General features: G+C 39.6%; 1 protein-coding gene across 1 annotated transcript; it reads left to right on the forward strand.

The window, feature by feature from the left end:
* The first annotated feature begins 15636 nt into the window (after window positions 1–15636).
* ZNF608 (zinc finger protein 608) lies at window positions 15637–104782 on the forward strand. Its single transcript, XM_054398026.1, has 8 exons — window positions 15637–16524; window positions 55525–55780; window positions 96651–96738; window positions 97173–99621; window positions 101400–101817; window positions 102376–102548; window positions 103409–103562; window positions 104697–104782. Exons 1-8 carry the CDS (start codon window positions 15637–15639, stop codon window positions 104780–104782), a joined length of 4512 nt encoding a protein of 1503 aa, XP_054254001.1.
* The last annotated feature ends 39397 nt before the right edge of the window (window positions 104783–144179 follow it).

The raw sequence follows: 144179 nt of genomic DNA on the forward strand, positions 1-144179 counted from the left end.
GAAAGAAAGAAAGAAAGAAAGAAAGAAAGAAAGAAAGAAAGAAAGAAAGAAAGAAAGAAAGAAAGAAAGAAAGAGAAAGAAAGAAAGAAAGAAAGAAAGAAAGAAAGAAAGAAAGAAAGAAAGAAAGAAAGAAAGAAAGAAAGAAAGAAAGAAAGAAGGAAAGAAAGAAAGAAAGAAAGAAAGAAAGAAAGAAAGAAAGAAAGAAAGAAAGAAAGAAAGAAAGAAAGAAAGAAAGAAAGAAAGAAAGAAAGAAAGAAAGAAAGAAAGAAAGAAAGAAAGAAAGAAAGAAGGAAAGAAAGAAAGAAAGAAAGAAAGAAAGGAAGAAAGAAAGAAAGAAAGAAAGAAAGAAAGAAAGAAAGAAAGAAAGAAAGAAAGAAAGAAAGAAAGAAAGAAAGAAAGAAAGAAAGAAAGAAAGAAAGAAAGAAAGAAAGAAAGAAAGAAAGAAAGAAAGAAAGGAAGAAAGAAAGAAAGAAAGAAAGAAAGAAAGAAAGAAAGAAAGAAAGGAAGAAAGAAAGAAAGAAAGAAAGAAAGAAAGAAAGAAAGAAAGAAAGAAAGAAAGAAAGAAAGAAAGAAAGAAAGAAAGAAAGAAAGAAAGAAAGAAAGAAAGAAAGAAAGAAAGAAAGAAAGAAAGAAGGAAAGGAAGAAAGAAAGAAAGAAAGAAAGGAAGAAAGAAAGAAAGAAAGAAAGAAAGAAAGAAAGAAAGAAAGAAAGAAAGAAAGAAAGAAAGAAAGAAAGAAAGAAAGAAAGAAAGAAAGAAAGAAAGAAAGAAAGAAAGAAAGAAAGAAAGAAAGAAAGAAAGAAAGAAAGAAAGAAAGAAAGAAAGAAAGAAAGAAAGAAAGGAAGAAAGAAAGAAAGAAGGAAAGGAAGAAAGAAAGAAAGAAAGAAAGGAAGAAAGAAAGAAAGAAAGAAAGAAAGAAAGAAAGAAAGAAAGAAAGAAAGAAAGAAAGAAAGAAAGAAAGAAAGAAAGAAAGAAAGAAAGAAAGAAAGAAAGAAAGAAAGAAAGAAAGAAAGAAAGAAAGAAAGAAAGAAAGAAAGAGAAAGAAAGAAAGAAAAACACCCAAACCTCAAGCAGCTTTTAACCCATATTTCTCTCTTTCTTTCTGTTTTTCCTCATTTACAGAAATGAAAAACAATCTGAAAAGCAAATCTAACTAGTCTGTGGTGATTTAACCTTATGACAAACTGATTTCTATCGTCTTTCTTTCCAGATCGTTGTCCAGGGCAGCACTGAATGCTGCACCAGCTCTAGGCGTATCTAATCCCTCTCATAAAAGGCCATTGTGGTAGTAAAACTGAGACCAATGGCTTTTTCATTCTTCATCTCTCAGCTCTCCAAAGTAATGGTTATGGGGTCTCCTCTTCATGTTTTTCTTTTCAGATGCATAGTCTTTCCTTTTAATAAGGATAAAATGGACAGAAATAAAAGGAACACAATCACATTTTCCTCAAAGCTCTTTCTATAAATACCTTATAGAGAACCGAATTTAGGAACAATTATCTGCAGTCTGAGTTGTTGTGACACTGTGTGAATACAGCAAAGTATCCTTGGAAGTTTCTGATCATTCTGAAGTATGTGAACATGTTGAAATGTTGGGCAGATAATTCTTAGGGCATCATATTTTCTGCTTAGGGTCACATTCTGGCATTCTTCTTCATTCTGAAGACTGTGAAACCAAATATATTTTAAGGGTAGTGCTCAACACTGGCACAGTTCTCACATCTACTGCTTGAAGAGTAATTATGTAGAAGCTATTTTACACTTATTTTGTGCATTTCCAATGCATTCTTATCAATGATATTTTTTCCCAAAAGGCAAAATATAATCCAGGTTTTCCCACACATAATTAAGTAGAAGTAGGCAAGAAATATTTTCCTGAAAAAGTGTTCTTTCCTTAAAAAAAAAAAATCTTGCCCTTGGTGCTAAATGTTTTCATTAATAATCACGGTATCACAGTATACCAGCGGTTGGAAGGGACCTCAAGAGATCATCAGGTCCAACCCCCCTGCCAGAGCAGGATCACTTAAGGTAGTCTGCACAGGAATGCATCCAGGTGGGTTTTGAAAGTCTCTAGAGAAGGAGACTCCACACCCCCCCTGGGAAGCCTGTTCCAGTGCTCCGTCACCCTCACTGTAAAGAAGTTTCTCCTCACAATGAGGTGAAATCTTCTATGTTCTAGTTTTCTATGTTCTAGTCTTATCACTCTGAACCACTGAAAAGAGCCTGGCCCCCACCCCTTGTCACCCACCCCTCAGATATTTATAGACATTGATGAGATCCCCTCTCAGTCTTCTCTTCTCAAGGCTAAACAGCCCCAGGGATCTCAGTCTCCCTTTATAGGGGAGATGCTCAAGTCCCCTAATCATCCTTGTGGCTCTCCTCTGGATTCTCTCCAGAAGGTCTCTGTCTCTCTTGAACTGGGGAGCCCAAAACTGGACACAGTATTCCAGGTGTGGTTTCACCAGGGCAGAGCAGAGAGGTAGAAGAACTTCCCTAGACCTGCTGGACACAGCTTTCTTGATCCATCCCAGGATCCCATTGGCTCTCTTGGCCACAAGAGCACATTGTTGTTCCATGGAGAACTTGCTGTCCACCAGCGCTCCAAGGTCTTTCTCTGTGGAGCTGCTTTCCAGCAGGGCAGCCCCTAACCTGTACTGGTGCCTGTTGTTATTCCTCCCCAGATGTAGGACCTTGCACTTGTCCTTATTAAACTTCATGAGGTTTGCCTGCACCCAGCTCTCCAGCCCGTCCAGGTCACGTTGGATGGCTGCACAGCCTGATAGGGTGTCAGCCAATCCCCCCAGTTTTGTATCATCAGGGAACTTGGTCAGGGTGCCCTCAATGCCCTCATCCAGGTCGTTGATAAAGACATTGAACAAAACTGGACCCAGTACCAATCCCTGGGGGACAGACTTGCCACAGGCCTTCAAGTTGACTCTGTGCCACTGATGACGACCTTCTGAAGTCTGTTGCGGAGCCAGTGTTCAATCCATCTCACTGACCAACCATCTATGCCACATCTCTTGAGTTTTTCTACGAGGATGTTACGGGAGACAGTATCAAAAGCTTTACTGAAGTCAAGATATATGACATCCACTGCTCTTCCCTCATCTACCCACTTGGTCATAACTTCATAGAAGGCTTCTTATTAATACCAACATACTTAAAGATATCTTTTCATGTCACCATTAAAATTAAAACTTGGCAACATTGTTTAAAAGCTATAAAATCTTGCTTTGAGAAAAATCTTAAGAAAAGTGTTTTAATTCTGAGGTCATTACATGAGAAGGAACTGTATGTACTCTGCAATTCATATATATCTCTGTCTTTTAAGTATAATTTGGAAATCTGTTGGGCATTCTTGATGAACATGAGCTAGGATACACTATGGAAGCAGTGATCCTCGCAGCATTTGTTCCAGGTTTGTTGATAGTATTTCTGTGGGAAGAGTGTTTTAAAAACAGCACTTCCTGCTTCAGGACACCACAGAAATACTTAGGTTCCAGAAGGATCCCTGAGCATCTCCTCAGGACTCAAGACTTCTTTAACTAGGATTACAATTTTTTTTTTTTTCACATTCCAATGTCTGTTCAGAGAATAACAGAAAAAGTCTGATGCCTTCCCTGCTTAAAGGGTTTGAAAGCACGAATCTTTATGTAAAAGCTGAGATAAAGCTCGGATCTGACTGTCTTTCTTTTCACTAGTCCCAAAGAAAAGAGCGTTTTCAGTCTATTTTAATAGTAGTTATTTGCAATACACATGTCTAAATCTAATGCAGATGTTCTTAATAACATTGCACTTATCTTGATATGCTTAATAAATACAACACTCAGGGCACCCTATAAGGTAAGTAATGACTGTGGAAATTACAAGTGAGGAAGCATTCTGATGAGAAGACCCACAGATTTCAAAGTCTGGATTGTGCAGAGACCCATCAGCTAAACTGATTACTTCTGCCTTGTATGTGACCTGAACAGTGCCAGTTGGAGTGCATACCACTACTTTAAAACAGAAACATAAGTGATGCACTAAGTTTAGCTACAATTTTCTTCCCTAATAAGAATGGTCAAAAAGTGATGATGATGTTTGCTATTTTCTTGCATCACAGCAATAGTGTGCAACCTTAGCCATTTCATGGCTTCTGCTGTGCTACAATTCCTAGATACTAAGCCAAGGACTACAACAAGGCTGTTGGAGTGTTGTACATATACCACATATTGACAGAGTAAGACATAACCAAAACAATTTTGAATATTATAGAACATTTTCTGGATTCCAAGGTGATTTATTGCCTTTTGTAGGACATTCTCACCAAGTTCTTTTGTGACTTGTTATACCTTACCACCAGAAGTCTTATTCTTAGAATCATAGAATGGTCTGGGTTGGAAGGGACCTCTGAAGGTCATCTAGTCCAACCCCCTCTACAGTAAGCAGGGCCATCCTCAACTGGATCAGGCTGCCCAGAGCCCTGTCAAGCCTCACCTTGAATATCTCCAGGTATGGGGCCTCAATCACCTCCAAGGGCAACTTGTTTCTGTGTGCCATTACCCTCACGGTAAAGAACTTCTTCCCAATGTCCAATCTAAATCTACTCTCCTCCAGACATTGTCCCTTGTCCTATCACTACAGGCCTTTGCAAACAGTTTCTCTACATCCTTCTTGTAGGCCCCCTCCAGGTACTGGAAGGCCACTATTAGGTCTGCCCAGAGCCTCCTCTTTTCTGGGCTGAATAACCCCAGCTCGCTCATCCTGTCTTTGTAGCGAAAGTGGTCCAAACCCCTGATCATTTTCGTGGCCCTCCTTTGGACCCTCTCCATCAGTACTGTGTCCTTCCTGTACTGAGGCCTTCAGAGCTGGATGCAGTACTCCAGGTGAGGTCTCACCAGAGCAGAGCAGAATCCCCTCACTCAGTCTGCTGGCCACACATCTTTTGATGCAATCCAGGATGTGATTGGCCTTCTGGGCTGCAAGCAGACACTGCCTCCTCATGTGCTGCTTCTTGTCCATCAGCACCCCCAAGTCCTTTTGCACAGAGATGCTTTCTATCACCTCATCCCCTAGTCTGTATTGGTAGTGAGCATTGTTCTGGGCCAGGTGCAGAACCCTCACTTGCTCTTGTTGAACCTCATGAGGTTCACCTGGGCCCGCCTCTCCAGCTTGTCCAGGTCCCTCTGGATGACATCCTGTCCCTCTAGCATATTGACATTGCCATTTTCCTCTTCATTTATCAGGTTTCTTCTCTTTTTAAATTAAACTTTGCAATCATATTTATGCAGAAAATACCTAAAGAAAATCCTTAAACATCAAGACAACAGTTCAGTAGTATTTCAGGTAGCTGCAAAGAGAATGCAAACCTTGAAAGTGAGTCATGTCTCATCTGATCCGGACTTCCCTTCCACTAAAAAAAATCACTGCTGCATTATTTTTGGCTGAGGAAATAAGGAAGTTTCTACATCCAAGCTTTGGCTTAGGTACTGTTTCAAGACATGATGGCCAAACCACAGACAGAAGACAGGTTGCATAATAATTGAGTAAGCTGAGAACAGGTGGGCCCAGTTCCCCATCCTCTGCACTAGTGAAATCATTCTTCACCTTTTGTTTTTGCACAGTCCATTTTTCTGTCTCCTTTTCTTGGTCTCAACCTCCCCCTTCCATCTCTCCTGCGGTTTTGATCCCTGTCTCCTCACACTTCTTTTACAGCAGGTACCTTCCTATTCTGTTGAACATATGAAGCTTTCTGTTTCTCTCCTCCTGCCCCAGCACAACAAAGAAAACAAGAAAGAATCTGCTCTGATACAGAAATACTTAGGGATACTCTCCTCACTTGTAGCTTCAGCAGTTCCCATTTGTTAAAATGCCTCTTGGCCCAATTATCAGAATCTCAGACATTCATCTTGCCTCAGGGCATTTATTTTCTCCTTCCAAAACCCTACAGTTTTTAAATCTACCAGATGTCAACTCCCAAACACATTCTGATACCTCCTTTGGGTGAGTTCTCAGGGTCATTCCTCTTCAGTCAAAAATGTAGCAGCATTTTCCCTCATTCCTCCTCTGGGGATGATACAGCTAACCCTGCCTTCAAAAACTTTCACAGATTTACTCCTCACTTCACACACACTGCCTCTTGCTTATCTCACTCCTAGTACACACTGTCTGATGTTATCTCTGGCCTATTCCTTCTGCTCATCTAGCTCTCCTTTAACACTGGACAGCAAACCATTTCCTCTCCCCCCTCCACTGATTCTGCTACAAACTCCTTACATCTAACTGGCTACTTCTCTGCAAATTCTATTTTAAGGCTCAACTTCCCTCTTCCTGGTCTATGACTCCTAGCCTTCTCTCTAATAAAACAAGCCAGTCCTGTTCCCTAAGCCTAAGTTTCATTTCCCCATGCTCATTTGTTCACTCGGAAAATCTAAAGTATGGCACCCACCCACAGAATTTTTATAAATTTTTCACCTTAGCACTACTATAATGTGGATGCTGCCTGACTAAAACACTGAATCTGCATCCATTATTTCTATTGCAAATTATAATAAACCATGAAACATTAATCTATTTTGTATGAAAGAAACTGTAAAAGATACACTGTATAATATAGTACTATGGCCATAGCCTTAGTACAAAAGGTTGTAACAGATTATAACATGCATTGCCTGTTTCTCATTACATACAGTCTGTTGAGCAAAAAAGAAATATTTTTAATAATATCTGAATGTTTACACAATGCACTATGTAAATAAGCATGCTGTTGTTCAAATTACTTGAGTATCTATACAGTTACCTGAAGGCTGTATTGATGTCTGAATAGAAAGGTTTGTAGTTAATCTTCTACAGCAGAACTTCACAGAGCTATTAAGTTATGAAATGGAAGACTTACTAGGTCATTCAGGCCATTCCAATGCAATAATAGAGTCATTCCCCACAGTATTTATTTTCATTGCTTTTTCCAGCCTAATTTTCAAGTTCTGTGCAATGGGAGTTAAAAACTTCCTTTGGGACATTATCGTTTTAACTGATTATCACATTTAACTGTTAGGATTTTAAAAAAAAATCTTTAGCAGTTTTCCTCTCCTCTCCTTCTCTCTCATTTTTTTTTCTTTTTTTTTATACCATGTACTCTGAGTTTCTATCCCGTTTACCCTTTACACTTTCTTTCTACTCCAAATAAACAGACATACACATATGGAAAATCTTTCTTAAATCACCCCCTCTAGTTGAGAGTTGGTAGGCCATTTCTGTTGCTCTTCTACATCACCACAGCAGTACTGTTTCCATATATAACCTATACTTGTGTACTGAGACATCAGAGACAGTGACCTTAATCTAGACATCAAACCGAGTCTCCTTCAGAATATGTACATAAATTTTACAGCCTATGGACAGTTATGAAGAAGAAAACATTGACTTTATTAGCTTTGTTTGCCTCTTAGAAAATAAAAAAAAAATTTAAAAGTATTACCTAATGTAAGTATCTGCCAAGTGTACAGTGACTGCTCTTTTATGTTTGTATCAGTTCCCACTTTGGGATCCATGGATTGCTGGCAATCTGCAGCATGTAACAATATACTCACACAACTAATTCTCAGCAGTTTTTATACATCAGTTAGGAGTTTGTCTATAAGAGTGTGGGATGGGTTATAATAAATTCTGGGGGTTGTAAGGGTGTGCCAACCCAAAATTGTGGGATCAGTACTATAATTCACAACACACTGCTTCAAATCTGCTGTGAGAAACCCTTTACATGCAAAATGTTGTATACATGATAAATGCCACTCCTGATTCATCTATTTAATGTGGCAAATACATCCTCAAGAGAAATAGACTTCTGTCCCTTCTTTAGAGGAAGGACGAAGAAAAAAGAATGGTGCCTTCATCTTTGTACACGTTGTGTGTAATACTAAGACTGTCTGTCTATACATGCAGGCGTGTTCCTGCAATACGAAGTGCAGAAACAAAGGGTGCAGTTGGAGGAGATCGTCTGGGGAAAGGTAACCAAGGCTCAGCTGACAAAGACGACAGGGCAGCTTGGCATTTTCAGACATTCGTAAATTTAACACCGATGATCTTAAAGTTCGTCTTATTAGCGAGACAGGGGCACCTGCAAGCGATTTCTGAAGGTGTCCGTGAATAAGTATTTTCTTCTCCCACAGCGGCCCGTACCTGCCCGCAGGTGCCCCAGGCTGCGAGGGCACACGCTACAGAGGATGCCTTCAGCCCTAACACAGTCAGGCGCGGCGCCGCCGCCGGCCGACACCCCCGCCCAGCCTCAGCCAATGAAAGACCAGGAAAGCGATTTCTGGAGCAGTGATTGGCTTGCCCGCTCCGTGTCCGGGGCGCCGGCAGCTGGGGAACAGGGGCTGGGGAGCGCGATGGCCTGAGGGCGCAGGGAGGGCCGGGGGAGCGGAGAGCAGGGGGAAGGGCCGGGTGAACGGAGAGATGGGGAGCGGGGCGGCCCGGGAGCGGAGGGAGGGAGGGCTGGGGGAGTGGAGGGAAGGGGAGCGGGGCGGCCCGGCAGGGGGAGGGGCGCAGGGAGGGTGACGGCCCGGGGAGCGAGGTGGCAGATCGGGTTAGGGCACCGATCTTATCGCCAGGGTGCTGCAGGAGAAGGAAAGAGGAGCGTTTCCTGCTAACGAATGTTTGTAAAATGTCCAGGAGTGTACGATAAGAGACCGACATTCCTTTCGCTAAAAATAGAGGTTTCCTGGTGATTTTTCTTAGCGTATATGTGTGGCAAGATTAAAAACAAAGAAAGGGTCGGAGAGGGTGGATAGCGATCTCTTTGGGATTATTAGAGGTCTGCAGATGTATTAATTAAAACCGGATTTCCTATTTTAGACAAACATGACTGATTTATTGGTCTCCTGTCTTGTACACGAATATAAAGTTACAATTTAATTTGCCAAGCCCTCAGAAATTAAGGTGAAAAGGCCACTAAATCACACAGTGGGCACAGGTCTCTTTTTAAAATAGCAACACTTCCAATCTGACAAGACAATGCAAGTTCAGTGGTCTTTTTGCAGCCACTCATGGGAATCGACTGCTGCAGACGTACCCACAGGCTTACGAGTGGTCTTGCTGTAATTTCTGCCACAGAAACACATAACCCCTGCTTCAGTAATCGTGCAGGATGTTAGGCCGGCTACTTTCCTGTGTAGCCACACAAAAGCCAGGAGGGAGGGGCGAATGGGAACGTTCCCCTATATATTTTGTTCTCTAAGTTTGTGGGGATATTTTACTCATCGACTGTCAGCTGTGGTTGGAGAAACGGCTCCTCCATTGATCGTTGCTTTCAGAAATTATAATGATGGTGTAACGCAGATAAAGCAGAGGCATTTTTGCAATCTCTCCTAGTGACTGCTCCTTGGCTAGTTAACAGACTATCCATTCAGAAGCAATTTTCTTTGGGCTGAAATTATGTGCTGACCATAGCAGATCACTTCCCATAATACCCCTTCCCCCGCCCAGTGCTAAATACAAACTGTCTTCTACTCAGTGTGCAATAATGCGAAAATAACTGTAATTTTACAGATGAGAAGCAGCTCAAAGTGAAACGTGTCTAAGTAGGGGTAGTATTGAAAACAGGGCCATTACCTAAATCTGAATACCGTAAAGAAACAGGAACAGTGATCTGCGACTAAGTAGGGAAAAAAAAAAAAAAAAAAAAGATGGTGTTGCTGATCTTAAAATTTTCGTTAACAACTGAGTGAAATCACCCAGAAGTTACCATGTAACATTATTCTCATTTCCTCATGAACTGCAAAAACCCGTGCGCAAATGGGCCATCCCCAGATACCTCTGGTAGTGTCCGTGTGTCCGCAGCCGCCTCAGCTGCCACAGCAAGTGGGAAGCCCTTGCTCCTTGCGATCACTCCAGCGCTGTTAGAATGCCCGGGCATGAGGACAGGGACGCGTTCAGCGCTCCAGCATTTCTTGTTTGCACTATATACATGACATGCCTTTTTTTTTTTTTTTTTTTTTTTTTTTTTTCCCCGGTTTGGTGTGTCTTTTTTTCTCCTCTCTGTAATCACTTAAAAATTTAATGTGATCAAGGGCCTCCTTGACAATGAACGCATCCCTGCTAATAAACCCTTCCTGATCAGCCCCTGAAGGGCAAGTTTTTTTTCACCAAGAGAAATGGAGTGGGTTTCTGCGGGCACGTTCAAGGCTTTCCAAGTCAATGTGTGCTGATGACCCCAGTGTCCTTGCCGAGAGGCTGGATGGGCAATAGGGAGTCAGAGCTACGGGGACCAGCACAGCACCCTGTCCTCCCAAAGGCCCTGGTCACGGTGGCCTAGTGGCCAATGCCAGGTGCCACTGCCACAGCCACACCCAATTCCCCCATTCCCCCCCATTTTGCATCACCATCCCTGATACCGCCTCAGCAAGCAGGTTTATAAGGTTTTGTTCCTCCACTACCTCTCTGCTAATCACCTCTGTGATGGGAAGCGTGTAACGTGGAGACGCTAACGCCCATAATTTGCTCAGCTGGATGAAGTCCAAAAAGGTATTTTGTCACCCTGTCACGGGTGTGCAGGACATCGTAAATGCCACGCTTTGACTTCTCGCCGGAAATCTTGAGTTGGGCAACGCATGTGTTTGGCAAGAAAAACATCCCCTATAGATTTTCACAGGGAGATAATTCCCAGTGAGATCAAGGAAAAGGAGGGGGAGGGGAGAGAGGGAAGGGGTGGGGGAGGGTTAGGTGGGGAGATAGGAGGTGGTAGAAAAAGTAAACCGGGATGAAAAAGGGCAGGGTCCGACCCCCCCCGGCCTGGCGGTGCCCGTGGGTGTCGGCGAGGGGCTGCCCGCCTTCCCCCCCGTGCCCGCAGGCGGCAGCCACTACCTCCACCCGAGAACCGCCGCCGTCTGCGAAGGGTTAAACGCAATTTAACGCAGTGGTGTAGCATAATGGCTCCCAACCTAAACAAAAGGAATGATTAAGGGGGATATTATCGAGCTACACAAAGCCCGATTGGGAAGATTTGTGTTACTAATTCCTGTGAAAGGATGTTCACGTGGTAGTTATACGGTCGCTGGCATTCACACTTCAGTGCGTGCAGCAGTAAATCAGTAGCCTGGAAACAAAAGGGTTATTTTCTATTCCCCCTCCTTCCGAAAAAGAGGGGGGAGGAAAAAAAAAAAAAAAAGGATCGAGACCTGCCTAACTTAAGCCATATTGTAAATATGAATACGTAAGGAGGCGAAAAGTGAATGCAAAAGGACTGGTCCGAAAGCGCGGCAGCGCCTCGGTGCACCCGCCGAGCAGGGGGTGCTGCCCTGCCCTGAACCTCCCTTCCTTCAGACACTGTTTGCTTTTCTCCTTCACTAAGCACGCAAATAATCCCACATGTGTATTAGCAGCCCTCTCTCGCTGGCTTCAAGCTGTTATAATTTTGAATGAGGGGGCATTTAAAAATTATGAGTGAGATTGTAAATTGCTTCTTTGAAACCGGCACAGAAAAATCATTCATCATCGCTTCGAAAACTGCCCCGAAATTAAATTAAAATGAAATGAGGGAGTCTTCCTCCCAACGTGTGAGTCTTGGCAGAAATACTCTCTACCTTGGCTTTCTATTTTTTTCTCTCCTTTTTTCTTTTTTTTCCCTAAGTCCTAAATGTATAGGATAATTGAAATGGGAAACATGATTTGTATCTGGCTGCAGCAGGAGGCTGCCAACTGTAGCACTCGGCGTCGGCTGAGGGCTGCAGAGCGAAGGGCTGTCTCTCTGTGAGTGTGTGTCTGTGTTAGTGTGTGTGTGTGGCGAGCGACTAATGGCTGTGTGTACAATGTGTGTGTGTGCGTGCCTGTTTCTGTCTCTCACCCTCGCCGGCAGTCAGGAGCAGTGACGGACCAATCAGAGAGCCCGGTTTCATAAAAGCTGGCTTCTGATTGGCCAGGAGGGAAAGGGCACTGTGAACAAAGAAAAGTCCCTCTCAGGTACCGCGCCGGAGCAGGGCTCCCGCTCCCTGCCTCGGCCGTCGCGGCTGCTCACGGCCGCCGTGGGGGCAGCGCCCCTCTCCCCGCTGTGTGTGTGTTCAGCCTGTGAGGGGACAGGCGCAGATGCTTTTTCTTCTCTTACCCCGTTTTTATTTTTCTTTTAATTTTGTTTCTAGAAAGAAAGGAAGGTTCATGATATCTGGTGCTCTCTTCTTCCAAACACAATAAATCTGTTGAAGACATTAGATTTTTTTTTTCCTAAAATAAAAAGCGGCTGCAACAAAAACACACTCAATGCAGTTAGAAGGAAAAGGTCAACTCGATCCAATACAGACCGTAAGTACGGTTGCGTGGTGTGTCTATAGCACTTAGAGGGGATTTTTTTTTTTTTCTGCAAAGGGGAGTGTTAAAAGAGTTTTGGGAGTTAACTAGGGTTTTTTATTTTTATTTTTTTTAAAATACAATAATAAAGAAGCCCACAAGCAGGATGAATTACTTGAGGGAAATACGAGGGTGAAAGCACTGCAGTCACACAAATCATACTTGACGGTGCACTCGGGGGGCGTTAAGCATAGTGCCTTTTTGGGGTTTTAACTAACCAAGGGGGAGAAATAAAAGTGACACAATTACAGACAAGCCTGCATACCTCCCCCCTCCCCCCTCGGCCTGGTGAGCGAGGCGCTCGTTAGGAGAGGTGATGGGGTACCGACAGATCCCGGCGGCACGGCAGGCATTTCTCCTGTCACAAGGAGACGCCAGAAACGCAAGGCTGGAACTACGGGGGGTGGGGTACAATCGCCCGTTGGTCGTCGGTGCCTTAGTTATTTCTGCCCTACTCCTACTAGGTCTCGCAGCCGGCCGCTGCTTGCTTGTCCCGAGGCGGGAGGAGGGGGAAACACGGCGGTAATGGCACCCGCCCGCCGGACCGCCGGGAGGTGACGGGGGGATGCTGTAAAAGTGTTTCTCGGGTCCAATCCACTTCGTCGTGGCATCCCCAGGCTCCGGGGAGGGGGAGGGAGCCGCGAGGGTGGCAGTGAGAGGCCGAAGCGAGAGACCTGACGAGCTCTGCCTGTTTGTCTGTCCGTCGTGGTGTTCTTGTGTCTCATTTTTTTTTTTTTTTCCCCCGTGCGTTAAAGACCCGAGCCGCATTCGCTGGTTACGCTTGTCACCCATTTTCGTTCTCACGACAACCAATGGAGCCCGCCAGCCTCACGTGACGCGGGCGGCCTGAACTGTAACGGAACCGCCGCGCCTCGGGGGTTGGCGGTTGCTGGCGCGAGCGCCCCGCCCCTCCCCCCGCGCCACCGGCAATTCATTATGGCTTTTAGCTTCCCATCGCCGGCTAATTAAAAATACTAAACTAAAACGCTGAGACCGTCTGACTTGGGGGATGGGGAGAGGCAGAGGCGGGAGAGCGATGGGAGGAGGGGGGATAGGAGTAGACTGGGAGGTTTTGCCGAGACAATAAGGTGGGAGAGATCTGTCCTGAAAAAAGGTCGTCTGCTTTATCTCCTCGGACTCTAATTACTGAATTACTTACCGCATGACTGATTAGCCCAAGCTCCCAGGTTTTTCATTATTATTATTGCCTTATTTTTTTTTTTTTTAATCACGAGACAGCAGTTTGAAACTTTGATCTGTGCCTATGCTTTTATTTATTACCGTTTTCTAAAAAGCGCTGATTTGAGTCAGGGTGGACGGGCACAGTTCCCCCGCGCCTCCTCCGCGAAATCTTATCCCTGGGAAAATTTACTTCGTTTGCGAGCACGTTGCCCTTCCTCCACTCCCACACTCCCACAAAATGTTTTGATAACTGGTTTATCAGATCAGTGATTCTCTCCCCCCCCCCCCCCCCCCGCTCTTCCCCCTCTTCCCCCTCCTCTTTCTCCCCCCTCTTCGCCCCCCCCCCCCCCTCTATTTTCCCTCAAGTTACTTCAAGAAATCAGATCTGTCAGGACGGGCGAAAAAAATGCCACTTCCCAACTAACAGGCGGAATCCAGCCCAGATTTTCAGTCCTTTCTTCTTCTTTTTTTCCTTCCTCCCTTTCACTAATTTATCCCGATGTTAGCACATTCTGTCTTGTAACACCCGGACGCCTGTAGGTTTGTTTCATGGAATCATTACTTACTGATCAGGATGGCTTCCAGGTTCGAGGCTGAAGACGGAGTGTGAAGTTGGGGGAACATTTTTGGTTTTGTTTTTAATTACTCTGATGATCATTATCTCTCGGTGCTTATTCAGGAAAAGCAAACAAAAATCTGGTCCTTGATGCTTCAGTTCTGAATGTGAAATATTACCTGCCAGCTGGTAAAGTTGTGAGGCTCAGCATTTTTTTTTTTACTTTTTTTTCTTTAAGCAAGGACGAAAAAAACTTAAACAAACAAAAAAGGACTTCTGATCCGTGTGCCAAACTAGGGGGACATACGTTGTTGACCGATTTATACTGGCTGAGATGATACTTGCTTTCTACTTCTTTATCACTTGCTCTTTAAGTAAAATGAGGCACAGAGTTGTTGCTGAGACGAGTGGGAACAGCATTTTGATTTGCTGGCTTAATTAAAAATGATAAAGGATTAAAGGTAAGCATTATGCATATATATGTATAAATATTTCGACAGACGACTGTAAAAGGGAGAAATCTCTTTAAAAATCGTTCTAACTAAGCTTTGTCAAACACACACTCATTTGCGGTCACTGAGGCCACCTTGGTGCAGATCACTTAAAGTGTATGTCTTAATCAGTTTCCTGTACAGTCAGTAATACTATATTTAACAGACCTAACAATTGTGTGACCTAGGAGTACATTAGAACTGGCTTTAACACTGTTACCTTGGATTTTTTTTTTCTTATAAGAAAAAAAAAAGGACCGGTTTGTTTATTCTTTTTTTCTTTTCTTTTCTTTTTTTTTTTTTTTTTAAATCAATGGAGCTTAACATTTTCCAGTAAATATTTGCGTTGGGAGCTTGTTGTTTTTTAACAGAGGCTGCTGTTGTGGCAAGGAAAATGAGAAATTTCACTTACTGCTTCCCCCCCACCCCCCAAGATTAAGGTGGAAGGAGGGTAAAAATGTAAGAGAGTCACAAAACTTCAATGGTCTGGCTTAAAGCCACAAAATCCATGAAATGCAGTGAAGAGTGAATCTGTGTCCTTCCTTTTCTCCCTTTTGTGCCTGGATGGTGGTCCAAGGGGTTAGATTACAACATGTGCTCCAACAGCTAGGCACCACTTCTAAGGCTGTATTTCCTAAGTGTTGCAAATTTAAATCATGTAGCTGATTTTTTTTTTTTGTTCTCTTTTTTTAATGTCTTTGTTGTGAACCTGACTTCTAAAGAGAGATTGTTCATGTTGGTGTACAACTAGATTGTAAGATGCTCACTATAAAAGCATCACAGCCATTACCCCATTACCTGTGGTTTAAGAAACTTAAGAAAACACAAAATTATTTCACTCCCATTACCTTGCTCCCTTCTTGTTAGTGGTGTTATATTTTGGTAACACTTAAACAAGAAACATTTGACTTTTTGCCTTTTCACAGGAGATAACGTGGATGTGGACTGCAGATTGTGAATTTAGACACACCTAAGGGAGGAAGGCAAGAAGAGTTGAACTTAAGAGAGCCCAACAGAGATAAACGAATGTCCCCACATCTCAAGAGGAAAGTTCATCGGATTTTTACTCTAGAGATCTCATTTTCAGGATGTCATTGAACACTTCTACTGCAGGAAAAGGTGTGGATCCAAATGCGGTTGACACTTATGACAGCGGTGATGATTGGGAAATCGGTGTTGGGAATTTAATAATTGATTTGGACGCAGATTTGGAGAAGGACAGACAAAAATTTGAGATGAATAATTCTACTAACACCACCAGCAGCAGCAACACCAGCTCCAAGGATTGTGGGGGTCTGGCTTCCAGTGGGGCTAATGCTACCTCAGCCTTAGCTGATGGCCTAAAATTTGCTTCTGTTCAGCCCTCTGCTCCCCAGGGGAATTCCTCTCATAAAGAGACTAGCAAATCAAAAGTGAAAAGGAGTAAAACTTCTAAGGATGCTAATAAATCTCTGCCTTCTGCTGCCTTGTATGGGATTCCTGAGATCAGCAGTGCTGGCAAGAGGCAGGAAGTCCAAGGGCGCCCTGGAGAGGCAACTGGCATGAATTCAGCACTGGGTCAGAGCGTAAGCAGTAACCCAAATGGCAATAATAACACCACCAGCAACAACACCACCATTGCCTCTTGTGGGAAAAATAAAGAGGAGAAACCAGGTAAAGCCCCAGGAAGCAGAGGCTCCAAGAGGGATAAGGATGTGGGAAAGTCCAGGAAGGACAAGCAACATGACCTGCAGCAGGGCCACTCCAATGGCAGTGGTGGTGGCAGCAGCCAAGCTTCTCCTGGACACCTCTATGGCTTTGGGGCCAAGGGAGGTGGTGGTGGAAGCAGCAGCCCCTTCCAGTGTACCTCATCTGCCGTGGGGGAGGTGAGCAGAAGTACCTCGGATTCAGGGTTAATGGGGAACTCTATTTTGGTAAAGAAGGAAGAGGAGGAGGAGGAGACCCACAGGCGAATCAAGAAATTGAAAACAGAAAAGGTAGGACAAAGCTCCTCTCCACCTCTTCTGTGTCTCTAATAAATGTCCCGCAACTGTATGTTTGGCTCCTGTGTCGTCCTCTCTGCTGTGTATTTGTGACATGCATCTGTTCTTTCCTTTAAAAAACAAAACCAGCCAACAAACCCAAAACAACCTCAAGACTTCTTTCCTAGGCAGGAGACCATCACGTTAGGAGTGTGCTGCTCTTCCTTATGGAGAATATTTCTGTTTTGTCTGTTCTTTTTGATTGCACTCACTCAGAAGAGGAAACTCTGTGGTGACCCTGACTGAGCTGTCCCCCATTTTAGCAGAGAGTAGCAGCGTTGGTATCAATGGGATGACGTGTGTTGGCATGCTGGAGGTCTGTGTGTTTGCCTAGGAGGGTGTGTACTCAGGCTTCAGGAGCAGCAGGTCTTGTATGTGCTGACACTTTACCACCACACTGGCAAGCATCCATGGCCATTCCACTCCAAAATCTAAAGGGACCTTTTCCCTTCTCCTTTGCCTCGCAGTTTGGAGTTAAAATTGTGCTTGGGGAGGGGAAAACAGGAGGCATCGACAGAGACCTAGGCTCTACTGTTGCACTTTGTGGAGATGCAGGATGCTTATTATACAGGGGGCTTCTGTGATACAGCAGTGCAGACATACCAGAAGGTGGTGTGGAGGATGAGGAGAAAGGAGCCAGCAGGCAGGCGGAGCCTCTCCTGCTTCTGGAAGGAGGAGGCTGGGAAGAGGGGAATGCACCTTTTGCTGAGATGCAGGTGTGCAAAACAGCTTTCGGAACACAGGGGAGCAGTTTGTCTCCTTTTTGGGCAAGCTTTCCTGTCTGAGTCTTGCTAGCTCTTGGATGTGAACTGCTCATTGGTTGAGTGGGTGAAATGTGTGAAAGAAATCAGACGGGTGTGTGTTTTTATTGCTTTCTACCATGTTAAGAGCAATGCTTTCTGTAAGAATAGATGTCCATAACTTTATTCTTCAGGAACAGTGGAGGGAGAGCTTGGATTTTGTTAACTACTGGTTCAAGGAAGTTCTGGTGTCTACACCAATTGATCTGTCCATAGGGCAGAAGGTGTCTTCTAGGGGACCTGGGGCAGAGAGTTGGCCCAGCATTATGAGTCCAGTGAATTCTACAGGTTGTTAAACAAAGATAATGTGGTTTGCCTGTACAATAAAGCAAGCCAGCACTTTCCAAATGAACAATCTCAAGGTGTTAGATTTTTGACTTTATTGTCATCTGGCTGTCTTAAATTGCTTGCTTTTACAGCTTCCCTGAGTAAATCTTTAGCAATGGGAAGACTTTTGGGTTGGTATTAACTCTATGGCCTGAAAGTGTCTGGGAGGGCTGGAGATCTCAGAGGAAAGTTGTGTTTTTTCAAACCACTACTGGTTCTCTTGTATTTTGGTCATGTTGGAGTTTTTGTAGTATTTAATTCAAATGGAGGATTAGGTTTGTGTGCTTGTGAAACTAGAAGATAATTTCAAGGTCTTCTGTTCAGCACAAGGAACAAATTAATTTTTATATTGTGTGTATATTACTGCTTTTAAGTCAGCATATCTAGGATGAATTTAAATGGGCCTTGTGACCTTTTCTAAATGCAGATGAGAAAACCAGATTGACGCAATTCGTGTGTATATATTTGCGCTTTGTTTTATGAAAGTTCTGTTTGTGGTGGAAAGGTGTCCTAAAATCTCGTGGTCTCTTTATTAACTTAGTACAGTAGGCATTTACTTCTGTTGCAAATAGTCTTCAAATTGCAGTTCTCTAATCTGTTTTAACTATCTAGATAAATTGCTCTAATCCGGTCTTCACAATGGCTATGGTTAAAGAGTCAGAGCCATTTGATTGGATTCAGTGGCTGCCTGGAATGTGGGAGGTACTGCCCTTTTGCAACCCCCTTAGCCTTTTAATCTCTCAGCCAAATGTTCACATTCAACAATTTTGTTTAGCTGGCAATCTGAACATTTCAGTATCTCAAAGGCTGCTGTCATGGCAACAGAGATTAGAGGGTAGTGTGGTTTTTCCCGTTTTTGTGTTCTTTTCACTCTCTAGTCACACAGGAAATTGTATGAAGAATCCATATACATGCGAGTAACCTTAAGTGCAATGTGAATTGGATAGCATGCAAATTCAGATAAAACACGTATGGAGCGTTTCAGAGCGAGTGCTACACTTTATGTTATAGTTGCTCCAGGAGTAGGTTTGGAGCTTGCATTTCCAGCGTCAGCCACTGCTGCTGGCACACACCGACTTTAATAGAGGCTTCGCACATTAGAGTCGCGCAGTGTTGGCCTTTGTCTGGCATAATGGTGTGCTTGCTCGTCGTGTTAAATAACATCCCTTACTGTTTCTCTTCGTAAAGAATGTTCTGGTTAAGGCATACAATAATAATAAAGCTCGTTGCTGACAATGGTTGCAACCTTAAACCCAGCCTGTATCAGTATTTTTGAAATTTAGTGTTTGTTGTTGTGGCTTTATTCCCCATCAGTTTAATAATAATAAGAAAGACTGTTTTTTTTTTTTTTTTTAATGGGATTTAGATTCCTTAAGTGTTCTTGTTTTGACTGCTTATACACTAGAAAACATACACTGTACTTGCATAAAAGCATCTTGTGTCTGTGGAAAACCAGTTGATTTTAAGTCTGCATGTTAAAGTCAATTTCCAGTTACCTTAATGTTGCGGAAAACGTGTCATGAATTCGGATGTTTCATTTTAGATACAAATGAGTTCATGCTTGCCGATTCAAAATCTACAGTGTTTGTGTGTGGTGTGGGTTACAATACTGCATTTGTTTACTATTTGTGAAAAGCTTGGAGCAGATTCCCAGGAGTTGTAGGCACTGTTTAGCTTTCAGAACATGCTTCAATGTCTATTTTTGGTCTGTTTATTCTGTTTCCTTGCTGCAGAAAGTCATGTAAAACATGATAAATTAGATCTTATGAAGCCTAATTAAATCAATGAATGTGTTTTGCTGGCTCTTTTATGCAGAAACCACAAGTATGTTGTAAAAGTCACCCCTCCCCTAATATGTGGATAAAGTCAAAGTATGCTGTAATTCCAAGATGTTTGAGCTATATTCATGCAGCCCGTTTTGTGGTTAAGCCACCAGTGACATGTCTGAATAAATAGCTTTGACAGGTAGGCTAACCATTCCTAAGATTTTTTGGTGTCAAAACCTGTCTCCATTTTCCATTTCTCATCGGTACCATTTTTAGCACAGTTACTGACTGTTTGTCAGCATGAACTCTTAATCTATTTTAGCTAAGGGCTTCTTTTTTTTTTTTTCTTCCTTTTTTTCTTCGTATTTTTAACAGCTGTTACATTGAAAACTGTCAGAGTAGCTACAAGAATTTGCTTTGTGTATTGCAGGGACATCTTGGGATTCAAACAGCCACAATTTGCTCTGAGATATGGGACAATTGTGTTTGGCATGTGAAAGTGAAAATCAGTACAGAAGACACAAAGCTATAATCAGAGGCGTCTTGTTGCAGTTCTAAGTAAATCAGTCTAGGGATACTCCAGGATTAAATTTTTCTCTCGTATTAGCTTTTTGCTTGCATTTCACATCTGAAAGTTGTCCTCAGCAAATTAATGTATTGGCTGGTAATGTTTATTTTACTTGTACTTGTCTTAAACGATGAGCTGGAGAGTGTCTTGCACTTTGTCAGGAAACTCTGCTTTTACCTATTGATGTAAAATCATTTAAGTACATGCTTTGATTAACGATGTTACGGAGATATGCTTTTCATGTACTTTTCTTGCGGCCTTGTGTGTAGTTTATTCACTGTGAAATAAAAGGGCAGGGAGGTCACTTGCTGTAATTAAAGAACAAAGTCTATTGTTGTTAGACAGCAAACTGTTTTGAAAGCTACATAAGGGATTTAGCTGTTAAAAACATTGATAACTGTGGGTGTCTCACAATAAGCACAGTTCAAGGTTCTTAAAGTTCTGTAGTGCTGTCTAGTAGTGTGACGGTGCTTTTTGAGCTGGGTGAAGAGGTGTTGCCCTTTGGCCAAGGAAAGCCGTTCTGTGTGAACCTGCTGACCTCTGCCAATATGTATGGCCAGATCTGCTATTGAATTTCTGTGCAAAGCAGGAGTTAGCATAGCAGAATGGAGGCTGGTGTAGGACACTTTTAAAATAAAGTAGGGAAGCTGATAACCTTACTTGGAGCTACTGGAAAAATACTTCACTTTGGGTGCTGGTAATTTTACAATTTTAATAACTTCATAAATACTCAGTAAAAAGGAAAGTCCTGATTGTCGAGATGTCATGAGGTTAACCATGTTCTCCATGTTAAAAGGCTTTCCTGCAAGACTGTTTTAATTATAGCTATATAAAGACTTGTTTTTCCAAAGTAGCATTTTATAGTCCAATAAATGAAATGTATGTTAAAAGTGCTAAGCAAAATCTCCTGTAACCATAGAGGTGTTCAATAACCAGATTCAAGTAACATGGAAAGTACCATCTGTTCCTAGTTTTCAGCTTAAAACCATGAATTGAATAGCTGAGACTTTTTTTTAAAAAATTATTTATTGTTATTATCATTATTTTTAAAAGTTCACCTGGTACTTTATAGAACCTTTCTGAAATGCAATAATACAGGAGAGACCGTGAAAACACATGTTCATACATACAGTTAACCAGTTCCACTTTCATTTAAAGAGATTTCCAGAAGCTCAGTCATTGAAGAATTTATAATAGTGAATCACCTCCTGCAGGCAAACACAATAAAGGTCAGTTCTTCAAAGGTCTTAGTATTTAGGCAGAACCTGAATCATTCTGTCAATTTTTCCGTATGATGTAAAAGGGAGGAAAATAAATTAAAAAAACAAAACAAAACAAAACAAAAACTCTCAAAGGATAACTTTATCAAACTCATATCAATCACCTAATTGCGTATGATAAAACCATTGACTAAAATTTTCCATGCAGAGATTTTTCAGCTCTTCAGAGAAGTGTTCTAGAACTGTTTATGGGGGGAAATTACTCTTTTAAAGATAACTTAAGTTCTGAACTGTTAAGCAATGAAATTCTTGGCTGCAGCCTACCAGCCCTGGATAAAACGCCATCCGGCCTTTGTTTGAGGTCTTTTACAGCTAATGACCGGTCTTGTGCCGCCCAGAGATAAATGACATTATCTCTGAGTAGTCTGACAGGAAACAGACATGTTAATGGTGAAGCTGCGGGGAGGATCTGCTGTAGCTCTGACAAAAGAGTAGAGCTTGGACCCCTGGTTGTAATCATTAACACATAATGCATTCCATCTTCTCTTACCAGAGCCTTGATAATTGGAAAGCTATTTTATCGACAACAGCGTAAATCATAAATCTGAAACTTGCAGTTTTGCTTGCACAGTGAAACTCCTGCTTTTTTTCTTCCCCATAAGAAATGAATGATGAAGTTTTTAAAAGGTGTAGTCTATAGGCTCTGCAATACTGAATATTTGTGGGAGATTCTCTGGCCTGCTTTCTGTTGATTGGACACATTCTTTGCATGTTGAATGCAGGTTGCGTCTTGGTCTGTTATCCATGCAGTTTGCATTTGTAAAAGTAGGCTAAAAGAGTAAAAAGAAAAAAACCTGTTTCTCCACATGTTACATGGTATTAAGCACATTTTACATGCATCATCAGGAATATGGTCTTAGAAGTACTAATACTAGTAATATGAGAAACACCACCTTAAAATCTATTTTAGATTAAAATAGATTTAGTCTGTATTTCCATCACCTATCCTTGTGATAGGGTTAGATTACTTCCACAGCAACTTGGGCAGTTTTGTGTCATTGCCACATGTTCTGTATTTCTCAGATACAGTACTCAGTTTTTGAATGTCACATCAGCTACATGTTACAGATTTGTTCCATGGTATACAATTGGGATTGCTGAACATAACCAGGTTGTAGAGTCTGCCTTGCTCTGGACTCAAACACTTTGTGCAGGTGATCTAACAAGGAGGTTCTTCTTTATATAATATGTTTAGCAGTGTATCAGCATTGTATTATACTTGTATAATGTTCTAGCATAGATGGTGATACATCACTGCATTTCATGAAAGGGTGGAGGGTTTATCAGTTTTCTTAATTATGATTTATTTCTTGAAACAGAAATACAATCCCCCGTGAGTCCATAGAGTCACATGTATAGATCTATGCATGCAGTGACTTCAGCTGAAGGGCTGAACATAGATTTGCTAAAAACTAGTGTTTTTTTCCGTGTGTTTACATGTCAAGGAGTTATTTTTATTTCTTAATAATAGTAACAGAAAACATAGTATCTTTTAAAAAAATTTGGCCTATATATATATAACATTCCATGTTAGGTGAAAGACAGCAAAATGGTGTTCTGTGAAAATTTTACAAAATACATACAGTACATAATTACAAAAAGTAAATAGCTCTGTAAAATTTAGAAAGATTTTTTATTTTTTTCCCTTCAATTTGCACCAGTGTTTCTGCTCACTGGAACTCTTTTGTGTTGCAGCATTTTGCCTAAGTAAATAATAATGCAAACTGTCATTTAAAAAAATTGCTTAAAATATGTTTGAAGCTAGATAATTTTGGTGAAGATTACAAATTTTCATAGCAGGGCTTGGGGAGGGGCATAAAATGAGATTTTAAATGTTAAGATTTAAAAAAAATATTCTTAAATTCTTGAATTAAACCCACTATTTACTACAGATTATGAGTAGCCACCTGGGCAAATATGAAGATGAGACTAGGACATTTGGTTGTGCTGTAGCCAGGGTTTCAGTAAGCACTCCTATTGCATGTTTTGTTTTTATTTCGACTAAATGGTCTTGGCAATGGGAACAAAGCCTTTACATTTGAATGAAAGGTTTTAAAACCATTTGCAAGCAAGTTGTGATTTCTCCCCCCTTTTTTGAAAAAGATGAGAGAAAATTCAAGGGTGTGGGAATAGGTAGTTTCCTCTGATTTGCATGTGCACGATTCCTCTGTTTCCTCTGATTCCCTTGTTTACATGTACTTGTGCACATACATACTATATAGGGTATGTTGCATGCCAATGAAGTAGGTTTGATGATTGCACATAGAGTGTTTTCCAGCTCTAGGATAGCTGTCGTGTTGATTAAATTTTCTTAAACCAACACTGCAAATAAAAAAAGTTGTTGGGATAGAAGTTTATATAGCATGCCTATTTTCCCTGTAAGTTGGCAAGTACTACTAAATCTCAAAGGATAAATGTTTCTAGCATCTACCTGTAACATTCACTGAGGCTATTCAGATCAAAGCCACTGGGAATTAAATGTGAAGTTTGGAGTGAAGGCATGCTACACTGAATTATATGTCCTTTGTGATAAATATTCCTGAACCATTTTATCAATCTTCAGAAAAACAATACAAAACAAAACAAAAAAAAAAAAATCAACAACTAAATACCAAACATTCGGTTCCCTTATTATCTCCCATCTTCTTCTCCCAGTTCTTGAGTCTTCCTAGCCTAAACCATATTCCTGGGCACAGGCCCAGTTAGGCCTAGGTTTTTCTGTCTCCTGAGAATCTCCACCAACAATAAATAAGAAAAATGCCTTCATGGGCATGCTTAAAGCATATGTCAATAGAGTGGCATGTGAATGAAGTCTTTGCAGTCAAAAGAGTAAACTAAAATCTCTTGATGGTGGTTACGTGGTGTTTCCAAAACACTAGTATTACAGTTGTTGAATTGTCTTGTCATGTTACCCAAGAAGTAGATGGCATTATGCCACTGAAGGGTATTTTTACTTAAAGAAACATTAGATGGTTTTATATGTTTTCTTTTCCTCTTTTTTCCCTGATGGCTTCTTTTTATTGAAAAGTAGCATGAGGAGACCTGGTAGCAATTTTATTGCTTTCCCATAACAGTTTGAAATAATAGCTTGGTCTTTGTTTGCCAGTCAAGATTCTACCAGTCAGTTTGATTCCCTTTTTATCATGTGACAGTGGAATATAAAAGTATATGTTTGTAGTTTGCCTTCAGAAACTGGCTCTTTTTTTTTTTTTCTTTCCCCATGCTTCAGTTGACAACAGAAGACTAAGCTTCAATTGGTCACAGTTTTGTAAACTGCTAGAGCTTGCTTTCTTCATTCTGATAAAAGAAAGCACCAAGTTTAGGCTCACTTTCCCAGGAAATTTCAAGACACATCTGGCCTCTTTAACTGTGTGCACTAGACAGTTTGATTTTGCACACATTTAGTCATTTGCATTAGCTGTTGAATTTATTCAGTGGTTTTGTTAAGTCTGCACACACCCTCCCCCAACTATACATCTACACAACTCAAATGCCACCTTTATTTCAGTCATACTGTGCTGAGCTCTGGTAGAAATATATCTGTCATAGGAGTAGTACCCTAAATGTCTGTTAAATAAACGTAGCTTTTATAGTTTTCACAGCTATCCTCAAACAGTAAGAAAAGTGAAAAGCAACTTGTAATCTCCTTTCTCATCGTGCGTGTACAGCCAGACCAAATTATTTTTGGATTTCCTGTCACCTCCTTGGCTGATTTCAGTGGATGGTTTATGTTAAAAGCAGCAATAATGTTTGAATTGGAAGGGTTTGGTCTTTGGGTTTCTATTCTTCGTGGAGAACTGTTTATTTGTGTGGTTTGCCACACTACATGGATAGTACTATCAAATCTGTGCTTTATTATAGGCTTGCAGTAGTAGAGTAATAGCAGTAATTACGTGTTTTGGGGTTTCAGGTTCTTGCCAATTCTTTTTTTGAGGGAGGGAAAGTAAACTGTGTAGATCCTGTGTATTTGTGACAAAAGGTAATAGTTAGAAGTAAATATAATTAAAAATAGACCTAATTATTCATTTGCATTTTCTTTTGCTGCTAGGAGTTTTAAATCTGATTTAGTAAATGTCCATGGACTTGTTTAGTTACCTTGCACTGACAAGAAGAATATGATATTGAACACATGTTTTACCGGTTAATTTTTGTCCTGAGTTTAATGTTAGGCAGTGTATCTGGAATTGCACCAAAGTTCTGGAAAGGAAAAATACTGCTGCAGTGTGAGAATAATGGAGGTTATTCCATAGCCCATGTTACTAAAAAACTGAATTCATGGTCATGCCCACCTCAGCCAGTAGTAAGGTACAGTGTCATGTAGTAGCGTTACTTGTTGCCATTAAGGAGAGGATTGTATACATGTACATGTATGAATGTGTATGTATATATGTGTGTATACACACAGAGAGAAGGAGCTGCTACTGTTTCATAAACACAATTGAGTTTTGGCTGATAGTCTGTATTTACATTTCATGTCCAGATCCTTTAACAATCTTTAATGTCATGCTGCACCAGATGCCAAGCACTGATGGAGAAAGCTAGCAATTGTTTCCATTACAGCATTGGTACATTAGCCTCTATGTTGTATTTTGATTTTTATACTCCACTCCAACCTTTCCTAATATCCTCTGAAAAGAATTTCTCCCCCTGCCTCTGGTTTATCTGTCTGTGTGTCTATTCTTGGCTTTAAAAATACAGGATTTGTTGTGCTTGTGGGTTTTTTTTGCTGTTTGTGGGTTTTTTGGTGTTGGTTTTTTGTTTGTTTATTTGGTTATTGTCTTAAGGGCTTAATGCTTTGCTGCTTGCTCACAGTGAGCAATAGCTTAGAGCCTTTTCTCAACTCAAGTAGCTCATTTCATTACATTCGTGTAAGCCTTACTTGAGATGAGTCCAGGTTACAAAACAGGGCCCAGTATGACCGATTTGATTATCCTTGTAACAGCCTGAGCCACTATATGATTTATGGCTTTTGCACACTGCCTGAATAGTGTTTTGTTCATTCTTACTCTTTTCTTCACCATCTCTCTGAAAATAATAGTTTCATGGCTGTGTGCTGTTATTGCTGAGATATGACTGAAAACTGCATTCAGTACAGTGAAGCACATTCATTTTCATCTAGTACCCGTTTATTGCCTTGAGCACTGTAAATCTGTCAGCTCTTCACGATGCTTTCACCTCTTTCTTCATTTGCTCCAGCTTCTAGTTTGACAATGTTCCCCTGAGGCAGAATTCTAATCTGCTTCCAATTAGTTGCAAAATGTGACTCAAATTTCCGCATTATGGCTGCTGTTTCACTTGCATGCACACATCTAGAAACAAATTAATGCTCTTGAATATTTATTTTTGAGCCTTCAGATTTACTCAGGGAGGAAAAGTTGCCAAGGATTTTCAAACTGCTTACAAGGTTTGCCTCAAAATGAAATATTTATTACAAACTTAAAATGCCTCTTACTGCTTAATTTTTACAAAAGGTTTTCAGCCACTTGGTAGTGATTGATGGTACGTTGCATATCGACAAATTCGAAAAATGAACAGTACTTAAAATTAAGGTTAAAATGTGATTGTTGTGCAAATTCAAGATACGAGGCATTTATTTTCTGCAGGGCTTATGTGACTTTTTTTTTTTTTTTTTTTTAAAACCTTTAACTGGTTTTTCAGTTCAAGCATACTTGACTGCCACTTGTTACCCGCAACTCCAGAAGTTGTTACTTGACAGAGGAGGGAGACTTAATAGGGCTAATTAAAAGCTGTTTGGGTGGATCCCTTCATATGTATTTGTGCTTGTGTGTATATGCATATACATGACTACGTGGGTGTACCTTTAAAATGTTTTATATAAACTGAGTTTTTAGGATTGCCCTTAGCACTCATACTCCTCTGAGCTGTTGTAGTAGGAATATGGCCTTTGCTGTTGTATTCCTTAGGGAGTAAATGACATTTTGAGTGGAGACAACAGAAATCTAGAGTAAAACATAGCAGAGGAGACTAGAATCTTAAACCCAAGTGGCAACCTGAACTTCAATCCATGGTCAGGCGAAACTGGATTAGAGGCTCTATGACAATTCTGGTTTATTGCCCATAGAATTCGATGCCTTATGTCTGTACTTGTCTGTACAGAGAAATACAGTGTATTTAATTTGACTGTACTAGTAGCTAAATTTATAGGTGCAAATCTTTAGTGGAGCTTAGCACCCTGAAGCCTGGCAGATTGATGTCAGTAGGCATAATAGACTTTAAATAGGCTTGCATCATTTCATTGCAAGTATATTGCTGAAGTTGATATTGCTAAGTACCTGTCATTTCTAAATTGATATTTACACCTGTAAATTTAGCTTTTCATTTACAATTATTCACTAATTTATAGATGCATTAGAAAAAAAAAATATTTCATTGTCTCTACAGTCCCTCACATGCAGTGTTTTGCTTCAGAACTTGTTTTCCACCAAGATCAAAAATGTGAAAATAGACATAAAGGAAAACTACTTTGATGTTTGTTTTTTTTTTTTTCCTTTTCTTTAGAATCATGAGTAACTCTTTAACTGCAGAGACAAGAAACTGAACATGTTACTTATTTCTCTGAAGGTTTCGCTGACTCTAGTAGACTCCTGTGATTCACAACATCGTTTTGTAAGGAAACAATATTTGCAAACACTGTGAAATGCTGCAGCAGCATGACATTTATTATCCTCATACACAGCATCGGAGTCTTTGAGGTTCAGCTTTGTAGCCATGGTGAATTGTAGTTCCTGTGATTGTCAGTTGTTGAGGAAAAAAAAATACAATTAAAATTGGAGTGAAATGCATGTATTTTTGTAGTTTAGAATAGCTGACTTAAAGACATCCAGGGTATTTCACCAGGCCAATACACAACCTTCCCCCCCAGCCCCCACCACCACCCACATACACACAGAGGCAGCCACACATTATTAATTTTTTTCAGGCAAAAGCCACAGTGTTTCAGAAGTATTAAATGCTTTTGTTGATAGCTTATAGTTTTATAAACTCTAAATGAGCTTACAGCCTTTTAACCAGCACTAAATAATAGAAGAACCTATGAGCCTTCACATTGGACAGCAGCCAAAGAGCCAAAGGGAAGGAAAAAAAAAATATAACTGAATGGTTTAATTGTAGAGCAAATAATTTGTTTACAGATTAAGACCTATTTGGTAGCCAAATCCTATGGACAAGGAGGTGAAAGAATGAGGCACTAAGGTAGAGGAAATGAGCTTTATATTTTGTGACTAAGTCGTGCTATTTTTGCCTCTCCTAAAAGCAGGGGAGGCGAGGAAAAAAAATGAATTGTTTAACTGCAAAGACTGTTCAGCAAAGTGTGCATATCAAGTAGGAACAAAAGGGTGGGAGAAGGGAAGTATTGGTGCACTTTACATGCTGACAAGAACCTGACAACTGGAGCTGCCTCCAGCTAAGGGGCACCAGTTCATGGCAAGAAGAACTGCCCTATTTTGTTTCCCATCTGAATAGGGTAGGGGAAAAATGCCATAGTTAATGCGAGCAAACATAATACATTTTCAGGAAACTCTCTCCCTGAGATGCAGTTTGGGTTGCTCACAAGATCTATTTTCCCCTCTTTTTTCCTCTTTGTCTTTTCCCCCCCCTCCCCTTTTTAAGAGCAAGTTTTATAAATGGGTCTTTGTTTCACTATCATAAGTAATTAGTTGACAGTTCAAATGGTTAGGAAGTGCTTGTGGTTCCTGCTTTATTGGTGTACAACATTTTTAAAGACCCACTTACAGGTGGCCTGTAAATTTGAAGATAGAATTTTCATGAGTCATTGGTTTAAAGATCAAAGTCACAAAGTGGATTAACCTCTACAATAAAGGTTGTTTAAGATTCTTCATTTGAACCTCCTCTTTTACAGTAGTGTACAGCCTTTCAAAACTTCTGAGTTGAATCTTTGTTGCTACAGTTATCCAACATCACTGCCATGAAAATCAATGTACAAAGTCTGAATAGAAGAAACGTGTATTAGGGGAAGAAAAATTAATGGAAAATATTTGTACAGAACATCCCTGCACCCAGTAGCTTGCTAAACAAAGCCTTCTTGGTCAATATGTAGCGACGTTTGTGTGAAAATTGGATTACGAACCTTCTGAAGAATATCCGAAGAATATATTTACCCTGCATTTAAATGGTTACAAATATTCCATTTTCCATTTTCAGTGGCCATAGTAACCTCACATGAGAAAGGGAGTATAAACATTGCTGAGTTTTGCAAGTTGTATCTGGTCATCTGAAGCCACTATGAAATGTGCTTTTAGTTTAATCCTCTTTAAATTATAATAAAATGGACATTGAGATACTTATCTCTTTCAGTAGTGTCAGAGTTACAAAAATAAAATCAGAGGATACAGGGAAAAAAGAACTTACCAGTTGTTCATATTTGGTATCTAGTACGGGAATAGGAAATGCTTTAGTATACATTATATTGTATAGTTTTCATAAGGGCACAGGAAGAGATTTAATGAGCTTCAGGTGTGGCAAGGCTATGTTTTGTTTCTTTTTATATTCCTTAATTGAAATTCACTGAAACTGTATAAAATACTACTCTCTGTTTATGTATAAATAAACATAAAAAGCCTTGCCTACACTATTAAGCTTACACTATTAAAACTACTGCTCTCTCAAACGGTAGTTTACTAAGTAGTAATCCTAACAACAGTATTCTTCTTGAGTGTTTTTGTCTTTTTCTGATGTATTTCTTTATCCAGAGAATGAGAGAGGTAGTACATGATGAAGTGCATGTTCCCAACTAACAGTTCACCTGTTGCATTTAAAGGCAGAATCTGGTTGCTTTAAAGTGGACAGCAAGTTCTCCATGGGACAACAATGTGCCCTTGTGGCCAAGAGAGCAAATGGTATCCTGGGATGCATCAAGAAAAGTGTGTCCAGCAGATCTGAAGGTTCTTCTCCCCCTCTGCTCTGCCATGGTGAGACCATGTCTGGAACACTGTGTCCAGTTTTGGGCTCCCCAGTTCAAGAGAGAGAGACCTGCTGGAGAGAATCCAATTGAGAGCCTGATTTAGGGGACTTGACCACCTCCCCTATGAAGAGAGACTGAGATCCCTGGGGCTGTTTAGTCTTGAGAAGACTGAGAGGGGGTCTCATCAATGTCTATAAATATCTGAGGGATGGAGATGTAAAGTGGTGGGGGCCAATCTCTTTTCAGTGGTGCACAGTAAGACAAGGAACAACGGGTACAAGCTTGAACATAGAAGATTTCACCTCATTGTGAGGAGAAACTTCTTTACAGTGAGAGTGACAGAGCATTGGAACGGGCTGCCCAGAGAGGTTGTGGAGTCTCCTTCTCTGGACGCCTTTAAAACCTGTCTGGATTCATTCCTGTGCGGACTACCCTAGATGATCCCGGTTTGGTAGGGGGGTTGGACCTGATGCTCTTTGGAGGTCCTTTCCAACCTCTAATGTACTGTGATACTGTAAATAGCAGCATTGCCACTAACACCTCTGGGAGCAGAATGCTGTCTTGGAAGTTGCTTTAAGCGTTTGATCTGTTACACGCATTCTAATGATATAGGTATTGGTGTACATTTATGTCTTTGTTTTCTCTCTTGGCAGTTAACCCAGTTTGTTATCTGATACCTATTTGGTAAAATGAGTACTGACTTACTTTAAGTGATTAAAAGCAGTCTTCCCCTAAAGAATTTCACATTATGTTCTCTTACTGTGGTTTAGTTCATATTGTACTTTAAAACTTGTGTCCTGTGACTGTCAGAGCTACAAAAACAGATTGTAATAGGAAATTTGCAGCAGGAAATTTTAAGGTGAAGCCTCCACATTGTGTTATTTGTCTGAATTTACTTTCAAGTATATAGTTTTATTGCTGCTTTGGATGGATACATGGATGATCTTCAGACTGCAGGTTAAAAATTACTGCATTGAAATAATGACAGTGTTGTGGAGTGTTTTTGGTGATTTTTTTTTTCTTTGGTGGATATGTGACTCTTAACTGTAAATAGCCAAAATCACTCCAGACTAGGTCTTCAATTTTTGATCAATGACATGAATTATGTAATAGTATATTAAGGCTCTTCTTTATCAGTGGTATGATATCTGAAAGCTGTAGAGTCTTAATGAACTTCTCTGTTTCCTTAGTAAAGAAAAAAACCCCAAAAATTAGCCAGTGTAATTGTGAATGCAGGTTCAAGGAAGTTTGCATTCTAAATAAAGAATTTAAGAAATTATTTCATCTCAAGGTTTTGGAAAATTGATACACACTTGGTCTGATTTTCACTGTGCTTGCTGTTATACTGAAAGCCAAAGGGCTGGTAAAATCTGAAAAAAAAAAAAAAGGAATTTTGGACATGATTTGAACTCATCAAGATAAAAACTCTGGTTAATATTTACAGTGGCGTAAGAACTCCTCTTTCTTATGTTTATACATTTTAAGTTATTTCAAGAAAAGCCATACAAAAATACCATGTTACTTTCAGAATTGCAGGGCAGGTGGGTGGTTTAGTTGATGCTAACAAATTTTCAGTGTCTTGAAGGAGACAAAATCTCAATAAGTTTAAATATAGAGGTCAGAGTATGGGGTTTTTTGGCCTATTTAGCCTGCATTTGTACAGCACTTTGATGTTTTTGGTCTGATCTTCCCTCTGGTGCACAAAGAAGGCACTGTGTTCACTTTGGTGAATGAAAACCAGCTCCACAGATGAGCATCACACCATTGTTCATTGTCATACTTCTATTATTTTCACTGTTTTGACAAAATGAAAACAAGCTCCACAGATGAGCATCACACCATTGTTCATTCTCATACTTCTATTATTTTCACTGTTTTGACTTGGAGAAGGTCATCTGATCTGGGAACTGAAAGTCAGTATTCCAGGTTTTCCAGGTAATTACACTAATTTTAGTCATTACTAAATTTTTAACGTATTCACCAAGAGACCAGGCTATAAGCAGGGAGGAAACGTTAGTTACTTGGCTGTTAATTGACTCTCTACTTTTAAATTACAACTTCATTTAAAAATAAACTCGTAGTCCACTTTAGAGTTGAATTACTGTGTTACTACAAGTCTTGTGTGCAGCGAAGAATTACTCTATGTTTAAGGATGCAGTTAGAGGAACCAGTACCTCCAAAACTGACTCTTGTTGGAACACTGAAGAAATTCTTTGATACCGTTATGGGCTTGCCATAAAATAGAAGTGGGTTATGGTAAATCACGTTTCTTGATTTCCAGACACAAAAGGTCACATTTTTGCTCAGAAGGATTTGTACAGTTGTGTTAAAGTGTCTGCCAAAGTCTTGGCTGTACTGTAGGCTTTGTATCTGGATGTGTGGTGTTGACATCGTATGTGTGAAACCTGTGTTGAGTAGAGCAGTGCCAGGACAAAACTGGTAGCCGAGCTAGAGCATGCCTTGGCCTGCAGGTATTGGTGGAATAGTTTTGTTAGATTTCTAAAAATGCAACTTGGAGCTGTAATCCCATGTGGGGTTCTAACCATCATACTATCAATACTTAGGGCTGATAACTACTTCCTTATTTTCCCTCCTTACTTTCTATGAAATGGGCCATCCCGTAGCCTTCAACTGTCAAACAAACAAAAAAGTTCAGGTGACTATGGTAGCATGCTTTTGCTAACCCAGTGTGGCTAAGATGAAAGGTGTTATGGGCAATATGGAGGGATAGGCAGTGATCTCCAGAGTAAGTGAGGTCAGGCTGGTGATAAATAGCTGGGTTTGACACCCATATCTCAGTTTATCTCAGTTGCACCTGTAACAAGATGTGTGACTCCAATCTAAATATATTTAGTTTATCTGGACATCTAGACTGGCGTTTGCAATCTCCTGGTTAACCAAAATAATTTATTTAAAAAATCTAACCAACCAATAAATAATAATAAAAAACAAATGAGAAATTAATACCAAAAGTCTTTTTACTTTATTATATCGCATTGCCTGCATTCATCATGAAGGCTATCACTACATACTCTTTCTCTTCCACATTTCCACGCACTCCCCATGTCACACACTTGCATTTGTGTGATACCAATTCCTTGCATTTTAACTTCACTTTGTAGTGCCTTTTTCATTTTGTTCCACCTAGTGCTGTTACTCCTGAACGCCACCTTGTTCTTTTGACAGACTGCATGTGTAGTCACATAACTGGTTCTCTGGTCTACACTGTCAGTTCCCCCTCTTGATTCTGTGACCTTACCAACCAGTTACAGAGGACAAAAAAGTGTTTCCAAATTGGTAGGAAATTAAGTTACGAAACTGCAAAAATGTACAGAAATCTTCAAGATAAGTTGTGTATCTGGAAGAACTCTCTCAGGTCTTCCCTTTTTAAAAAGTTTTCATTAACGGGTAGGGACAGTACCTGTAGAAACCCAGCTGCTGAAATCCTTGTCTTGTTTGTGGTCCTGTTTTTGAAGTCTCCATCTAGACCTTCCCTTTAGCAGTATATGAAACTTATCATCTGGCTGTGTAGTGGTCAGATGCTGTGGGACTAGCTAAGAAGCAGTGTAGCTTGGAAGAATACCATAGATAGCAAGAAGAACAGGGTTTTCAGGTATAATGGTTGGAGCTGAAACTCAGTCACTTTATATGAAGGAAGCTTACTTAGATAAGCTGAAGATCCACCCCAATGGGTAAAGGGCCAATGTCCTTGAGGGGAGGCTGTTGGCAGGCAAGAGGTTCAGCAAGATCTGTCTTCTGGTCATAATGAAGTATTTTAAATTTTCTTCTTTTTTTTGAAAAATACTTTTTTCTTGGCCTCTGTTTCCACACTTGCCATCAGACTCTGGAAAAGACCTTTTTTTTTTTTTTTTTTTTTTTAGCTGTTTCAATACAGGAACGGTCTTTATGGTACTCTTGAGTGCTAAACAGTCTTTTGGGGATCTTTCACTGGTCCACTTATTGCCCTGTGTACCCAGTGAAATAGTTAATTGTAACCTGTGAAAACAGGTTAAATATATGATTCCTTGTGCAGGTGATGGAATTTGATAGATTATTTGCTTATGTGCAAGTCTGTGCTGTTTAGGGAGTCAGGTAACTGTAGTAATGGCATGTTGTTCTCCATTTAATGCACATTAACTAGCTTCCTATAAGGCATCCCATTATGAGAAAACAAAAAAAGACACCTATTTGAAAAGAAAGAGGAAGCAAGAGACTGTAAACCCTCAGTGATGGAAGGACAGTCTCTTCACTGAGTGTCTGTGTTGTCCACTCAAGGTTGTGACACTGACTTCCACATTGTTGCTTCATTGTCATTCTGTGGCCCTAACCAGATATTACAACTGCTGTCTTCAATGCTTATAACACTAACTAATTACCAAATGGTTAGTTTTCCTTCAATACACCAACGTTTTCATATAGATACTTATGCTTGTAGTAATTTGAATGTTAGGATGTTTTCATCTCAGCAAGAGAAACCCAAGAAGCCTAAGAGATGTGTAGTGGCTGTTACAGTACTATAGACTGAAAGCAAACCACCACCCTTCCTGGTTACAGTTAATCACTGGTTGAACTCTTGATGACTTAAACTGGCACCAGCTCCACTTCTCCTTCTTTAAGCTTCCTCTTCCCAATTTGTGCATACAAGTATCACGGGAATTATCAGGGCTGTGAAGGCCTGGATTGAGTGACCTGGCCTGAGAAATGCTTTTCAGATAGTTGTAGAAAGAGACAGAAATATTCAGTGTATGAGACAAATGAACATATTAATGATGAGTTTCCAAACCGTATTAGGACATTAGGAAAATTTTTTTCACAGAAAGAGTGGGCAGTCATTGGAATGAGATGCCCAGGGAGGTGGTTGAGTCACCAATGCTGGATGTGTTTAAAGGTCATTTGGATGTGGTGCTACAGGGTATGGTTTAGAGGTGAACCTTGTGGAGCAGGGTTATGGGTTGGACTTGGTGATCCTGAGGGTCTTTTCCAATCTGAATGTTTCTGTGATTCTGTGAAAATATTTTGAGTGAGGCTGTAAATCTTCTGCATCTAGAAAGGGAAGGCTATTTTTGGTCTGTCAGCAAAGTCTGTGGCTGATTTAGTGAATATGAATGTTGGCTTTGATTATCAAACAGGTTAAAATGATGGTGAAAATGTTTCTTTCCAAGCTGTTAACTTTCTGAAAAGTCACTGTGCATCCGTTAATTAATGATGTTTATAGGATCAGCATATTATTTAATAGGCAAATTCCTTACATTAATTAAAATGTTGGAGTTATAATCTTAAAAGAGTTATCTGACTTCTTAAAAGAATGGCTTGTGTACTATGCTATACTACTGTTATAAAGAATTATAAATTAAAATCTAATAATGATTTTTTTTTATCTAATTAAGCTAAATGTGGAGATCTCTTCCCCATGTGTCGCTGCTGTTAAAATCAAAGCTGTTGACAATATTAAAATTTTAATACCTCCTCCTTCTCAGTCATCATTGCTGAATAAATTTGGGTTTGGCTGTAACTTTACAGATTAGCAGTTCCTCACTGCTCTTATTGCTCTCCAAAGCAACGGTAGCCTAAAATGGCTGCAGATTATTTTGTATGGCTGCTCTTGTGAAGCTGCAGCTGTGAATCTCAAAGAGGATGTAACCATGCAGAATCTCTCTTTTAGGTGGTCATTAGTGCTGCATAAGTACAAGTCTCTTTTTCTCAGATAGCATTTATTCTTCACGATTCTTCTACTAGTATGTGATGGCAATGCCATTTGCTAAGCATTGAAAAGCAATGAATGTTTTATTGAAGTACAGTATTCTGAACCAGTGCTTTTTTGAGCTGTTTAAGTGCTTAATTTTCGTTTGACTGCTCCTTTTCATGCAAATGTGAGTGTAGCAGAAAAAAACCAATACATCCTTCTTCCTTGTGCTGGTGTAATGTGTTGGACTAAGCTGAAGGCTTGTGTGTGGGAAACATAGCTTAATTTGTCAGACTTATCCCCTAGCATGCTGTCCTACTCCACTTTTAGTCAGCTTTCTTCATTTTATTTGGAACAAACACGTGTTTAAAAAAAGGAAAGGAAAAAAAAAAAAAAAGGAAAGCTTTCTGTGTGATACTCAGGAAGAAGCATGCCAAGAAACAGTCTCTTTCTTGACCCCAAACAGATGGAAGACCGAAGTCCAGATTCCTTTCAAATGAAGGAATTAGGTCTAAAATGTACGATTATTTCTTTCTTCTTCCAAGGATCTCAAAGTACTTGGAGGCATTATGAGTTCATTTCTGAAGGGCAAATTTTTCATGTGGTTAACACATACAACTATGATAAGAATTTTGAAGAGTCTAGCACTTACTTTTGCCATTTTGAGAATCTGAGGGAAGCCCACGCACCCAGTGTGCTTTGTTCTTTTGAACATCTGCCCTCTTGTTTTGATATGTGAGCTATTTTGAAAATCTGGCATCAGTTCTGGGTTTTAAATTCTAATTTAATATAGTACACAGTCTGGTGGTAGCCTTCACAATACCCAGAGGGAAGGAAAGGGGAGGAAACCCCCCAAGTTACTCCCATGTTATGGTCAGTGAAATTGAAATGGTGAGATCATAGAGTTATTGAAAACTGGCAATATATTTCTGTAATGAATAGCTCCATCAAAAGTGGCTTTTAGAGCTTAAATTCAGACCAAAATAATATATCTATGATCTCTACATTTCTAGAGTTTAGAGGCACAAAGCAAATTGTTTGCATTAGAGTGTGGAAATTAGCTGCATGGTGCCATAAGCACTGACTGTAACCATTCCTATGTTATCATCAGACCCTTCTAAACATGAATTTGGAATAGGAAATAATATTTACTTTTTTGGGGGCCGAACAACAGCTATTGTGTTCTTTCTATGGACCAGTAAACAAGTATTTCTCAATATTCAAGTGCCATGACACTAATTTTAATAAACCCGCATGGTGATTACTTTTTAATTATAAGCGGTATAGAAAGCAAGTGGTCACTTTGCAGTAGATCCTCAAGATAGTGCAGTTTAGGGTGACTTCTTTGCTGTGCAAGAGTGAGGAATTTTCTGTATCACGCCTAGTGAGATCAAAGAAGCTTGTGTTTACCTGATTTTTTTCACCACTTTTTCTATAGAAAAGCTAAGTTGCAGTGTAAGAATGTGTATTAAGTTCTTTGCTTACATTTGAAGATCCACCCACTCTATCTCAAATGGCTATGTATGCTTCTTCCAATGTTTTTGTGTGTTTGTTCCTTTTCGTCTTTCATTATCCTCAACACACAAGCAGCGTATCTTCAGATATCTTTGATTCAATGTGTTCTGCTTGGCCGTTAGTCATATTGATCCTCCAGTGATAAAGGAAGCTTCATTCTCAATGCAGTTTTAAAAGTACAGTATCATGGCCTGTCCAATAAACTGTTGACATGAAAGAGACTTTGCAAAAACATTTAATTTTGCAAAAATACAAACTTAGTTGTTTTTTACCTTTTGTATTTCAGATACAACAAGGAAAACTAAGTTGTTTTTAGTGCTCAAAACTAATCAAAGTCCAGAAACAAATAAAGTTACCAGAAAATTTAACTTCTTCATTTTTCAATAGCTTCATTTTTAATTTGTCAGTATCTCTGTAATGTAATTTAGCATTGGTACTGTTTTCTGTGTTTTCAGATAGAGTAGCTCCTTCAAAATTGAAAAATAAGTATGCCGTTAATCTCAGTATCTGACAGTAGTATTTTGACCTACTTTGTTTGCAAGTAGGCATTGAATATGCTGTTACATATTGAGAACTGTTGTCAGCTAGTGCACTTTTTACGTTTTATTGTAGTATGGTATTTTCTTTAAGTCATTTAAGAGTCCAGTAAGAAAGAAGAGAGAGGTAGTAAAGGTATAATAAACACCATTTTATTTTTTACAGCATGGTACATTATAGAACTATAAAATTGTGTGATTAGCTAATTCATTTACACTGTCTTAAAGCAAATAAGTGTTTCGAGCCTGATACATAGTGCTGAGAAAATTTTTAATAGTGGATTTATAAAGTAGGCGTGTTGCTTGGAGTAAAGCTTCACAGTCTCACAGTGTATCAGAGGTTGGAAGGGACCTCAAGAGACCATCAGGTCCAACCCTCCTGCCAAAGCAGGATCACTTAAGGTAGTCTGCCCAGGAATGCATCCAGGTGGGTTTTGAAAGTCTCTAGAGAAGGAGACTCCACAACCCCCCTGGGCAGCCTGTTCCAATGCTCTGTCACCCTCACTGTAAAGAAGTTTCTCCTCACAATGAGATGAAATCTTCTATGTGCTAGTTTGAAGCCTTTGTTCCTTGTCCTATCACTGTGTAACACTGAAAAGAGCCTGGCCCCCACCCCTTGTCACCCACCCCTCAGATATTTGTAGACATTGATCAGATCCCTTCTCAGTCTTCTCTTCTCAAGGCTAAACAGCCCCAGGGGTCTCAGTCTCTCTTCAAAGGGGAGATGCTCAAGTCCCCTAATCATCCTTGTGGCTCTCCGTTGGATTCTCTCCAGCAGATCTCTGTCTCTCTTGAACTGGGGAGCCCAAAACTGGACACAGTATTCTGAGCGTGGTCTCACCAGGGCAGAGCAGAGAGGTAGAAGAACTTCCCTAGACCTGCTGGACACACCTTTCTCGATGCACCCCAGGATCCCATTGGCTCTCTTGGCCACAAGAGCACATTGTTGTTCCATGGAGAACTTGCTGTCCACCAGCACTCCAAGGTCTTTCTCTGTGGATCTGCTTTCCAGCAGGGCAGCCCCTAACCTGTACTGGTGCCTGTTGTTATTCCTCCCCAGATGTAGGACCTTGCACTTGTCCTTATTAAACTTCATGAGGTTTGCCTGCACCCAGCTCTCCAGCCTGTCCAGGTCACGTTGGATGGCTGCACAGCCTGATAGGGTGTCAGCCAATCCCCCCAGTTTTGTATCATCAGGGAACTTGGTCAGGGTGCCCTCAATGCCCTCATCCAGGTCGTTGATAAAGATACTGAACAAAACTGGACCCAGTACCGATCCCTGGGGGACAGACTTGCCACAGGCCTTCAAGTTGACTCTGTGCCACTGATGACGACCTTCTGAAGTCTGTTGCGGAGCCAGTTTTCAATCCACCTCAATGAACAACCATCTATGCCACATTTCCTGAGCTTTTTCTAAGCTTCTGCTACTGTGCATTGCCAGGAGCTCCATGAGGGCTGTTCATCCAATTATTGTATTCAAATACATTCCATTTACAGGAATACAGCACTCCTATCTATATAATATAGACACCTCCTGAGAACTGTGCCATGGAGAACCTGTGGAGCATTTGTGGAGGATCACTACCAAAAATAAGTTGGTAGATGAGTCCTCCCACTTTATAAAATGGTTTCTTTTCACTTGCTGTTTTGTCCTGCGTTCATTGGTAGTGAGTTGGGAAGCATAGTAAGAGACAATCTAAGTGTTATAATGAGTCAGTTGACGTCACCAATTTTCTAATAGGATCCCTTGATGCAGGCATTGTGTTAGTTGTTTATGTTCTTAAGTACACATTTTCAATTATGATTTAAAAGATCTCTAATCACCTGGCATGAGATCTCAAAAGTTCACAGTCTCAGAGTACGCAAACTGCTCAGTACTTTCTGGAAGTATGGCTTTAACTTGGAAATTTAGAAAATCTTAACTTTGTTTTGAATGCAACCTAAAAATAGGTAAATTGTGTGTCTTTAATTTGCTAAATACTGGGAAGCAGTTTAACTCATGTCACTTGATGCATTAAGTCCAACATCTGGTGTTAGTCTGTATTAGTTCACTCAGTTTTGAAAACTATGTTAGAAAGTGCTTGGAAGGCAAATTTCTTGCCCCAGCCATCTGAGCATGGCCTATTAATTATTTTAAGTTTTTCCTCAATCATTTTTTTCTCCTCCACCTATTATCAGCTGCACAATGTTGAATCACTTTCTTATTTTATGATGCTCTTATGAAGTTACTGCTTTGGAAGACATCTGCCTGATAAATGATTTACCATGTTAGCTTTAAAGCAATTGAACTGCAAAATTGCTCTTCCTTGTAGAATGACAGAAAGAAAGAATATACTGCAATGAAAAACTTGAAAAGTTTTAGGGTGGCTTTCATAGGATAGTGTTCTTTCTGAGGCGTAAGAGAAACATGTCCTTTTTGAATATGTATCCAAAAGGATCTTTATTTTTAAAACAGTGGAAATATTCCCTAGGGTAAGATAAAGGTATTTCTAAAATTGTGTCAAGTGTTAAGCTGCTGCAAGCAACAGATGTTTAAGAATCTGGTATGTTCCAGGCATTGCTTTTGCTATGGGAAAATAAAGTGCAAATCTAAGTAAGCAAAGGACTCTCACACATAGTATTAAGCTGTTGAGCATCAGTGTCAGTTCAAGATGTTGCATGTCTCTGCCAGAAGTTGCCACCTCCATGACTGTACTGAGAGAATGATTATGCTGAGTTGACTGTCACCTTCAGTGCAAAGCATACATTTAGCCTGTGTCCACTTCTGCAGAAACTGATTTCAAATGGAGCTGTCACTGTGACGCTTTCCTATGAACCACAGGTAAGTGGCATGCCAAGGTCAATCCCACCAAAAATGTGAGGTGAGGTGTGGAAATTTCTTTTGCCATACATGAGTTGTCCACATGTTTGGTTGTAGGAGCACAAGGACTGATAGAAGGCTGTACCCTTATGTAAAATTGCCATTATAGGTATCGCTGAAGCAGTAAAGCTCTGGAAGCTAACATTGCCATGGTTACCGGAGCAAACAGTCTGAGAGGCAGTTCTATGATACGGATTTACGGCTTGAAATGCTCCCTGTCTGGGTGTTCTTCTGTGTGCAATTATGACCCTGTCAATTTGAGTAACATTTGCCACCCTCTGGTAGGGTATGTATGTGTAACATTCCAGGTGAAAACAAAGGAATGAGTGTCAGGAAGACCACAGCAAAGAGGGAACTTCTAAAGCTGGTTCATCTGACAAGGAATAAGTATTTTGGAGCTGTGCCTAAAGGTGTAATTTTCATGTTGCTGGCTCTGGGGCAGCTTCTTGCCTCATTTTTGCTCAGGTTAACATTGCTGGGAGTATCTGAGATAGTTTATATAAAGGCAGTTCTGGAAATTTCCCACAAAAGAAATTCTGTCTTCTAGACTGCATACCCTTAAATACAGTATTGGTAGACTTAAAGAGAAGGTTGTTTGCAGCCATGCTGTAAGACATCTCTTGAGTTTTAGACACTTGAGTAGGCTGACTGGACAATGACTGAACCGAGCTTAAAGACTAACCATTTAATATTGCTACATTTAAAATGCCAGTAGCAGGTTGGTTGAGTTCCTTCTTAATGGGCATGCTTACATTTGTACAGAGGAATAACTGCTCCTTTTGGAGGTATATTCTTGCCTCACTTTTATTCATTTGTATATGAGAAGAGTAAGCCTCTAGCCAGCTGTCCTGCATAGATGTCAGTAAAAAAGTCATACCTTTGTGATTGTTTTGTCATACATTTTAAGACTGAAACGAACTAGTAGTATTTCTACATTAGTTTATATAAGTCATTAGCGAGGCAGACTACACAGATACCTTGAAAGCTGGCTAGTTTGTTCATAATGGTAAATCTAGTTTTGAGGGAGAGAAAAGCCATCAAACACTTCTGTGCATGGATGTTAATTTCCAAATACCTGAATAATGGTTGAGGTCATATGATTGATATGTTCAGGAAAGGAACTCATAAAAGTTGTTGCCTTTATCTACCAGCAGCCTTTTATAGCTTCCCATAGGTTAATGAAAAACATTTCCTGAGAAATTGGCAGCTTTGTGCTTTGTAGCCAATGCCAGCTTTTTTCATGGACCAGTTCAAGGCAGGGCAAAGGCAAAAATGCCTTGTTTTAGTGCATGAATTACTCTGACAAGCTTTCACATTGCCCCTCCTTTTATTAATATTCTTTTTTTGATGTGAGCTTGTAAAACAGAGGATTGGCTGTTAATCTCTGGGATCTCAAGGGCTTTTGGCAATGGCCCATAACTGATGTGTTCACATGGTTGTTGTCTGACTACTAATGATTAGACAGCAGTGTTATCTCCCAGCTAAATCAGTGTTGCTTATAAATCACATCTGATAAACTGTGGTTTCATTTCTTCAAAGGATCTATATGTGTCTATATAGTTTGGTAGAGCTATTAGAGTAATTTAATGTTTTCATGACATCTTAAATTCATTTTTTATTTTAGTTGAACAAAATATTTTAATTTGGTTGGTTGTTCATTATAGAGTGGATAGAATAGCAAAGGAGTCACCGTCCATGGAGGTGTTCAAAAAAGGATTGGACGTAGCACTTGAAGCCATGGTTTCATTAGTCATGAGGTGCTGGGTGGTAGGTTGGACTTGATGATCTCTCAGGTCTTTTCCAACCTTGTTGATTCTATAATTCTGTGATTCTATGATATGTGTAAGTTGGGGTGGAGCAGAGAATAGAAGGCGCAAGTAACTCCAGAATATAACACATGAAAAGGGGAATACTTAGACTACTGATTTAGTTTGCTTTATTTGAACAGGAAGGGAGCTTTGTTTGCAGCAGGTGTTGATCACATTGTTACACTATAAAAATGGCCTATAAGGCAGTGTAAGAAAGGATGGAGTTAAAGGTTAGACTGACAGTCTGAAACACAAGGTGTTTCAACAATGATATCTGGGTGAAACTGGGTTCTTTGCACACCTCCATTCTTTCTCAGCAAGACAGGAATGATAAACCATTACCAAAACTCTGCATCTGTAAGTTTTTGTCAGTCTGTGGGTGCTTATACAGCATGCTAATAAGGATCCCATGGTGCTAAGGCCAAATAATTGTCTTTGAGACAGGGACAAGAACAGTGATCTTAAGGTGACCTGCTTCTAAGCCACAGAAAGGACAGAATTTGACTCTCTGTTTAATAGCCTGTAATCAGATGATTTACTGCTGGTAGTGTAGATGCTATAATGAAACAGAATTAACACTAAATCTGAGTTTCTCTGCCAAAACTGAATGGCCTCATCACTGAGCCAAGCAGGTTAGTAGATTTAGAAAGATCTTCCCTGATAACTCCAATTCTTGTATTTCCCTTCATCCTGTAATCATAACCCCACAGTCTCATTTTAAGGATTATCTGACAGTTTGCATCAGTAACGTGTTCAGTTTACAAAAAAGAAAAAAATACACCCAAAACAATTTGAAAGGAAATAGGTATCACCGTTTTCTTCCTCACAAGGATTATTTTCCTCTTAAAAATCTTCACCTGACATGTCCTATTTTCAGAATTTTTTTAGAGCTCTTGAAAAATTGTTTTAAATGTTGTAGTTACGTGTCTTTCTGATAAAATAAACATTACAGTCCAGATTTGCCCATAGTTATGCTTCTGTGGAGGTACTCTGGAAGAAAAGCTATACACCAGTTGAGAAAAACAAAACAACCCAAACTTACAATAAATTGGCATTCCCTAAGATACTGTAAATACCTAGAACTGTATTTTAGTTTGGTTTTCTTACTAACTACAGATATTCAACAGCAGATAGGTGCAGGGAAAACTAAATAATATAATGCTTTAGCTCATTTTTTCAGTCAAACTATCACAGTGGAAAGGTCATTTTAGAAGTGTTTCCTTTAGTGACATGGTAAATAAACAATGAATGTGTAGTGTCCCAGTCTTAAAAGTAGTAATACTGCCTTGTTCTTTAAAATAGGTGTCATATACTTGGTAAAGTTTATAGCTAATACCATGAAGTTGGTCAAAGAAATACAGAGAAAAACTGATTGATACGGGATCCAACACCCTATTAAAAAGCCCAAATGGGAGACCTAGGGCAATAATATGTTAACCAAAGATCCACCTGTCTTGTCTGAGAAGCTTAAGGGCTAGCTAAATTAAAAATATTGAGTTCTGTAGACCTGATACAGGTCTATGAAGGTGTATTTACAGAACAAACTCAAACATGCTATCCATAAGAGTCTAGTTAGGCATCTAAAAGATTTTGGTACATATAGATCATCAAGGAAGTTCAGTTCTTTTTCTGAAGATTATAGAGGTTCTTTGACAAACTTTGGAAGAGAAATTAATAGCTTAGAATCTAGAATCATAGAATCAAGAAGGCTGGAAGAGACCTCAAAGATCATCGAGTCCAACCTGTCACCCTAAACCTCATGACTATCTAAACCATGGCACCAAGTGCCACGTCCAATCCCCTCTTGAACACCTCCAGGGATGGTGACTCCACCACCTCCCTGGGCAGCCCATTCCAATGGCCAACCACTCTCTCTGGGAAGAACTTTCTCCTCACCTCCAGCCTAAACTTCCCCTGGCGCAGCTTGAGACTGTGTCCTCTTGTTCTGGTGCTGGTTGCCTGGGAGAAGAGACCAAACCCCTCCTGGCTACAACCTCCCTTCAGGTAGTTGTAGACAGCAATGAGGTCACCCCTGAGCCTCCTCTTCTCCAGGCTAAACAGTCCCAGCTCCCTCAGCCTCTCCTCATAGGGCTTGTGCTCAAGGCCTCTCACCAGCCTCGTTGCCCTTCTCTGGACATGCTCCAGCAATTCAACATCTTTCCTAAACTGAGGGGCCCAGAACTGGACACAGTACTCAAGGTGTGGCCTAACCAGTGCTGTGTACAGGGGTACAATGACCTCCCTGCTCCTGCTGGCCAAACTATGCCTGATGCAGGCCAGGATGCCATTGGCTCTCTTGGCCACCTGGGCACACTGCTGGCTCATGTTCAGGCACCTGTCAACCAGTACCCCCAGGTCCCTTTCTGCCTGGCTGCTCTCCAGCCACTCTGACCCCAGCCTGTAGCTCTGCATGGGGTTGTTGTGGCCAAAGTGGACCACCCGGCACTTGGATTTGTTGAATGCCATCCTGTTGGACTCTGCCCATCTGTCCAGCCTCTCAAGGTCCCTCTGCAGAGCCCTTCTACCCTCTAAGAGATCAACACCTGCCCCCAGCTTGGTGTCATCTGCAAATTTACTGATGATTGACTCGGTCCCCTCATCCAGATCATCAATGAAGATATTGAACAGGATGGGGCCCAGCACTGATCCCTGGGGGACACCACTAGTGACTGGCTGCCAGCTGGATGTGTCACCATTCACCACCACTCTCTGGGCTCGGCCCTCCAGCCAGTTCCTAACCCAGCACACAGTGCTGCTGTCCAAGACACAGGCTGCCAGCTTGGCCAGGAGTTTGCTGTGGGGGACAGTGTCAAAGGCCTTGCTGAAGTCCAGGTAGACTACATCCACAGCCTTTGCTACGTGCACCAGGCTGGTCACCTGATCATAGAAGGAGATCAGGTTGGTGAGACAGGACCTGCCCTTCCTAAATCCATGTTGGCTGGGCCTGATTCCTTGGCCATCCTTCAGGTGCGCAGTGATTGCCCCCAAGACAATCTGCTCCATGATTTTCCCTGGCACTGAGGTCAGGCTGACAGGCCTGTAGTTCCCAGGTTCTTCTGTCCGTCCCTTCTTGTGGATGGGCGTCACATTGGCCAGTTTCCAGTCTTCTGGGACCTCTCCAGTGAGCCAGGACTGGTGGAAAATGATGGAGAGAGGCTTGGCCAGCTCATCTGCCAGCTCTTTCAGCACCCTAGGATGAATCCCATCAGGTCCCATGGACTTGTGAATATCCAAGTGACTCAACAAGTCTCGAACTAATTCCACATGGATTTCAGGAGTACAACACTGCTCCTTGACCCCATCAACCAGCTCAGGAGGCCAATTATCCTGAAGTCCTCCTGCCTTACTGTTGAAAATGGAGGCAAAGAAGGTATTTAGAACCTCAGCCTTTTCCTCATCCTTAGTTACAATGTTAACCTCCACGTCCAATAAAGAGTGGAGGCTCCTCTTGCCCCTCTTTTTAGTATTAATATATTTATAAAAATGCTTTTTGTTGTCCTTCACGGAAGCGGCCAGTTTAATTTCTAACTATGCTTTTGCTTCTCTAATTTTTCTACATGATCTAGCAACATCTTTAAACATATCACTAGTTGCCTCCCCCCCTTTCCAAAGGCGATAAACCCTCTTTTTTTCCCTTAAATCCTTCAGGAGCTCCTTGCTCATCCAGGCCGGTTGTCTTCCCTGCCGGCTCATCTTATGGCATGTGGGAACTGCCAGTTCCTTTGCCTTTAAGAGCTCCTGTTTGAAGTAGGTCCAACCATCCTGGACCCTTTTCTTCTTAAGGGCTGTTACCCAGGGAACTTTCCGAATAAGTTGCCTGAACAACCTGAAGTTTGCCCTCCGAAAGTCCAAAGTGAGGGTTCTGTTGGTGCTCCTCCCTATCTCCCTGCATATTGAAAACTCCACTATCTCATGGTCTCTGCACCCTAGACAGCCTCCAACCATCACATCTCCCACCAGCCCTTCTCTATTTGAGAACAGCAGATCAAGCAGAGCCTTACCTCTGGTAGGTTCACCTAAGAGCTGCACCAGGAAGTTGTCATCCATGCACTCTAGGAACCTTCTGAACTGTGTCCTCTCTGCTGAATTAAGTTCCCAGCAGATGTCTGGTAGGTTAAAGTCCCCCACAAGGACAAGGTCTGATGATCTTGAGACAGCTTCCAGCTGCTTATAGAATATCTCATCGGCCTCCTCGTCCTGGTTGGGTGGTCTATAACAGACTCCAACCAGGATGTCAGTTTTTTGCGGCCTCCCTCTGATTTTAACCCACAAGCATTCAACCCTTTCATCTGCAACCTCAAGTTCTGAGGCATCAAAGGATTCCCTAATATACAGGGCCACCCCTCCTCCTCTTCTCCCTTGCCTGTCTCTCCTAAAGAGCTTATAACCCCCCAGTGCGGTACTCCAATTGTGAGAATCGTCCCACCATGTTTCTGTGATGGCAACTACATCATAGTTCTCCTGGTGATTCAAGAGTTCCAGTTCATCTTGTTTGTTGCCCATACTGCGTGCATTGGTGTACATGCACTTCAGCTGGGCTGCTGATTTCACCAGTTTATGTGGTCCTCCCTCCTCTCCAGGGAGACTGGTTTCCTCAGCCACCCCCTTCAGACCTAGTTTAAAGCCCTCCCAATGAGTCCTGCCAACCCCAGTGCCAGCACCCTCTTACCCTTTCTAGATAAATTCAACCCAACTTGGTCCAGCAGGTCAGGTGCAGTAAGAGTTGCCCTGTGATCAAAGAAGCCAAGATTCCACTGCTGGCACCATTTCCTAAGCCAACTGTTGATGGTGTGGGTTTTCCTGTTCCTCTCAGTGTACACCACTGCTGCTGAGGGAACTGAGCAGAACACCACTTGAGCTCCTGCCCCGTCAATCAATTTCCCAAGGGCCTTAAATTCCTTTGTAATCTTCCTGGTGCTGCTCTTTTCAATTTCTTCACTTCCAGCCTGGATTACCAGCAATGGGCAATAGTCAGAGGGCTGGATTAGTTTAGGTAGCCTTTGGGTGATGTCCCTCACCCGGGCCCCAGGTAGGCAGCACACCTCCCTATGGGATGGCTTAGTTGATTTTTCTCAACAAAATTTACTGCATTGAGGAAGCAGCAGCTTGAATCATTACACAACTTTGTACTCACAAAATATTTGGCAAATGGGTAAAAAGGTAATGAAAACCTAGTAATATATGGCGGATATGCAGAAAATGAAAGAGATGCAAAAAATCCATTTCTCATCTCAGTTTTGTTTGCCAATGGGATTATACATTGCGGCTTCTTGAAAAAACTCACAAACTGCACTCATTCTCTATGTCCCTGTATTCCAGAATGTATGAAAAGGCACCTATTGCTCTAGACTGCAGTCACATAATTGATTAATGGAACTGAAACATCTTTTTGTAATAGAGAACCTCTGCTGAGGGGATATAAGGTTATGGCATGACTTGCTTGGACATTGAGAATGAAAAGTTAAAATGTAACAGGTACATGCATTCAGTCATTGTGCAGTAAAATTGTCCATTACCTTTCTGTATGCAGTGAAGTGCGAATTTTTTCCATGTGTTGATAGGTCATAGAGCAAGCATAGCTTCATTTCTTGGTCAGAGTCTCGCACCCATTAGAAGTAAACGTTGACAATTTCAAGGTGCCATTTATTAATAATGGTTTCTGTAAGCAAATACCTTACCTTTCTTTAGGCTCAGAAGCCTGAAAACTTGAGTGTAGCAGAAACTTTGGAAGAGACAGAGGTGATTATCATCTTTAAAATTAAGAGCTTTGTACTTTTAAATGGAAATCTTCTAATGGGTCATAGAACTTGATAAAGTTGTACCTAACCCTTGCCAGCAAATGACTATGCCTCAGTTTTTACCATATTTGTCACATGACATCATCTGATACTGTAGATCATCTTATACATATTCTGTATAAACTCAGTTCAGACAAATTCCCTTCTTAGCTGTGCAATGCAGTGTATCTCTTTGGACAGGATAGGTACTTTGAATAAACATATTTTATTTTGTGTTAAAGCTGAGCAACACACCCAGGCTGACTGAAGAAGAGTTTGGAAGTGCATACTGGAATGCTGACCAGGAAAAGTTGAGTTTCAATGCAGAAGGGTGTTCCAGAGACCCATGGACAAAATTATCTCAATGAATATTATTTTCTTGGGCTAAAAGAGGAGAAATGTCTTTACTAGAAATTTGCAGGTGGTGATCTGGGCATCCTCCCAGGACTCTGCCAAGCGTTAGAGCTGACATACTGTTTTTCGCAGATGCAGCCCCTGGCAGAAGGATATTGCTGGCAGCTGTCAAATGCTAATCTTTCCCAGAGTAAAATGGGTGAATGGCTTTATGAAATCTCAAGCATCTGAGCTAGAATACAAGATAGAAGAGAGGTCAAGGAATTTCCCTTGCCTGTTGTTTAGCACCATTGTTTCTGCATTAGATCCTGCTTAAAGCTTTGAGTTTTCATCATGTATATTAATGCTGTCATAAAATATTAACATAGTGTTTGTAGAGGTGCTGTAGGTACAGTCACATAATGTCTGAGGAGGCCTGGAGGTCTGTGTGAAGAAGGAACATGAAAGCGTCAAAAGGCTTGAGTTTGCAAAACTGTGTCCTTATTCAGCAGCTGGCAAGAGGGCATAGAAGATCCTGAATACAAGGAGAGGGTTTTTTTCATTTCCTTGTAAGAAAAGATTAGTTGAATAGTAAGAGTTCTAAGTGAACTTTTTTTTTTTTTGCTTAATAACAAATATTCTGAACACTGAATTTATTTTAGATATGAGCGATTTGCTGATATACTGGCAAACAAACACTGTTTGTGTGTTTTCATGCTTGCTTTTTTAAAACCCTTATTTCCAGATACTCAGTGATTGAGGTGGAGAAGCTTAAGAATAGGAAAGAAATTTAAGAATAGGAAATACTTGGAATCTCCAAGTAGATGCTACTTGTGTTGCTTAGTTCAGCATAGGTACATGGCAGGTTTCGCATTCATATTACAATATTTGTAAAACATATATATGTGTGTGTGTGAGTGTGTGTGTGTGTGTAGATATATATAATTAGTCCTTTTAATGCTAAAATTGGAATGAAATTTAGGCAGTCTGAATCACCTTCATCTTTCTTCTTTATTCAAACTCTTTTGGTCAACTTAGAGAATCACAGTAAGTAACTTCTTTAGTACCTCTGATTTTCTTGTACTTTGAGTGTAAGGCTTGCAACAGGTATGTATGTCCTGTGACCAGAATTCTTTTCTACATCCATGCCGTGTAGTATTTATTTCTTGTTCTCTAAGCATGTTCTTCATGGGACTGTCCTTTTCCTCCAACAATTTGATGTAGAATATTTGTCTGCCAAAAATGCCTTTATTAGATAATAAGCATGGGTTCAAATAAACAAAATATCTGTAGGTTATGACCAGTATTTCAAAGGTATAATTAAATCCTTCTCATGTCAAAATTAACAATAGTTTATTTAAGGAAACAAAGCATCCGTTTTTGTTGAGTATCAAAATGCTTGAGTGGCCTCTTATGTGAATTTAGATGCAAGAAATACTGTGTTGAGATTAAAATTAATATTTTCAGATGAAATGGAGACTCTAAAGAGCAATATTTTCTGTTATATGATAGAATATGAAGGAATCACAGGATCACAGGATGTTATGTTAGGGGTTGTAAGTGACCTCTGGAGATCTTTGAGTCCAAAACCCTTGCCAAAACAGGACCATAGAATCTAGTGCAGGTCGCACAGGAATGCATCCAGATGGGTCTTGAAAGTCTCCAGAGAAAAAGATTGCTCAGCCTCTCTGGGGAGCCTGTTCCAGCGCTCTGTGACCCTTACGGTAAAGAAGTTCTTCCTCATGTTGAGGTGGAATTTCCTGTGCTGTAGTTTACATCCATTGCCCCTCGTCCTATCACAGGTTACAAGTGAGAAGAGGCTATTCCTTCCTGACACCCAGCACTCCTATATTTATATCCTTTAGGTTTTAGATGTGGGGCAAGGTTTATAGCAGGAAAAGATCAATGAGATGTCTAGAAATGTAGACACACTCCTAAACACCAAAATGTTTTTTCATGTCACATCCTTCCACGTTTGTTTTCTTCCAAAATAGTTTCATTGATTTAATTAGAATTACTTCTGGTATACAATGCTGTGAATAAGATCTAAAGTCACTGTTGCTTTAGAAAATTAATATAGACACAAGCATGCTTTATATAAATCCAAGTTAATCTCCCTTTTACCTTAAAATCCAGAGAAAGCAATTTGGAGAGAGCAAAGTTTCCATATAGGGTTAAATTAATTTATTTTCTGGTTTTCATCTCAAACATAGTGATTCTGGGAAGTATTAATTCATAGCTCCAAAGAACTTGTCAATTGCATTTTCAGGGCTGGGTTACTTAGTCTTTGTAGTCTTTTATTTTGGTGTCTTTGATGGAAGTTAAGGAAAGGGTCAGGTTTTGGTGTTTTTAGGTATGTCCCGTAACAGATTTCAGATCTTCTTTCCAAATTCATCCTACTGGTGCAGACTTCCCCACTGGAAATGCTTACATTGGAAATCTTTCTCAGTTTCAAGCTGTATATTGGTAGATGGATTAAATGGCTTTTGGCTTGTATATTTCAAAGTCACCTGTTGGGTGACACTGCGGTAGTGTATGACCTCATTTGCTCTTAGATCAGTAAACTGTGTCATCATTGAGATATCTCCTCTTCAAAGATAAACCTTTATTAATGAGGCAAAACAGCACCGTACATGTGATGGCACATTTTGACTGGTCACATAATGTGGCTTGGTTGCATGGCAGCTGTTTGGTAGTTTGCCCTTTGTGATTATGATAGAAATATTTCACACTTAAGATATATACCCTCTGAAAGTTTTCAAAATCAAAATGAATGAAATGTGTAGATATGGAATACTTCCACTTGATAATACGTTCAAAAAGGTATCCATTTAAATCTCAGTGAAAAGTGATTTTATTTTGAATTTTAATGTGAATCTGCTTCTCAGATCAGTGCCATGACACATAGGGCCACAGGTGGTCCTAGTACCCTTCCTTTCATTAAGGTGTGTTTTCTACAGGAGTACATGAAAGACTGTCACGTAAAAACTTCAAATTCTCCCATTGTGATATGGTTGATTGCAATAGTGTGATGTTGGATACTCTCTGATCTGGCAAGTCCATCTGTATGCCTTCATCTGTGAGCTCAGTATTACCCACAGGAGTAATTCCTTGTTGCCAAGAAATTGTGTTAATAGGCACTAAAAGTTAATTTTCAGACATAATTTTAGCTTACACTGCATCAGGATGATGAGTTCTGATGAGGTGAATTTAATTCTACCCTGTAAAGTACCCAAGTAACTGGAGGAGAACCCTACTTATTAGAAAGTCTTGCCTGTTTCTAGTTAGGGTGATATTTCCTCCCATTTCTGTACCCTCTTCCTCTGACTGACTAATGTTACAGAGCCACCAAACCAGTTTGGTTTTGGTTTTTTTTTTTTTTTTTTGGTCATGTTCAGATAGAAGAGTGCTTCCTGGAGTGCTGACGACATTGCTTGGCAGGCATTCTTCATTTTATGTGAACTTTCAGCTACTTAGGAGCCATAGCTCTGATACAATCAAATACTTGGCAGTGGAAAGCTGCCATGAATAACACTCCAGCTTTGTAGCCTTTGTCAATAATCAGCTCTCAAAAGCTTGTGGAATTAGGTGAAGAAAACACTGCTTGAATATTTCAGTCTGTTTTTTTGAGCCCTTTGATTATGTGTATAAAGAGAACATCTATGTAAATAACCTTCCTGAGATCTAGATTTTAATTTTCATATTGGAATCTCTTATGTGATACACAGCAAGGCGGCTGCTCAGTATGCACCAACACCTGGGAATAATCATGAAAAAAATAACAGTGAGAAACTGCAGAGCATCTGTTCTTGACATTAACTTTCCTCAGTTTGACAGACTGCCATCACCAGATGTTAGTCTTATGTGCTTGTTTTTCACGGGAGATGGTGGCCTTCCTGCCTCTCTCTTTGCCTTTAATAGCTTACATCAGTGCCCTTTGGAGAATTCATGAAAACAATCGTGTCACCACAATGATCGCTGAGAACCAGCACTTTGCTGCTTTGTACTGATGTTACAATTATCAAACAAGATGGGATAGTTTTTAAAATACGGAAAGTTGGAGCAATATTTAAGCGTAGTATATTTTTTTCTTGTAAGTAAGGTCATATTTCTGTAACAGACATGATCCTCAGGGGCAGTAAACGTCCACCTAATTTTCACGCAAAGACTTAGCATTTTAATTCATAGAGCAACAGCCCGGTTTACTGCAATAGCCACTCTTTGGCTGTGTCCTATGTAAATGTTCCCAGATGAAAACATGAACATGTATTAGCAGGTCTAAATAAATCAGGATTGAGTACAAATATTTGTAACAAAGAACTTAATAAGATACACTGTCATATCGATGCTTTCTGTAACTCTCCCTCACTGTTTACAATATTTCGAAAATGGATGACACATCTGCCAATTTAGTCTATGTTCATTTAAAATATCAGCCAGTTTAGTATGATAACAGCAAACATTTGTTTTTTAACCAAATGTCTTACAGAAGAATAATGCCACATGTGTAGCAGGAGGTTTTGCACAGCTTTACAAAACACAATGTAAAGTCTCAAACAGACCATTCATTAGCATTTCTTTGTTTTATAAAGGGATATGGATTAGCTTTTCATAAGCCCTAGGCTCCATTTATCTGCTAGTTACTGATCCTGATTCTCTTCTGTCTTTGAGGTAAGGTGCATTAAGAACACCTTTAAATTATACCTGGGGTACATACTGTCCCTGATTTGTTATCAGAGCTCCATTATGCAGCCACAGTGCCATGGAGTATGTCTCTGTGCCATCCAACCGTTTGCCTCCACTTGGTGTCTAACATCCAGAGTCTGCATAACATTGAATCAGTGTCCAATCAGTGTACCCCTGTACTAGGCATACATGGTTGTGGCTTATGTTATGCTTACTATTAGATATTACAAGTAACAGCTGCTGTTGGAGTGGGATCATATTTGACACGACTGTGTGCATTCAGGTCTGCTGTGCAAAGCATTCTTGCCTGTGGTTTAAATCTACTTTTGTGATGGCATAAAGAGAAGAATAAAGATATCATTGCTTGATTGCATTGTTTTCATGCCACAGCAGCTCTGCTTTACTCAGTAAAGTTTCACTGGTATTAGCGGGTTTTTGCTCCTGATGGATAATTTATTATTCAAGTTTTGCTTTGCTTGCTTTGTTTGTTTTGTTACTGTTCTATCATCTTAACCTGAAGATTATTTTAGTCCTAAATAAAAAGAGCTGCCCCTGAGTAAGGAAGAGTCTGGGGAAGAATGTGGTTAGAGGTCCTTCCTTTCTTCTCCATAGTTCTATTGTAACTGAGATCAGAATCCAGGATGGTCATAAAAAGGTCATACAAAATACTTTTGTTAAATATGTAGCACACTTGCTTGCATGCACAATGAAAAGTGTTGGCTGTCAGTTTGTATGAATGAATGATGATCAAAGCAAAAGCAATGTTACAAACGCAAATCGTACAAATTGTTACAGTTTTTTATAAAGTAGTTTTAAATTCTAGATTTCCATTTTAATTTCTCAATATGAAGTGAGGTGGTTGTGTTACAAAGAATATATAATACAAGGATACAACTCTTTAGTCCTTTCTTCTCTTTATATCCCCATTTGCCAACTTGGCTTTAAAAGAAAGCAAAATAAACTTTGACCTACATTTGAATAAAATCTAGATGACAATGTAAAATGAGTTGTTATTCTTTTCTGTTGAGTCTTCTTACAGGATCCAAAATTAAAACCAGCATAGACTTAACAGATGTTTGATCATCTATTTGAAAACAGCTAGAAAGTAGTCATTAAAAAAAAAAAAAAAGTTACTGAAGAATGATTTCTTGGTGTGATACCGTTGAACCAATGGTCCAAATAAACATGAATTTTAGGTGGGCACACTCATATCCTCATTTAATTATCTTTGATTAGAGAAAGGACCTTATGGCCACAGTAAAATACTAAGATGCCTTAAGCCAAATCTGTATACAGAAAATCTGCTACTGGATATATTGGAAGTCATATGGGAAAGATAACTGCTTCTGTTCATGAATAGATATTGTCTCTGTGTAAAATGACTGTGTACAGACTGTCTGGCAAGTTGTATCTGTCCAACCATACGTTTTGGAAACTGTGACAAATTAGATGGCTTGGATAGATTCTTGTAAGAATTAAGGAGAAAGATGTAAGTATTATCTGTAAGCTTTTGGGTGGGTGATCCTAATGTGTTTTTAAATGACTGGATGACAAGAGATTATATTTGATGCCATATGGATATTAGAATAGTTCTAATTTTTGGTGTTAATTTGTGCTAATTTCTCTATGATGCACATGAAATATATGGGTTTTATATATCTTTGTACTGTCTTTATAAATGTTTTAAATAGGAAATGAAGTTCCCAGTTTGCAAAATGAATTACCATCCACAAATCAGTCTCTGTCAGTGCCAAGAAAAAAAGTGGCCTTAATTCTTGTTTTGGAAATTTATTATTTCATAGTAGCAGTTTATGACAACAGGGGAATAATACTGCAGAAACTTAGCAATTTGCCTCGTTTAGCTTCATAGATATTTTTGTACTTGATTTGGTCTGGTGTCAAAACAATTAAACTCACAAGACTGGAGTTGCTAGCTATAGACCAGATCTGTGCATACACAAATGCAGTCTTAGCAAATTGTGTTTTTTTGTTTGTTTGTTTTAATTTGTTTATTTAAATTTTATTTATTTAAAATGTCACAGCACCTTTATAGTAAGTTTGTCTGTTGTTTTCAGGTTGATCCCCTGTTTACAGTGCCTGCACCTCCACCTCCGATTTCCAGCAGTATCACACCTCAGATTCTGCCTTCCTACTTTTCCCCATCTTCATCCAATATCGCAGCACCAGTCGAGCAGCTTTTGGTACGGACTCGTTCAGTGGGTGTAAATACTTGTGAGGTTGGAGTAGTTACAGAACCCGAATGCCTTGGACCCTGTGAGCCTGGGACCAGCGTGAACTTGGAAGGAATTGTATGGCATGAAACTGAAGAAGGTAAATTGTTTTTTTTTTTGTTAGGTTTTTCTATGAGATACGTTTATGAGGAGGACATTGTGCTCTATCTGTCTGGGTGCTAAGGGCTTGCTGCTGTGTTGTGACACCATTGTGTATGACAGTCACAGCTTTATAGCTCAGCTAGTGAGTTACGCTTTTAAAAAGAAATAGCACAGTTTTTCTTATTTAAGCAACTGTATTTTACAAACAACCTACCATGTAACCCCAGAAACAATGGAAAATGTTTCTATTGCTATATTGAGAAAAGTAGATGAAGAAATAGCTGATAGAATAGCATTAATGTGCTATTTAAGTGTACATCATAGGGGGGGTATATGTGATGGGAGTTAATATATGAATAGTTTAGAATAAAAGCTGACTGGTTTGGAATTCAGACACTATGGTAGAAAATGCCACCGTTACAAAATAATACGAGACCCTGAGAAATTCAAGTTGATGTGATTATTGTTTCCATTTTGGTTGTTTGAAACATGTTTTAAGAGGAAAGCATTCTTGCTTGAAGAGATGTGTTCCATCTGGTTAAGAAGTGCCATCTAAACCACAGTGATTTCTTTAATATCATTTGAAGCCAAGTGCGAGTGCTGGAGAGCTTTGGGGAATACCAAGTGTTGATTTGCTATGATTTAGAACAGAGTAAGTAGGGAAAGGATTATGCTGTGATATGCAGATTTTTCCATTTTGGTTTTCAAAAGCTTATTATGAAATACCAGCTTTCTCTTGTTAATGCTAAAAATACTATATACGTACGCTAAACTTCTGCAATTTTCGGCTTAATAATATTGGATTTCTCCAGTTACGGCTGCTTGAGAGTCTTCCTGTGATCGTATGGTAGTTTTGAGGATTATTTAATCCTGAGGATTATTTAATTTTTAGTGATCTACCTTCCTGAACAGTGAAAACAAGATTATTTACAAAAGGATATAATGAAGGAATACAGCAGTGCACCACTTCATGATAAATCCTGATGTCCTCCAGACATATGCACAATGGCATTTGGTCCTTTGTAGTGATATATAAGACCTTACCAAAATGCTGTACACTATACTCTCAAAAATCAATAGACAGAGAGTCAGATTTACTTGCTTTTATATGCTTTCATCCATTCATCTTTCTCCCTGTGTATGTCTACAGCAGATTCATAAGGTAGATTGATCCTTTTAGATTGTTTTTAAAGCACAGTATAAATTCTGTTTAAAATATCCCTGCAGAGATGACTGCCCTTAGGAGCTCCAATCTTCCTTGACTGGGTTCTATTAACCAGAGTTGGAATGTGTGGGCGTTAAATACTTGACATGAAAGAGCAGTAGCTCTTAATAGTGTTATTCTTGTTGAATAAACTAAACTTCTGACCCTCACTGAATTTAAGAAGTTTGCCTTGTTAAAGGTTTGGCACCAGAAATTAAGTATTTAAAAAAAGTGCCTTAAAAAGAAGTGGAAAAGGCAGGATAACATTACGTTTACCAGTTTCTTAGCAACTTTAGAAACTGCTGTTAGTTAATAGAAATTAACTTGCTTAACCCTTTCTCAGTTTGTCTAAAACAATTTTCTGGGATAATTCAGAGTTCACTGATGGCACGTTTGAGTGAAAGTTCTGAATGTGCCTGTTTTCACAGCTTTACAACTGGTGTTTGGCAGCATTGCAGGAATGGGTGTATGCAGTAATAGATAACACAGGATTCTAAATACTCCAGAAACATAGCTAAGATGTAGATTAAGAGACAGAAGCAGGTTTAGAACTAGATGACCCTTGGGGTCCCTTCCAACCCTAACAATTCTATGATTCTGAGATCTAATATTGTATAGTTTGTACAGCGTTCAGTGTTGTATGGTTGTACAGTGTACAGGTTTCACTGTTTCAGACCCTGCTGACTGACGAAAATAACATAAATTTTGCCAGTGTTCATAATCAACACTGTATTATGAAAAATGAGTTCCTAATGATCATTTTGGCATTTTAATTAAGTTTTGATGTTTGGGGCATACGTGTATATATCTAGCTGATTCCAAATTTTCTGACATGTCAATGAAAGCATCAGTATAGCAGCTTTTGTGAAGCCATGTTTGCCAAATTTTAGAATACAGGGTTCAGATGGATCTTCTATTTATCTTTAACATAAGGAAGATTATCAGATATTCATTTTATCTGATTATGATTTTGACTTTAATTATGCCAGAACAAGACCTGTCCTAAATTGGTGTAAATCCAGAATACTCTAACTGAAATCTGAAATCTTTGTGACTGGTGCCATCTAAAACCAGCTTGATGTTCATAACGACCAACTGAAAGACAAATTTATTTTGTGATATCCATATGTTTCTATCATATTCATTTCCTTCAGTGCTTTCCAAAACATAATAAAAACACACAGGCAAATTGATATCTATCTGTTTATATATCCAATAGCTTTGTAACATAAAACATTTCTAAGAAGCTAAGTATGAAAATTTCTGATCTCAGCTTGTGTTTTGAGATATTTGAATTATTTTGTATCTGATTTAGCCACTCTGTAAGATGAGTTGTGAAGTGATTAGAATAGGCTTTGTAAGATGTCTGCATATAGGAACTATGAACCAAATTTGCTGTTGAGCACTGTTCCTTCACCACAAGAACCAGCTCTGGTAATATAAAGACAGAAAGGAAGTGGTGATCACAGTTGTTATAATGAGAATAATAGGGTGAGTAGAGAAAGATGAAATTGTATATTTTATATAGAACTCATTACTAAATGTAATATATGCTTCATAGAGGAGAACGCATATACTTGAATTAGAATTTTGAATATATTTGATATCTGTAGTAACCAATTTTCTTTTAGGAATGTTGAACAAGTCATTGTGTTGCATTTGTACTTTGAGGTCAGAAAAAGAATTATGTTTGGTTTTAATAGTTATATATTAAGGTAATGACTCCAAGGGGGTGATGAGTTGCTGGGTAGGAAACAGCATTGAATTTCAGACAAAACTGGCAGATGAAAGAGAGTGTTGTTCCTAAAACCCTTTTGATTTATTCCACTGATCTATTCAGCTGACTTGATCAACAGATTTAATAAATCAGACTTTTTTTCTCAGAGTGTTTCAAGCTTAAGATGTGTAGAGGGAAGCTGGCATCTGAAGTCTTGTCACATTTTATTACAGCACTTTGTAACTAACCACAGGTGGGTTACTCATTGACTAAGACTGCCAGTTATTATGTAGGCGTTTCTTAGTTGTGTTAGTAAGTTGTGTCATATGTACTTTCTGCATGTGAATGCTGTAGGCATTTTCATCTGTATAAACCTGTTTGAATATGACTTGATAGTGTGTCCAAAGTGGTGTTGATGGCTGTAGAAAAGAATATTAAAAGAACTAGTTGAGGCTATGCTGTAGTAGGGGAGTGAGAAATGGTTATAGGCAAGTCAACCTACCAGAAACTGTCATCTGTAACAATGGAAGTCCTTCACAAAAGGCAACTTGGTAGTTTTATTGGAGTGGGTTTTTTTGTTTATTTGCTTGTTTGGTTAGTTGTTCTGATACTCTGGGAAACAGCTTGTCTGTATTTCTGTAATGAGAAAGAACGTTTATCTAGAATCAGGTACTTGCTAAATGATGCAGTTATCTTCCAGGAAAACAAGTTTTGAAGAGAGCAGTAATTTTGCTGCCTGGAGGAAATAAAAATGACCCAGTTGAAGGGGAAACCACCAACCAACTTTCCAAATTGCTTAGTGCTTGCATTTTTGTTTAGTTTCCAACATGCAGTTGCCCTGGGTCATGTCCTGTTTTTGGGTCTACATCTAGAAGTAGAGTCTGCCTTTAGATGTGGGAAGAAAAGGTTATAATGATGTCTTGTTTGCTTGAAAACTGTGTAGGAGACAGCCATTTGTCATCTTGTGGCCTTTGTGTGCAAAGCAAGTTGTCTGCATGCAGGGTTGGAGTTCTTGCATTGCTGAGCTGCCATTCTTCCCCTTTGTGCAGTTTGAGTACAATTTGCTGTCATTTTTCAGTATCAAGTAATGGGGAAATGAGCTGTATTTTTTAAAGTGTCCTTGTCAGGCTTAGCTGGTTGATTTTTACAACTAAGGACTAGTTGTCTTGTAAGAAATAGGAATCTGTTTGATCTCAGAAATCTGATAGGATCATCTCTAGGGTATTCCAAATTTATCCTAGTATCAGTTCTAATGCAATTTTCCAGAAATTTTCATTAGAAAAGAGGACTCTTAGATGACAAAGTCTTGCTGGTACTTGACGTCTACGGGTTTCCTAGTGTGTCTTGTTTGCAAATAATATGCCTGGATGCTGTTTTGAAAACATGCCTGTTGCACAGAGCTGATGTGGATTCCTCCCTGTGTTGTGATGTGGTGTTAATTTTGCAAAAACTGTTCTGAAAGAACACTCTGTTCTAAATGTTTGTGGTTATGCATGTGTTTGTACATGTGTGCATAAGTAAGGGTGTGTATGTGTCTATTAAAAAAGAATTAGAAGCATGAGTAGTCTGACTGCCTCTGATTCTCCTTAGCAATCTTTGTGGTTTAACAATCACATTTTCCTACTTTCACAATAACAAAGGCATGGTGAATTAACGAAACTTGCAATGTTGAAAGGCACATAAAAATATCTAACAAATGCAGAAATTTGAGACATTAAAAATTTTTTTCATAGTATCACAGTATGATAGGGGTTGGAAGGGACCTCTGGGGATCATTAAGTCCAACATCTCTTAGGCAGGTGCGTCGGTGTGAGCTGAAATTCCCCCCCCACCAACAATAACCAGGCTAGCTCAGTCTGGAAGCAAATGAAAAGCTGTATTTACAAGCAGAGTCTAAAATCTACAATGAAATGCAATGAATATATACAAATATACAAAATTCACAACACTTACAAATATATACAATCAACAGAAAAGCACAACCGATCTCCCTTTGCTTCCCCCCAAGGGGACCCTCCCAAAGGGGCCTCTCTCTCTCCCAAGAGCTTCCCCCCCAGGCCCCCCTGGACAGAGAAGCAGAGTTAGTTAAGCAGAAAGTTGTTAACTTAGCTGCCACGGTCAGTATGTGTTATCTTCAGCCAGAAGAGAAGAAGAAACAGCAGCCAGACAGCCCAGCAACTGCCCCCACTGCCGAACGCAGAATGTGCAGAATGCCTACTTTGGTTTGGGCAATAGTTCTTAAACATTTCTATCTATCCAATGGAAGTGTTTAGAACAATCGTTAGTTTGCTTTCTTACACCCAATAGTGACTTATTTACATTCTTTCACTTTCTCTGTTCTGAACTTTGCAAGGAAAAATTAAAAAGACAGTTTCAAACCATTACAGCAGGTTTACCTGAAGAAGGTCACACAGGAGCACATCCAGGTGGGTTTTGTATGTCTCCAGAAATGGAGACTCTATCACCTCTTTGGGCAGCCTGTTCCAGTTATCTGTCACCTTAATTTAAAGAAGTTCCTCCTAGTACAAATGAAACTTCTTATGTTAAAGTTTGTGCCCATTACCCTTTGTCCTGACACAGTGCACCATTGAAAAAAGAATGGTCCCGTCCTCCTGACACCCACCCTTTAAGTATTTATAAGCATTGGTGTGATCCCTCCTCAGTCTTCTCTTTTTCCAGACTAAAAGCACACATTTCTCTCGTCTTTCGTCGTAAGAGAGATGTTCTAGTCCCCTGGGGGGGACACTACTAGCCACAGACCTCCAAGTAGAGTCTGCCCCACAACTCTGAGTCCTGTCCTTCAATCAGTTCCTAATTGATCTCACTGCCCAGTTATCTAATCCACACTTCTTAAGCTTTTCTGTGAGGATGCCATGGGAGACAGTGCTGCAAGTCTGTGCTTCAGTTGAGGTAGAACACATCCACTGCTCTCCCTTCATTATCCATTTAGTTGTACCATCATAAAAAGCTATCCAATCGGTCAAGCACAACTTCCTCTTGGTGAATCCAGGTTGACTGCTCATGATAAGCCGCTTCTCCTCAGCTACAGGACTGCAAAACAGCACTAGAAAGATGCTCTGAGGAGAATTAACTCCAGCTTAGCCAAAATAAATACAATTTCCACCCTTAATTCCATACCACTTGCATCATGCTCAGGTTCCACACAGTGCAATACATTTTACCATCTCATTTGATTCTCATACTTAAATCTTTCTTGCTTACACTCCTGATTTAAACTACATAGTTAAACCATCTCAATATCCAACACACAGATTTGTACATTTTGATCAATATCCCAGTCCTTTAATAGAAAGATGTTCTTCCATTCCTCCAGATGTTACTTGGGACTGTTCAAGACAGGAGAAACAGGATATTCTGCTATTGGGTATCAACTCCAGCTTGGTTTTGGCCACTGTTGCACTCCTGTTTCTTGCAAAACTCCTTCAGTCTGGGTCCTTCTTACTGCATCACTTCCTGCAACATACAATTTGCATTCTGAGTTATTTCCCCCCAGTGTTAAATCTCCTTGAGGCACACACCGAGTTTCCCACCAAATACATCCAGGTCCTTGAGAAAAGACAATCCAACGAATGGATTTGCCTTTCCCTGTGGGAGGAGGAACCTACATTGCCTTTCCCAGCCACTTTCCTATGTGCACTACAGGGACCTTATCTCCTCCCACACTGTGTAAAGGTTCTGTTTGGGCAGAACCCAGATGGTTCTGGGATGGAATTAACCAGCCAAATGCCTTCTACTAGATTTGCATCCCAGTGCTTCCATGCTCTGTTACCCAGTGCTCTCAAAATGGTCTTTAACAGTCCGTTCTCTCCTTCAGTCTTCCCATTCACCGCAGCAAAAACCCAGCCACCGCCCTTTGTTCCAGGGAGACTTAACTGTGGTAGCTCACTTGATTGCAGCACGTTTCGCAATCATGCATGACCTATGTGATGGTTTCTGTGGTCAAGTTCCTCAGTCATGAGCCCATCTGTATGTTGCATTTCTCTCTAGATGTTCTGATATTTCATGGGCCCATGAAGCTACAAACAGCTTATCTTTACACACCCGTGGAGCAGCAGGGCTATCGACACCAGGAAAAAACATAGCCATTATCTGTCTTGACATGTTCCCAAACCAAGGAAATATTCCAAAACAAGATAATGCTGCTAGCAAGCTCATGACCAGCACAGGAGCTTGTATCTTAACTAAGGCAGGCTTAAAGCAAAGCTGCAGCTATGTTGTATTTCCTGGCTTATGCACCAGCAATGACTGTAGTGGTTTGGCCCTGGCTGGGGCCAAGTGCCCACTAAAGCCACTCTATCACTCCCCTTCTTAGATGAACAGGGGAAAGAGAAAAATATAGCAAAAGCTAGTAATAAGGGAGGAGCAATTTAATAATAGTAAACACAAGCAAAAAGCCATGCATGGAAGCAAGAGCAAAGAGAGAGGTTATTCTCTACTTCTTATCAGCACTCAGTGGCTGGTCACTCCCAGGAAGCAGGGCTCTATGTGTAATGGTTTCTCTGGAGGACGGACAACATGGGCAAATATGCCCCCACTTCTTTCACTTACTTCTTATATCTGACCTGATATCTGGCAAGCTGTGTCCCTACCCAAGATCTTGCCCACCTCTCAAGATGCATGAAATTTTGGAAAAGCACAGTTCAGCAGTAGCCAAAACACTGGTGTGTTATCAATACTCAGCTACAGGACTGCAAAACACAGTGCTAGAAAGATGCTCTGAGGAGAATTAACTCCAGCTCAGCCAAACCCAATACACCATGTTACAGAAAAGCGTTTTGTGGAGAAGATAGACTTTTTGATGAGCTACATTAACAGAACACCTCAAATACAGCTATTTTTTACTGTCATGTGAGTCATCTACTGACCAGTATGAATTTTAATATCCTTTCAGAAAAAGCCTTTGCATATCTACTGTCTGTGATATTAGACCCAGTAAATCAAAGCATTTAAGGGAGCCTGAGATAGGTGATTCTTTGTAGACCTCAGCTGTCTTTTTAATATGTAAGGCACATCACACCTTCTACATGTTACATAGAAACCTGTAACAAAAGAAAAATGGGCTGTCTCTCACTATGGCAAGCCATAGTCTTGCATAAAAAATGTTTGTGATTTATGGAAGCTTTAACTTCATAAACTTCATAAAATGAGTTTGAGAAACTATATAGACTGTACACATCTGAGAAAAGTTTTAAGAGATTCAAGTTAAAATATTTAAACTATGAGAGGGATTCAGATGAGGTCTGTTGGGCCTGAAGGGCTGTTTTGATCATCTCAGCATTTGCCTGACCTTATCAGAATATGCACTTATTTAGTGCATTTAGAATATGTATGGTACTGTAAGACCTTGCAGAATTGCTCAGCAAGCCACTTTCCATCATTTACCAGCAGTCCTGGCCAACCAGGGAGGTCCCTGCTGACTGGAGACTGGCAAATGTGAGTGATGTCCATCTACAAGAAGATCCAGGAGAGTCTGAGGAAATACATGGTCTAACCATGGTGCCAAGGAAGATTTGTGGAGCAGGTCATCTTGAGCGCTGTTATGCAGCACATGCAGGGCAGCCAGGTGATCAGGCTGAGTCGGCATGGATCTGTGAACAGCAGGTCTTGCTTGATGAGTTTGATCTCCTTCTATGACAAGGTGACCTGCCTAGTGGATGAGAGAAATGCTGTGGATGTTGTTTATCTGGATTTTAGTAAAGCTTTTGACACTGTTTCCCTCAGCATCCTACTAGAGAAACTGGCTGCTCATGGCTTGGATGGGTGGACATTTTGCTAGGTTAAAACAGCTGGATGGCTGAGCCCAGAGAATTGTGGTGAATGGAGTTAAATCCACTTGGTGACTAGGAGTGTTCCCCAGGGCTCTCTTTGGAGCCAGCTCTCTTTTTTATGTCTTTTTCAGTGGTCTGGATGAGGGGATTGAGTGCACCCTCGGTAAGTGTGCAGGCAACACTAACTGGTTGGGAGTGTTGATCTGCCGGAAGGTAGGAAGGCTCTGCAAAAAGATCTGGACAGGCTGGGTTGGTGGGCCAAGGTCAGTTGTATGAGACTTTACTAGGCCAAGTGCAGGATCCTGCTGTTGTGTCACAACAACCCCACGCAATGCTACAGGCTTGGGGAAGTGTGGCTGGAAAGTTGTGAGGCAGAGAAAGACTTGCTGTTTGACAGCCAGCTGAACATCAGCCATCAGTGTGCCCACGTGGTCAAGGCAGCCAACAGCATCTTGGCCTGCATCTGAAGACAGGTGTAGCAGGAGCAGAGAAGTGATCATGCCCCTGTACTCAAAACTGGCAAGGTTGCCTCTTGAATACTGTGTTCAGTTTTGGGCCCCTCAGAAGAAGAAAGTCAGTGAGTTGCTGGAGCATGTCCAGAGAAGGGCAACAAATTAAGGAATTAAGGAATTAAGGGGTGAAAAAAGGGTGTATCACCTTTGGAAAAAAGGAGAGGTATCCCAGGATGAGTTTAAGGACATTGCTACGTCTTGTAGGAAAAAAATTAGAGAGGCAAAAGCCCATTTAGAACTTAGACTGGCCACAGCCATAAAGGAGAATAAAAAAATATTTCTACAAATATATTAATGGCAAAAGAAGAGGCAAGGACAGCCTCCACTCCTTATTGGATGTGGAGGGGAATATAGTAACAGAAGATGAGGATAAGGCAGAGGTACTTAACACCTTCTTTGCCTCAGTCTTCAATAGTGGGACAGGCTGTCTGCAGGACAACTGGCCTCCTGAACTGGCAGATGGAGCCAGGGACCAGTATAGTCCCCCTGTAATCCAGGAGGAAGCAGTAAGGGACCTGCTGAGCCACTTGCATCCTCACAAGTCCATGGGACCTGATGGGATCCATCCCAGGGTGCTGAGAGAGCTGGCAGATGAGCTGGCCAAGCCACTCTCCATCATTTATCAGCAGTCCTGGCTCACTGGAGAGGTCCCTGATGACTGGAGGCCAATGTGATGCCCATCCACAGAAAGGGCCTGAAGGAGGAACCAGGAAATTACAGACCTGTCAGCCTGACCTCGGTGCCAGGCAAAGTGATGGAACAGGTCATCCTGAGTACAATCACAGACCCTACATGATGGTCAGGGGATCAGGCCCAGCCAGCATGGATTCAGGAGGGCAGGTCCTGCCTGACCAACCTGATCTGCTTTTATGATCAGGTTACCTGTCTGGTGAATGCAGGGAAGGCTGTGGATGTAGTCTACCTGGACTTCAGCAAAGCCTTTGACACTGTCTGACACAAGAAGCTCCTGGCAAAGCTGGCAGCTCGTGGTTTGGACAGATTCACTCTGAAATGGGTCAAGAACTGGCTGGAGGGCCGTGCCCAGAGAGTGGTGGTGAATGGTGCCACATCCAGTTGGTGGCCAGTCACTGGTGGTGTCCCCCAGGGATCAGTGCTGGGCCCCATCCTGTTCCATATCTTTGTTGATGATGTGGATGAAGGAATTGAGTCCATCATCAGTAAGTTTGCAGATGACATCAAGTTAGGAACAGGTGTTGATCTGTTGGAGGGTAGGAGGGCCCTGCAGAGGGACCTTGACAGGCTGGATGGGTGGGCAGAGGCCAATGGGATGAGATTTAACAAGGCTAAGTGCAGGGTTCTACACTTTGGCCACAACAACCCCAAGCAGCACTACAGGGACAGAGTGGCTGGAGAGCAGCCAGGCAGAAAGGGACCTGGCGGTGCTGGTCGATTGTAGGCTGCACATGAGCCAGCAGTGTGCCTGGATGGCCAGGAAGGCCAATGGCATCCTGGCCTGTATCAGGAATGGTGTAGCCAGCAGGACAAGGGAGGTTATTCTTCCCCTGTACTCAACCCTGGTCAGGCCACACCTTGAGTACTGTGTCCAGTTCTGGGCTCCTCAGTTCAAGAGAGATGTTGAGGTACTGGAACATGTCCAGAGAAGGGCAACGAAGCTAGGGAGGGGTCTGGAACACAAACCCTGTGAGGAGAGGCTGAGGGAGCTGGGGGTGTTTAGCCTGGAGAAGAGGAGGCTCAGGGGTGACCTCATTACTGTCTACAACTACCTGAGGGGAGGTTGTAGGCAGGTGGGGGTTGGTCTCTTCTCCCAGGCAACCAGCAGCAGAACAAGAGGACACAGTCTCAAGTTGTGCCCGGGGACGTATAGGCTGGATATTAGGAGGAAGTTCTTCACAGAGAGGGTGATTGCCCATTGGAATGGGCTGCACAGGGAGGTGGTGGAGTTGCCATCACTGGAGACGTTCAAGAGGAGACTGGGTGAGGCAATTAGTGCTATGGTCTAGTTGACTGCTTAGGCCTGGGTGATCGGTTGGACTGGATGATCTTGGAGCTCTCTTCCAACCTGGTTGATTCTATGATTCTATGAACAAAGCTGCTGAAGGGTCTGGAGAGCAAGTGTTACAAGGAGTGAATGCGGGAACTGGAATTATTTAGCCTGGAGAAGAGAAGGCTGAGGGGAGCCTTCAACTCTCTGCAACTACCTGAAAAAAGGTCATAGTGAGGTGGGAATCCATCACTTCTCCCTAGTGTCAAGTGACAGAATGACAAGATATGGCCTAAATTATGCCAGGAGAGATTTAGATTGGATATCAAGAAAAAATTACTTACAGAAAGAGTGGTCATTCATTCAAATAGGCTCTGCAGGGAGGTGGTGGAGTCACTGTCCCTGAACGTGCTAAAAAAGTGGGCAGACGTGGCCCTTGGGTATGCGGTTAATGCCCATGGTGGTGTTAGCTTGATGGTTGGACTTGATGATCTTAGAGGTCTCTTCCAACCCAAACAATTCTGTAAGTTCTGGCATTGTCCTGTAACTGGCTTCTTCAGTGTTTCTTGTGCGTATATGTAAAACATACAGTGCTGGCCAGCATTAGAGCAAACAGTGGGCTAGATTGACTGCTTGGTCAAAGCAAATATGGGAGTAATTTAATTTTGTTAGATTTTATAGCTACATCAGAAAAAGTTTGCACTGAAAGAACCAGAAATGAAACTGTGTTTGACTGTTACTTGGGAGAAGAGACTGACCCCTAACTTCCTGCATAGTTATAGTGCTAAATAAGGTCTCCCCTGAGCCTCCTTTTCACCAGGCTAAACAACTTCACTTCCCTCAGCTGTTCTTCATAAGACACTGTCATGCACAGCCTTGAATTTCCCAGTCAGGCAGCTACTTGTAGTCTATTTGATACTGCTTTCATCTAAAATAAATGAAGCAAATTGTGGTTTTAGAGTCAACCCTCCCATGTATCCACAAAAGCCCCATAGAAAGGCTTTAAACCATTGGGACTGGCTCTTATGAACCAGGTGTACAGGTTAGGTTGATCTGCCTGTAATGAGTTGCCATGAATCAGCTGGGCTACAATAAGCAAACCTTTGCAGGCTCTTTGTTCACAGCAAACAGTAGATAAATCATGTCAGTATTCGCAGTGAAGGAGAAATGCAAAATAGGTTATGAGTGTTCCCTGCTGGCAGAGCTATATGTCAGATGGGAGATATTTTGACCTCCTTGAGTATAATTCCAATTATTTTACAAACTAATCCTTTTACCAGAAATGTTCAATTAATCATTTATTTAAACAGTAATTTGAGTTTAAAGCTGTGTGTCTAGGTGATGGAAAACACTACAACTTAGTGAAGATCTGTGAAAAAAAAAACAACACACAAACAAAACAAAACCAACCGACCAACCAACCAAAACCCAGCAGAAAAAAAACACAGCCACAAAAGGTGAAAACAGATCCACTACTAATTTCCAGGCTTTCTTAATGCAGTGGAGAAGTCAAGCTAGGTCATCACCCCTTCCATTCCTTTCCAATGTCATTGTTCCAGAAGATTTTTGAGGGCTGCAGAGCACAACAGGAAGAAGAGCACGTAGGAAATTTGTGAAATACTGTTAAATTTGGTATTTAAATGTCAGCATTCCTCCTTGAACATACACATAGCACAGGATATAATTACTGCTGGTCCTACAGCTTCATTTATATAGGCTGTGCTTCTCTAATGGAGAGAAATGGATTGTTTACTGCCTAGGGTTTACCTTGTGTCTTCAGTCTTACAGACAGAGATGCAATGCTAAGCAGAGTGTAGCCACTGTTGCAAAAACTGGAAAAAAAAAAAAAAGTCTTATTTAGGGTAATGATGGCCACCTTACCTAAAGCAACCTGGCAAATAACCACGTTTTGCATCTAGGAGAGAGGACTGGGACAACTCCTTTCTTTCGTTAGAGAATGAAAAAACCTAAACAACTTCCAGACAGTGCATACATAAAAAGCCATATATTGCCAGACTGCTACAAAGGAAGACTCCCCATGCTGCTTGTACATACAGAGAAAATTACTCTTTTAACAAACAAGCATGTTGTGGGACATGGAGAGTGCATATAAAAAGGAAGGATGATAATTGAGATTGGGAACATTTGCTTGAAGCTATTTAAATGTGAAACTGGGCCTGCTCAAGCAGTGAGGTTCTGAAGGAGTTGCTTTAGGAAAAGCGCCAGTTTTGAGCATTTATTGCTTAAAAGGAAAATCTCAATAGCAGCAGATTGCATAGAAGTGAGACTGTTTCAGCACAAAATACTTAAAATGTGGTATTTGAATTTGTAGATAGTAGGGGAGAGAGATGACTGCTAATGAAGAAAGTGTGTGTGTGCAAGTGTTTTCTTACCAAATAAATATCACTGGAGTAAGGAATCAAAGCACAAATGGAATGGTATCTTTAGCTCATGCAGTTCAGGGAACAAACCACTTCTTTAATGATGTTCTCACAGTCACTATAATTTTGTACGTAGTTAACTAGTTTAACTAGTTAGGACAAGCTGTAGTCTTCCAGAATTTTGTTACACTCCTAAGTATCGCCGATCACTACAGTGGTAAATGAGAGATTCTCTCAGTTGCTGGACTGTACGTTTTCACTAATACAGATTAATACAAATTGAATAAAATAATACTTATTTTTCTGCATTTCAGGTTGCACAGCAGTAAGCCACTTTTGGCATTGGGTCTAACTTGCCTATGTAAGATCAGCAGCTAGCCTAACATCATCTTTAAATTTTCTAGAATCAGTGTCAACTTACACCTTTGTCATCTTGTGGACATGTTTATAATTCTTTCCAGTTATTACTGATATGGTAGTAAGAAAATAATTAGTCTGGAACTCTTGGTGATAAGACATAATCCAAAAAGCTGAAGGAAAGCCTCAATTTAAAAATTTTGAACTGTGAAGTGTTCCTTAGACTTCAGGGCTACTAAAAGATTACAGCTTATATTTTTGTTCTAAAAGGGGAAGACAGGAAAGGTAGAGGTTGAGGGTGAAGACAAAGACTGTAAATAAATAAAAGCTCAAGGGAAATAGCTTTTCTGTTTCGGACTGAAAAACTAGGTCTAGTTTTATTAAAGCTAGTGTTGCAATGGAAGCCACAGTCGGGTTTCATCAATTTTATATCCCCAAATTCCATGAGATTTAGGAGGGGAAAATCTCCAAACATCTCGGATAAAAACAAAAAGACCAGTATTAGGGCATTTTGCTTTAATTCAATTTTTTTGTTTGTTTGTTTGTTTTGTGTAGGATTTTTTTAGGTGTATCAACTAAAGCAGAAACATGTGTTTATGAAGTCAATACTGGTTTGTATTACGTAGCTGCAAATTTAAATCTCAAAAATATTCTAAGGGGATGTAGTGCAGTTAGGAAGTTTGCCAGGACTTTGCTTGGGGTGTTATTGTAGTGTCCTGAAGTGCTTTTGGTTTGAGTTTTGTTGTTGTTTCTAAATGAGCATTAACAGGCAGATCAGCCATTTGCATTTTCTCTAGTGACTTAGTATAAAGATCTCCTTTAATAAAATCGAACAGAATTTAGTTTTCAGTATATGGAAATTCTGTAGTTGATGCTTAACACTGAGGACAAGTGTTGTGGAGAACTCGTTTCAAGCAAAGGCAGTCCAGATCAGTCCTCAATTGATTTAGAGGTGTAGGGTTTGTTGTTGTTGTTGTTGTGTTTTCTCTTTCTCTCCCCAGTCACTTAAAAATTCTACATTCAAGTAGGCTGAAACAAGCGATTACATTTTACAACCTGTTTACTTTCCCCTACAGTGAATGAATCTGTTCTTCTTAACCTTGGATTCATATAGAGCTGGCTTTTGTGGATCTTTTAAAGCCTTAGAGTCTGTGACCCCCTCTAGCTGGGAGATTTTAGAAGAGTCTCAGGTTTCACTAAAGGACTTGTTTGCTGTGGGGAAGAGATAAGACGATGTCAGCTTACGGAAGAGCATGACTTAACTTCCAATGTGTGTTATGGATTTTTAAAAGAGCTTAGGTTTTTCTCTACAATTTTTTCTACAATTTTATTGGTCTTTAAACTTATGACTGGAGATTCTATGGTTCCAGAGAAAGTTTCGCAATGACTAAATATTTGCTTCTTGAGAGGTTTTTTTCAAACCACTACTAGTTGTAGTGAAGCCAGTACAAGCTTGTCTGCATCCAAGCCAGTTTCACCCAGAAGAACAAATGGCTATTGGCAGACCTCATTTAGCTTAAGAGTAAGAAGTATCACTACTTGCAAGCCTGAGAAATTCAGATAAAATATTTTTTTTTTTTTGCTGGGTTGCAACAATTCATAGATAGACACCTCTATTTAAAGTTGATATAACCTGAGGTAAGGTCAGTGGAAGCTACTGACATCTGTTACTTAGCGAAAATCAGGTAAATTCTGAAAGACAGGATGTTATTTCAATGAAGTCTAAACACACTTTAAAAAACCTTTCATTTTTCTGTTGTTATATAAAGGAAATGAAAAGATTTCTGGGGTAGTCTCATAAAAATTAAGAGCAGTATTTTTCATGTCATATATGTGTGACTCTGAGTGGCAGTATAGTTTAAATTCTTTGACAGTAGCCAATTTCTGAGATTTTTTAGCTCCACCAATTTTTTTGCAAATGACTGCTGGGCTCCATTTCTTCCAGGGTGGAAGGCTACTTAAGATGGGAGTGAAAGATCGTGGTTTTGAAACAGTGACATAGTAGTTTGTTTTTTATTAAATTGGCTGGTCAGGGTTTGTTAGAAACAGATCTATGTAGGAAAGTGTTCAGACATAATTTTAGTGAGGAGAGAAAAGGCAGCAGTGAAGCTGTCTTCCTAGGTGCTGGTGGAAGGCTGCGAGCTTTCCACAGCGCTTCTGACTTCCACTGATGCGATGTGTGAGAGCAGTGGTATTCGTTGAACTACATGTATTTTGTTCCAGTCTAGCTCTTTCAGAAACTTCCAAAAACAAACCTCCACATCTTATTTGACCTAGGTTTTGTGTCCCCAAAGTTGTGTAGACAAGTTTCTTTGAATTTTCTTTTCTTCTGCACTTGAAGTTCTGACAGCCTCAACTGCTGCATTGTTATACTGAGGTACAGCTTCTTGCTGACCAGGGAAGCTGCAGATGCCAGCAGGTTTGAAACAGATTATGAATGACTAACATCTCCTCTGCAGACACCTTCCTATTAGCAGTGGGAATGAAGTTGTGTAGCATTTTAATCATTTATTTCATGATACCTGATATGGAGGTTTTTCCACAAGAACTGACAGGGAGTTTCTTCCTCAGACAAAGATTAAAGGTGGTGCATGGGTTCAGATTTACTAGCTGATGCTGCATTTTTATGAAACATGAACCACAAGGCTAACCAGGCTGACCACGAAGTGCCATGTAAAATTGGTAGAAACAAGGAGGGAGAGGAACTCAAGGGGTGGCAGTAAATCTGTGCTTAGTTTTGCTTCAAGTCAGTGGGTGGTGATTGGGTTACAATGGGTTCTGTTGGTCTAGACAAGCGACAGGAAATAACTTAAAGACAATATTTTTGCATCCCCCAAGCATTATCTTCAAGAAGCACAGTTAGTAATGCTGTTGTGAAAAGAAACCTCCATTTAGACAGACAGCTTGATGCAAGCAAAGCTGCTAATTTGTTTTCAGCTTCAAGGAGATTTAGAGTCTTTGCATCCTTGGCAGGAGCACACAATGTAATTGTTTCCGTCCTCCTTAATCTTCAGTCTAGTTGCATTGGCTTAGTGTAGCTAGGAAGGGCTGGAATGTTGACTGAATTAGCTGCACATGATAGCTTCTCATAGTTACTCCAGGACTCTTCTGACTTTATAGTATGTGAGGAGAATACTCGCTGTTCTTCTCATGATTACATCTAGTTGCAGAAACCCTTTTGTGCACAAAGGAAAATAAATTGTCGGGTATGAAAAGGAGGTGACAGAATTAATGTTCCTACACTGGCAACGTTACTCAGTTATTAGGGGCTCTCTGTAAATAACAGCTCTGCTTTCATCTATTTTCTGCCTCTTTCTTCCATAAAAGTAATTTTGTAACCCTACAATTTTTAAATGCTTTTAAAAAACCTAACTGTGCACAGGGAGATTTGTTTGCATTCCTATTATTCAGTTTGGCAATGTTTGTGGCCAGCAGCTGCTTACCCTTTTTGGAATAAGTGCCACTAACATACCATTGGTATAAACCTAACTCAATTCACCAAAAATACAGTCTTCAGAGAAGGGATATAGCCTATCATCGAGCAATTAAATAATTTAGTGAATCCAGTAGTTAAGCTTGGGTCAGCTTTGAAGGGTAAATTTAATTCGTGGGATACATTCTTGGCTAGGAATGAATGCATGAATAATCTTTCTTTGAACCTTAAGATGCACAATAGACACAATAACTCTTAAGCTGAACTCTTGAGAGTGGGTTGATATATGGGCAGCCATTGAAAGTGCTCCTAGTAAAATTATTTTTTCATCTGTGAAGTAGAAACAAGTAGTATATTAATTACCGTTAAATATAGAAACAAGTAGTATATTAGTTACCATTGTAATGGTAGACAGACAAAAGTTGTGTAATGCTTTACTACAGGTTTTTAATTTTTAGATTAAAAGAAAAAGTAATGATTTTGACATGGTACACTGCTGTAAACTGAAAATCACTTGTCAGGGCTCCAGCAGACGAATAGCCGAAGGCATTACTGACCTCAACTGCTCAGCCAGTTATCTATGGAAGTTACCTTCTATTTACCAGAGGTAACAGCAGTTGCCTCCCCAGAACCACTTGTGCTCCTTAGAACCAGCATGTTCAAAATCTGTGTAAGCCAGTGCTAGGTTCATTTATATTAATGCTGTAATTGCAGGTGACCAAGGATCTGACACATTTTTTTTCTGCACTACCTGCTCCAAGGGCCATGGTGTCAAGCAAAGGGCTGGGACAGATGTACAGGAGTCTCACCCACTGCATCAAGATTTGTCCAAATTGTGTCTACAATGTACAGTTCAAGGAGATTTCCTGATTGTTTTAAGGCATTTTGCATTTATTAAAATTGTGTTATGGAAGTTCTTTTTTAGGGAGTTCTTTTGCAAATTAGTTGCAGAAGGAGCAATTTGATTTTATTTTCTTTCAGTTAACAGGCCAAGCAGATGGGAAAGCAGACCTGGAGTAGTTCTGCTGGCTAGCTGCCATGATTCTGTAAATTTTGATTTGTGTGGATATGTAACAGTTTTATTTTTCCCTTTTTGGAAATGTGTGCCTGTAAGTCTTTGGGAAATTAATTGTTGGTTTCCTGTGAAATGTGCACTTGTAAAATAAATGTTGTAGCAATGTGCCATGCAGACCCTGTGTTGTGTCAATTAGGAAATGTGACATCAGCAAACTCCATAGGCTGTCAAAGGCTAAAGCACTTCTCAAAGCATCATTACTTCACAGCTTTCTAGAGAAAGGATTAAAAAAATGACAGAAATTTGAACTGCAGTTCAGTACAGTTTTATTGTTTGCCTTTGCCACTTAGGTTTACAATTCTACACAAACAAGGCTTTTAATATCACTTGACCTTATACATTTTTTTTGTACTTGAAAAGAACAAGGCATTCAGATTTGCAAAAGCTCTGTTAACTACCAAGTTCCCTCAGGGGGAAAGATAGATACAACCCTTAGTCTGTCTCCCCTTCACTTCTTCCTTCTTCCTGCACCTCCACATCAAAAGCTCTTCAAGTAAAGAGTTACTTAAGTATTTATTAACTGTAGTATTGATGATGACATTGCCACTAATTATACACCAGGAGAGCTACATTTAACAGTAAAAAAAATACTAGGGATTTAAGCACATGACTAACAGCCTGGGTCATAGTTTTTGTTGGGGGTTGTTTGGGTTTTTGGTTTTGGGGGTTTTTTTTGGTAACTTTTTCCCTGGAAATTTAAAGAACTCAGTTTCTCACTGTTCCACGTTTGAATCTTTGAGATCAAAAGACTGTTCTTTCAAAGAGTTTCATGTTGTCATTTAAATGGTAATTTATCTGTTTGACCGTGAGCATTTTAACTTTAGTAGGTTTGGGATTTTAATTATTTTCAGTTCTGTGCTTCTAATAGAGGAGGTGATTTGAGGAGTGACAAAAATTAATTGGAAATTTGGAAGCTAGTTACTAGTGACAAGAGCTGATAACTTAGGAAGACATATACGCTATTTGAGCAGCGTGTTCCACAATGAATAATTTTGCTGGTATGAAAATCTGTTTCTTTTTATTGGTGACTTTTACATCTGGAGTAGTTCCTCACTGACAGATGCATGCTTCTGTGTAGACTCTGAAGAAGACATAAATTATGGGATTTGTTAAACTATGTGTCTGCAAACTCTTTGGTTCAGTACAGTACTCTTTGGAGAGAAGGTCATGGCCATGAAACTCTGATCTCCAGAGGGGGAGTGCTTGAAGAACAGGAGTCTTTGATGAATGCTTTCTACTGTAATCTTTAGTACTTTCTAGTGTAAAAAAAATTATGTTTGTATGACCAACTTTTTGCTTTAATTCTTATTCATTCCTTGCTGAATTGGACTTCATCTCCTCTCTTGTGAAGTCTGTTACCTTCAGCTGTCAGTATGATGAAGAAACATGAAAATTGCTATTCTTGTTATCCAACAAACTGACAAAAAAAGGTATTGCTATATGATACTGTTACCACGAAGTAAACTGCTGAGACCGTGATGAGACATAATTATATTTCCTGTGCTTGGTGACTTGGGTTTGCATTCTGTTGAAAGGGGTGAATATGGACAACAAATAAATATGTGTTTAAGAGGCAGCTGAGGAGTCTACAGAGAGGTCTTTGTCTAGGTGATGTACTACCTAGGACGACATTAATAACCTCTGCTGTTTTCTAATAATATTAAAGGTATCTTCCCATTCCTGTGTTCCATTTTCTGCTAGTTTTAGACCACACAACATCACACATAACCTGCAGCCTATTTTTCCTGCAGCTCTTTTCTCCCCTCCCCCCAAATTTTTGGTGCATGTGTATTCATGTTTTTGCTTTCTGTTCACAGAGGTATCCAGCTGGGAAAATATAGCGTGCACAATACTCTCTGCCTTCAACTGACATTTCCCATAAATTGCGATAGAAACACTGCTATCAGCAGCTTAATAGCAGGTAGAACACAGTTCTACATATCAAGTCTCAGCAGGACACAGAAACTATGGTTACCAAATTTCCAAAGAGAAAGGGTTGGGAGGGGAAGTTTTTATATAAGAATAACTGTGTGTGTGTGTGTGTGTGTGTGTGTGTGTAAGAAACATTCAAAATGGATTCATTGAAAGCTGCCTTCTGGAAAAAAAAGGCTTATATGGGCTGACTCAGTGTCTTCAGCATTCACATTTTGCTGAATTGTTGATTTGGAAGACCTCACAAGAGGTTTATAAGCAGTGCAAAGAAAGCAGTGCAATGGTCTTTCCTCTCTGGTCCTTCAAATACGTAATACTTAACTGCTGCTGTAGTGTAAGGTTTTTATGACTGAGAGTCTGGGTCAGCCACAAAGCACGTACGCAGGAAATACAGGTTTCGTGGAAATAAGAGTAGTAAATAGCATTATGTTCCAATCACAGGATTTAATAAGTTTCCATTTTGCTCCCAACTCTATTTAAATGTACATCTTGACCGAAGAAGTTAAGCATAGGTTAGAAAATAACCTCACAGAACAGGTTAGAAAATAGATCACAATACTAAATAATGTAATTTAATTAGGGGAGTTGGGGTTTGTTTTGTTTTGTTTTGTTAGTTTTTTGGCCTTTTGGTTGGTTGGTTTAGGGAGGATATTAAATCAGATGAGATCTCAGTTATCATAGGTTGGTCTGTTCTTTGTGACTGTGGCAGAAAGGACAGGAAATAGTGATCTTAAATTGTGGCAAGAGAGATTTAAGTGAGAGGTTAGAAAAGCATTTCTAACAGCAAAGATAATGAAGCTGTGGTGCAGGTTGCTTAGCAGCTTGTAGAGTCTTCTGTTAGAGGTAAAATCTACACAAACATTTATCAGGACAGATGCTTATACTGCTTCAGAAGTAGGAGGGTGGACTGGCAACTTCTTGAGGTCCTTTCAACTCTATAGCTCAGTGTTTCTAAGAGCAGGATAGTCCGTGATTGATTTGCTGGTGGTGGTCTGCTTTTCACATCAGGATTTCCTAGGAAACGAGGACACTGTGTGTCACCTTCTTTATTTTTTTTAGATTTAAAATTAGTTGAACTCCATTAATGAAGTATTTAAAAATGGCAGTATAAAGGAAACTGTGCTACCTAAACCAAGGCTATATATAAACTATAGCAGACAGCTATTAATTAAGGGTTCATGGGAACCAAATACAGAACAGAGAACAACTCTCTTATGGACAGTCTAGTAATGAAGAGACCAACTGTTGAACTTATACAGCTGAAGGAAAAAGGAGAGTGTGCAGGTACTCCTTCCTAGAAGGTTACCTATGCTTGGCTTAAGCTTTATTTTTTTCATACCAGTACCTAGATAGTAAATATCTCATAATTTTGAAGGATGCTTCTCCAGTAACCTTTGCTATTCAGTAATGTACTTTTAAAGCTGTCTTATGAGGAATGAGGTAAAGTAGTGTTACAAACATAGCACAGCATATTGAGATCCAAGAATACCATTGAGTCTGAGTGAGGCACATAAATAACACTAATCTTCCTTCTGTGAAGACAGCTGTTGGTTTCAGTTTCGAAAGTAATAAACTGCACTTCTCCTTCAGTTTTGCAAACTATTTTCAATAGAATATTTTTCCTAGAATGTATTAGCATTTTTGTTTCTTTGAGGGGTACTGGTTGTATGCTGATTTTTTGTTTGGAGACAAGGAAAAACTAATCTCTTCAAGGTCTCACAGATATGGCCAGTTATATTTTATTTCTGACATCCCTTGACAACAATTGGCAAGCAGCCACAAAGAGACAGAACTTTACTCTTAGTCTTCCCTCCTTCTTCGTTCTATATTCTTTATTTCCTCCCACTTCTCAGTAACAGTATTTACAATTTTCCTCGTTCTGTGTTGCTTTTCCTATAGCTGACTTTCCTGTGACAGAGAAAGTAATAGTGAGCTTTACCAATGATGTTCTCTGATTCATCATTCATTTAGGTTCTTGTCTGCAGTACTGAAAGTTGCACTTAGGAAGTTTCATGAAATGTAAAGAGCTCATGCTAACCTTCCTAGTTGGTTAGCAGTATAGTTTTGTCGAAGAACAGTTTTTACCGATTTGATTATCTAACCATGAATCTTTTGCCAGTGAGCAACTGGCTTGCAAATAGTTTTCCCTCTGTCTAGACTATCTGAAAGAAAGAGTATGTTTTCTCAGGGACAACAAGAGAAAACCCCTCACTTCTCTAAAAGTATTTGGTGTAGTTTGTTTACCAATCTCCACTGAGAAGGTCTTAGAGAAAAGAGATCTTCAGCCACTAACAACCTAGGTTTGGATTGTGCCTGCTACGTTCTCTAGACAGGAGAGGTGAGGTGGTAGAATCAGAAAAATAAGTTTAAAGAAGTTTAATGTAGATCTGAATTCATCCTTTATATCTGCATAAAGTATCTGTCATTGTGAATATATGAAATTCAGAGCTATTTGGAAGGGTCTGTATGTAGTACTGTTGCTTTCAAAAATAATGACCAAAATCAACTCAAGTCTTTTGCCACCATTCTGTCTTTTCACTGCCAAGGGACTGTTAACTGTGTAGGTGGGAAATCTTTTGGAAGGAAGAAATTACCTTTCTACTGTATGCATGTTTCTGATAGTCTTCTAGAACCTCCTGGCCATGGATAGCTTTTCAACAGTTCCCAGATGTACTTGAAGTGGATATATTTAACCCCTAAAGACAGACAAAGACAAAAATAACTTTTGGTTTTTCTAAAATAGTGAGTGCTGATCTGTGAAATTTAAAAGCACTTGCAATAAATTCAGTGGCTGCCATTTTGCAAGGAGTAATTTTTGACCTGCTTTAAAGGCTAGGCACTGGAAGAATCACCTGCAGTCTTTTGGTTTAAGGGTTTTTTACTTCACTTCCCAGTGTTTCAGGTTTACCAGATTTGCCTTTTGTTGTTTGTCATCTGAAATGCTGAGCAGTGTCTTTGCACTAGTCTACAAATTGGTTGGTTGGGTTTTGTGGTTGGTCTTTTCCTTTTTGCTTTTCCTTTTTTTTTAATTTTCTTTTTTTCTTGGTTTTGTGTGATTCTTTTTCAGAGAAAAAAAATGACAAAATTCTTGAAACGAGTTGTTAAATTCATCAATGTTCAGAAAATACAAATTGTTTCACAAGTGTGCTTAAACCTTCAGGATCCTATCAGTGTAAACAAAATATCTGTCTTAGTAGTCTTTCTGAACACTTTGCTAAAGTTTGCATCTCTGAAGGACCAAATACAGATTTTGGTGTTGTGAGAAATAGTTCTCAGTCACTAAGCAGTTTTATCAATAAGGAAAAAAGGGCCTTTTCAGAGGAGAAAAGCAAAAAGTAAATTAAGTTTGCAAAACTTACAGAATGTCTTGGGCAGCTGGGAATCTTTGCCCAAGAGAGCATAGTGTCCCTTTAGTTTGCATACCTTCAAATGAACAGGTGGATAGCAGCTTTCTACCAGCCCACCAATCCTGTCAGCTGAGACCACAAAAACCTGATGTGGGTTTCCTTCCATGCATCTCTTCTGTTTCTTCAAGCCTTCTTCCTTAGAATGTGATTCGGTTCACCAGACAGCCTTTTTATCTGCTTATCCCCAAAAGGTTGCCGACTAAAAAGAGGTTGATTCTGATTGTATGCAGTGCCTTGGACTACACAAAGTAAAAGAAGAGTTCTCCTAAGTAAGATAATAACTGAATGTGGGATGTCAGTAATATGCTGAAGGGGAAAAAGACATAGACTCTAAAATTTCTTTCATGGACATTCATTAAAAACCTAGTTTAGTCTTTTTTTGAGCAGTCTGGTAGCAATTTTAGGTAGTTTGAGATCTTTTTTAAGAAGAATGTATCAGTCCCTGCTGTTAAATCTGCAGTCCTCGAATCTCCACTGATGTTTTTTTGTTTCAAAAGCAAAGTGTCCACCTTCTTTGGAGATTTCATAAATAATTTTAACATTTCGTTCTCAGAATTTAAATTTGCAGAAGCTATTTGACCAGAATAAATATTCAACTGGGAGAAAACATCTCCATAGCAATAGACAAAAGTTCTGCTTCCGTTGAGTTCCCAAAAAAGGCAAAAAGGCCTCTATGTTCTTGTGACCCTCAACAGTTAAAGCAAACGCATGGTCATATCTCGATCTCCCATACTCCTTTCTGTCTTTTGTCACAGAGGAGGGTCCATGAGAAAGAAACCCAGCCTCTATAACCTAAGTAACTAGCTGACTGAAATAGCCAAAGATGATTGGTATAACCTCTGAACACACTGAAACTGAAGAAAAGGTGTCACAGTCTTGGCTGTCTTCTGGGTTAGGAGAGAGGATTCTGCCAAAGATTTGAGAAAGGCAGCCAACTGTCATTCCTTTCACACCTTCCTGAAGTGTTACAAACTCGTTCTTGTGGCATCTGTTGTTACTACCTTTGGTTGTCTACTGCTCAGAGGTGTGGTTCATCAATAGGAACCCGTGGGTGGAGACATAAGGAGGTCTGACCTTTTTCCCCACTGGCACTCTTTCTCTGTCAGTGCTGCTTTCTTTTCCTGATGAAATGCCCTGATTCTGTGTGACTATTCCATTCTTCCCTGTAAGTGGCCTTACTCTGCTGGTGAGTATTGCACAGAAAGTGTAAGAGAGAGAAAAATACAGTGTTGTATTTGTTAATTGCTTTTCTTGTTTCATGTGGTCATCTTCAGGTGATCTTATGTCCTGAAATAGACTCCTCTTTATACGGTAGGCAAGTGAGTTAGAAGATGATAACGTCTACACAAATGGCGTGGAGTACAAAGAGCAAGAGCGCGCTCCTTCCATGCAGTTGTGTGCAAGTTACAGGAGGGAGAGTGAATATCCATAATAGTGGGAACCTCTCCAGTCTCCAAGGGTATTTAAAAAAACGCAGGAACTGCATTCACACACTACAACTGAAGGAACTAGATTTTACATGGGTTTGGTACATTGTGCTGGTATTTCATGAAAGGGGAGATCCACAATAGTTAGGTTATTCCTTGTAGTTTAATGGAATCCTTTCACTTGCTTCCTTCCTGACAGAAACCATTAGCTGTAGTGGATTAGCTGCTGTCTGAGTGTACTTAATCTGACCAAATATTACAGATAAAGTCTTTATCAGTCTTCTTTACTGCTGTTATAGGCAGTTATTTTCAGACGTTCAGTGTATTTACCCCTCTCTTCTTTTTTGCTCCTAATCAAGGGTTGCAGAAATTTAAATTAGTATTATAAATAGAGGATGAAAGACTATACTAGTATGATCTGGTGACAGTTGTCCTACTTCAGACATGCCATTTCTTTCTTACCTTTTTCCCCTTCAGTTACACTGTATCAGTAATCAGAATTCACAGGGTAATGGTGGGTAAGTTCCCAAATACTCTCATCGTAAAGTTTGAAAATTAAAATGTTCCTTGCCAAACTTCATACAGAAACTGCTGGTGAGGAGTGGAAATGAGAATTAGGGTCTCAGGGCTTTTGGTCAGTGCATGGTACTCTCTCCAGCATGAGTTTTTGTAAGAGAATGAAGGGAAGAATTTTCCTCCTTAATCTATGTGTCAAGGAAGTGAAACAAACCACACAGCTTGTACTACAAAGTTTTTATTGCTTCATAAATTTTATTGAGAAAGAATTTAACCAGTTTCTTCTGTGTTTTGAACAGAGTCAGTTTGTGTTTATTAACATGGGAAGCTCATCTGTGTTCAAGAATAGATCTGTTTTCTGTTAGAAGAGGCTGCACTTCAGAAATATTTTTAATGCTATCCTGTATGAACTTGACACACTGTGCCTAATAATCTGTGGTTTGGGATTTCTTAATTTAACAACGTTTAACAATTTGTGGTGTGATAAGCAGTGAAGTATCAAGAGAGAGATATCAGATTATAAGAAAACCAAGTCAAGATGCAGCAGATGTGCTGAAGTCAATAAATGTTTTCATTCGTTCCCAAAAACTTTTCAGCACTTCATCCACATCAGCACTGTAACCACGTTTTCTGAAGCATTTGAACCATGTTTTCCTGCTTGTTTTGGGAGGAACATGAGTATGTCTATGTTAAATTGTGGCAAACTGACTCAGGAATGTCTTTCATTTAAACTTTATTATTCGTTAAGAGTTTTAATCTGCCCTAAAACATATCAAACATACACAGCTTTGTTTGGGCGTTTCAGTACAGACGGATCAATATTTGAATGGATCTAAATGTGCTGTGACTATCTGAAAAATAAAAATGTGTAAGCAGAGCCCTTGAAATGCTACCCATTTTTTTCCTCTATTTTTACAATAATGATTGCACAAGATGGGATTTACATCTCTGAGCAATGAGTTAAGTACTTCCAAATCTCCTTGAAATCAATTTTATGTGATCACACATGCAGATTGAAAACCATGACTTTGAGATTTACATTCTGTGAATAAAATTTACGTTCCCTAAAAAGCAAAGAAGGCTGTCATTTCATGCTTCCTAACCTTCATTGTCTATTTCCCTTCCGTATACACAAGGCCAGCACGCCTGCGCAGTCTAGAGGAACAGCTTTCTGCTCTGTCAATTTTGTTTTATAAAAGCCCTGTTTTCTTTATTGCCTTTATCTATTACATCTGTGAAATTTATTTTTAGCAATGACAAATTTCTCTTTGGGGCCTGGAGTCTAAAGAATAACTACTGTCAGGCTATTGGTAAAAGATTTGTTGGATATGACTGTTGATTAAATTGCAAGGATATGTGGGTGAGGCTAGCTGTCTGAAGTGCCTGTGAGTAGGTGGGTTATGGGCTGTACTTAGTGAATATACATCATCAGAGAGAAAAATGTGCTTCAGCAGGCTCTTGTTTTGTTCTGCTAGAACGGGTGTTGATTTGGAAAGCTCAGCAAAATCACTGTCATTTTTCTAAATCAGATATCATTCATCCTAAAGAGCACTCATGAAAAACAGCATTTAGGTTAAATATAGCAGCATTACTGCTCAGCTTTGTGGTTTGACAAGAATAGCATTAGATTTATTTCTGTTTAAAAAATTGCTCAAGCTGAACGCAGTGCCTGTGAGAGAGCTAATTGACAGCACTGTAAACAGGAATCCTTGTAAACTGCAAGCGTATTCCAGGATGGTGAAGTGCTTACCTTTTTGCACTGCTTTGCCATTTTCTCTAAGGACATTTCATGTCCCTGTAAGGACAACAAATTTAATATTACGTGCACTGTTACTATCTTTAAGAAAGGAAATAAAAGGGTATTCACAAGAATAAAAACTTGAGTTAGCAATACTGTGACTGATCCACAGTAGCTACATAAATAAATTGAAAGCCTGTTGTTTTTTTTAATTTTTATTATACTACTACAACCCTGCCAGTGCTTACTGCTGTGTTTATTCAGATCTCCAATTAAATAGCTGTGAAACTTCAGCAGACTTTGAAAACAAGGTTATGTGACAGACTACATATTATGAGTTCTTCTCATTCTTGAGGGTGTAATACGCTTTCAGTTGAAAGCTGGAGGTGGAGGGGAATCCTTCATTTGAAATAAGCTTTTAGGCTGCACTTGATCTCCTCTGGTTTTGTATGAAAAGCCACATTGGACTGAATGACAGCTGAAAAGGCAAGCTGCTGTATCAAGAGATTTAGCAGAAGGAAGCTGCTGTTCTTTCAGCCAGCACCTTCCCAGAAACCCCTTTGAATCTCTTAACAGTTCAGTTCAATTATGAAGTTGGTGCACTAAAAATATTCAGATGAATCAGTTTAATTGAAAGTATCTCTTACTGTCTTAGTAATGACATTTAGGTTTAAATAAGTAAATATTAATTTAATGGCTATCAATTTCTAGTCTGTAGTTTAAAATAAGATTATGCATTTCTAAAAGCTGAAGTTTTAAGGGCAAGATAATCTAAAGTTACATATAAGTTAATTTTTGTAAAAAAGGGGGGAAAAACCAATCACCACTACCAACAACCAAACAAACAAAATCCACAGAACAGAAAACCCCACAAACAAACAAAACCCCCACAAACCGTCTTTTTCTTCAATATTCAGGGTTTCTGGAGTTATGACAGGTGGTTTCTGCTAGTTGATCACAAATTCCACTCCATCAAAATGAGTCCTTAAAAATCTTTCTTTTTTTTATTCCAGTTTTTAATTTGATGAATAGGGGGGAAAAAAGCGAAGCAAAGCAACCCCCCCAAAAATGCAGACGGAAAAGACTTTGCCAGCTGAAAAATCTCATCATGTTACGCATCTTGCAATTCCTACACAGAAAACACCAAAAAGATTTCGGTTCACCGTTAAATAAATCTGGTTTGGTCACTGGATTTCTAATACACAAGTTATGTTACAGAAAATAACAGCATTTGCATGACAGTTCTCTGTGACTGAAATGTTATTCTTGGTGCGCATGAAATTATATTAGGAAATCTTTGTTGTTACATAAGAATAAGGAGTCTAGCTGTTTGAATGTTACACCTTTCATATGTGTCTAAGGGCTGATCTTTGTTACTGATGATTATTAGCAATTAGGAATGTGTTACTTTCAGGGAAAAGGCTTTTGGGCCATTGTTGTAGAGCTCAGAGTCAATAAACTCTGAGCTGCTCATAATAGCCTTTCTTTCTCATTGAAGCCTTGGACTTGCCCTAACTTCATCGGAGCAAAGGAAAAAAGAATAATGTGAACAATAGGAGCCATGGAGTTTGACTTAGGCCTAATGTGAGGAGGCCATAAAAGCTGTCAGGGAGCTTGATTGATTTGCTTTGGTGCTGCAGTCCTCAGTGCAAAGCAATAATGTTCTTGCCTCTTGTGAGAGGGTTGGATGTGCCACCTGGGGTCAGAGCTTATCAACCTCAGGGGCCAACATTTCAGATGAGGCCAAAGTGCAGTCAATAATTTATACAGAAATTTGTGTGCAGATTGCAAGTAAAGCAAGGTTTATCTTGATACTGTTTGTCTGACTAAGGAAAGAATTAAGTCATGTCTGGAAGCCCACCTTTTTTTTTTTTTTCTCTTCTGTTTTAGTGACATGGGAAAACAGTCTTCTAATGCAGAAATACGTGTTCATGCCGTCATGTTGGCTGTACTTTAATAAAGGAGGGCATGCCTATGATACTCCTTTGTGGAATATTTCACTGCCAAAAGAAATGTAAATATTTTTAACTGATTGTATTAGGATTCATAGAACCCTAAGATTTTTCTTACATTTTATGTAATACCACTCTGTCCTCAGTGTCTAAACAGTTCTGTTTCTAAATCTATGAGGCTCAAAGGTAATGCATGAAAAAGCCAACAGAAGATGTAGTAGTGGCATAGATCACACATCAGGTGATAGAAAACTAGCCAGGCTCGTAATACATGGAGAAAATGAAACAGCCTGCACATAAGACACTTACAGGAAAAATCTCCAACCAGTTGTTGGAAGCCTGGTAGAATATGTACTCATCATTACTGGAAAATCAGTAGCTTGGCTTTGCATTAACATCAGTATTGATGAACAGCTGGAATAAGCCATCTGGTTAATTAGATATTTTACTAGTTTAGCTTCTTGGGAGATGATTTGAAATAAAGGAAAGAAAATCATGGTGAACCTCTTTGATTAGTTGAAAAGTAGTTCAGTTTTGTTCTGTCCCAGCAAAATGGTAACAAGAACCCTTTTACCTTTCTTCTGCTGGAGAAGAGCACTATCAAGTCACAGTTCATTAGGCTTATTTACAAAACAGAACTGGTATCTGAAGTGTGTTACTGAAATACTTGTAATTGTTCTGGGCATCTTATTCCCCATTAAAATACAAGAGTTTTATAATGAAGAACAGAGGAAAAAGCTGATTCCTTTTCAGTGCATGGGAGGGAAAGAGGTAGAAGAGACAGAACTCCTAATTTGCAGTTGCAGTACTGGTAAGATTCTAATGTACACCCCATGCTACACACACACAGACACACACACACACGTACTTCAGTAGATTTCAGTGTTTTCAGACTCTGCTTTAAATTGCTATTTTAAATTCCAGTGAGTGGAATAATAGAGAAGTTATCATGTCTGGTAACTACAGTTGGCCTTGGTAAAGAATGGCTTGTTAGGAGGCTTTATGATTTACTGAGGCCACAGCTGGCTGCCAGCAGAGCTACAGGAATGTGTTCTCCCTTGGGCCTGGTAGCTAGAGATGAAAAGGATCCAAAGCTGGCACAAAAGCAAATAAATGCTTTGACTTTAAATAAAGCATCATAATTTATAAGAGGCTCTGCCTCGCAATCCCAGTGAGGTACATGGATCAGCAGCAGCTCTTTGAGGTTGAGCAGAATTGTCTGCCTGGCTCAACTACAATTCTGGTATCTGCAGTTCACAGATTTGGAAGCGTTTTCATGGTTTGGGCTTGGAACTGTTTCTTTATTCATGCTGTTTTCTTTTCTACAAATTCTCTCTCGTCTGGCTTCCATTCCTTTATGTTTCATTAACTGTTCTACTGTTTGATAAAGAATTGTGCCACCACATTCACTTGGCAGCTCTTTATCTTGATGTAGAGCACTGGGGAACTAATCACTAAAGACACCTTAAGGTTTATAGGTGAATTTTGTCATCTGTTATTTGCTTCGTTTATTATTCTCCAAGTCAATTGTCCCTATAGTAGCAGAGTTCAAAGCTGGGACACAAACTTGAGATGTCCTAATACTCACCCTAGGTTTTGTGTGATTTTTGTTTGGAAGGGTGGGGGGCAGGGGAGGGGGTGGAAAGAATAATGTTGTGTGGGATTTTTTGCTTATCTTGATTTGTTTGTTTTGGTTTTATTGGTTTTTTTGTTTGGTTGGTTATGTTTCTTATTGCTTCTGACTTTGGTTTTGTTGTTTTGGTTTTTTTTTTTTTGGTTGGTTGGGTTGAGTGTTTTTCTTATAAGGGCTTTTGCAGGGGGAGTAGGGGATGGTGGTTCTTTTGGTTGCTTTGTTTTGTTACTAGATATGCACACATAAATTTGTGCCACCTTCCCTATTTCTGCAGCTGTTTCTCAACAGTCTCCTGATGAAAACAGTATTTCTGTGGTCTGGTGTCTGAGATGAAAATATAAAAATGAGGCAAAAAATTATTAAAGCAACTCCTGAATGCTTGTCAGGAGGAGACAAAATGGTTTGGTTTTCCCAGTGATCTTACTTCTCATATTTAAGAGCCCTTTTCCATACACTCCAGTCTTGTTTTGCTTTGCTATTTACTTGCTTTTAAGGGTGAAGGCCTTTGGGAGAGAGTAACTATGTGACGAGATCCTGTAATTAATAAAAACTTCGGAAGCAAGCATGACATATGAGTTGAAAAGCCCTATGTTTTGTTGCTTATCTGAAGTGACATATGGTCATAGAGTACAAGCAAAGGCAGTGTATTGTAGTGCTTCTTTTTCTTTCATTAGGCAGAAGGCAGAAGAGTGTCTATGTGTTTCACAGGGCAGCAATAGAGGGGCTGAAAGAGAGTGGGAGATTCAAGACATTGCAGCACAGTATTTGTTTCTTTTCAAATTGAGACTATGTGACATTTTTCAGTGTCGACTATGTGAATCACAGTTATGATTACTGAAGTGAGAGACTAAAAATCTGCTTGGATCAAAACACTTCATTTATGAAACAGGTTTGGTTTTCTTCAGCACACACAGATGTGAAACAATTTTTTACTTGCATTTTTAGTGTCATCTGGAAGAAAATAAAATAAGACTGCAAGTTTATTCTCAAGCTACAGTAGAATAGTGAAGCGGTTCAGTTACTCTGGCCAAAGAAAAGGTATTTTTTTGTACAAAAATCTTTAGTTGTACTCTGGAGGCCAGAAACCTATGGTTAGTTTATCATAATTGCACATTTTCCTGTAAACACTGCAAACATTTGGTCTGACATTCAAGAAATACAACAGCAACTTATAAAAAAGGTTCCCTATTCCTGCCAAAATCTAATCATTGTAATCTAAGTCTGACAGGAGAAATAAATGTGGGTCACTGTGATTTCCTAGTTTTCAAAATTGCCATTTTAATAGCTCATACTATAACAGAAATATTCAGTCATGGATAGAACTACAAGCCATTTGGACCTAATCTGATGTATTTTCTTGGGGGTATTACCCAGATTTCATTGAGTCTTTTATTGCTCTTTTAATGAGTGTAAAATTTAGCCTTGTATTTGATTAGGACTGTTTGGTTTTCTTTAGCTCACCATTTGCATTCAGATATTGCTTACTGCTTATTTGTTAGGCAGACTGTTTCTAGAAGAAACATACACTGAAAAAACCCTGTAGTGGAATTGTTATTATAACCAATAAGGGACATAAGCTGTTTGATTAGATGCTGCTTTGTTTTCCAGAGCTAACGTCCTTCAGCATTTCAGTCATAGATTTGTCCAGAGTCACTACCATTTCATCCTCACCAACAAGTCTTCCTAACATGCTGCTTTGTTTTATACTAAAGCCAGAAAAGGATAATGTTACTAGGTAGGCAATAAAAAGAAAAGAAACCAAAGCTGACCATTCAACTGAATATTGACCATCTGTCTTTATGAGAAAGAAATAGATGGTGGGGAATAAGCTAGAGTCTAGGTTTCCAAAAGCTCAACGATTGTCCCAAATCAATACAGCTCATCGGGCTTCAGAACAAAGGCTACAGGAGGCGTGACAGTGATGGAAGTGGCTGTGTGTTCTTTTGTGTCTTAAACACATGGGCTCATGGGGAAACAGGTCTTCTTCAGTTATTTCAGTGTTTATTCTTCTCTATACTCTAGGATAAACCTCTAGATTAAGAAAATATATTACAGTTGTTATTATTAGATAAAATGAAAAAGTTGTCTCCCTGATGGCCCAACTCCATGGCTTCAAGAGGTACCCCTCACTGTGTAATTGCTGCTGCTTTTCTGAATGCAAATGGGAGTATGCAGTGCAAGTCCCAGGAATATTTGTTTCGAGTTTATATAATTAAAGATGTAACAAAGCTTTTTCAAGCCAGTGTGATGGATGCTACTTTAAATGTTTTGTACTAATACCTTGGTAATTAAGCTCATGCCATTTGAAATTTAGGTTGGCATTATTCAGAACTTGCTGGAAATCACATCAATATAAACTAAGTTTGGCTGTTGAAGAAGCTGCTGTAGTTTATGTGGCTAAAGCATTGCCAACATGCTTGAGCCACCATCAGGGCAACATTAGCTAAAATAACAGGGTTTAGCCTCTGCCCTTTAACCTTTAAGTGTACTATGTTTTCATAAAGTACTACACTAACACTAAAGCTAAGCACCTCAAAGGTTTATGACTGTACCAGCAGTATTTCATTATGCTTCTTTTCCTTAATGCAACTAATCTTCTCAGGTCCATTGCTATACGGTATTTGTTTGGATGAAGTCCAGCATCCAGGATGACTAATTGAAGATCTGTGTTCCAGATGGTTTGATAACAGGATGTGGTTTAAGTCACTTTTCAGACATTCAGCACAGCAGTAGGGCTGTTTAAAAAAAACCCCAACCAACCAACCAACCAAACAAAAGCCAAACCAAAACAACAACTAAAAACCCACAAAAAACAACAAACAAAACCTGCCCACCAAATCCAGAAAAAAACCCAAACCACCAGGAAAACATAACAAAAAAGCCTACCAGTTTGCATTTCCAGGCCACCTGACAGTCATTACATTCTCAGGCTTACTGATGTTATGTCTGTTACATGTGCACCTGCTGTACGTGTAGTTAAGTTCTTGTGCCGTGCTAGACAGTGTGATTAAAGTAGTAAATAAACTGTATATCAACCAGATCAGTATTCAGTGTTGAAGACCTGACTTTATACATAGAATGTTTACTGTTAATTTTAGATTACTTTCTTGATGGAAGCAATCAGGGAGAAATAAGCCATTTGCATTGAAAGTCAAATATAAAAATTTTTCTGTGGTTTTTATGCACAAATGAATTGCAGATACATATATGGGTCTGGGATTGATGATGATGTGGTGGATGTTGTGAGGCAAATGAGTTATAGTGTTCCTAATAAATCAAGGGCAATGATCGTAAGATTTTTGCACTTTAGTTACTGTTAGAACAGTGATGTCAAATAGTAGAGTAAACATTTGCATGTTGCCTAATTGTATTTATTACTGTATGATCTAGCCTCACAATAACAGGATTAGATATTTTGCTAGGTTTCCTGAACTGGAATCTTAGAGTCCCATATGTAAGAGTTTAAAATTGCAGTGCCAGATGCAAAATAAAGTGTGTTTAATCCACGATGAGGGTGTACTCACTGATGACAGATAGGCCACGATTTGACTATCCCAGGCATGTCTGTATTACTTGCATGTGACAAGGCTGGGACAAAAGCAAGTGGGATTTGGTTTGCAAACACATTTTTTGATTCAATAGTCATAACGATAACGATGTGTCAAGTGATGCCTTCTCAAAAGTAAGAATTGTATCTCAGTTTTGAAGAGCTGCAGTTCCATAGGAATATTGCTACAAAAATTTGTGATATTAGACTTTGAAAGAAGTAAATCTTACAAAAATTACTCCAAAGCATAGTGTACTTTGGTAGAGCTTCCTCTGGCATCAGCAAAAGCTGTCTTAAAATGGTACTCAGAACAGTAAAGGCATCAGGCAGAATTCTTAATTTGAGGGAATTATGAGCAAGCTTGTAAGTAGGACTGCACTTACATTTAAATGCAAGTGATTTATGTGACTTTTTAAACATAAGTGACTTTTAGTGTCTGAAGAGTAATCAAGTGAGTTCTAGTTTTGGAAGATCATTTAAATATTTTTCAAAAAATCATTTGAAGTGTTCAGAAAGACTTTGTGCAGATCTGCTTTCTCTGGAATTTTGCAAATACTTTTGTCCAGTTTTTCTGCTGAGAACAGAGGGAACAGTTCTTTTCGAAAAACGAAGTGACACCCATTCACCCATTCAGATAAATGGTCTTTTGAGTCTGAGAAAATAATCAACTTGAACTATAATAGAATTTTGTAGCAGTTGTGATCTGAACAAAGAAAACAGCCTATGCTGCCAATGTTAAGTCAGGGTTCTCAGCCTGATTAATTTATTAATGTCTACTTACAGTGGAATTTGAATGTGTTTGTTTTCTAAGACCAGTATTTTAAAAAACCTAGGGCCTGCATCTAAGACAGTAATGTGGTAATTTGATTCCTAACCATGTGATCTCATTCCTTCTCATAGTTTTGAATACAAAGCAATAAAAATTCTTCGCTTATGTTCCTGGCAGAAAAAGAGTCAGGAAAGTGAAAGGATTAATATATCTGTTTTAGGCTAGATTCTTCAGTTTTTTTTGTTCTGTAGATGAACGATTAGTATCTGTTTTAGGCTAGATTCTTCAGTTTTTTGTTCTATAGATGAAGGAGCACCTGCAATAGTGTATTCTGTTAGATTTGACTAGATCCTCAGAAGCTTAATTAGCTGCTAGAAGTGCAGTGTTAAGGTAGTTTATTGGCACACTGGCTTGGTCCTGAGGATGCCTTGTGATTGTGCTGTTTTTACAGCAAAATAGCATGCCAGCATTTGTTAGGCTGACTTTTAAAGACTATGGCTCTTTTTTTGAAGTTGCAAACAAATTCAGGTAGTTCATTTCCAGTTTGTCATGATACATTTTATTCTATAAACTTAGTTAATATTAAATATCTAATTTTAATTCTGGTCTTTGTTATTCAGTAAATGAAAAGAAGGAATAGAGGACAAAGGAAAGAGAACAGATTAACTACATCACAACGCATAAATAATGATTCTTTCTTTAAATTTCTGAAAATTGATTTTATAACAAATCACTTTTGTGGCATGTGACCTTTCATTCCATAATAAAATCCAATACAAATTTTCACAGTTACTTTGTAGAGTTTATTACATTATATCTGTTAGAATGGCTTATATAAAATAGTTTTGTTGGCCTTTAGGCATGTGCTAGTCTTTTCTGTCTGTTGTGGGGTAATTTTGTTGCTGTAAACATTGTGGTTATGAATGTGACGAGCAAAGAAGAAAGCTCGTAATGGTACCTACAGTGTGAAGGAAAATGCCAAAATACGAAATCTTTTATCCCTCCTAACAAGCTAGTGAAATTCCCTTTGATGTTGCAGGTGGGACTTCCCTTGACAATGGTAAGCACTAGGTAACATCCTTTGTGCATGTTTGCTGTACGTTAAGGCTTTCGCGTATGACCCTGCCTTGGCTAATACTGGATTTCAGCAAAAAACATACAGTAGTGTAGATGAACTGTAGGGCTTTGGGGTAACATGAGCCTGATTTCTTGTCTTAGACATGTTTTAATAATAACTGCACATAACATGTTCACCATTTACTGTGTCTACTCCTTAATAATAAAGAGTAGCATGGATAGTAACATTGGAAATTTTTACTTTCTTATTCTTGGCTGCTTTAACTTAGGATGCTTGACACTGGAGGCTGTGGAGGATATTGCTAACTTCAGATACATGGTAACTGTGAAAAGGTACACAGTTTGCAAATGTGATAATGAGCCTTAGTAAATCAAGAACCTTTACACCCTCATTTTGTGATAATTTTTTTCTGTTGCATTCAAATCCTGTGAACTGTGCTCAGGTAATTGGTGAAATTCTTGCCACCCTTACTTGATGGAATAAACATTTGCATGTAGTCTAAATGTATTTACTACTGTTTGATCCAGCTTCACAATAACAGGATTAGATATTTTGCTGTTTCCTGAACTGGAATCTTAGAGTCCAGATACTCTAAGGTACACTGCATTACAAGCATCTGAGTTTTTCTCCCGTTCTTCAGTAATGGCTACTTTGAATAGTTCAGTCTCTTGGGCTTTTTAAGGTGAAAATGCATCTAAGTGTACAGACAGTATGAAACCTATAGATTCCTCAGAGAGTCCTTGCATTTTCACTCATTTTTAGACAATACTAAATAAATGATTGTCACATGTGTAGTCTAATGTATAGTCTAATGTACTGGGAAGTCACATTACAGGCACTTCTTATGACTTGATGCTGCTCTAGTGAGGTTTGATCCTGTATGTGAGATGTTACTTCATAAAATGGAGGAGTTATGTGGAGAGCTATGCCCTGGCACACACACACTCAAAAAAGGAATTGAAACGACTTAAAGGGTTAGTATGTGACTGTATTCACAGTGTACTGAGATGCAATACTTGGAGCTGAACTCAAGACTGCTGTTTACTGCCGCTGAGACAGTGCAGAGAAGTCCCATCAGAGATTCTTGTTCTGAGCTTGAACTCCATGACAGGACAAGTGTTTTGGATCAAAGAAACTTGTCATAATATACTATGATTGGGTACAGCAAGAATATCCTTCCTCTTCAGTAGTGCGAGTATATAGTGTAGACGACACACCTTTCTCATCTCCGTTTTCATTTTCCAGTGCTTTGGTCTAACAAGGATCAGTTCCATAGGGATCAGTTCTACCTCCTGTGCTGCTTGTATTCTCTTGACCCATTTCTATCATAATCTTGGAAGATGAAATGAGCTACCTTCACTGCCAATTCTGTGTAATCCTACCTGTGGCTGAGTAATATGCTGTTCATTAGGGAAAGGAAATATATTCCTTGCCACAGTTATTCTAACAGCATGGAGACTAATCTTTCCTCCTACTTAAATACTGGAGCTTTTGCTAAGACTATCAAACTTAATGAGATGCTAAACATAACTGCCTGTTAAGGGAGGAACTTGGATGTGTTTGCTTTTGAGGTATTGACTTTCTTATGCTGGAAGGTCATTTGAATGTCTTCTAAAGATTACTGAAATGTATATTGATTTCAGAGGTTTTTATTGCTACACCTATTCCATGCCTTCTGTTTTGTCCTCTCTTCTGTTAATAAGTAGCAGACTATCCCTAGGTTTTTCGTATAGATTTATTAATAAATAAAGTCCATGTAGAAATAGACAAGACTATGAATATTGAGGAAGATAGAGACTTATGTAGGAATCCACCTTGACTTAAAACAAAACAAACCCCCCAAACCACTACCACTAAACCTAATGTTACATTTTAACAAAAGGATAAAGGTGAACTAGCAGGGGAAAAGTGAATGGCACGGTTAAACCTCCTGTTACACTTTATGGGAAATCAGAAAGGCCTCCTTGCTTTGTGCATTTAGAGGGCAATTGAACAAATGCTGGTAAATGGACAGGAGGGAGCAATTGTGCTGCTACAGAGAGATGGGGTACGTGACATAATAGAATTTAGCTATGGAAAATACCCGTGATTTTCACTCAAAGCATTATGGAGTCAGAGCCAACAAGCTATTAAGGTGGAAGGAAAGACTCGAGTTACCAGAGAAAACACCTTTTTAATATCTCTCTGGTGTGTGAGTGGCAGGTGGGAACATAGCTTGGAGTTGCTAATTGACAAACCCAGCTCCCATTGACACGTATTTCCTCTGTGGCTCTGTTGATGTATTCTCCTTTTCATATTCTTTGCCCACAAGCTTCAGTAGATGTAGAGGTTTGAAGACTGCAAGACACAGCATGATTTCAGCACTGGAGGAACCTGCAGTCCCAAAACCTGCATGCGCTCCTTCTCTTAGGTGCCAGTGGCAGAGCAGCTGTGGAAGCACCTGCTCCTTTCCCAGGCTGGAATGGTTCTGGTGGAGCCGTTTCCTGCTGGACTGCTCTGTACGCTTGCCATAACCACCTCACAGGTGCTGTCCAGACCAAGGCAGTGGCAGAGGGAGGTTTTGGTACTGTAGGGTGTGGGTACGGCCAATGGGATGCTGCACCACTGGGCCACAACACATCAGTGCTGGGTGCTGTGCAGGCAGCTGGATGGCACACAGGCCCCACACTCCCACACCGCTCCTGCCCTTGCCTGTTCTGACACCAATGGGCTGGTGTCAGCAAGTGCCACGGAGCTCGCTGTGGCAAATCAGGACCTGGAACAGGCAGTGGGCAGGAGCTACGCCCTTGGCCCCTCCAAGTGTGTGGTGGTGGTGGCTGTCATTGGAAGAGAGTGAGAACACAATGAGGTGTTTCTCATTTTTCCCAGCCTTCCAAGTTTGCATAGGTGATAAAAACACGACATAGCGAGTTAACCCTAATCCTTCTAGGTATTCAAAGATGGGCTCTGTCCCTGCCTGGAAAAGCCCTTTATCGTTCATCCTTCATCAACTTTGCCCCAGCATATGAAATTCTAGTTGCTTCATCATAACAGCAACTTTAAGCCATGTGAGGAATAATTTTAAAATCTGCTACAGAGAATTTTCAAAGAACTCCCATCTTCCCTGGTACCCCTGCTAACAACACTTCATATACTTCCCCACTGCTACAATGCCCCTGAGGAAATAAGAGACTGGTTGCATGTTTACATTGGTGCAGCAGAGAGGGATCATTTCAGTGCAAAATTAGAAATCACAGTGGTAAGACAAAGCAAAAAGACTGGCTGGAAACATTCTGGCACAGTGCCATCATTATATCCATTATAGAAACGCGACAGCTAGAACAAGGGAAGTGTGGAGGAAAAACAAGTCACAAGGCTGGCAGCTGCGAGTCAGTGTCTTCACGCCTCATAAATTGAAAACATTTTGCATCATGCCTTTCTTCGCTAGGTAAAACATATTTTTTATTTCAGTGTAGGTTCCAGTGAGAAGAGATGGCTGGTTTACAAATACTACCCTATGTTCATCTGTGAAACTTAATGAATTAAAGGGGTCATTATGCTGGCTAGCCCATGAACATGGTGATAGATTTATGTGAAGAAGTATTTGAGGGGAAACTACAAAACATTTGAATGACATCTCCCACATTTTATTGTCCTTACCATGTACGTTTTACAGGGATAACTTGAATAAACCAAAATTAGAAGTCTGCTTTAGGTGGGCAGATGAATTTACATTTAATGAAACTCTTAAGTGGTAAATCAATTGAGTTACAGTATTTGCATTTAAAGGATCCTGCTTTCTATGTATCTGTATTGCAGTTCCTCTTAGCTTTACTGTATGGTTGGAATTTCATGTTTGGTCCCTTTTTGCAGAACAAGCAAGACAGATAATACACACTTTCATCTATATTTGCTGAACAAAACTTGCAATGTGTGTGTGTGTGTTGTGTGTTTGGATCTATGCAATTTCAAATAAATAGAAGCATCATTATCATATTGTTCAAAGCAAAGCAGATTCTTCCCAGTCACCTACTGATTTAAACACTGTAACTGGTGCTTAGTTTATGCTGGCAGGCTGCCAAGCAAAAGCAATTATGTGCAATAATAGCAAAATTAAGAGGTGAGTGTTGCTGTTTTACAGCAGGACATGGCAAAACCCATTTCCTTCTGTCAGCTATATCTTGATTACACAGTCGCATAGGCATACACTCTCTTACACACATACGCATGTGCACACACACACTTGTTCTTTGTCGTTTGCTGTCTTTTTGTAGGTTTTAATTTGAGGTCACTGAAACCAGAAAAGAGGAAGAGTATAGACCACAGTGTTTGAAAGCAAATAAGAGTAAAGCTCTCCCTTTGTGGGGAAGGGAAAGGGGAAAAAAAAGGAATAAAACAAAAAGCCTACCCTAATTATTTTTCTGACAATGATAATATCTTGGTTTTCTTCCACTGGCAGGTGTTCTAGTAGTAAACGTTACATGGAGGAACAAGACTTATGTTGGAACACTACTGGACTGCACAAAACATGACTGGGCCCCTCCTAGGTAGGTGATTATACTGAGTCTGCTTTTTCTCTGCTGTATTTTCATCCTCAGTCTCTGTCAAGAGACTGTACAGAGATTAATAAAAAACAATTGGCTGTAATTGAAACCATGCAGCAGTGAAACAAGTAATTCTCTGTTCCACAGTGAAATGTGGGAGTGAAGGTTTGTGGGGGCTTGTTTGTTTGGGGTGTTTTTTGGTTGTTTGTTTTTTGTTGTGTTGTTTGATTTTGTTTTTCATTTGTGTTTTTTTTGAGAGGGAAGGGGATATAGATGGGATTCAGCTAAAGGACAATTAATTGCTCCAGTTAGGTGGTCTTATTCTTACTTTTTTTGTCCATTTAAAAAATTGTTTTCCCTTTGTACAGAAGTGGTGTTGTTTTGATATTTATTCAGTTCACAGCTCCTGCTTATGAAATGTGCTTTTGTTTATACAGATTTTGTGAATCGCCAACAAGTGACCTGGAAATGCGTGGAGGACGGGGCAGGGGCAAGCGGGCAAGGTCTGCTGCAGCTGCAGCTGTACCTGGGAGTGATGCAAGTTTTGCAGAGTCCAGAGGACTTCAGAATAAGAATCGAGGTGGTGGCAATGGGAAGGGGAGGAGGGGGAGCCTTAACTCAAGTGGGCGCAGGACACCTCCAAACTGTGCCATGGATGAAGTCAAAGCCAGCCCCTCATCCACAAAGAGGAAGACTAAGCCGCCAATGGAGCTGGATTTGAACTCCAGTTCAGAAGACAATAAATCTGGAAAGCGTGTTCGTACTAATTCTAGAAGCACTCCCACCACCCCACAGGGGAAACCTGAGACTACTTTTTTGGACCAAGGCTGCTCTTCTCCAGTGCTGATTGACTGTCCTCACCCCAACTGCAACAAAAAGTACAAGCACATTAATGGATTGCGATACCATCAGGCTCATGCACATTTGGACCCAGAAAACAAACTGGAATTTGAGCCTGACAGTGAAGACAAAATTTCAGACTGTGAGGAAGCCTTGAGTAATGTGGCACTTGAATGCAGTGATCCAAGCACAAATTTGCCAGGCTTTGATCCACTAAAAACACCATCATCTCCTTCCTCCATCACTGCCCCAGGAACCCCCAAGGGAAAAAGGGAATTGACCAGCAACGGTCCTGGTTCAGTTGTCAGTTCCAAAACTGGCAAGAATTCTGGTAAAAAGAAGGGTCTTAACAGTGAATTGAACAGCCTTCCAGTAATTTCTAATATGGCAGCCACACTGGATAACTGCTCAGTAGCAGATGGCAATTTGCAAACTGAAATGCCAAAACTGGAGGCTGAAGGGTTAATTGACAAAAAGAGTTTGAGTGACAAAGGTAAGAAAGCAAACAATTGCAAAGTAGATAAAAACCTTTCCAAACTGAAAACAGCCAGGCCCATTGCGCCAGCACCAGCACCGACTCCTCCCCAGTTAATAGCTATACCTACTACAGCCTTTACAACCACCACTACAGGGACAATACCGGGACTGCCCTCTCTAACAACTACTATTGTTCAGGCTACACCAAAGAGCCCTCCGCTAAAACCTATTCAACCAAAGCCCACAATTATGGGAGAGCCAAGCACTGTAAACCCAGCTCTCACATCACTCAAAGACAAAAAGAAAAAGGAGAAGCGAAAGCTCAAGGACAAAGAAAGCAAAGAGACAGGAAGCCCTAAGATGGATTCTAAGCTGGGAAAGCTGGAGGATTCAAAAGGGTCTGGGAAAGACTTATCTGGACATTTTTTAAAGGACCATCTCAACAAGAATGAAGTGCTAGCTAATGGACTGTCAGAGTCACAAGAGAGCAGGATGGCAAGTATTAAGGCTGAAGCTGATAAGGTTTACACGTTCACAGACAATGCACCCAGCCCTTCCATAGGGAGTGCCTCCAGGATGGAATGCAGCACTTTGGTGAATGGACAATCTGCCATGGCGCCACTGCACGTGTTGACACAAAATGGTGCAGATAACGTGGCTGCTAAAACCAACAGCCCTGCTTACTCAGATATTTCTGATGCAGCTGATGATGGTGGCTCTGACAGCAGGTCAGAGGGCATAAGGTCAAAGGCCAGCTCTCCGTCAGATATTATTTCTAATAAGGATGGTGTTGTAAAAGGACATTCTTCAACCACAGCACAATCAGCTCAAGCAAAAGAGTCCCATTCTCCCTATTACCATGGCTACGATTCTTATTATTCCCCAAGTTACATGCACTCTGGACAGGTCAGTACTCCAGCAGCTGGGAACAGCAATACCCCACAGGGGCTGAAGATCAAAAAGGAGACTGAGGAAGAAGCTGAAAAGAAAGAGAAGGCAGAACCATCAGATGCCAAGAAAAGCGAGAGCACTTCCTCAAATTTGCAGCCACAACATCAGTCAGTAATAACTCAAAGGCACCCTGCACTTGCTCAGTCACTTTATTATGGTCAATATGCCTATGGGCTCTATATGGACCAAAAGTCCTTAATGGCCTCTAATCCTGCTTACAGGCAGCAGTATGAAAAATACTATGAGGACCAGAGACTAGCAGAACAGAAGATGGCACAAACTGGGAGGGACTGTGAAAGGAAGAATGACCCTCCCTTGAAGGAGGCTGGGAAAGATGACAACAAGCAGAAGAATATTCCATCTGCCACTATTTCAAAGGCCCCTTCAACTCCAGAGACCAGCAAAAATAACAATAAAATAGGGTCATCAGTCCCTAACAAAGGTGAGGAGACAAGCAAATCACAGATCCTTTCCAATCACCAGCAGCAGCTGCAATCTGACAGTTTCAAAGCCAAACAAATGGAAAACCACCAGCTTATAAAGGAGGCTGTAGAGATGAAATCTGTTATGGACTCCATGAAGCAAACAGGAGTAGATCCAACCACAAGATTTAAACAGGTGAGATTAGAGGAAATAGAATAAGAATGTCTTGATTCTCTGAATGCAAGTTGTCTCACATTCAGTCACATGAGGTTTTGTATGTCCTTTCTACCTTTGCAGCCAAACACTGTCCACTATCCTTTTTTCATGCTGGGTAGTACTATAGTCTGTGAATAAGCCAACAGACCATTCACTTGAGCTGTTGAAATGAAAAAAAAAAAAAATCTAGCAAGGTGGTGACAGAACTGGCTTAAGACAGGCTTAAGACCTGAATAGACTTTTAAATTACATGCATGAATAAAATAGAAGTAATTTCTCTTTAGTTGTAAATTCTAAGCAACTTGGTTAGTTTAGAAATCAGAAAATTTGAACAAAAGTAAGCAGCTTTCATTTTGAGAAGACTTAAAGTAGAATTGAAAGATAGTTTGAAGTGTTTCCTTTTCTTTTTTAAGTGACATTTAGTTGACATTTACTAAATATGGGTGAGCTGCTTCTTTGAAGAGTTGGCTTGAAGCTCAGCTCTTTATCTTAACCCAAGGTGACCTTTCTGAAGCAGTTAAGTTCCCCTTCTCTCCTCAACCAACTTTAAGCTGTTACAGACCTGCACAATGGATGAAATTCTCTTTCCATTGAAGTCAGTGGTAGTTTTGCCATTGACTGAGCAGAACCAGAATTTCATCTGTTGCTTTCGTGTTGACCTTCCTAGATGTCACATTGACTTCATTCGAGGCAATACCTCTGTGCTCTGAACTGGAGCCTCAATGCTTTGTGCTTTCATGTTTTAGTGTACAGTACACCCCAGACTTCATCCTTACGGGCTGTCTTTCAAAATACAGGGGGATCAGGTGAGTGGGAGTTACGGAGGTCTAAAGGAAGTGGGATGGTACAGTCCAGAGTAGGAGAAGATTTCTGCTGATTGAAACATGTATTTAAGCCAGATTGTCCAGGCATCTGTAGCTGTGTGCTTACGTGTCTGTTGCATGTGCCATACGTGTGTTACAATTGGAGACAGTGTTTACAATTAGCTTTTGCTTACCCTGTATTAGAAAAAAAAAGGTATTCCTGTTACTACTCAGTACTGATTTGGTGAAGAACTCACCTACCTAATTCCATAGTGTGTTTATAAACTCATCCATGTAATGTATTATTCAAAAATGTATTTATGATACTATGTACATGTTCTTTAAACTGTGTGGTCGTGATCCTGTAAATACTTCTTGATGTGTAATTTATGCAAACTTGAAATAAGACCATCAGCTGAAGAATTTTGCCTTAATGTCTGACTTCCACTGATTCCTGAATGTTTATAGTATTAGAGGCAGCATTAGCATCTTTTTAGCTAAATCTGTTTTTCAGGTTCATTGTTCCAGGTAATCTTAAGTGCTGTGGCGTATCATTAGCCAGCTTTAATTTTGTGGTTCACAGATACTTTTTGCTCTCTAGTGGGAAAATATCTCTGTGGGTTTTAATTAAAATGTTTTATGAATAGTGTGGTCTCAGAACTTTGATACAGTGCATGTGTATTTCATGATTAAACTAGTTAAAGTCATGAAGAAGGATATAAGATGAAGCAATTGAATTAAATTTTGATAATAGTCTCTTGCTGTTTCATGGGAATATTGGTTTGACTTTGAGCTCAAGGCACTCTGTAGCAAGCAAATGTCTCCTCTGTGTAATAGGAATATGTTATTAAAACACCTATTAAAAATACATTAACCGAAATATGGCGAATATCAATAACAGTCTTATTTCAACATGCAAGTTCAGAACAGAATTTTTTTTCTCCTTCATATTAGGATCCAGATTCACGAACATGGCATCATTATGTCTATCAGCCTAAATACCTTGATCAACAAAAATCAGAAGAACTTGATCGAGAGAAAAAGTTAAAAGAAGACAGTCCTAGAAAAACACCTAACAAGGAAAGTTCTCTGCCTAACCTCCCTGTCTCATTAGCAAGCATTAAAGAAGAGCCTAAAGAGGTCAAGCGTTCTGATTCTCAATCACTGGATGAGAGCAAGATAAAAAACGATGATCGAAAGACGCCTGTAAATTGGAAGGACTCTCGGGGCGCTAGGGTAGCAGTTTCCTCACCAATGAGTCAGCATCAGTCATATATCCAGTACTTGCATGCTTATCCTTATCCACAGATGTATGATCCCAACCATCCAGCCTATCGCGCAGTCTCTCCTGTCCTAATGCACAGCTATCCTGGTATGTATTCTGAAATTTGCCTTGCATGGTAGTTCAGATTTACACCCTTGAAGTGTTCAGCCTGCATTTTAATATTCCTGTTAGAAGCTAGGGTATATTAGAAGCTTCATGGGTGACATTTGTTTTGCTTGTGCTTCCACTAGGGAAAGTTCTGTAGATGAAACTGATTTAATATAAGATGTGCCTTTCATGAACTGTCACAGTTCCCAGCTACAGTTTTCTCAACCCCTGACAGTCTGCTATTGCTGTTAGACTGACAGGTAGTTTATTGCCTATAAAAATATTCTAAGCACTTACTGTCAGAACCATTATAGTTACTATTCCTTTCACTTAAAGGGGACCCATAAATGTCTGAAATGGCTATCGGCTCAACCCCTCTTTATAACCTCCATTCATCAGGGTAAATTAGGTGAAGAAATTGAAGAGTAAAGATGCTGTTTGATCGTCACATGATCCATTTTTGATGTTACCCTCTGCCCTGGCATTCCCTCCTCCCACCTTGATATAACCAAAATGTAAAAACTGTCACTTGATGTGGTATTTATTGTTTATCTGCAGGGGCCTACCTCTCTCCAGGATTTCATTATCCAGTTTATGGGAAGATGTCAGGAAGAGAAGAGGCAGAGAAAGTCAGTACCAGTCCAAGCATCAATGCGAAATCAGCCACTGAGTCCAAAGCACTGGATTTGCTCCAGCAGCATGCCAGCCAGTATCGCAGCAAGTCTCCTGTTGTAAGGCCTCATCTGTTGTTACTGAAGAGTGGTGCATACAGGAAGTAGTAGAGAATGTAATTTTAAAAAATACATGATCTGGCAGCAAGCTCTGAACTCATTCTTCTTTATAGTACTGCTTAAAATAAAAGCAATTTATAGTCAGGATGTTTGTGTGGCATAAAGTGGAAGCGACACAGTTCTGTGCTCAGTCGTCCTCACTTAAAATTAATAGACTCACATAGAAATGTAGATTCAGAGATACATGGTGGTGTACAGTTTATTGCAGCTGAATGGGAAGCTCCTCTTTGGAAACAGATAATGACACAAGAAGTTGGATGGTGGGATTTGGTAATACCTCCTCCTTGCATTTGCCAAGAAGCAACATCTTCCAAATAGCACTTTACAAACCCTCATTTCTGAAGTTTTCCACAATGTAGCAATACCGTTAGTTTACTTTCAGATAAGTTGGCACTATTTTTTAACTGTGAACAAGTCACTGACCATTTTCAAAAGGGCGTTCTTCCTATTCAGGCAGTCTTAATCCCCAGCGTGCATTGAAGAGGGATGAAGATTTGTTTATCTCAGCTTTCAGCAGGTTGTCCAGGCACTGGCCAGTCAGCCAAGCTTAAGGAAGCCACCGTGATGGCTTCAAGCTGCAGTGTATTTCCTCAAAATCTGTAGGCCTTGGAGACCCTTCAGTTAGCAAGATACACCAGCTTTAAATTAGAATCGCAAAGAAGCTAGTAGAGAGACCTTTTCAGAAAAAGTCAGTTTCATAATTTGAATTTGAAAGGTTGTTGCCAGATAAAGGCAAGTGTGATTTTGTTGTGATTTCATCCCTTTTAAAATTCTTACATCAGTTTTCTTTCTGTTATCAGCCTGTGGAAAAATCAGCAGCTGAGCGTGAACGGGAAGCAGAAAGGGAACGAGACCGTCATTCCCCTTTTAGCCAGCGGCATCTCCATACGCACCATCACACACATGTTGGAATGGGTTACCCCCTTATACCTGGACAATATGACCCGTTTCAAGGTGAGCAGATTTCCAATACTGGGTGCCTCATGGAGTTGTTGGCTTGACCTTGGAAATCATGCCTATTTTCAATAGAGATCCCCTTGTTAAATCAGAAGTAATTTATGTTTAGGAAGGTTTGAAAATTCACAGCGTGGATTAACAGCAAATGAATAGCTTCATGCCTGAGAAATACCAAGTTTTGTTCTCAAAACTGAGTTAGAGCATTATTAAAGATGTATCAGTTAGGCCACTATTCACATGAATGGCTTGATTCCTACTGCAAATTGATGTTAACTAGCTGAAAGGCAGAAAAAAACCCCAAACCAAACAACCTCCTTTTTGTATAATTAGGGTTGTGTAAGCAGTGGAAGAAGTGTAGCAAAGACAAAAGCTTTTTATACTGAACATATTTTATGAACAAGGCATTGCAAGTCACAAGGGTTTGAGCTTGTTATAATTTGACCATCTGAAAGAGGACTCTGTATTTTGGCAAATGCTGTGCACATAGTTGCAGTTAGGGCAAAAAAAACCAGCACAGTAAGATACAACTCATTCTCCTTAGGTTTTATTTATACCAGTCGACTGTTTTTCTCTAACCCTGGACTCTAGCTGAATTAAAAGGAGATTTCTTCCGTGCACCGAAGTACATGCTGTCACTGCTGGTGGCTAAATGACGTTAATTTATAATGTTCACTTGGTCCCTCAGCAATTATTTTTCCTGTGTAAAAGTCTGAACATCACTTAGTCTGATTCAGTGATTCCATACACCTTTTAGGATTCATTATGCTTGTTCAGCAGGAGAACTGTAAAGATAATGTTACTATGAAAGCGTTGTATTCTGAGCAGCTGGCACGTAGTTTCTGTAATTCACTGTGACTTTAGATTCTGATTGTTTTCTGCTACCCGCTATTTCTACTGAGCTTCCTCAATATAAAGAACAATTCAGTTTACTATATGAAGGCGTATTGATCATACTGTCTTAACAGTTGTCTCAAATATTTGCCATTCATGTAGTGTTAAAACCCCACCATTTCCTGATGGTGGAGTTTTTTGTCTGTTTGCCTTAGAGATGCTTACTAATGTTTCTCTAAACGCAAAAATCCATTAAAGCCAGAAGTACCTCTACATTTCTTTGTTTCTTCTTTCCCTCAGGATTGACCTCTGCTGCCCTTGTTGCCACTCAGCAGGTGGCTGCACAAGCATCTGCATCTGGTATGTTTCCTGCACAAAGAAGGTAAATAGCTAATAAATCTTAAATTATAAATCTTAACATAGAGAGGAGAAAGCTTTTGTAGCCTGATGGTCTGCAGTACCTTCTATGACGCAGTTTTTAAAAGTGAAGAACTTGGGACTTGAGGTTTATTATAGTTACTCTCTTGAAGGTGACATTTTTGTCCTTAGTTGTGACTTTTAACTTAATCATTAAGAAGGAACAAAGATTCCTGAGATTTCCGTAGACTGTGTTTTAAGGGTTGATATTGAGATAAAACAAGTGATCATGAAATGTAATTTAACATAAAATGTTTTTATAAAAGGGGTTTGAAGTTCATGTTCAGTTAGATACATGTAGTACTAGGAAAACTTTAGATTTTATCTATTCTGCAAGTCCGCCTGGTTTGCTGATTTTGCTTTCGGAGAGGTTTGCTTGGGAGTCCCTTAAAGTGACATTGTATTTAAGTTACATACCCATGCCATGCTTTTCCATCTCAGTTTGTCATGGCCAGGTTAAGCCTCGGAGTTTAATGTATTAAACGGTACTGTGGTGTTTCGTGGTTATGAGTGTCTTTCTGAAAGCTGACTCTGAAAAACAGTGACCTTGTAAGGCTCTTAACTGGAAGTTTTTGAGTGAGAAAAAGTTTGTAGTCATGAAAGAGCTGATGGATGCTGGGATATCAGAAGCTGAATCCCAGCTCAGGTTACTTGTTGGTATGTTGTTCCTGACAGGGGAGGGACAAGGAGATGGCTTGCTGTTTTCCCTTCTTGAGGTTGAAAGTACTATGCAGATTTCATTTTAGGGTGTGTCTGAGGTGCACAAAAAACTAGGAGGAGAGGATACTGCATACTAAAACATTCTTCTTTCTCTTTTCAGAGAATGATGATTTTGGGGATCTACATTGTCATGTGACTGGATCACATGAGGAAGCGCTTTATTACAGACATCAGTTCCATGGTGTTAATTTGAAATGCCTTAATGGCAGGCAAAAACCAGTCATTTCATTTTTGTAAATTGCAGATTTTATCACAGAGTAACAAATGTTGCTGTAATTAGACTTCTGTTTTTATATATATATATGCGTATATATATATATATATACATATATATATAAAAATATATATATTCTTTACTTTTTTTGTATCAGTACCAAGGCTCGCACACAGGGTCTGCTGCTAAGTTGCGAACCACACAGTAAAAGGAGATATGTATTTGTCATGTTTAGAAAGCGTTAACAGCTGTTTCTTTTCTCTTCTACTTCCTTTTTTCCTTCTTTTTTTTTTTCCCTCTCCAATTGTAAATAAATAATGTTATGTATCAGTGTGCCTGAACCTTGCATACCCTTCTGGTATTTCCCACAAGCTCTCAGAGAGGCTAACTGTGATGACACTTTGGTACAATGTAGACGTCTATTTGGTAGCTCCTGTTAAGATGCATCAGTGTAAAATGTTACTGTATTCACTGTTTCATTGTAATTGTGTATTGTGCAAAATATACCTTTGAAAGGCATGGGGATTCTAGTACCACAAAAACTGTGTTGTATATAATGTATAGATTTTAAATGGAGATAATGAGCATCTGTGAATAATGAAATGTCTTTTTTGATAATCTTGAATGGCAGATAACCTAATAGCCTGCATACCAGAAGACATCTGTGATTGTTCTATTACTTGAATAGTCCTGCAGTCTTTTTTTTAATGTTTACAATTACCCAGTTTTAGAAGAGAGACTCTAATGCCATTGCCTGGTTACTTGTTTTATTCTGTAATCTAGTTTATTTTATGTAAAATGTATATCGAATGCTTTCATTTTTATACCTGCCTTAAACAATTTGGCAATCAGAATAAAGAAAAAAGTTGGTTTTGTACTTCCTTGGTGTCTATGGGCCGCTTTCAAAGACGTGTCATAGGCGTAGGTAGGAAAGGCTGCAGCTACCACACAGCTACTAGTCTGTGCCCCCAGAGGTTCTCCCTGGGGCTCAGTTACTGGTGTGCTCCTGCAGCTATTCCATGCCTCCCTGCTGGGCTTGTGGTGTTGTCCTTTCCCAGCAGGTGATGCGGGGCCCAAGCCAGACGGCAGTGAACCTCTTTCGGTTGACCTCAATAGGCTCAAAAAAGGCCCATAGTAACACCTTGGATGGTATTAGTGGGAATTAAATCTCTAATACCTGTTTTAGAGCAGCTATGTGTGCTATAAATTATAGGCAGATTTTTTCTGTTGTGTCTATGTTGCCCCCTTCCCTCCCTGTCTCCCCTCCCCTTGGCAAATTAGTAGAATCCTGAAACCAGAGGACCTGTCAATCAGAAAAAAAAAAAAGTCCATTGCTGTGCTTAACCTGCATCACCACAAAATAAGTATTTTATGTGGTTGTACTACCTGTTTTGTTATAGAGCAGTTAATGCAGTACACAGTAATACGGAATCACTAATCAAGACATGAATAATAATTCAGATTTACTGTTTTTTTGAGGCTTTAACTTTCCTCCTTTCCTACATATCCCAGTTATATTGATTGTCAAAGCTGATTTTTAAAGTTTTACTGGAGTTTTTTTTGGTTTTGTGTTTGTTTGTTGTTTTGGTTTGTTGGGGTTTTTTTGACAGGGTGAGTTACTACAAGTTAAAGCTTGTTCTTGAAGTCGGTTCCATTCCTCCTACCTTGTGAATACTTAATACAGAAGGATGAATTAAAGATTCCCAACAGACAAGCACACTTGGACTTTTTATATTACTATGATGAATCTGCCATTAATATTGGTGTAATTGTTTTATTTTTATAGGCATAAAATCAGTTCCCTTAGTGACTAGTTATAAGGTTTATTGATTTTTACTACACATCATTCATCTGTGGCTTACTCTTATTGTCTTGTTCTGAACACATTCAGAAGTCTCACAGTGGTGACATTACTACAAATTAGCCTCATAAAAAATGGGAAGGAAGGGGTGTTTTCTGTCAAAAGGGGATATTGTGAATGCAGGGCTCTTGAAATAATAAATGCCTTATTACTTCTATAGTAAAGGCTCATTTGGCTTTTGTATTGAAATGTACTGTCCGTTTTTGTCAGCCTTGATCATTAATGTTTCAGCAGCAAAACAGATCTTACAAATGCACATGATAAGTGGTTTTGATTTAGTATGGTTTCAGATTGAGGGTCTTAAGTGTATGGAATGAATTACTCTGTTACAGGGTAAGCAACAGTTAAAATTATAATTAATGTTACAGCTTTATTATATCCATCAAGTCTGTAAAAGAGGCTACCATCCATTGCCACTTATTGTCTTCCGCCATTTAAGATTGTGGTCTTCCTTCTAAATTTATAGTTTTCCTTTCACTTGCCATGCTGACCTCCTTAAAGGCAGTGCAACAGGGAACATGACTCCCTGGTTCAACACTCCTCAAAGCCAAAAGGTACCCATCAACGTACATGTCTGAGTATTGACATGCAGCAGCTATAGTCATTTCACTGCTGTTTGAATGTCCAAATGATGAGCAGATGGAAGCAGTAGTACAAGGAAGACAATTTACAAACATGGGAACTAAGAGCTGCAGAGGATGGTCACTGGGAAGGGGCAGCTGAAGCATCAGATACATTTGCACTGTTTTCCATGGGAAGGTCTTACACGTCTCATTAATTCCAGCTGATGCCTCTACCACTCTGCTTTTCTAGCAGCTGTGGCAAGCAGTCACTCCTCTCTTCTTTCATCCAGATCATGGAATCATCAACTTTTACAGAATCACAGAATTGCCTAGATTGGAAAAGACCTTTAAGATCATCATCTGTAATCATTAGGCTAACACTGACAAGTACTTGACTAAACAATATTCCTAAGCACTACATCTACACAACTCTTAAGTACTTCCAGGAATGCGGACTTCACCATCTTCCTGGGTAAGCCATTCCAATGCCTAATAATCCTTTCAGTGAAGAAATTCTTCCTAATATCCAAACTCGTTGGCACAACTCGAGGCCATTTCCTCTTGTTCTCTCACTTGCTACTTGGTTGAACAGACTGATCCCCTCCTCTCTACAATCTCCTTTCGGATAGTTGTAGAGAACAACGGTCTCCCCTTTTATCCAAAAGTCTCCTTTTATCCAAAAGATGTTGAACATTATGCTGCATGTCTTGCAAAGATGAAGCACAGTTTATGCTTTGCACTGAATTTCTAGCCTGATCATGAAATGCAGCTAGAGACATGAAAGGTCTGTCAATGGGAGCCCCCCATCACATAGGATTAAAAAAAACAAACCAGGAAGCTACTCTCTGTGGTGCTTGCAGTGGGGAAGAGAGAATGTGAAGAGAGAGGTTTTGGTTCTTTTGAGCAGTCATCTAGCCATGAAGGCTGAAACAGGACAGGGATCTAACTGACTGTACTGGCTACGAGGACTAAACTAGAGCTGGTGAAAATGGGGGCTAGGAGTAACATTACACCAGTTTTGCAATTTTAGATTCCCTGTTGGCCTTAAGGAACACCTGACAACTTGGAAAGCTAATTCTGTGCCATGCCATCCTCCCCTTGCCTTCTAAAAGGTTCATTGCTTGGGCTTCAGCATTGGGTCATTAGTCCCATTTTTCAGTGACAAGTGCTGGCAGGACAAATCCACTTGCCTTCAGGGGGGTATTGTTGTCAGGAAAAAAAAATGGCATAAGCGAAGAACACCAAAGTGTCCTTCGGCAGCTGTCCACGTTGGATCTTCTCAGAGAACCAGTGGAGGAGGCAAGCAGGGAATCTAGTTCATGTTTGCTTCTGGCATCACAGTCTTTTCATGATCTTTATTGTAGCTGACAACCTCACTGTCTTCATCTTTCTGCTTCAGAATCTCACTGTAATATTTGCTGCCATGCTCTCTCACTCCTCCTTTTTTCCCTTCTCTACCCCACTTGTCTACTTAATAAGCCTTCTTATATCTGTTTGAAAACATCAAAATTCACTGTATTTGTGCAGCTAAAACCTTCTGTATACGTTTGTGGTCTTAGCCCTTGATTAGTCCTCTCTTTTATCACACTCCTTTCTTTGACCTCTGGGGTTTTTTTATATCATATGCCATGTTGATGTATCTTTTCAGCCTAAAAGGTTTGGGACAGAGAACATCTCACTTCAGATTCATACAGCATAATACATATTTGTAATTCGCTCTGAATAGTAGCTGTTAGCATCTCGCAGATGATAGTATAAGACACCATGATTAGCTAAAGCAGACCATTATTAAAAAGGAACTTAAGATAACCGACAAAATCCCTTACAGTTTTAAGAGGTATCTTGAATTATCTAATGTCTCAAAATTTGGGAGTGATACCAAGCCCGCATAGGAAGCCTGAATCTGTATTTACTTATATCAGAGGAAACTGGAGACTTACCGTCATTGCTTAATGAACCAGCTTTGTTCTGGTTTAGAAAGAGAGCTCTGCTTTCTTCATTTGTTTCCTTTTTATGCCCTTTACCTAGCTTTTAGTGCTAAACTCTGTAGTATTACTGTGAACTGCAGTTTTCCTTCATGTAGCATTTTTTAATTAGGTCAGTATTTCCCAAGTACTTCTCATAGCTTCAGCATTTTCTGTAAGTTTTTTTGAGGGAATTCTACTTTTTACCAAGAAATGCAAGATGTTTTCATTCAGGAGAGGAGACATCAGCTGAAGTTACTCCTTGCAGTAATGGGAGGTTAGCTAGCATTATAATCCTCACACTGGCTTTTATGTAGTGTATGCTAAATAGTGCTTTCAGCCTCAGTAACTACTCTGAAACTTCTTGTTGGGACTGATAAATTAGCAAACCTAAGGATTTAGCAAAGATAATTACTACTTGCAGCATTACAATATTTATCATCCGGAAAACTTGCTATTCTCCACCATAATATAGAGAAGTGCTCTGGGGACACTGAAAGCAGATTTTGTTGTAGACAAATGAACTACTGCAGACCAAGCTGCTACCTGTAGTTTAGCCAAGTACCCTTATAGTTGTTTTGGCAGCATTCTGCAGTCATTTTGGATGGTATAATAGTGTATGTTAATTACATTAATTCCATTATTTGAGTTTGCTGCTGGTAGAATAGTGCTTACTTATTACTTTGATTGTAATGTGACAGTACTTCTTCATGACTCTGAATGGTACAGCAATGCCAGCTAAACAAAAGAACTGTATCAGGAAGCTGAGATTCTCTGAAAGCCTGTTTAATCACTTAACATGGGCGACTAATTTTAAAGCATACATCTTGACAGGTAGAATAGATGACTGCAGTTCTGTTAATTGTTTTCAGGGCCCTGAGGGCACTATCAAGCCTTGCTGGCCCTGTCCAGCCTCCCATGAAGTCTCCCCTGACCTCTGGTCAGGGGCTCAGAATTCCATTTCAGCTCAGCCTGCAGCCGTCCCTCCCAGCCCCAGAGCTGCCTGTTGTCCTGGGCTGGAGCTATACCCAAGATATCTTGCTCTCTGGCTGGGATCTTTGAGATGGGACCTGCCAGCCCCCAGGAGCCCCCAGTCCTGCCTCTGCTTTCACAGTTGTGAATAAGGTTGTACAGTTTCTGCTCTTAGAGGACTTGAGTTTAGGCTATTTCTAATAGAATGGTGGTCAGGGAATGGGCTTCAGTAAGACCGTTATTAGTGTTTTCTGAGACAAATGAAAGGTGAGAAAGGAAATTCATGTATTTCAAATCACACTCTCACAGAATAACAAATGAGATGTGGAATAAAATGTTTGCTGACTGAAGAGCCTCCTGTGTAGTTAATAGGCTGCCATGAGAAAACAGTATTTTTTTCCTCCTTTTCCTCAATAGCGTAAACTTGTTTTTGAGAGCCCAAGTGACACTAGAAATAACTTGCAGGGAGAGGGTAATTATTTCCTCCCTTCATCCAATGTGGGTGACTGAAAGGGACAAGATTTGCAATTAACTTTAAAAGAAGTTGGGCCTTGATACATGTGCTCAAACTAGACATCTTCCTTATACAGAGCAGGTTTTTTTAATCTCCCTATTGAGCAGTGGTCAGATCTGCTTGCTGCTTCAGAAATGTGACTGCCTTCTTCCTCTGATGTTCTGTGTTTCCCAGAAGAGAGTGGGAAGAATCATATCAAGGGATAGGTGGAACTGTATGCTTTTCCATTGCCAGGACAAGACTTTTACAATCTTTTGTCTGCACCTTTCTCCAGCTCTGTTACTAGGTCAATTTAAGTGCTTGCAGTGGTGAGTCACATCAAATTACTGATACTTAAGCAGATCTCCAGGCAGAAAAGGTCATGTCTTACCATGTTATGCATTAGAACATAACGATTTAATACCAGGCTTTGCCACAAGTATCTGCTGTGCTAATACATTATCTTCCTAGTCCGAAAGAAGCTGGTTTCCTTTTACTAGAAATACTGCCAAATCTTGAGCCTCTGTAAATGCCTTGTAGCTTTGTTGAAATCAGATGACTGCTTTTACTCGCCAAAAGCCTGTCCCCATTTTTGGAGTTACTTCCATAAAGAGCTAAGGTAGAAACTATGGTAGAAAGAAAATACTAAAACCAGCAAGACCGAGTCCACTTTTTTTTTTTTTTGGTTGTTGTTGGTGGATTTGTTTTGTTTTTTATGCTAGAGCACCTTTCATTTTGTTTAGGTGTGTTCTGCAAGTCAAACGTTATTTGGTCCCTTGAGGCAGAACAGTAATTGCTATTAGGTGTATCTCCTTACTTCTTGAGTACATGCACATGTTAGTCTCAGATGCTCATGTACTCACTCTCCTTTGTTAGATGGCCACACATAAATGCTATATGCATAACTTGATATGAATTTCCTTATGGAGTTCTTTGTAGCTCCCTGGTAAAAAAAATGCCACCCTGAGGGTACCAATGACTGCTTAGCTGTGTAGTTTTATCTCTGCACCTGACACAAGGTCCCAAGCTTTTTAACAGAGCAGTATTTATATGCCAAGTGTATGGACTTGACAGATCCTTCAAGATGTATACAGGAAGGAGAGGGAATGATTAAAACTGGTGCTGATGGGTAGGGAGAACAGGAGACTGACACAAAAATGACCTGGCTGAAAACTTCTAAGTCTGCTCTAAAGGCTCCAGTGCTAAGCTGTGTATTGAAACACAGGTGTTTGGAGAGGCATGCCTCCAGTGAGGTCACCCAAGCAGTACAAGGAAAAATGGCATCCTATAAGTCACTGAGCAAACACAGATGAGTCCCCAGACACTGGGGACTGCAGTGGCTCCTAGTAAAGAAAGCTCTGGCGCTGGACAGGAAGATGTTTATGCAGCTGGTTTGTAGCACATGCCATTGAAACAGACCTGACTGTCCCAAAGCAGTTGAGTGCTTGCTACAGGCTCACCTACTGTTGGCTTATGACCTGCCATCACATTATGCTCTGATTTTCACAGTGGCACAGGTCTGCAGCGTCAAGAGACAGGGTGTTTCCATTCCAGAGTGTGGTGAGAGTTACTTTACTCTATCTGAGCAATTTATACAAGATGAGACAGAGTAAAGCATGAAGCAGCCTTAAAGCTGGAGTATGGCCATGACAGTTTTATCTTTAGAAGGCCCTATATCTGTCCATTACTTACAAGCAACTTCTCTACCCCAAGGAAATGTGATTTCAATTGCTTCCAAACACTATATACCAAGAACCAGTCTTTTCTGTCTGCCATGTGAAGTCATTAGTAAAGGAGTACTTTATTTATGGAGAAAAAGACTTTTGTTTGCAGAGTTGAAAATTATCAGCTAGGAGACAATATGTGGCAAAACAGAAGTTTGGGTCTCCATTTACATTTCATCTTGTGGCAGTAAGCTGAAAAATTTTCGTCCTGTTCTTTCATTGTTTGTGGTGATTAAGTGGATTGATTCTTACATTCTTTTGAGACCAGTACAAAGGACCTGTATCTCCTCATTAGTTGGCTTATAATCTGTTTAAGAAAGCATCTTGAGTATTTTTCCCTGTAAGAAAGATAATTCCATCAGGGGACATGACATTTTTGTCCTTACTATATGCTTTTTGTTTTGTCTGCTATATTTTTGGACGTTAGTACTTTGGCATGCAGTTTAGATGAGGTCACAGCTGAATCTTCAGGATGTTGCATTTCATATGTTTTTAAGTTCAAAATTGGTACTAGGCTTTCACGTTAAGTGCCACAGTGCTAATTTGTTTTTCTTTTTAAATACTGTTCATTTATAAGGGAGAAATAAGCTTCCAGGAATTCAACTTTGAAAGGTAGGATTTTTTTTCCCTGTTTCTTTAAAAGGACAAAATTCATTCACAGGTCATTCAGATTTCAAAACAAGTTGCTGATTTCATGGAGACAGCATTTACAAATAATACAGTTAACCCTCTCGCTCACACTTGAAGCTTATTTGATTTGCACACAATGATCAGTAGGATGAGAATTGAAAATCTGTGTGAAATCTGTAAAGCAAACAAATGGCACTGGTTTCAGGTTTTAGCAGGGTAGCTAAAGGCAGTGAGGGTTTCAGATCACTTCCCCACTGCCCTTTTACACCTCACACACCACTTGTTAGATTATACTTGGCCCATGGCTTGCTTTTTACATCTGCCGGATCTTTGTAAGTCCCTAGCTTTATGTACTGTCACCTTACTCTGGCAAGCATATTAGGAGACCCTTCTGTCTGGTGTGCATGAGGTACTCAGGTATCTCAGTGGTGCTTTCCAACCTCTTTTTCCTAAGGAGATAATCAAGGGGTACAAAGTTCTGGACAAGTCACACTCTACTAGCAAAGGTTTTCCCACACATTCTCTCCTTGGTAAGTTTCTTGCAGTTTCCACTTGCTGGATCAGTCCTTCCCAAGGAGAGTTGCTCCACTGGCCACAGTGCAAATTGAAGGCTGTTTTAGTGGACTACCAGGATTGCTCACATTTTGCCTGTTTAGACTCTCATATTCAATGAAGTGTGGACTTCGTAATTTTTTTTAAAATGAGGCCACTAACAGGCTGTCTTTGCTTTGCCTGCTCACCAATACTTGTGATATTGCAGAGTGTCTTTGGAGTATCTAGTTTAATTGCAAATGGTTCATGGCCTCAAATGTTTCGTGCAAGGGAAAGGTTATACATGTGGTGTGATCACGGGAACAGTAAACGAGAGCTGTGCAAGAATCTTCTTGGAGTGGCCTTGTTATCGTGTCCTGAGCAGTCAAAAACTTAAAGGTGGCAGTGAGGATAACAGCATCTTTTCCCCTCACAAAGACAGAGTGTGTTTAGGGTCAAGTATGGACCCTCTCTGTGATACCACTCCAAACTTTTGCACCATGCTTTGCACCTCAAGTATGATGGAGAATATCACTTGCATCACAGCTGTTGTAAAGAAAAGTAACAGGTTTATAATTTGTTCATTTTTAGGATAAAGCTATGAACAAGGGAAACTGAAATAAGCCTAAATTATAGCTCTTGACTTCTAAATCTGTCAATAATTACAGGAACGTGTAACTTGGAATTAATCCATTATATGTATGTATTTAGCTGTAGGCTTTACGTGTCCCTATTATATACACACAGGAAAAACAAAATAGCCTAGATGTAAGAAAAGGTATCACCATGCTCTTTTTAAAATGCTTTTGGGCACCAACAAACAATGGTGAACTTTTCTACTGTTTAATAATAAAGTAGCTAAGATACAAAAAAGAACAAAGAGTTATTTTTGAATGCTCTGTGTAGTAACAAAATAACAGTTTCATTATCTAAAGTTCAGGCACAACAAGAACAAAAAAAATCCCTTGTGTATGCTGAAGAGCTTTTTACCTTTGAAAAAAATCAATACCATACGCACACTAATGTGTGCTTGCATAAAATATTGACTGTAGTCACACTGGCAGTTTTACATAAAGACTTAAAAACAACCTTGATTGTCTGAAAGATTCTAATTGTTTTTCCCCTTCCCTGAAAGAGTAATGAAAGGACAACTAAAAAGCAGAACTATATAGTTATTTTATAACTGGCACTAACAAATTTCACCAATTACAGAGTCCATTCTGTAAGCAATGAATGTGTGGCTCCCAATTAATCTAGTGTACCTCCAGGCAAGGTCTAAATCAGCTGGATACAGCTAAAGCAATTTGCACACAGCTAAAAGCAAATTGGAAAATAAGTGTTCCACGCTACTGCCTATCTTTCCAAGCCAAATACACAATCAGTATTCTGGCAGCAGCACTCTGTCATGTTATTTGCAGCTATCAATTTTAATTAAAACAATTATTGATTAGTTGGAAAAGTGAATAATCGTATGTTCAAATGAGGTTGTCATGGCTGCCAGGGATGTTTTCTCCCTTTCATGAACATGTACATTTAGTGTTAGGAAATATCAAACAAAGTGTGTACCTATACTACAGTGCTGGGCTCAGATAACTATCATTGAAGTTGCACCATTTCTTTATGTTTGTTTAAAACAAACATCCAGTTTTAGGATTCAGCAGTCTGCTGTATAGATAGGTCAATATGAATTGAAATAGGGCGTAAAAGGACTCAGTTCAGGAACACAGGCCAGTACTTTCAAACCTGGACACCTAAAGTTAGACTTGTATTTTCTTACTTAACCACCCAAATGAATGAGCTATTCTCTGTGGGGAGCATGCTCCTGTTGCCCATTGACACCAGCTATTTTTATAGGATATTTACTTTTAGACACAATCTGTTTCTTCTTGTAGAACAATGCTTCTCTTGGAACAGAGAAAAAGGAAATACTCAACCCTAGCTGCACTACCAAGAGTTTTACAAGTTTCAGCTAAATAAATAGCTGGGGGAAGAGTACCTCCTGACGAGCAGAGTTTGAGCCACAAAGGCTGAACACAAACTTTCTGAATTTTGAGTTTTTGGTTCGGGCTTGTTTCCACTGCTAATGAAGTGCCCTTTGTGGTGTAGCTGAAGACATGCTGTTTGCATTTGAAGTGATCCAGTAGGCTAATAATTACCGTACCCCAAAGAAGCCATTCAAGTGCACTTCAGACTGATTCTGCCATGGCTTGGAGAGCAAAAGGAGAATTTCCTCTCTATCTCCTGCTCATCCTGAGCTGTAACCACAGGAGGTAGGGAAACAAGCTCTGGCAATTTTAATTCGGGGGCTTTAGGCTGCTGGTGCCATGTGAGCCTTACCTGCCCTGTAGTTGAATGTGCAGATAGTGCTGTTGACAGGAACTGGTGACAGGAACTGTGTCATTGCATAGAGTTCCCCAGCTGCCATGGGCTTCACTGACTCTGCAAGGGAGACTGGAGGCATAGCCACACCACCTGGATCGCCAGTTCTCAAGTGGGTGTGACTTGTTTTCTTAAAAAAGAAGGGCAGCTGGGGATAGCAAAATCCTGAAGCTCTGAGCTACCAGTGAGGTCAGATGAGCAGGATAAGACCCAGGATCCAACATTAACCATTTACCCACTTTTGAGTTTAAAGCATTGTACTGACAGAGGACTTTTTTTTTTTCAATATGGTCTTGCAAATAATGACCACTGGATAACTGACATAGTAGGTGGTACATTGCATCGTTGCTCGGAAACTGTGGATGGATGTGAAACGGGGAAGGTCAGTTGCTGCAATTATTTACCAAGAGAGAGTAATTTCAAAGACCTGCACAAGGATTTAGCTATGCATCTCCCACTGTCTTGGCAAAGCCTGGGATAGCTAATCATCTGCTTTGACTATGTGAGCAAATGCATCCTTCAGTTGGACAAGAATTCTCCACCTAATCAGTAGCCAAAAAAATGTGCTTACAGTGCCTTAAACATGCAATGGGAAAAAAAAAAAAAAAAAAGAAAACCCAGCAAAGGCAACGAATCCTCAATGTGCCAAATATGGGAATACTTGTTTCTGATAACAACACCAAAAAAGAACCCAGATAAACAAACAACAACAAAAATTAATAGAGGGCTTCAATATATAAATAACACATACGTGTGAGATCATCTGGTGATCAGATACAGCTTAGACACGTGTGCTCACAGTGAGTGTAACACGGTTGTCTGACAGTATGCCTCCTGCTCTGTTGTTTGACTTTCAGCGCAATTTTGTTTCGAATGTAAAAATATTTTTGCCTACCCATCAAAGCTTCCAGCCTGTGCAGCTGAATGCTGCAGAGAGAGACCTGTCCCTGTCATTTTCCTTCTTTCTTTCTTTCTCTCTTTTTTGTTGTGTTGAGGAAAAAAAACTACATGGCAATTTCCTGTTGAATAATATTTACCAGTGTAATGTTGCAGTAGAGAACCGTGAATGTTTATAGACTGCAGTCCTTTAATGTGACATATAACAACATGATTCGTATTTTGTTAGGCTGTAAATTGATACTCTCACAGCTTTTCTATTATTTAAAACATAGTATTAATATTAAAATTTCTGTGCCAGTCCATAACTTTGGGATCAGAAAGGTATCTCAAGGGATTCTGCTCCATCTGCTGTAAGTGGTTTTCACTTCAGATTAATATATTTTCAGTTGCCCTGTCAGCCTATTCAGATGGAGCAGGCCTCAAACCATACAGGGTCAAGTAGGAGTCCAATTAGACAAAGTTATTTTTAAGTTCTGGAGGCCATAGGGTCAGCACACTAGAGAGATTTAAGTACCTAAAGATGTAGGTAGGTGTCTTACATATTTTCAGAAGTTCTATCATACTGCAGTCAAGGGGAGTTAGGCATCTGGCAACTATCTTGTGAAAGGCATTTCGAGATTCCTGCAAAGAGCCTGAACACTTTTGGAAATCCAGCTGCTCTTCCCATAGGAAGGTTCAGGCCACATAATGGAGAATACCAGTGGTTTCACTTTCCCGCTCCGACCATCTCAGGTCTGCTGAGATTTAACTTCATGGCTGAAGTTGATGCATCAGCCTCTGGATGTGCTTACGTTGCTCAAGAGGACACTTGCACATTGGTCAGCCTGGGAGTTCAAAGCACTGAGGAATCAATCAGGAGGCAGGAAAGACAGTGCTGCACGCAGGCATAGTGTAGGGATCTATTCAATCAACAGTCTTCTCTGTACTCTGGGAGAAGGATGGTCAAACTACATGAATGCGACTGCTTTCTGGCTAGATCAGTCATCAGTAGTGGCCAAAAGCAAATGCCTAGAGAAGAAAATGAGTAGAGAATATATCTGTGCTAATACCCTCTCATCTTCTGACAATTTTTGGCCAGGGGATTTTCTGTTACGGTTTTTCTTTGCAGTAATTTATGTATGTTTATTTTCCAAAATGTTTTTTCAGTCTCCTCTTGAATTTGGTATAAATTTTTATATCCAGTGTCCTCCTTTGCCAAGGAATTTCCCACACGCATTGTCCATTGCATAAAGGTATTCTGTGTGTCCTGGATGCAGTCCCTCTTACTTTTATTTGATGACCCTATATTCTTGTACTGGAACTAACAGCAACTAATTTCTTCCCTACTCAGCTTCCCCCTATACCTCATGTTTTTATAGACTATAATGCATTTCACTTTAACACATCTTTTTTCCACATTACAAAAAGCTGTTTGCTGTATGGAATCTCTTACCTATTCTTGCCATTCTTACCTGAACCTGTTGTATTTTCATATATATCCTTTATAGTTATAGAGACTTAATCTTTCCACTGTAGAGCAACACATTTATTCCTGCCTTTAACTTGCTGGATTTTAGCCAGTTATTCTTCCTATATGTGTTTTCATGTTAGTGAGTTGCTTTAAAAGGCACGGTGGAAGTCCCTGTCAGATGCCTTCTGGAGAGCCAAGCAGACAATATCATGTAGGCAATCTGAATCATTGAGGCTCATTGATCCCTTGACTGTCAGGAGGCTTGTAAGGCAGGATTTATCTTGCCAGGAACTGTATACAGAAGCCAATCCTGGAAGTGTATTTTATGTTTTATACAGTTGAAAAGCAAGTAAAATCATTTAGAGTTGTGGGCAATTTGACATTTGAATCTAGTTCTGTGAATTGTCTCAAGATTTTATACAGACATGGAATAAGGTGTATGAGACATAGTCCTTAGGAGACTCTTCAGGAGACAGCTTAGGAAGATGAGAAGCATGTCACCTCAGCCACATTTTGTGAGACTTGTCTCCTTAGTTCACTCTTGGCTCACAGAATAATTTCTGCTGCAAGAGACCTGTGGAAGTCTGTAGTTCAACATCCAGCTGAAAGATGGTTCGGTTAGGTCTGTGTCCACACAGGTTTTAAATATCTTCAAAAATGGAAATCCCACACTTCTCAAGGCCCATCTTCTAGTATTTCACCTCCTTTACAGTCAAAATTGCCTTTATTCTACCTGGTTCAAATTTCCCATGCTCCAGCTTGCATCTTTTGTCTTTTCTCCTACCTCTTTCTAGTTTCAGGAAGAATCTGACTCCACTTTCTCTACCTGCTCCAATTAAGTAGCTGTAGACAGCAGTAAAGTCTCCCTTCAAATTCTTTACTCAAGAACAAACTCAGTTCTTTTTAGCCAAAAAGAGGTGATGCATTGGTTTGAGAGCCACAGCAGCAGTATGTTTCAGTTCTTGTTCTTGGTAATGAATGGGACAGAACCAAAATACAAGTGTTACCTACATAGAGTTGGAGGAATCCTTAACAAGTTTTTAAATTAGGTTTCTCAAAAATAGCTGGTTAGATCTAAAGAACTGCACTAGAAGTCAGTGACTACTAATTCCTGAAGCACTGACTGTATGATGTAATATGTACAGCACATACCAGGGCAGACAGCATGTGCACTACAAAGTTCAATCCTAATAGAATAATGACTCAAGCAGGGACCATCAAAAACTAGTAGAAGTTAAAGCAGTTCAGGGTGCTACAACTTAGACTGAAGTGATTTCAATACCATGATCCATCAGAGTGGATCTAGCAAGACCAGCAGAGGTTTTAACTGCTGGTTTACTTACTTGAGGTCTTACAGCCTCCAGCAGATGTATTGTTTTTGATGTTCTGTGGTTCATGTTGTAAAGGATGGAGCTCTGCATTAGGGAAGCAGAGAGAGCTGTCAGCACTGTGCTGGGTGTTTGTTGCTCTGTCTGACAGTGTTAGATACCACACCATACAGTTCTCCTCTGCCATTTCACTATTTTGCATATATAACCGTACTAGTGAGTAAAGTGGGAGGGTGAGATGAGTTTTTTCAGTCTGCTGGCGATACACATATTGATCTCTCAGTCACTCCATGGAGTACACTGAAGTATATTTCCCAGAGTCTGAGTATGGTGCCAGGTAGATAAATGCAAATCAGCTGAAATCAATCTGGAGAACAGCAAAATATCTCCCCAAAACATCTGCTTTCATAAAATTCCTACTATTTTGATAGGAAATAAAATTGATAGCACACACGAGACTGACCACAGCAATCCAGAACTACCTTCCTACTTAGACTGTGATCCAAACCTGAAACATAAAATGTTCAGAGACAAGGGTTTTAATCTAGGCCATGTGTCCTCACATCTACAGTCCTGAAATTTATTGACATTCTCTGGCATTTCCAAAAAGTGTGTCTACTGAGTGTCAGATGAGGAACAGTATTGTAGACTGCAAACCAAGCTCCAGCTTTTCTTGCAGACAGGTGCATGACACCAACTTAGACCCCAGTGCTATCTCCAGACAAAACAGTCTGCCTGAACATATATTGTTATCTATGTAGGAAAAGTGAATGAGTCCTCTTGTGTTTGGCATACACTTCAGTGGCCTTTACACTGGTAGGTGTTATCATTCTGTTTTGACTTGTTTACAAAATCATTGTATCTGCTGTAGTTCTTTAAGGCTCTTGTGCAGGCAAGAACGCAGAGCTAACTATCCACAAATCTCCTTTAAAAATGTATTAGTATTAATTACATGTGTGTGTGAGGAGGAAAGCGTTCCAACTGAAGGAACCAGCTAGAATCTGATCCATTACAGATTTCCATTGTTAAATATAGTTTTTTTTCCAAAGCTCTTACACTTCACATAAGCCTTTTTTCCCATATATATTTCAGAGATAAAAATAAGATACTCATATAACAGTAGAACATGACCTAACCTAAATAAGGCATCCATTTCATGACAATTTAAGTCTCTTACAGTGAGGATAGGATATCTTTTGAAACAGAGAAAGTTGGTTCTGTTGAAAACTTTCAATGAAGGCTAATTAAAAATCTTATAGTTAATTGCACGGTAAAGTGTATTTATTTCCCTGTTTTTCTTATTTCTAATGTGTGACGTAGTCTAAGTTTGCTTTTTAAATTTTTTATACATGTATGTAAATATGTATACCTTCAGATATATGGGTGTAAAACTACATTAGTGATTTTCAAACAATTAGATTCATATTATATTTTCATATTATATTTTCAAACAGTAAAATAATTAATTAACTTCTCCAGAAGAGTAGAAGCGTGAATAAGGGCTATTTGTGAAATAAACCAGTGGAGATTAATGAGTCTCATCAGTATATGTAAAGATTGTTGATGTAGAAGTGTAGTAGAACAGCTTGTTATTGACCACCAGTCCAGAGTGCACCCCAGCATTAACCACCTTCACTGTCAGGTTTCCCTTCTTGCACCAGAAGCAACACATTTACTGCTTTTATCAGTATAAGAGATGAACCTCTCTCCCTGACATGCAAGGCGCTGAGAGCCACTGGGAAAGAGAGTAGCACATGCTGGTGGTGAGCTGTAGGGAGACTTTTTAGTTATCTGAAGGACTTCTTACAGGTTTTGGAGTGTGTGTTTGATTCTCCTCATTCATCACTATTTCTAATTTGTTTTAAAGTATTTTAATATGTGTACAAAACCCTTCTGCCTTTCACTACATATTTAGACAATATTCCACTCCAAAGGCCCTACCACTTTCTTTCCTCCAGCTACATCACTTAGTCTGTGGCAGTGGCAGCCAAGGGCAAGCCTTGAGGCAGCAGGAATGGGATTTTCTTTGTATATATGGCAGCCTTCTTTTAGTCACTTTTCTCCCACCTCCCAGCCATCTGCTCAAATCCATTGAGTGTAAAAATCTGTTAATGCCATGCACATTTTGAGAAGGTGGAAGATGCCACCACAAGCAAATTTCAAGGGGTTGATAGAAATGTTATGGTGGCCAAGTTTATTTTATTGTTCTGATTCCTTTTTTTGCTACTCTATTCTCCTCTCAGCATGTAAATTGTACAGATTTACATTCACCACGTCAGAGATGCTGGCCTCCCTAATTAATTCAAATTCACTGTAATGTCAAAGGTACAGAGGTAATCTGGCCCAATGGATCAAATGCAGAGTGAAAAACATGCTATTCCCACAGAAATTAATGGAATTTATTTTCACTTAAAGCAGGGCTGACTGTAGTTTAATGACACTGAATTTCACAGATTTGCATCAATTTGCTAATGAGAAATTTACACCACCATTTACTTGCCTCTAAATTTGACCCTTTCACTTCAGCTTGAATTCATGATTACTGTGGGAAAGAAGAAACAGGATTTGCTTCTCTGGAGTGAACATAATTCAGTGAGCAAACCATAAAAGAATTTGAGTGCAAAGTAATCCAAGGATTAAAAAAACCCACTGGACAAACCGCAGAATAAAAGAATATCTGTCTAATAGATTACCACTGTGACTGGTATGTGATCACCAGCACTCCTACATGCCAGAGAAGTGCACCCTGTTAAAATTTAATGTGCTATCAATGGGGGCTAGACATAGACAAATCCAGTTTTAATAAGCCCCTAAAAGGTGGTCTAAAATCCAGCCGGCTTCCCCTGGCTCCTCTGAACGTGCAGTCTGCCGAGGGCTCTGCTGTGGGGATCTTGCCAGGAGCAGAGAGGTGGACTGCAGGCCCTGAGAAGGCCAGGCCCTGCACTCTGGCTGCAGTGCAGGAAAAGCCTGCTCCAGTCACATCCTTCAGATGCAGCTCAGGCACTGGTGGTTCGGAAATGGCTCACAATGTGGCGCTGAACCTTGCTGCATGGCTGACCTGCTTAACTAAAAGAAAGAAAGCTCACATTAGAATGTGAGCAAAGGAAGTCAAAATGATCTCATTCATAGAGCTTTCTCCCATTTATGTAAGGGGAGTTGGCCCCCATAGACTACCATGTCTTTCTCTGGGCCACACAGGACTGTCTGCCTAATTTTCCTCATTCTTAACCTTTGCCTCTCTGTGGGACTGAAGTGCAAGACAAAGCTGGGATACTGCATTCTTCCTTTATATCTTAGCTACAATAGTGAGGAGGTAGCAGGGTTAAAAATGTTTGCACACCCATGGGACAGCTTGACTGCATGGCATTGCTGTCTCTCAGCTGCGAGGACTGAGTGGCTTGAGAATATGCATCTCCACTAGAGTTGGTATGTAGCAGGCAACCATAGCTGCCTAAGCTCAAGGGTAAGCTATTGGGTTTAAATTAATGATAAAAAATAGCTTCTAAATAATAAAAATCCCCAAAGCAAAACTTTCATCTAATACTACTAATTGCCTTTGAATTAGTTCTTCTTTATAATGCCACCTTAGCGCATCAGCACATTAATTATTGAGCAATATTGAAATAATTCTGAAGTAAGTAATACATCCATTTGCCACCTCCTTTAGATGGGAAATATCTCTTACAGTGTGTTATGTTTTATAAATCTTACTATTTAAAATAATATCTTTTGTTTGTCCTTCTGCCTTGAACCATTTTGATTTTTTTTTTTAATACAAGGCAGCAACTGAACCAAAGGTTCAGAAGAAATGTATTTAGCAACTTTTAAATCTAATAACTAATAGTTTAAAAAAATTATGTTTCATAGCAAAGTGTATTCCTGGTATTTTGTTGCTGTATTGTTGGACTCCTTTTAAAAGGAGTTTACTTGGATAGACTTAATTATTTATGACACTAATAAAGTAAGCATTCATAAAGCTGTATCGATTGTGCCAACATAGGTCTTGAATCTGCCTCACTGTTAAATAGCTAATTTTCATGTTATTCTGAAAAAACATGCAGCCTGAGACTTTATGTGCTGTCTGTATGGTGTAAAAGATGGTGGTGCCTTACCTTAAAGTAAAGGCAGGGATATACCATGGTAGAAGTATAATAGTGGCATCTCTATTTCTTCATTATTATATTATGCTACAAACCCTATTTCTTAACAAATATTTCAAGTAAGGTTTTGTTATTTTGTAAGACCTCTTTTGTGTTGCCCTATAAGAAATGTGTTCAAGTATCTATGCTCTTGAATTTATCGAACAAAATATTCATTCTATCTCCTGGAGTTTTAGGATGTTCTGGTAAGAGATTCAGCTGCTCAACAGAGAGAACTTAAGGTGCAAGTAAAAACATCCTGACCTTCATAAATAAACACTCACACACATTCTAACATATTCACAAACAGAACCCCTGAAGAATACATTCTCCTCAGAGGGAAGGCTGGTGAAGGTATCGAAGATGGAGGCACACAGAACCTCATCATACTGTATGTATATGTGCATTGACAACATGACAATACTGGGTCACTGGGAAAAGGGAGAAGTTCCATCACTGGTCCTTGTCCTTATATATTTACTGACAACATTCTTCAGAGTTTAGATAGGATTTTTCTTCTCTTTTTCATCTGTAGCTCTCCATTTGTTCCATGAGCTACTCTGTAAGACACTCTGAGACCTGAATTAACGTCTGAAGAGTACCTTAGAAAACAAATGAGCTACAGAAGCACCTACCTCTGCTGTGCCATTTTGCATGAGTTGTTCTCAAGTGATAGACGCAAACTTTGAAGGCATCTCCTTTGTGTCCTTCCAATATATTTGGCATTAAACTGAAAACAATTTCAGGAAATCACAATTAGATCAAATTAAATAAAGATCTAGAATATTAACAAGCTTTACTACTGTTGCTGGAAAAATTGTGGTACAAGTCCTCTTGTAAGCTCTCACATCCAAATATGTGAAGAACAAGACTGGGAAAAGCCAAGACAGATTTACCAAGAGTAGATGGTGCGTGACCAATCTGGTCACTTTCTGTGGTGAAACAGCTTGCTTAGTGGTGAACACAGAGCTAAGGAGATCACTTATGTTGATTTTAGTAGGCTGTTTGATACAGACTTCCACAGAACACTTGCTGACAAACATTAAGCTATGGACTGGACACATGAACCACAAGATATACGGAAGACTGTCTGAACTGATCGACGCTGGTCAATGACTCAATGTCAAACTGTCTGCTGCTCACAAGCAGAGATCCTCAGAATGAATGCTGGATCCAGTTGTACTCAGTATCCTGATCACTGACCCAGATGACAGGACTGAATGTATCTGCTCCAGGTTTGTGCATGACATCAGAATGGGAGGAGCTATGCATACACTGTTCTTTAAAATGACTGTAATGAAATATTAGAACAGGTTGCCCAGAAAGGTGGTAGAAGCCCCATCCCTGGAGACATTCAAGGTCAAACTTGATGGGGCCTTGAGCAACCTGATCTAGTGAAAGGTATCCCTGGTCACTGCAGATGGGTTGCACAAGATGACCTTATAGGGTCCCTTCCAACTTGATGCATTGTGTGGTACACAGGAAGGAATAACCACTCTATAGAGAGCCATCAATAGGCTGAAAATTTGTGTTGTAAAGAATTATGTGAGGTTTAACAGAGGTAAAACAGGAATTCAAAAAGACAGGCTGTGGGGTTCCTGGTGGGCACCAAGGTAAGCATCAGCTAATGGTGTACGTTGGGAGCAAGAGATGCCAGTCCTAGGCTACATCAGGCCTGTCAGGAACCTGAAATCTCTATAGCCAGACTTATATACTGTATCTGACAGCTCTCTATTTATTCATTCTCAAATTTCTCCTTTCTAGTAATTTGTTCCATTATGGTGCCTTTTATGTTTCTATTCAAATTTTGGACCCTTGCAGCATCCATTCAAATTCTGGACTCTTGCAGAATCCATCCTTTCTTCCTCTGGATTACTTACATCATACTTTTTTTAATATGAAAACCATTTTTTCTCATGAGTGAGATGGCATTTCCCTGCATAAACGTCTGACATTTGATTCTTCAGGGAAATATTCCCTTTGTGAGAAAATCCTTTAACTCTGTAACCTCAGTCTTCACTAATATTTGGATTCATGTTGGAACTATGCCCTTTTTCTGAAGCTGTAAATTTCTCCAGGTGACTGCAGGATGTTCCAGTGTTTAGCTAACCTCCTTGTGTGGTACAATTGGAAGGAACATACAGAATGTTTTGTCTCTAATTCATCTTTCTTCAATGAACTTGTTTGTCTTCTTATCAGAATGGATGGAAGGCATTACCATAATGTTTCATAAAAGCCCTCAGCAAAACTTTCTAACACTAAGTGGAAGACTCCACACAGCAATGATATGTTATTTTGATGGATGAGCTCAGATAAGTAGATAGAAGAAATCTTTCAAAGGAGACCTCATAATTTTGGAGGATGTAACCTATTTTTCACAATACTGAGATGACACCATGTATAGAAGACTTAAAGATGGACTTATCTTTGTGAGCATGGAGGTGTATGATTTTAGAAATTCCTAAAATCTGTCTCAAAATAAGTTCTAGATTCAAGCATTTCCTAAGAATGCAACAAAAGAGATTTCAGTGTAAGTACTGCTAGAAGTATTTGCAAAGCTTTACTTTTTTTTTCTCCTTTCCAATTATCCAGTTCGTGGTGGATTTTTCACTTCTGCCTCATGTGGCTATGATGAGTACTTCCCCGGTCTTGGGGTACTTTCTAGGTGATTTTGCACAGTTTTGTTTCCGGTTTCTAAACATTTGAGACTTTATTCCTGCGAAGACTTTCATGCATATCTTCTGGTTCTTTCCAGATTTGAGCCGTCTATTATCCTTGGCTACTACTTCTTTGTGAATGTTAGTTTGGGTATTGGCACTGTTGAACAACAAGCAAAAAGAGCACTGACGGCGCTTAAGAGTTAGTTCAGTCTAAAGTTTTCTTCTGAGACCACTGCACCTTTATGGCAATAGAAACATTTTCCAGGTATATGACGTGCTATTTCCTCTGTCTATACATACTGATTAAGTAGTGTCTATACATTACTGTGCAAGAGAACATGATATTTTATCTGCATCTCATTTTGTCAAAACACACTGTATTTCATGGACACATTGCTCATGACACTTTCCATCTGGATTGTTTCATCCCATTTGTGCTATAAAATCAGGCGTCTAATTCTTTCTATCCTGGATGTAAGAAGTGAAAGGAAATACTTTAACTGTCTGCTGAGAGCAGCTAGATTAAGCTAATGGAAGCTAGTTGTCATTGTCTTTGTCTTCGAGCTGGGTATGAACCATTTGACCAGGGTATCAAAGTGGTGAGTAAACTGACAGGGAGAGCAACATTTTACCAGAAGATGGGTATCTTCTCCAGACCTGCCTGCTTTCTCTCACTGCTTATGAACTGGCTTTACAAAGCAGGAAGGTAGGAAAAAGGAGGGAAAGAGTATAGCTGCCTCAGTAATAAAGTGAACCTATGGAGCCACTGAGGAGGGAAGGATAAAATTTGGTTGAGCAAATACATCAGTGTTCTTGTTTGTTCATGGATCTTTTTGATTCCTGTATTACTTCAAAAAGAAAGTGATCTAAACATTCTTCTGCAGAACTTGTGTGTTCTTTCTTCTCTTTAATGATGGTGTGTGAGGCCAAGCACTGTTGACCAGAGTGCCAAGTCTGTATGAACTACCAAGAGGACTTTATGATTGGAAGCCTCTGCACTAACATGGTAAAGACCCTCATCCCAAGGGAGAAGCAGGCTTCTAACAAAAATTACACACCCTACAATACACCCAGGTAGCTTGCAATCAAAAAATAATCAGGATCATTTGTGTGGGAAATGACAAGATCCAAATCCTGGGTAGACAGATACCAAAACATGTGGTAAGACTCAGCTGGTGCTGTAACGTAAATAAAGCAAGAGGTGAAACAGCAAGATGAGAGAGAAGTATTTCTGTTAATGGAAATGTATCTTCTGGAGCAGGACAGGAAGAAGGACCCTGTGAGGAATGAGAGGCTAGTAGAAGGCATATATTGGATGGGAGAAGGTGAAAGAATAGCATGTGGGGAAATCCTAAAATGAAAAAGAGATAAAGGGAAGGATTCAATGGCCATCCGGAAAAAAAGAGACTTTGGGGATAAAGGATAAAGAATGATGAATGTGGTAGGGAAGAACAAGAAGGAAACAGTGGAAGGCAATGAAAAGGAACACATGGAAGAGAATCATATGATAAGGATGAGTGAGAAAATGTATGAGTCAGTAAAGGGTGCTGGGCAAAGAAGCAGTAAAGAATGAATGGAAAATAAATGCTCCTTTCAGAAAGAGAAATAACGAATGGTTATAGAAGAGAAAGGCAAAAGAAGAACATGCAGAACAATAAAACACACTAAGATAAATGATGCAAAAGTAAATGGAACAAATCAGAACAAATAGAAAAGGAGAGCAAAAAATCTGAGGAGAATAAAAAAGTGAGTCAATATGCAAAAAACCACAAACCCCAAAACCCAACAGATTTTAATTGGATTTTTTTTAGTCTATATTTAGTAGTCTTTCTGTGAGAGGCATATCTTTGTAGGTTTTGGTATTAAAAGCAGTGGCAACCTGTTCAACATATATCACATTTTACAATTGTATTGTTGTTGGAAAAGCTTTTACTAGTGCTACATTAGTATAATCTCAGTAAAGGAGGGAATGTATAGGAAAGGATACCCTCTAGGAAAAGAAAAGTGACGCCTCCCTCTCCACCCGCATTAATAATTCTAATTAGTCCTTTGAAGTAGAATTGAATTTAATTTGGCCTCTTTTAATTAAGATGAGATAAAATAACTGATCTCTTCTTGAGTCATATCTTTTTCTTATGAGGCCACTGTTTACCGTCCATCTGAAATCTTACAGTCAATCTGAAATGCCTTTTGCTCACAGCAAAACCAGCAGTTTATGTTTGAGATGTTTTGCTTCTTTTCTGAATCTCTTGATGGTGTACTTAGCAGAGAATGATTAAAACCTGTGCTCTGCTAGAACTGTTGCAGTGTTTAAACAAGGAAGTCTGTGTTTGTTTAAGAGAATGGGGAAATGGTTGTCTTGACAGATTAGACTGAAAAAACAGGACAGCGCTGGTCTAGCACAGATGTCCAAATTTGCCACTTGGCTGGTTTTTTGAGGTCATCTAAACACAACTTGCTTGTATGTTTGTGCCTTTGCTCTGTTTGACACCTGACTGAGGAATGTGATTAAGCACTACTGCCAGGGATTACATGTCTCTCATGGGCAAGTGTTCACAGGGCTGGTTTCCTCATGTCTGTCTAACTGTGTCATAGCTTGCTAAGGGAATACAACAGAAACATATCAAAATGGATTAAAGCCCTTGGTTTGTAATTAAAAGGTTTTTTTGGATGGAAAACCAGTGAATTTTTTTTTAGAGCTGTGTTTTCTAGCATTTCCTTTCACTTAGTAACAGAACGTGTGCAACTGAGAAACACATAATTTGCCTGTGAAATACTGCAGCTATTTCAAGACACATTACAACTTCCCTGATGTCAAGCACATCTCAATGGAAATAAATGTTACATCCTTAATCAGTGTGAGATGATAATTTTCTAATACATTTAAGATGCATGCTTCACTTGATAAATCAATACAACTGCCTATTCAAACACCTTTTCAACTTCCATTAATGTTATCATTTTGAATTAGTGGTCCTCACACTACTTCTGTGATAGAAAAGACACTTGGGAAGCTACTGCCTTTGTGATTTCTTTGAAGGCTGCTTTTCTGTAAAAAATGTTTTGCTGTTTCATTAGCATCATTCTGAAAAAAGTTGCAAGGATTCTAAAAATAAGGACCATCAACCTACAAGAAAAGGCCACTACACTGTTCAGGCTTATGTGCTTGTAAGACGTCATATTTTCACAGTGCCACGGATGAGAAATGCTTTGCTTGGTATGCATGTTCTGTGTATTACACACATCCTAGCCATAAATTTGGAGTATGCTGTGGAGCCCCAGAAATAGGACACAAATTTGGCCCACATCCCAGAAAAAGAGCAGTGCCTGATGCCTGATGATGTATCAATGCATCTATAGCAATTGTCTTTAATCCCAACCTTTGCAAGCACTCTGAGGAATTACCTATGTCTGTGTGATTACAAGTGTTGGTAGTAACTACTAGTGGTTAATATACAGTCAGAATGAGAAGGTATCTCCTTTTTGGAGAAGTGATTAAAAATCTGTTGATAATCATTTAGACTCCTAATGTGTTGGACAGGTATTTCATAACTATGACAGCTATGGTAGAGATTATTGCATATTTTGTGGATTTGTTTTTGTTCGTTTGTTTTGTCAGAGGTTACCTTGAATCTAGAGTTCAAGCAGTGTTTTACCAAGATTGAACACACATATCTACCGCAAATATAAAGTACCTGATACATACATGATACATGAAGAGCTTAAAATACATGACAAATATGACATTGAAGGTCATGCTCAGTGGGATCAGAGCAATGTGGTCTAGTTGGCAGTGTCTCTGCTTACTTCCAGAGGGGGTAGGTGTGAGGATTGGAGGGATGCTGGGGGAGGTGTTGGGTTTTACTAGTTGTTCTCTAGAGGTCTCTTCCAATATGGTACATTCTAGGATTCTGTGGAACAAGACTACTTTGGGACTCAGGTTTCCACAGAGCCAAAAAGACGCTGTAAACAATTGATTTTTATAACTTGTAGAGTTGTTCTAAGACTTTGATGAGAGATTTTAATACCTGCTTAGCTAATAGTTTAACTTAAATTGGCATCTGCTGAGTGTCGTGACACTATTTGAAAGAGTAGTGAAATTGAAGCCATAATAAAGTTCCTCCTTGAAACTTGGCAAATGTTTTAACTTTCTGCTGGGGAGCTGTTTGAACTGTCAGTCAGATATTAGAATAAGTGTGAGAAGGCCAATGACCTTGTGCAAGAAAGTATTTATGCCAGGAGCCTTCTGTGTAGTTCCAAGTAGGCTTTTATCTATTGCTTTTATTGTCAGTTGCTGATTTTGGTTTTCTTCCCAAGCCTTGGACTTGAAAGTGAGGATGTTTCACAAATCATGTGCAAAACATGCTCTAAGAGCAGTTTTGCTGCATATAAACTACTTGTGGTTGAAATCATTGACTTGAAACAGCTGACTGCCACAAGGTACCTAAAAATATCTGAATTTTTAGAGAGTTTTTCTGCAAGTGCACAAAAAATGATTCTTTGCCAAAGCATCTGGACTGGCTGGAGGTTTTTTTTTGGTGTGTGAGAATGAAGAAATAACTCCACCTGCTTTACAAGGGGGAGAAGATGGGAATGCAAGGTTAGTGCAGCTTGTTAGCTGAGGCTAAGAGGCTATCATCTTCAAATTCACAGAATAGTACTACAAACAGTGATAAACTCTTTGAATTTCTTGTGCCAAGGATCTGAGTAACTGTCAACAAAGCAAGAGTAAATACAAAACAACCAATTTTCCTTCTCTGATAGGACATTAAAACAAAAATAGCAGATGCTGCCTATCTTAACTTTGTATGTTACACGTTGCTTACAAATGCAAGTGAGAGAGGTGTGGTGTTGATTAAACTGCTGTCAAGTAGGAACAAAAGTGACTGCGAAACAGTTCGGAGAATAGCTATCAACACTGACTCAGTCAAAATTTGAATGTGTACTCACAGGAGATTCCCATTCAGCTGTTCTGGAGGCAGTCTTCATCATATTAATCAATACCTTACATAATGATGTAGAGATTGTATCCTTTTAAAATCATGGTTGCTGCCAAACTTGGATGAACTGGAACTGGTTTAAAGGATGCTAAATAAGCTTCACAAATTGGAAAAGTGCGTTGCAAAAGATACGCAAATCATGATGCATAAGTAACAGTTCTTACCTATGGGGATCTTATTGGTGCTTGTAAATATCTTAAAGGGCATGTGTCAAGAGGACCAGCCTCTTGTGCCCAGCAATAGGACAGGGGGTAACAGGCACAAACTGGAGCAAAGGAAGTTCCACTTAGACGTAACTTTTCTTTTAGGGTTGTCGAAGCACTGAAATGGGCTACCCAGAGCAATTGTGAAGTCTCCTTCTCTGGAGATATTCAAAACCCTCATGGATGTGTTCCTGTGCAACCTGATCTAGGCAAACCTGCTATAGCAGCGGGGTTGACTTGATGATCCCCAGAGGTCCTTTCCAACTCCTTATGTCCTGTGATTCTATGAAAATAAACTGTGCAAGTTGTGGTTAGGTAGTGACTCTGTAGGGGTTTATCTTGGATCAAAGCGAACAATGTCAACAATGTCATACTATTGTGAAAGCATCAGCACATCATGCTGGGATATGAAACAGCGCAGTCTGTAAGACATGAACTAATGATCTCTGCTGAGCGGAGGGTAGAAGTCCACTCCATATCCTGTCCATCTTTTAGCCATTATACTTCAAGATGTGGACTGAGAAGAGAGAGTATGAAGGGGAATGAGAGTGGTAAGAAATGAGGAATTTAAGTTTTGACAAGAATCTAATCATAGGTGAAAATCTTAAAACCATGTAAAAGAAAAAAAAAAAAAAAAGTAATTTTACTTCCGGGCTTTTGTGGATATGTTGAGAAGTAAAGGCATGAGGTTCAGGCAAAAGAGATTTACACTACCCATCAGAAAGACAGACTGTTAAGGAGTGTCCTGTGAGGTCCTACCAAAAGTTCTTGCAGACAAAAATACTGGCCATCTAGACCATCATCTATTCCTGATTTTTGAAGCATTGGTAATGTATGGACTCTGGAGACTAACAGTATCCAGTATCTACTTTCCTATTCTTTATCTTATCTATGTATATATCTCTACCTGCCTACCTACCTACCTGCCTACCTACCTACCTACCTAATTTATCTATTCTCAAATTTTTAAATGGTTGTAGTCTTAATATTCTTAAGAAGCGTTTTTAATTTTTGTGGCTTAACACAGACAATGGTTGCTTTTGCAAACTAAATTATGATAATCCTCTGTCACCAGAAGGAGTGCCCATGAGAATGTTGCTGCTTTCACAGTAGTTTTTTGTTATGTCTTTTCTAGAACTGCATGGGATAGATAAGATAGCTTCCTTTTAACTTTTTATGCATCTACTGTAAGAACATTTCTGTTCTCTTTTACTGGTTATTTTTATTTTTTTAATTTTATTTTTTTAATAACAATTATCTACCACAAAGATTTTATCATGCTGAGTTATTTTTATTTTTTTGTTTGTTTGTTTCTTTTGTGGTGCATAATCACAGATTGCTGAGTTTTTCAGTTCTTGAAAAGCTTGGTGATCTCTTAGGAAAAATATTTTACTGTTGACTTGTCCAATGGTAATTTTGCAGGACTAATTAATTAAGCCTTACTAAGTTTATGCAGCATTTAGTGCTCATTGATTTACCATAATGCAACACTGTCATCATCCTGCCTCTGGACAAAAACAGCCCTCCACATAATCAAGTCAGCTAGGATTATCTGACCTGACTGATTTTTTTCTCATCCTTTGCAAACTTGAAGATGAGTACAGGCTGCAGGAAAAAGATGAATCTGTGAAAGGAATATATTAGTAGAACTGGGAAAATGTGTGACTATAATTGGACTTGCTCAGATGCTTCAGTGGCGAGTGTTTTCCTTCCTTTAAGAGGTAACTGCTTGTATTTCCTTCAAGTATTCTAGGTAAAATGATCATGGAATGAGTGAGGAGCACCAGAAGAGGCTACACTGCTATTTCTGTACTGTGAAATTAAAGAGAGATGGGAAATGGTGCTGGGCACTAGGCTCATCCATCCATCCTGACACAATGCATGGGCTACCTCAGCCTAATTTTGGCCCATCTGTTGGATATGGGATTCAGCTGTACCCAAGTTGTAGGTTTTGATTTGGCTGCCTTATTTTGAGCAGTAGGATAATTTAAAGAAACAGATATGTGCTGTTCTGTGTAGGCTGGCCTCATTGCTAGAGAATAGCCTTGGGCACATTGAATTTACTACTGTGTCTTATGCCATCTGTTCTGGACAAGCAGGAAAGCATCCATGTTTTACTTCTTTCAAAGAAGTTTATATCTCAAGGCTGAGGCCAGCGCAGGGTCACGGTGAAAAATCTTGGCTTCTAATTGTTTACACAGTGACTGCCCTTCTGGTTTGTACAAAATCCCCCAGTACTTTTGCTGTTGAGAGCACAAATACCAAGCAGCGATAATTACATGAAAATAAATACAGATCTCCTCATTCAGTCTTTTTTTATGAAAGCCACCTTTGCCCTTCAGTATTTGACAGGTTTTGATGGCACTAAAAACAAAGGCTGGTAAACAATAGCTGATTTATTTCTCAGTAACCACAAATTAGACATAGAAAATAGAATAATCTCATAGAAACAATAGAAGCATAGAAAATGTAGAAACAAAAATCTCAACCCTAGCCAGAATTTTACAGCACAGACATCTTAATAAATTGTAAGCATGTTGTAAGTGGTGACCATTATGCAGACTCTCCCCCAGCAAAAACAGCTGTCAGCATTGTGCTGTTGGTAAAAGATTTTTTTTTTCCTGATTAGACCTTTCTTAGAAACATTAACATCTCACAGAGAGGATAATGCATTCCCCTGGAGATCCGGGATTTGACCTTGAAAGAATTGCCTGTGATTGAGCAGAAATCTATGTGCATCTTGCTAAGTAAATAACAGTGGAAGGGAAAAAAAATTCTGCAAACAAAAACTTGACTTATTTCCCTACAAAATATTCATGTACTGCCTCCAAAAAAAGGTACAATACATTTGCTGAGAGTACTTTTACCTGTAGATTTATTTTATGGCAATGACTATGCTATTTACATTGTCATTAAAGCTGCAAGGAATTAAGTTAGCTAAATTCAAATGGACTTTCAGGGTAACATCAATCAGTTATGTTTTGGATAGTGGTCCTGGGCTGATAACAACAAATACAGTATTATGCTATTTATTTTATTCAGCAGCCTTCAAAAACTGCGTGAGAAAAACCTGTGAAAAGTATGATTGCCCAAGCAGCTCTTGGTTTCTTTTGGCAGCCCATATGCAACCCCACTGCAACTGTAACTTTGGGTTTGCTCTTGTCTTGACCCTAATCATAATGCTAGCATTGGGCTGACCCCATGCAAGGACTGTCATCTTTTAAAATCCATAACTTTTGCTTGCATTTTGCAAAGTATATTTTGGTCATCTTTTAGGGAGTATCTGTAGGATGGGCTGAGAACTGGTTTCAGATTACTAGGCTGCTATTTCTGGGGGGCCTCAACAAAAGATGCTTAACCCCAAAAATGTTGCTACAGACCTGTCATGACACTTGAGCTTGGAGCACTGATGATGGTAAGCATCTGCAACCCTTGGTCTTCTGGCTCTTGCTCAGTGACCTGTTATCAAAGAGGTCTGCTGGGGGAAAAAGCATGGGGGAGGTGATTGAGCCAAAGACAACAGTGCCTGGCCACTGCATCTGTTCCCTGTTTCTGCACACCAGGAGGGTGCACAAATGCTGGCCGTGCCATAGTGGGGAGCAATGGAAGAAGGCAAAGACATCAGGGAAAAGAGAGGGGAAAGGCTGGGCAGTGCTGTGAAGGCTGTGTGTGCATCCTACCCAGAAGGCTTCCACAGTCAGCTCTGCATAATCAGTGGAAATACAAATCTTATTTTTAAATCCACTCAAGTCTATCAGCTCCCAAGGCAGCCCAAAATCCATGCAATGTGTTTATGTATGAGTTGGTAACTAACCAAAGAGGCAGGGAGAGAGAAAAGGAAAGAGAGAAAGGGAAAGCATGAGCAATGACCTGGGTAAAGCAGAATGGAAATATAGGAAATATAGAAGGGCTTGGGGAAAATCACAGGAAAATTAAAATTTTCTCTCTAATGATCCATTAATTCTGAATTCTTAAATAAATATGATTCACATTGCTCATGTCTGTCAGAATTCTGCTTCATACTTTTGACTACACAGGCTGCTTCATATTCCAATAGAGAAAACCTAAACCATATGAAAATACTTAAATGACTGTACATTTTGGTATGTTACTGGCTTTTTTTCTTTTTTTTTTCCATTTTTTTTGATTGACGATGTGAGAGCGCACACCTCATTGCAAAGTAATGCTTTTAACTTAAATCAAATAAATTTTAAGTGAACACATTTTATGCATTTATGCTTATAGTTTGAAAAAAGCATTTCCTAAAAAAACCCCAACATACCGGCTTTTAACTATCCAGTGAACAAGTCACTGGAGATGCCTGTATGTCTCAGCGAGTGAGCATTTACTTGTATTGTCTTGAAACTGCTACAAGGTTAGGGCTCACAGAGCTGCTGTAGTCTTAATGAAGCGGCTAATGATGTGTGAATTATAGATCCTGACAGCCTCTTTAATAAAATCAACAGGACTGCATCCACAGCCTACCATAGCTACCAAGTAATGACAATACTGTCTGCTTAACATAGAGCAGTATCTTTAAGTAAAGTACCATCCTTGTACTGAAAAATTCTCATCAACACAAAGAGAAATGTGAGCAATGAAGAACAAGGTGATACACGTGACACTTAATTTCTTTCAGTTTGGAAAAGAAAGGCACTAGCCACAGGGAATTTTCAAGTGAAGCATCATGTAAAACAATATAGGTTTTATTGTTATTGTAACAGCATTTCTATGAGATCCTTCATTGAAGTAAAGAACAACATAGTGCATAATGGACTTGAACAGTCAAAAGTTTGCATAGTTGTTTTTGTTTGTTTTGTTTGCCTTTTTTTTTGAAAAACATGCAAACTTTATCTTCCCAAGAGCTTTCAGTGTCCAGTTGTCTTCACAGCAGAGCTAGCTGCAATGTAAGAATGCTGGACAGCACTTAATTGTATGGAAATCAGTACTGCGTGTATGTATGCACGTGGAAGGATTTTTCCATACACTCAGCTAGCAGAAAAAGAATAATTGTTATAAGAATGAAAAGGCTTTTGTATGGTCCTTTCAGTAATCAGTCTTGCAGCCAGCTAACAATTCAGAGAAAATTTTAAGTGTGCCTTGTGTATATATTGCCTAAATAATCTTCGTTATTGTCTGGTAGACTGAAACTAAATGGTAAAGGTTCTGAGAAAATCCAAGGCTATTTTACTGTGTGTGTTGTTCTTGTTTATGTTTTTCCCCAAATACTTCAGGCAGCTGTCTTTTGTTTACTTATCTCACAGCTATTGAAGCAAAAGCAAAAGAAGCAAGTTGTGTTCAGTAATTTTTTTAATCACTTCACTTGCTAGCATAGTTCAAGCAGTAGGAGATCAACAAAATGAAAAAAAAAAGAGAAATTAACTGACATGTAAAAGAAAACACCACTGAGACACATCTACAAAGTAAAGAATTACTACCTAGCCCGTGTACAAACTTGTGAATACATCCAAGATATACTAAACCTGGCCTGATGGACTGAATTTATTCAAGTGACCTTTTCTTTACTGGTAAAGTGACTACTAGTTGTAAAGCTTCTTGCAATTATCATGTACAAACAAAGCAGAATGGTTTGCTAAGGGAAGCAGAGCCAAACCATTCAATTAGTCCCCAGAAGTTCAAAGTCTTGTCCTGCATTATTACAGCAGTGTTTGTACAAGAAACATTGGCTGTTGCTGTTCTCTTAAGCAAAGATTTGGAAGTGCTCTCTGCATTTGCACCTTTCCTCTCCTCTTTCCTCTCTTTCCTTTGGCTTCTGCCACAATCCTACATAGCACACATTCATGCAAGCACAGGCATTCGTATCTCCTTTCCTATTCATATCTCTTAGTTTCCAGTATTTCATGTCTCACGTCTCTCCCACTAATCTTTATTCTACCTTTCTGAGTTTAGCCCAATCCAAAATAACACCCTGTCTCCTCAGATCCACTCACCAAAAGCATTTTCCTGCCTTTCACATCCCTTATGAACTGAGAAACACTACACCCTTGCCAGTGGATCCATCTTTCCTCCCTGAGTCACTCTGATTGCACAGGACTGAATTTGCTGCATGAAGCAGATGTTTGAGGGAAGATGCTGAAAATAAAGGAAGGCCAGGTGTTAAGACCATTAGTCTTCCCACAGGTGTAGGGTTCTGAGATGAGGTCAGGACTTTCAATCATTTTTCTCTTTCAAACCAAACCTAATTTTATGTGGAAGAAAGCCAATCTTGAAAGAGTGGCTCTGCCTCTTGGGGAAAAGATTACATATCCAGTGCTCTGGATAAAACAGAAATATACTGTGTTCAAGCGCTTTTGAAATCATATACATGGAAGGCTTAACTTCCTAATACCACTCATCATTTTTGCTATCACTACAATAAGGAAAAATCCAATAGTTAAGAATCTGAGTAGTCAAAATCTCAGCCTATTACTTACTGCAGTGCTTCTTTGACTTGTCTCACCATTAGCAATATCAGCAGCAAATCCTTGAAAAGCAGCAGCAGTAAAACTGCCATCGCAGAGAGGCTGCGAATGTGGGCTGCTGATGCACAAGAACTAAGCAGAGTGAATCTCCCTCCAGTACAATACACCATCCACTTCAGACATGCTGAGTGGTGCCATATGCTGCCAATATTCCCGTTCATGTCAGTCACTTCCTTGAAAAATACAGCATATGCTTCTTGGGAAGTATGGGAAAGGAAAAGGTATTGAATCGATTGTCTCCAGCACAGGAAAATTGCTAGCAAATATGAAAAACCTGAATCTGTGCACAAGGTTGAAGCCAGCTTTGTCTTTTTTTTTTTTTTTTTTTTTTTTTTTTTTTTTTTTTTAAGATAAGAAAGCAAAAATACAGCTAACTTTTTAGTCATTACAGGTTTTTGTATTTTTCTTGTTTTGGATTAATATAAATATCACAAGCAGGACTAGTTTTCTTTTATTTTAGACCTCCTACCTACAAGAGAATAAGAGATCCAATCATACAATGATCCCCAGCTTCATTACTGTGTGGAACAGAGTTCGAAAAGCTTAGGACAAGCAGTGGGATTTTTGAACATATTTCTGAGTCAAACCTTAGAGATTTTTGAGGTTTGCTTACAATCCTTTGTTTTTTTTTTCAATAATCACATGTTAAAGGACCTTAGAGAAGGATAGGTCATTAAATGAGTCAGTTCTAATCTATAATGGTTACTACTGATACCAGCAAAACCTGTGCTTTCCATAAATCATATCACTAAGCAATATTCTCTAACAGAAAAATACTCACTTATCCTGATTTTTGGGTGGGACTTTTCCACTCTGCTCTGTTTTGTTTTCTTCTATTTCTAGTAGTTTGTTTTTTCTTCTATTGCAATATTCAAGGTAAAGGCATTGAGGAAGTCTGTCTTACACTGCAAATTACATTATCTGCTTCAAAGCTGCCAAAGGCATGTATCTGTTTACAAGGATCTCAACATTTTATGATCATAACAAAGAGAGCTAAATAAGGAAAATATGTAATATGCAATAAGCTCTGAAAACAGGGTGGGTGCTTTCATTGTTATATGTTTTTCAGCAGTCTGAGGGAACCAAGCAGATTTCATATGGTTAAGGGACTTATAAAGTAGTATCTCAGTGGACTGCACTGATGTTATTGAGTACAAACCTCACAGAGGGTGGTGTAGCAAGTGTAAACTGGCACAGTGCCACCAAAATGAATGCAAATCTGCTAGTTTTGTATTGAGATGCTTGTCCTCAGAATGCAGTCAAAGCTTTTCTGCAGCTTGCAGAAAAAAGATAGTGGCATACATTTTCACAGTCAATAACACAACTTTAGACACACTTTTGACAGTTTTGGTTTCTAATTTGTGTAGTGTGCTTTTCACAAAATGCTTGACCAGCTGTACCCAGCTGTGCAGAGCTGCTGTCTTTACAGGATCCTCAAATAATTGCAGTTACCCCAGAACCCCTCATTCAAAATCAGCTTTCTCACTCTTTGGTAGGTTATTATCAAATTAGTAACACCACAACCACTCTTTCACTCTCCTTCTTAGATGGACGGGGAGAGGGGAAAATATAACAAAAGCCAATAATAAGATAAAAGCAATTTAATAATAATGATAAGTAAAGCAATAGACTGTGCAGAAGCAAAAGCCAAGAGACATATTAATCTCTGCTTCCCATGAGCACATGGTGGTCAGTTACTCTCGCAAAGCAGGGCTCTCTATGAGTAATGGTTCTTCTGGAGCACAAATGCCATGGACAAATATCCACACCACTTCCTTCTTTCACTTTGTTGTTATATCTGAGCTGATGCCATATGGCATAGAATACCCCTTGGCCAGTTTGGGTCAGCTGGCTCAGCTGCGTCCCCTCCCAAGAGCTTGCTCAACCCCTCAGACTCTTGGGGCAGGGAAATGTTGGAAAAATGCAGTCTGGATACTTGTTCAGCAGTATCCAAAACACTGGTGTGTTATTGACTCCTGCTGCAAAACACAGCACCAGAAGGATGCTTTGAGGAGATTTAACTCCAGCTCAGCCAAATCTAGTACAGTGTTGGAGATGGAAATGTGCATCATTGTACTGAAGTCCAGCTGGGTAAGGAAGGAAGAAAAGGGATGCTGCTAAGAAATGCTCAGCAATCATCAGGGTAGAGCCTGTGTTTACATTACTGAGTATCTGCACAAAGTGTACTACAGTGGATCCAGATTAATATTTTATTATTGTTTCCAGTCTACAGAAATAATGATTTTGAGTTCAAAATCATCAATAAATCAACTGCAACACTGAAAGCTGTGAAGCATTGGAAATATGGGCTCACTTTTATTACTACAATGTCACTTAAAACAGAATTCTTTGTCTTTGGCTTGATGCGTAAGTATAAAAGCAATTCCACAGCCAACTGTCGGATAAAGCAAACTCAATTCATGTCCTATAATGACAAGGTCATGCACCACATAGAACCACTTTTAGACTTGCTTTGAGTAAGCTCAGATGAAGAAAAGCGTGTGTCAAAATAGAAGAAAAAAAGAGTCATTGAAGGGTTTGTATGAGTCACTTAGTCTCACCTGAGAATACATGTAGATAAAAGAGTGTAGCTTTGATGGAGGCACTAGTGAATTGGTTATGTTTTCATAATGACTTCTTTACATTATTGAATACAATGGGAACTTTAAGGCCAAATGCAATAACAGTTTCTCATGAAAAATTAACAAAGAATTTATGGAAATGTAGCAAAAGTCCCAAAGCAATTAGCTTATATTTCTCTAGAGTCTGAGAAAAGCCTGGATAATTGCAGACAGAAACTGCATAAAGTGGCTATTTTCATTATCACAGGATACAGAAAGTCCATTTTCATCACAATGGGACATAATGATGTTAAAGTTAACATGGAGATACGTTTAAAGAGGTTGAGGCACAGTTTACAGAATGGTTTGATGCATTCAGATCCACATTAAACATCCTTCTTAGAATGATGAGGTGTTTTTAACCCGGTGTTTTTCAAAGTCTCCTGCAAATAGATTGCAGTTTAAGGAAGCTAATTGTACATTACTGTTAGGATGTACAGGAATGAGTTTAATTTGTCTTGAATTGAGGAGAGCAAAATTGTCATACAAACTGGCACATGAATGCACCTTTGAAAGTATCCATTATTTGTATGTTGATAAGAGTACTTATAATGCTAATGCTGTGTAGCTTAGAATCACTGCAGTTGTGTCAGGTTAAGGTCATGTGAGTCACCTTTAAAATGGTAAGAACATTGCTCAGAGCACCTGCAGCACCTCTTCAGCCTTTAATTCTATTTTATCTATTTATCTGTTGATGCATTTTATTTTATTTCACTACAACACACATGGTGTGTTTTCACTGATCTAATTACTCCTCACATGAACTGGAAAGTCATATTCTGGTTGGATGGTCATGCTCAAATGATTTATATTACATAACACAAGCAACCTTGTGTAATGACTGGCATCCTTTGCAATGTCACAAGCTTTAATTTGCAGAATATTTCCACCAAAGACCTCAATAAACGGCTGTAGGAAGAAGCTTTCTATTATAGCACAGAATAATTTCTATGCTATTACAGTACAACTCTGTGGTCATTATGCAGGTAAAGCTAGCACTGGTCTCCAAGGAGGTTTTAACTACACAGTCAGGACTTACATGTTCTCACAGCTGAGTAACACAAATAACAGTCAGTCTAACTGTTAGGCTTGATTATTATCTTGTTCATATCAGTGTAAATCAAAGCAGATTTGCCAATATTTCACATCAGTGCAAGACTCAATAAAGATGGAATAGCCTTTTTTTCCACTAGTTTATCAGTTTCCCTCCCTATGAACTCCAATGTATGTTGTTATCATTGTAACAGTGGCTAGTTTAGATTCCCTTTTACAATGGACTAAACATGATTAACGTACACTAATGCACGACCCTTTTTCCCCCATGCATTTTTCAGTAATCTTTGTTTCATACAGGGCAGGAAGAATAAACATTTTCAGTGTTTTAATTAGCAGAGAATTAATGTAGTAAATCAGAACTCACAGTTAGCTACTTATCACCTACACAAGTACGAATATATCAACATATCCACACAACCCATTCATCTGCTTGTGTATTGTTACTGTTTTAAGAGTAAATAGGATTTTTTGAGTTACATATGTCATCACAGAATCACAGAATGTTAGGGGCTGGAGGAGACCTCAAAAGATCATCTAGTCCGACTCCCCTGCCAGAGCAGGATCACCTATGCCAGATCACACAGGATCACATCCACGTGGGTTTTGAATATCTCCAGAGAGGGAAACTCCACAAGCCTGTTCCAGTGTTCTGTCATCCTAACAGTGAAAAATGTTTTCCTTATGTTCCCATTGAACTTCCTGTGCCTCAACTTCTACCCATTGCCCCCTTGTCCTGTTATTGGGTATCATCGAGAAGAGCCTGACTCCATCCTCTCTGCACATATTTATAAACATATTTATAAACTCAGTTTCCTCCTCTCCAAGCTACAGAGCCCCAGCTGCCTCAGTCTCCCCTTCATAAGAGAGATGTTCCACTCCCCTGATCATTTTCATGGCTCTGTGCTGGAGTCTCTCAAGCAGTTCCCTGTCCTTCCTGAACTGAGGGTCCCAGAACTGGACACAATAGTCCAGATACAGCCTCACCAGGGCAGAATAGAGGGGATGAAGAATGTGCCTTGAGCTACTACGCACACCCCTTCTAATACACGCCAGAATGGCATTGGCCTTCTTGGCCACAAGAGCACATTGCTGTCTCATGGTCAGCCTTCCATCCACTAGGACCCCTAGGTCCTTTTCTCCTTCACTGCTCTCCTTCAGGTCACCCCCCAGCCTATACTGGTACCTGGGGTTGTTCTCTACTCTTGCCCTTGTTGAATTTCATTCAGTTTCTACCCACCCAACTCTCTAGCCTGTCTTACTGAATAGCAGCACAATCTTTTGGTGTGTCAGCCACTCCGCCCAGTTTTGTGTCATCAGCAAACTTGCTGACAGTGCTCTCTGTTCCCTCATCCAGGTCATTGACAAACATCTATTTTTCCTTATAGTTGCATTAATTGGTAAATGATTGCTAATAAGCAATACTAAGAGGCCCTGCTTAAATATTTCAAATGCTTGTGGCTTTTCTCCCAATTTTCT

Source organism: Indicator indicator, chromosome Z (genome assembly GCF_027791375.1).
Source record: "Indicator indicator isolate 239-I01 chromosome Z, UM_Iind_1.1, whole genome shotgun sequence".
Taxonomy (NCBI): domain Eukaryota; kingdom Metazoa; phylum Chordata; class Aves; order Piciformes; family Indicatoridae; genus Indicator; species Indicator indicator.

What these genes read in the sequence shown, in the direction of transcription:
- ZNF608 (XM_054398026.1), top strand. Translation starts at nt 15,637, where the DNA reads ATGTCATTGAACACTTCTACTGCAGGAAAAGGTGTGGATCCAAATGCG. An exon ending in CAACCACAAGATTTAAACAG is followed by an intron (nt 99,622 to 101,399) that starts GTGAGATTAGAG and finishes CCTTCATATTAG; the next exon opens with GATCCAGATTCACGAACATG. An exon ending in ATCGCAGCAAGTCTCCTGTT is followed by an intron (nt 102,549 to 103,408) that starts GTAAGGCCTCAT and finishes TTCTGTTATCAG; the next exon opens with CCTGTGGAAAAATCAGCAGC.